General features: G+C 38.3%; 1 pseudogene; it reads left to right on the plus strand.

The window, feature by feature from the left end:
- The first annotated feature begins 20284 nt into the window (after positions 1 to 20284).
- Positions 20285 to 106930, plus strand: LOC149239234 (casein kinase 1-like protein HD16; annotated as a pseudogene).
- Positions 106931 to 144179: the final 37249 nt, after the last annotated feature.

A 144179-nucleotide genomic window follows, 5' to 3' on the forward strand; every position in this document is an offset into this window, starting at 1 on the left:
GTCTTTAGTTTGCCTTAACATGTCCGGATCCAACGAAGTATATCCTTTATCTTTTAATTACCCAAAATGAAGCAGACTGCCACGTCCTTGATGTGTTGTCCACCGTTTTCATGTGTGAAAGCCAAAATTCTTGCAAACTGTTTCACATATCCTGAAGTGTGGTAAATATGCTCACTTTATGACAAAAATCTCAAGTTGGATTCGAATGCATATTATCTCCACGTGTCTTGACCTGGTTGAATCTTAATAGCTTCAGTTGATGCCTTGCATACCTTGTAGACATTCCCCTTTCAAAATTCCCGCTTATAGTTCAAAACTGTTTGATTTATGTTAAAATCATCACTTTCAGCAGTTTCGTAGCGCGCTACGAAACTGCTGAGTTATTTAAAACAGCTTGTTTTTAACCTGAGACCTTTATTAACCGAGTGCTTGATTGCCAAAAACTTCTTTAGACTTTCCAAAGGCCGAATAGGGATTTAGATTTCTTCAGAAAGATAAGATCAAGCAAACTTATCAAAATTTTGAAATGGAATCTTACTTGAAATGAAAACTCATTTAGCAGGTCCTTTAAGCTGGCTTAGCTGTGCCTTCAGATCTTCAATTTGTTTCTTCATAACCTTATTCCCAGCTCTCAATTGCATATTGATCCTTCTGATGTACTTGGCTTCTTTGATTGCTGGTACTGTCCAAGTGTGAAATTGTGAATGGCCATCAACCACTGAATTCAACTGGGCTTCTACAGTTTCATTCCCTTTCCATAGAGCTTTATAATAGTTTGTGTGTATGACTGCATGTCTTCTAGCAGCTTTCTTCAATTTGGCGATCTCATGCTTAGCTGATTCTAATTGTCTCTTTATGGCTGCTATATTATCTTCTTTAGACGTGATGACTGTTTTGCCTGTGTTTTTCTTTTGCCAACGTTGTGTCCCTTCCCCTGTTTCCTCTGTTCTTGACAGTGCTTCCTGTACTTGCTGGAATCTCCTTGTCATAGGTATTCTAGGTTTCAAAACAAACTCTTCAGCTGGCTCATCAAATTTAAGCCTTTTTGAGGCCTTGGCTTTCTTGGTGCTTTGTTGTTCTGATTGTATCAACTCAATTTGAACTGGTAGAGACTGCTCAAAGTCAATAGCCTGTAATAAGGCATTTAAACTTCCCTTGGACACTGGACTTTCTTCGACTGCTACAGCTTTACCTTTTTCCTTATTCATCTGGCTTCTTGTTCTTATCCTTGAGACTACTTCAGATGTGCTTGTTTCAGGTACAGTCTTTTTACCATGAGCTTTTTCCTTAGTTGATTGTTGAGGTTGATCTTGGATGATGAGTGGCTTCACTTGTTTTCTTACTTGTGAATTTGGAACTCTTTTAGCTCTTGCTTCTGTTTGGAGCTCAGCTATTGTAGAATCTCTAGCAGGTTGAGGAGTGAGGCCAGTCTGGCTTTTGAAGCCAGCCATAAAAATGAATGAATTCCAATCTCTGCCTACCTTTTGGAGCCCATCTAAAACCAGTAGTTTGATCAAACCATGATGAAACAAAGAGGTTTCACAATCCTCTTTCCTCAGCTGTACCTTATCACACATCTTACTCAAACTACGGAAAAGATAAAAAGGTAAGTCTATGGAGACCTTCCCGGTGAAATGCAAAAGGAGTTTAAAATGGTAAGAGTAAACCTTGTTATATCTTCCTTCACAAGTCAGATATTTCTGTATGCAGGTGAGTAAATGAGCATAATATTCTTTGACATAACTCTTGGGCACTGCCTTACTTAAATCTTCATTTACAAATTCATCCTTCAAAAACTCCTTGCAAGGATTCATGTCAAACTTGAAATTTTTAAACCATTGCTCTTGTCCTCGTGGGATCTCTGTCACAGTAGATATCACTTCTGGCGAAACCTGCAATTCTACCATGGCTACTTTTGAATTCAAGCCTGTGAAGTTAAGTGCAAATTCTTTGGTTACCTGTGCGTGCCCTCCTTGTAACTTTTTGCAAAAATTCCAGCACCGGCCTTTTTAAATACTTTCTCCACCTCTTTATTTGTCAGCGTTATATCTAAGCCTTCAGGCTCAGTCCTTAGACATTTGCCGGATCTGTGCTCCTTTTTCTCCATTGATTCTTCCAAATCTTCGCAGACAATGACTACCAGCTCCGGTTGGAATTGTGATTCAGCTTCTATTTGAATTCAGCCTCGCTTGATTATCTTTGCAGTTGAATTTTAAATTTTGCCGTTTAAAATCTTTCAAGTTGTAATCTTGCAGATTTGTTATTTCATGCAAGACTTACGACCATCATTAAGTTTTATGCACGGTGGTCTTTCTTGGAATTGGTGATTCGTGCATATCAACAGATCTAGTGGTGGTGATAGTGGCAATGAGTGGTGAAATGTGATAAGAGGGGTACATGAGCTGACATGAGAGGACACGGCCTATGACTCACCTAACGGATTTGACATTTCGGGAAAGATTCGCTGCGAAAGGTACGAATCCATGATTTCGCAGCGCGGTCAGTTTTAAATTTGAATGATGCGCTGCGAAACTGCCTAATCATGATGCGCTGCGAAACTGCCTAATCATGATTGCGCTACGAAACTGCCTAATCATGATTGCGCTGCGAAACTACAAAAAGACATGGTGGCTGACATAAGATAACAGGTGGCTATAACACAATGATAGATGGAGGGGAACCAATGGGAGCTGAGAACAACTTGACTCAAAAACTCTTCAAAACTTCAGATTCTAAGGGAAGAAAATTAAAAGAAAAATAAACTAGCACTGACCTTTGTCATCGAGCTAGGATGAAAAGTTACATATATCAATTTTAGTTCTAAGTGATAACAGTGGCTCCACTTGGGATAGTGTGCTCCTGTAGTACACTAAGAACTCGTATGTCCAGTGCTTTGTCCAATTTATGAAAACATAGATGGAGTTGACAAGCATCCTTTTCTAGCTTTGTGAGCCTTCACCTCGGGCTTGAGCTTCCTATTCAGCTTGTCATTTATTTGCAACAAAGAAAGACTAATAAAACGGTTATGTACAATGTTGTGAGAAACTTAGCAAAGATTTAATCAATTGTAATGCTTTAGGAACCTGCCATTAACAGGTCCTCCAACATACGGTGTTCCATCAATCTCTTGTAGAATGTAGGTGTTATTCCCATGGAAAGCAGAAATTTGATATGGCCCTTTCCACAAATTTTCAAATTTACCATGTTTACCTTTCTCTTCAATTCTAGCTTCCCATTTCAAGACTTTATCATGGATCTGGAATGTAATTTCTTTGATCTTTTTGTCAAATGCTCTCTTGATCCTGTTCTGGTTTTGTTGATGACTGTCAAACACCTCATTTCTTTTCTCTTGCAAAGCTATTAGCTGATTGATCCTTCGTTGTATAGAATTTGGTTCCTCTTCTAGTCCTTGAATCAACTTCATTACTGGTACTCCAAGGGATGTTGGAAATATAGCCTCTGCCCCATATACTAGCTCATAAGGTGATGTTCCAATGGACCTCTTTGTGCAAATCTGGTCAGCCCACAAAGCATATCTCAGTTTCAAATGCCAAGCTTTTTTATTTTCTTGCAGCAGCTTCTTAATGATTCTCACAAGGCTCTTGTTTGATTATTCAGCCAAACCATTTCCCTGTGGATAATAAGCAGTGGAATGTCCAAGGGAGATGTGATACTGATGACAAAAATTAATCATCCTTTTGGACTTGAAAGCTTGAGCATTGTCTGTAATGATCTTAATTGGGCAACCAAATCTTGATAATATATTATTTTCTAAGAAAGAAATAATCACTGAATCATTTGCTTGCCTTGTGGGTATTGCTTCTATCCATTTTGTAAAGTAATCGGTGGCTGTGAGAATCCAGCGATGTTGTCCTGATGAAGGAGGATGGATTTCCCCTATAAAGTCTAGTCCCCACTGCTGGAAAGGTGCTTCAACATAAATAGGAACCAAGGGCAGTGGAATAAGCTTTCTCTTTCCTTCAAATACTTGACATTCATGACATGTGGCTATCTTTTTATAGATATCTCTAAACATAGTTGGCCAAAAATAGCCAGCTCTCAAGACCTTGTTTGCAGTGGCTTTCCAATAGTGATGTCCTCCACAATCCCCTTAATGAAACTCATCAATTACCTTATCAGCTTCTTCTTCAATGAGGCAGTTTAATAATATTCCTCCTGCATCTTTCCAAAACAAATTTTGGTCATACACAAAATATATAAGAGATTTCAATTTTGTAAACCGAGCTTTGGATTTTGAAAGATTATCAGGAGCTCTATGATGCTGTAAAACAAATGCTATATCCTTGTACCATTCTGAGATCAAGAATTTCTCATTTATTTGGACCAATTCCTCTTCATTTTCAGAAATTTCTGAGATTTCTGTGCTTAAATTAATATCAATACAGTCCAAATTTGACTGAGTCAACAATTGGGCTAGGCCTTGACCCTTTACCAACTTTGTGGGTTTGATCTCAATGTCATACTCCAACAGTTTTGCTATCCACTTTCCTTTTTTTCCATCTGGATCAGCTTGTGTAAGAATATCTTTTATAACAGCATTTGGGACGTAGGCAACAATGTGAGAGTGCAAAACATAGATTCTGAAATCCTTAATTGCTTTCACCAATGCATAGGCTTGTTTCTCTAAGATATTATATTTCAATTCAGCATTGGCTAATGTCTTGCTAAAGAAAGAAATGGGTTGTTCAGTACCTTGACTTCCTTTTTGCAGTAAAACTCCAGCAATTGTGTCTTCAGAAGCGAATGTGAAGATAAGGAATTCCTTGGTAAAATCTGGGCTGATAAGTACTGGTGCTTGAGTAAGTGCCTTCTTGATCTCTTCAAATGATTTCTTTGCTTCCACTGTCCATTTAAAATCTGCTCCTTTCTTTAACATCTTTGTTATGTTCTTGACAACTTCAGCAAAATTAGGGATGAATCTTCTAACAAAGTTAACTTTCCCAAGAAAGGATTGAATCTCCTTCTTACTCCTTGGTAGATATAATTTTTGAATTGCACTAACTCTATTAGGATCAATCCTAATTCCTTCTTCAGAAATAATATGACCAAGCAGTTTTCCAGAAGTTAAAGCAAAAATACTTTTGGTTGGGTTTAGAGAAATACCAAACCTCCTACACTTTAGTAGGATCCTTTCAAGGTGCTTTAAGTGGTCTTCTTCCCTTTTTGAAAAAACTGTGATGTCATCAAGATAAACCACCACTGATTTGTCCTTTTCTTCAGCAAAAGCAATATCCATTGCTCTCTAGAAAGTGGCTCCCGCGTTCATGAGGCCAAATGGCATTTTTGCATACATGAATGTTCCCCATGGTGTAGTGAAGGTCGTTTTCTCCTGATCATCTGGGTGAACAAGAATCTGATTGTATCCTGAGAAACCATCAAGCATAGACATCCTTTGTGAACCAACAATGTTCTGCAGAATGAAATCCATTTTGGGGAGGGGGTAATTATCTTTCAATGAAGCTTTGTTTAAGTTTCTGAAGTCTATACAAATTCTGATCTCTCCATTCTTTTTTCTGACTGGTACCAAATTAGCAAGCCAATTTGAGAATCTGATTGGAACAATAATTTTAGCATCAAAGAGCTTTTTCACTTCTTTTTCAATCAGTGGCATTAGAAGAGGATTAATTCTTCTTAACTTCTGCTTAAAAGGCTTTTCATTCTGCTTGATAGGAATGGTATGCTGTATGATTGAAGAGTCATATTGTTTCAAGTCAGCATAACTCCATGCAAAAACATCAATGAATCTTTTCATCATTTCAACATATTTAGTCTTCATATCAGCTGAAAGGAATTTTGAAATCTTGACTATCTTAGGCACAACCGAGTCTCCTAAATTGCAGCTTTCTACTTCTTCTTCATTAGCTTGTAGTCTTCGTGCTTTGAACACATCATTTTGATCAAATAATTTCTCAAGGGGAATGAGGCCTTTAGGAATTAAGTTGTTTTGTAATTGTAAGACTTCAGAACTTTCCTTTGACTCTATTAACATATTCTGCTGATCTATCTGATTGTGTTCAAACTCTTCTTTTAATTCAATGAAGTTCCTTATATGCTGATCATCCTCAAAAACTTGCCAATTTGTGATATTATCTGGTATGACTGGTCTATGGCGAACCTCCACTTCATAATTTTCAGAAGAGTGTTTAGGAATGATAAAGAGACTGGCAGAAACAGCAAGAGAATCTGCAATAGAGTTTTGATCTCTAGTTTTGATGCTAAAAGAATAGGATTGAAATTTTTCCAACATCTCCAACACTAAGTTTCTGTATGCTCTCATCCTTGCATCCTTAGTTTGATATGCACCTTCTACTTGTTTAATTACCAATTCAGAATCTCCACAAACAGCAATGTTTTTAGCTTTCAATTTTATCAAGGCTTCCAAACCTAAAATCAGAGATTCGTACTCAGCCATATTGTTGGTACAATCAAAGTTTAATTTGTATGAGAGAAACTTACTTTCTTCAGTTGGACTAGTGATCCAAATCCCAGCTCCTGCCCCTTCTTTTCTTGCTGATCCATCAAAGTATAATGACCAACAGCCCATGATGTCTCTTTCATCTCCTTGCTGACCTTCTTGACACTGATTTTCCGCAGGTTCATCTTGTGATTCTCTTCCAACTGATTCATTGAAAAGGATAGTTGATCCAAGACCAGTATCACATGAATAAATAGGAAAATTCTGAGGCTTGTCTTTGCTACTTACCATGTAGGCCATCCTTGTCTCGCGATACAACCTCCTTTGTTCACCAAACACTGGGATGGTAGCATATGTAAGATCCATCTGCATTGTGCCCTTGATTTTTGCTGCCCATGACCTTGAAAGAAGCATCCCAAACTTCGGTGGAATGTCTGCAACAACAATGTCCATAACAATTGTTTTTGCTGGAATTTGTGTGAGCCCCACAACAACATCTTTTATCAAACCAATGCATTGGACTCTTTTTGAATCAAAGGAAAATAAATCTTTATATGGCCTAGTTACCTCTAACCCCAGTCTTTCCAGGATTACCTTAGGCATGAGATTATGTGATGCCCCCGAATCTAACATAGCATTATGTAGAGTCATATCATGAATGCTAATGCTTATGTAGAAAGGGGGAAACTCTTCATTTTGTTCATCCTCAAGTCTTGGACCCAAACAGATAATAGGATTATCTTCTTGTACATTTAGGATATCAGCCACTCCTGGTTGTGAATTAAGCATTTCAACAATTTTGCTTCTGTATTTGTCTACCTTGAGAATTTCATTAAAAGGGACCGATATCTTAATTTTTGCAATCTCGTTCTCAAGATTAAAAATAGAAGTAGTCTTGTCAATTTCTTTAGGAGGAGAAAGAATTTGAATATCCTTTTTGACAAGAGGATAATCATCCTTACCTTCAACCACCTTTGAGTTTTCCTTTTTATCTTCAACTGTCCTTGAGGTATTCTTCTTGGGCTGTGCTTTGTTTGCTGTAATAGGAACATCTCTATTCCTAAGATTGTACTGCTTTTGCATCTCAAAGATAGCGTGCTGATAGCCCTTTAAAAAATCTGAAGGCTCTTCTCTTGATTTTATCATACTAGACTCATCATGTTCCTCCTTAGTCAAGAAAATCCCTGACACTTCTTCATCAAAACAATGGATTGATTCCTCAGGGACTTGAGGCTCATCTTCTTCATCTACCAAATTTTGTTGGAAGGGAGGTCTCACTGGAGGATCTGACTGCTGATTTATGTTGTCTCTTGGCCTTTGCTAATTCTGAGGTCTTCTGTACTGAGGGTTCCTGAATTGAGGTTCCTGCTGTGCTGGAGGAGCAGAAGTATTCCCAAGAGCTAGTCGGTCCATCAATTTTTCCATGGTTTTCATCATTGTTTCAAACTTGTCTTCTGAAGCAGAGGTAGAAGGTTTCTCTTCTTCCTTCAGCTTAGTCTTTGCCATCTTTGATTTCTTAGCAGCCATCATATTCACCTCCACCTTAATTGCATCATTTTGCATGTCAGCAAGAGAGGCAGACTCCCTTTCTCTGAGTAAAAGAGAGAAATCTGAATCAAATGATTCAGCATATCTCAACTGTGCCAAAGCTCCAGGAGGTTTCAAATGAGCTGGAATAGAATTGTATATTTTATTAAACCTCTTAGATAAGTTTTGGACAGTTTCCTCTGGAGCTCTTCTAAGATTGTTATATTCAGTAAGGGCTTGGACAGGGTTGGTTCTGTTTCCCCATTTCCTTAGAAAGCTATCTTCAAATTCTACCCAACTATGAATGCTTCCGGCTCCAAGGGCTTTAAACCATTTTTTGACTTCCCCAAAGAAAGTTTGAGCAAACAATCTTAGTTTTACATCTTCATCATCCACTTCTTCCCTGTCAACAAAATCATTGAACCTATCCACATGTTCATCTGCTGTAATATCTTCATCTCCTCCCCATGTTGGAATTCTGGCAGCATATTTCCTAGGAAGATCATGTAAAACAGCAAGGAGAGCTAGTGGAGCATACCTAGCAGGTATAGCCATAATGAATGGAGGAGCAGTGATAACAGGTATTATATGACCGGTGGGACCAGAACTAGTGTGAGATAGTGTCTGAGGACTATTTGGGCTAGCAGAGGCAGAGGATAAAGTATTAGTACGAAAAGGACTATTTGGACTTTGCAAACCACTGACAAAGGAACTCCAATTTGGGAGGGGTAAACCAGTTTTGGATTTGAGAAAAACTTGAAAAGGATCAAGCTCTTTGAGTTGATTCAAATCTTCTTCTTCTAATAGTAATTCTGAAGTAACAACCTCCCAAAACTCTTCCTTATCTTTTTGTGACACTAAGGATGAAGTATCAATGTCTCTTTTTTGTAAATCTAAAATAATTCCAATAAGTTCTTCTTCGTTCTCAGACCTCAACAATACCTCATGAATTTTATCATCTCCAATTTTATCTTCAGGACTTCTAGAAAATTCAGGGAACAAAGATTTCGAAAAAGATGAAGTACCTAGTATATCAGGAAATCTTTGCCTGCTCCTTGAGATGGTGTTTGGATTATCCATAGGAGTAGGTGGATCTGGGTCAGGATTACTCCTTGTATATCTTCCTCTCGAAGCCACCTTTTTAACTTTAAGATGTATGGAGTCACCAAGGTAGAATGCAGCCTCGAAAACCTTCTGAGCTCCTGCTACCTTCAGAAGTTCAGCTTCATGATTTCGGGAATGAATAATCTTCAGACTCCCGGCAGACGCACCAAAATGTTATCTCAAAATCAAGCCCTGGAAGGCTGCAGACCAGGAAGAATTCAAGTAACTATTTCAAACCGACTTTAGGCTGAGGCTTAGCCTCCTCAACCTGAGAGGGCTCTCTCTTGATGGGTTAAAGATTTTGATTAAAGATAGGATGGCTAACTCTTATAGAACAACTGTGAAAAGTATGAATGGTGGAAACACATTAAACAAAACTATCCATTGGGCATATGGAGTCAACAACACCTCAATATAACAATTAACTCAACCTTACATGGAAGTCAGGGCATTCAACGTTTAAACATTCAGAACATAAACTCATATGGGACCACACAGTTTATAAATGTATATAGGAAGTCATAGCACATTCAGTGAATTCTGAGTGATTATACATCCATACCACTGTAAGAATTAAGAAAATGACAACATCACATATTCTGAACATAAAAAACCCTTCATGAATCCTGAGAAGTAAAGTCAAGTATGTATTACTGAAAATGAGTCTTACACAGGCCAAATACAAGTTTTTTCATAAAACTTTCCAACCCTGATTACATTGCTATTTCAGCTATATATAGAGCTCTTATTCTAACTGATCGAGATTCCTCCTCCAGCATGAGGGGAATTCGAAAACTACTTCTATTACTGACAACTCTTAAACTCTAGCTACTTAATAAATACAACAAAGTGTTGACTGGAGTTTTTAGAGATCTAAATCAAGTAGGACTCTAATTCCATAACAGTCTTGGTCTACAATCATCCTCGTTCTTTGACATCTGGTCCCCTTCTAGTTTGGTTGTGATGGGTCTTCAAGGCTCCATGTTTGTCTTCAATGTCACATGATTTCCAATACCCTGAAACATAGGAAACTACCCCTGTGTACCGGTCTTTAGTTTGCCTTAACATGTCCGGATCCAACGAGGTATATCCTTTATCTTTTAATTACCCAAAATGAAGCAGACTGCCACGTCCTTGATGTGCTGTCCACCGTTTTCATACGTGAAAGCCAAAATTCTTGCAAACTGTTTCACATATCCTGAAGTGTGGTAAATATGCTCACTTTATGACAAAAATCTAAAGTTGGATTCAAATGCATATTATCTCCACGTGTCTTGACCTGGTTGAATCTTAATAGCTTCAGCTGATGCCTTGCATACCTTGTAGACATTCCCCTTTCAAAATTCCCGCTTATAGTTCAAAACTGTTTGATTTATGTTAAAATCATCACTTTCAGCAGTTTCGTAGCGTGCTACAAAACTATTGAGTTATTTAAAACAGCTTGTTTTTAACCTGAGACCTTTATTAACCGAGTGCTTGATTGCCAAAAACTTCTTTAGACTTTCCAAAGGCCGAATAGGGATTTAGATTTCTTCAGAAAGATAAGATCAAGCAAACTTATCAAAATTTTGAAATGGAATCTTACTTGAAATGAAAACTCATTTAGCAGGTCCTTTAAGCTGGCTTAGCTGTGCCTTCAGATCTTCAATTTGTTTCTTCATAACCTTATTCCCAGCTCTCAGTTGCATATTGATCCTTCTGATGTACTTGGCTTCTTTGCTGGTACTGTCCAGGTGTGAAATTGTGAATGGCCATCAACCACTGAATTCAACTGGGCTTCTACAGTTTCATTCCCTTTCCATAGAGCTTTATAATAGTTTGCGTGTATGACTGCATGTCTTTTAGCAGCTTTCTTCAATTTGGCGATCTCATGCTTAACTGATTCTAATTGGCTCTTTATGGCTGCTATATTATCTTCTTTAGACGTGATGACTATTTTTCCTGTGTTTTTCATTTGCCAACGTTGTGTCCCTTCCCCTGTTTCCTCTGTTCTTGACAGTGCTTCCTGTACTTGCTGGAATCTCCTTGTCATAGGTCTTCTAGGTTTCAAAACAAACTCTTCAGCTGGCTCATCAAATTTAAGCCTTTTTGAGGCCTTGGATTTCTTGGTGCTTTGTTGTTCAGACTGTATCAACTCAATTTGAACTGGTAGAGACTGCTCAAAGTCAATAGCCTGTAATAAGGCATTTAAACTTCCCTTGTACACTAGACTTTCTTCGACTGCTACAGCTTTACCTTTTTCCTTATTCATCTGGCTTCTTGTTCTTATCCTTGAGACTACTTCAGATGTGCTTGTTTCAGGTACAGTCTTTTTACCATGAGCTTTTTCCTTAGTTGATTGTTGAGGTTGATCTTGGATGATGAGTGGCTTCACTTGTTTTCTTACTTGTGAATTTGGAACTATTTTAGCTCTTGCTTCTGTTTGGAGCTCAGCTATTGTAGAATCTCTAGCAGGTTGAGGAGTGAGGCCAGTCTGGCTTTTGAATCCAGCCATAAAAATGAATGAATTCCAATCTCTGTCTACCTTTTACAGCCCATCTAAAACCAGTAGTTTGATCAAACCATGATGAAACAAAGAGGTTTCACAATCCTCTTTCCTCAGCTGTACCTTATCACACATCTTACTCAAACTACGGAAAGGATAAAAAGGTAAGTCTATGGAGACCTTCCCGGTGAAATGCAAAAGGAGTTTAAAATGGTAAGAGTAAACCTTGTTATATCTTCCTTCACAAGTCAGATATTTCTGTATGCAGGTGAGTAAATGAGCATAATATTCTTTGACATAACTCCTGGGCACTGCCTTACTTAAATCTTCATTTACAAATTCATCCTTCAAAAACTCCTTGCAAGGATTCATGTCAAACTTGAAATTTTTAAACCATTGCTCTTGTCCTCGTGGGATCTCTGTCACAGTAGATATCACTTCTGGCGAAACTTGCAATTCTATCATGGCTACTTTTGAATTCAAGCCTGTGAAGTTAAGTGCAAATTCTTTGGTTACCTGTGCGTGCCCTCCTTGTAACTTTTTGCAAAAATTCCAGCACCCGGCCTTTTTAAATGCTTTCTCCGCCTCTTTATTTCTCAACGTTATATCTAAGCCTTCAGGCTCAGTCCTTAGACATTTGCCAGATCTGTGCTCCTTTTTCTCCATTGATTCTTCCAAATCTTCGCAGACAATGACTACCAACTCCTGTTGGAATTGTGATTCAGCTTCTATTTGAATTTAGCCTCGCTTGATTATCAGCCTCGCTTGATTATCTTTGCAGTTGAATTTTAAATTCTGCCATTTAAAATCTTTCAAGTTGTAATCTTACAGATTTGTTATTTCATGCAAGACTTACGACCATCATTAAGTTTTATGCACGGTGGTCTTTCTTGGAATTGGTGATTCATGCATATCAACAGATCTAGTGGCGGTGATAGTGGCAATGAGTGGTGAAATGTGATAAGAGGGGTACATGAGCTGACATGAGAGGACACAGCCTATGACTCACCTAACGGATTTGACATTTTGGGAAAGATTTGCTGCGAAAGGTACAAATCCATGATTTCGCAGCGCGGTCAGTTTTAAATTTGAATGATGCGCTGCGAAACTGCCTAATCATGATGCGCTGTGAAACTGCCTAATCATGATTGTGCTACGAAACTGCCTAATCATGATTGCGCTGCGAAACTACAAAAAGACACGGTGGCTGACATAAGATAACAGGTGGCTATAACACAATGATAGATGGAGGGGAACCAATGGGAGCTGAGAACAACTTGACTCAAAAACTTTTCAAAAATTCAGATTCTAAGGGAAGAAAATTAAAAGAAAAATAAACTAGCACTGACCTTTGTCATCGAGCTAGGATGAAAAGTTACATATATCAATTTTAGTTCTAAGTGATAACAGAAGGAATTAATAAAGAGAAGTTTTATCATGATTTTTTGTATCTGTTCTTGGGTTAATGCATGTTTGATATAATTTCCAAATATACTATTTATTTACTGCGCACACCTATATGAATGGTTTATGTTGTTAATTATAACTTAAACCATGCAAGTAGGCTAAAATAATCAACTAATATTGGAATACCAGTTAGGCCTTTGGTAATAACGCAGAAGTGCAACATTTGGCCCTCGAGTAGGGCTGCGTGAAGGCATCATATCAAGCTATGAGGTATGAGATGGTGTGCGAAGCGACTTGCACACAAAGTCAAACGGTGGACCACTTGAATTCATCAAACATCTCTAGGTTGTGGAAACCTAGTTCTAGCACCCTCCCATACTACTTTGAGTGAGACCTCAGTCCGCGCTCCGCAGACTGTTGCCAAAAGGGCTAGTAGTACCAGGATTTGTTTGGCTAACTTAACTCTGAACCTGGATCAGGCCCTATAAGCCAACAAATGGTTCTGTTTCTGGGACCGGAATCTGCATAAGAGATGTATGATGTTGTATCACTAGAATCCGACAAATAAAGGAATTGAAGAGTGGTTGGACAGGAAGATTCATGAGTTTGCGGCGTAAGAAAATAGGAATCTGTGATTATCAAAGGAAGAGCGGTTAGATTGCTACTTATATACCGAAATCCATGAAATTTTCTTTGCATCCTTCTCCTCTGAGTTGTACGAGTGGATTCTGAAGCTAACAAACAGTCAAGGAAGGTGTAGGCTCAACAAACCTATTGTGTGGACTCAAGAGTTGGTGCGTAGGCTGGAAGCGTCAGAAGATAAGATCATTCACATTGTGGGCCATTACCTGGATCGAGTTGTAGGAGGGTTTATCGTCGATTTCGCGGTAGATACTTTAGTCAACTATAGTGAGGCAGAATGACACTTCCTCAAAGGACCACAAGGTAAGTACGTTAAACCTTTGAACACTTGGATTAAAATGCTACTTTGTGAAAAGTGGGTTATGCGAATAAATTGATGTTTGGGGCTACGCAGAGTGGGAGGATCTATATAAACGAGTGTAGTGCAAAACTACAGTCTAGCCCTTTGATTTCACCTTCGTGGGAAAGCGACGAAGAGCTCGCGAAAGTTTCACCAAGAAGTGCGATCAGTCTAATAAAACAACGAATTCCACACCCATTGCCCCCACCTACACCACCATCAGTTTTACCATCTTCACCCTCGCCTTTGCCCACACCACGTTCGCCACCACCACAGTTCAATATGGCGACTGCGATAAAGTTGCCGGTGTTTAAAGGAGTAGGGAACGAAGATCCAAACCAATTTTGGTTTGTGGTAAAGGCTATATGAGAAGCGCAAGGAGTCACAGATGACAATATAAAGAAAGCAACACTCGTCAGCACCTTGCAGGATTGTGCACTGACATGGTACATTAAGCATTGCAATGACAATCCAAACGCAAGGATCACAAATATCCAAGCTGCGCTAAACAGGGAATTTAGCAGGACAAAATCAAAGACACAATTGTTTATTGGATTTAAGGAAATCGTGATGGTTCCAGGTGAGACCCCCTAGGAGCTAGATCAAAGACTGAAGTGTATGATTCGTGAAGCCAACATGACCTTGATGGATGGGCAACACCACGCATGGTTTGTAACATTGCTAACGCTACATCTAAGGAACACGTTATCATAGCAGAAGCTATCCACTCAGGCCAAGGCCTTAGAGATTGCAATGGGACTGCATGAGACCCTGATACAATATCCTAACCTAGGAGTCCAAGAGATCCATGTGAATTTGAAAAACTTGTGCCTTGAGATGCAGAGTTTGAAACAAGACAGGACGGCTCGCCCAGAAGCACACAAGGAGGTATGGTGCATAAAGTGCAAAGGACAGGGACATGACAACGACCATTGTCCAGTATTCATGAACTGCCTGGCGGTAGGAGGACCAATGCCATTAAGACCAGAAGCACAAGTAGGACCGAGCGTGGTGCCTGCATTATGATGCACGATTTGTCAGACAGGATGGAAGCATGCTACAAATAACTACCATCTATTACAGAAGTATACACAAAACTCCCAATAGTTGTTCTATAATTTCTTCAGGTTAGTAGGCCACGATGAGCATAGATGTAGAAGTTATGAACTGATGATGGATCGAACTCCTACCTACAGAGTTCAAACCAAAACACGGGCCCTCAATCAAAACACAGGGATGGCACGCACTGGATTTCAGGGGCGCAGACAAGGTCAAGGTGGAATGGGACCAGGAAGAGGTCGTAGACAGCTGATCTATTACAATTGTGGAGGGTCAAAGAAATATGCCTGCGATTGTACAAATCCAACAAGACCATCATGCTTATATTGCACCCAGTTTGATCATGAGATGGAGGACTGTGCCATGCTAATAGCGAGGTTGCGCGATAAAGGAGCATTCCAACCTCCCGCGACTCAGAACCTACAAATGATGAGGTCTGAGCCACGCGACGAAGACCCGAATGTAAATATTGTGCTCTGAAGTGGTATCATGACAAGAGATGACAAAGGCAAGTAGCCCAAAGAGGGTGCCTTGGTTCGTAAGGCTCCAAAAAAGGAACCCGAATTTGATTTAGAGCATGCTAAGGAGACATTCATGGAGGCTAAGAAGAGCCTCGAGGATGCCTCCACTTTAGGAAGTAAAGACAAACTGGAACTGGAAAGGGACCCGTCAATGATCACTACATTTTTTGAGACATGCATGAACCTCATGCATGACAGCAAAGCTGTGAAGGGACTGCAAGAACTCATCAATAGATGCACTGGAACCATGCCTGGAGAACCGTGCGTAGTCCGGAAGCTTGGGAAGCACACAATGCGAACATGAAGGGAGATGAGATTGACAGCAGAGATTGGGGAATATGAAATGGATCAAGTGATTTTGGATCTAGGATCGGATGCAAACGTCCTTCCAAAGCAGACATGGGAGCGCATGGGAAGGACCACATTGCAATGGTCTCCTATTCAATTGTGAATGGAAAACCAAAAAAAGATCCTACCCATGGAAGGATTGCATGGAATAATGATGGATATCGAAGGTGAAAGCACGCTTCCAGATTTCAAAGTGATAGAGATTGTTGATGACAACAATCCCTATCCCGAATTACTATGAATAGATTGGGCCACTGACATGAATTGAGTGATAAATCTAAAGAAGCGCAAGATGATTTTCGAGAAAAAGTCACTACGCATAGTGTTACCTTTAGACCCTGTGGAAGGATCGTGCTACATAGAGACAATGCACGACTACAAGAGTGACGATGATCTAGACTGTATCTACAAGATAACTACATGGGAGCAGGATTGGGTGAATCCAACAGCGAATGGTAGGATTTCATGGGAGCATGAAAGCTCCTACACCTCATATTCAGATGAAGAGATAAAGCAATGGTAGAACCCATTACATAAAGTAACCACGCTGAGCTGCAACATGATGACAAGGTCATTGTGCTGCGTGACAACAGAGGTAAGAGATATACCTATGTATGACAGATTAATTGAGGTGGATGATTTCTTAAACTAATTTGAAAGAGAAGTGCCAGAACATCAGTGTTTTGATGCTCTGAAATGGGTACTACACGCTACACCCGCAAGATGGTGGGGTACACATCAAAGAAGTTTTGAGGACTGGCATGAATGAAGAAGGATGATGCTCATGCTGTTTGGAAAGCCTCAGATGTGGATGAAAGCCGAGTATGATGAACGAAACAACCCGTGCGCCCACTTTTCCATATGGATACAGGCTTATGGTGCGCGACCTGTACTAACTCACACCATCCTCGTGATAGGAAACTCAAACAACAAACATGAGTGGTCAAGACGATGGCATGAACGATGACCAGGAAGTATGATAAGACCAGGCATGCAGAATATTATCCATGTGGAAGCCTTTGACAAAGTATGCGAAGTACTGAACATGGTCCACCATGTGAAACAAACTAACTGGGACCTGCACGTACTAGCGGTTCTATCTACTTATAGGACCATGTGCAAAACCCTCACCGTGTGGGAAATTCCAAAGCTGAAGTATGAAGTAGATGCTGTAATCCCTATGGAGCATGCAAAGCCTAGTCTGTAAATGTAGCACCCATAGATATGATGGTTCGCAAAGCCTGGAAACAAGGGATCACAAACCTGCAATAAATAGAACACATGGAACTTGAGGAAGAAATCTAATAGGGGAACCTTAGACTCCCTGAACTTGAAGAAGAAAGGGTATGGTTAAGGAAGAAAAGCGCTTTGATGGATGTGGAGGTCAAGAAGATGGAGGACAAAATAACAAAAAAATTTCTCGACAAAAAGACCAGGTTGGTAAGACAAGGTGCATGTGATCCCGATGATAGGGTTAAGACCTATTGCCGTGAATCGATCAGTCTGATGCCATGGCTTGGACAACATATTGCTAAGCATAGTGACCATGGTAGCATGTTGCAAATGGTGAAGTGGGCAATGTCGACCATAACAATACAAGGTGGGGATTCTTGAGGAACCATGATGGAGGACACGATGGAACTCTACATGGGTGTTGCGACCACTTGACTAACCAAGGGAAGGACAGTCTTAGTGCTCTAGGCAGTTGGAAGGGAGCACGAGACTATAAACTATTCTACCTGGTAGCTGCGTGATATTGGAGATGTGCATAGAAGCAAAGAGTCACAAGGTCTGTGACCACACACGGGGGGCTGCGTTGCCGCACGGGTTGTCCAAGAAGCGACTGTTGAAGTCACTATTCATGATGGGATACTCAACTTGAGGCCAAATGGAGTGGGTGGTAGGCATTTATGACATGATTTATAGGAAATATTTGGGAAAATCTATCGCCAAGAAAGCATTAATGAACCGGAATTGGGGGGAACGGTTGAATTCAAATTCAAAAAGTGCTATAAAATACAAAAGGCTACCCAACAAACAACACTTGATCATTTGCGAACTTAGCAATTGAGTAGACCCCTGATTATTGTGAGTTGAGTTTTGATTCGTCCCCTGAATTTTCAAGTGATAAATTGCTACACAACAACAATGACAACAACTAAGAATGGTATGGGGATAGCAGAGGTGACAACTGGTGAGGCCACGGAGGCCCTAATTGTGGGGGATGTTCCAGAAGGTATCAGGATTGTGGAAGAGATCCCAAAATCACCACGCACACCAAGACCCAAGAAGGATAAACAAGCAATGGCTCCTGTACGCATGTCCCCGCAGAACCTGCTACGTAGCAAACTGTCGATGGAGGAGAAAGGGAAAGTTGTCACTATAGAAACAGACCAAGAAGAAGAATATTTGTAGGATCTTACTATCATAGAAGAAGAATATGAAGGCATGGAGGTGGAAACTCAGCCTAAGCACTTTGAAAAAAAACTACCCGCCTATGTCCCCCTGCGAAAAGGGAAGGCCAAAGTGCCCAAGGATCTAGACAAGACCAAGAGATCGCTCCAGACCTCGCTCCTCCCAAATGGCATTATGTTTGAAGGCACGCACCTGAGCCGAGTGTCGAGCATGAAATTCGAAGATCAAGACCTCGATAACCACAGGAAGTTCCCTCACCTGGAGACCGGAAACCTCATGAAGCAGAACACCCAGGGGTGGTGACAGCATTAGAGCCACGAAAGTGGTTGTGCAGAGTGGAAAAGGCTAGGCTGACGAACCTACTCTGGGTGCCACATTTCCACCGTGCCCCAATAACTATTTTCATCATCAAGAAGCTGCTCTGCCTAGTGCATGATGGGTGTTTATGGTTGGAGAATCCTATCCCCATCACAGTGGACTTAATTCATCATGTCTCTTGGCTTCCATACAAAGGAGAGGACCCCGCGGCCATATCAGAAGGAAAGGGAAGTGATTTGGCCATCACGGAGGCCATGAAGAAGAAGTAAAAGCTGGAGAAGAAGAGGAGGGGTTACGCCATCTCCAACATCAAGGACAAAGCAGTACGCACGACAACCCAAATCCTCGCAAGAAGATTTATGTGCAAGTGCTACGCAGATGAGGTACCTGCACCAGTGGTCACACTATCCAAGTAGTGCGTAGAGGGGGTCCAGTTTAGCTGGTTTGAATTCCTTTGCACACAATTTTTAGAGAATTTCCGCGAAGCCCAGGAGCACGGTAAAACCTTCCACTATGCATGGTTGTTGCTGTCCATAGTACTCGTAGTAAGGGAATTGCCGAAGGATAATCAATTCCTCATAATTGATAGAGATTTACCGGAGGTCGTGAAGTACGCTTCACTCTGGGCCATGAAGGATGCTACAAGGATACACGACAACAAGATCTTATGGGTGCTCATGGAGATGAACATTCGAATGTGGATCAACCATAAGCTGCAGTTGTCGCCCACAGTTTACAAAAGTCTACAAAGTTTTGCAAAATTTAAGGCAGACATGCATAACATATATATCAAGGCACGAAAGGATTCGATGAAGCAGTGGACAAAGCTACCATTTGTAGCCACTAACGACGCTACTTTCAATGTCTTGGAGGCATGGCCTCTGGAATGGCACGCCCCAAACATTGAAGAACTCAAGAGGTCAGCAGCACAAAAGAAGAAAGGCATTGCCAAGCTACGCATTGTAGAGTTGGCCAAAAAGTGATGGAAGGAAATAGCAGTAGCAGAAGTGCAGGCAACACAGGAAGCGACATAGAAAAAAGCTGAGTAGGAAAAGGTCGCAGCAGCAACACAGGAAGCAGTTGTGAAGGCGGTCGAGGGCCAAACAACCCCTTCATAAGGGTAGGTAGCAGAGGAAGCAGAAACAAAAGAAGGAGGCGTGGACCCATGAACCGCGTCCACATCGCTGAAGCGCCAACACTTAGCAGAATGGGCAGGATCGCAGAAGAAGGTCAAGGCTTTGAAATTGTCCATTGACCCAATAACCCTAACTAAGATTGATTTGCATGACATTGGCGAGACGATGCACAATGTCACAAATGCGGCTCTCCAGGATTTCATGCAGGAGCATTAGACTATGTTGGAGGCCCTCAAAGCACAGTTGCAAGTCTTACAGGTGCACCTCCCTTAGGTTGGTACCCTTTCGAACAACCTCACAGTTAGATCCATGGTAGTAGAGAAAATGTTGCACGCATGGATGATGAACACAATAGTGTTGCTAGAAGGGGCTCTAGTGACATCAAATGAGGTTGATAGGTTTTCGGTTAGCACGATGAAAGATCTTGATGTTAATCTAGCTTCCCTTCTGCATGAGACATTATATCTATTGCAAGATGGGATAACAATAGAGCTATGCACTAGGGAGAACCGAGCCCTCCAAGTCCTCATCGAGTGGAAGATAAATATGGAAAAGCTCAGCTTGCAACATGACAAAATTGTGTCGCAAAATCAACAGCTAGTGCAAGTGATAGACGATGCTTGCCGAAGCATCCCGGAGTTGACCATCCCAGCAGATATACTAGTGGAGGTGTGGATTCACAGGTTAGCAACAGGTGTCTGTGAGGCTAGGGAAGAAACGACAAAGGTTCAGTTGGAGCTAAATCTTCTGATCGTTAAGTTGTGGTTAAAGGCGCAGCCATTCACTCCCCCAAAAGTTAGAGAACAGCGTACTAGCGCTATCACATCGGGATTGGAGGAAATTAGAGGTGCAGTGCGAGACTACACCAACTTTTTGGAAGAATCACTTGAGGTCCTCACAACTCTGTAGGAGGACCCCAACATCCAGCACTTAGAGACAGAGGTACGAGAACTCCAACAGTAGTATGAAAATGACCAAGGAACTATGCAAACAGTGGTCCTCACCCAGCGGCTTGCGAGGATGCAATAGGCTAAAGCACTAAAGGAGCGGGTAGACATGACACGACATAAGGAGGCAGTTCTCAAAGTGCACGTCCAGTCTTGGATCAACAAGGCCTTCACCATCATGGAATACATCGAAGGCAAGCTTGTGCACATACAAGGGTTGCACACATTAATGAAAAGATTCACTCCAGACACAAAGGTCTCAGAACAGCACATGCAGTAGATCCAGCAAGCAACAACTTAGTGTGCTACTGACCTATGTGCAGTTTGAGAATAGTTGGAGGGACACCACGCAAATATTGCGGCGCCAACAGAGTGACTCAGAGGGTTGTCCACCCTAGTTTTGTAATGTAATGTTGGTTGGATAGACCTACCCATGGTCTGTAGACCATGGGATTCTATAAATAGAGCGAGGCTCTAAATGTAAAAGAGGAAGTAGAGAGATAGGAAGAGAGATTAAGGGAGTAAGGTGAAGTGTGTCTTTGGGTCATAGAGTAGGAGAAGGCTCTGTAGCTGAGTGTGTAGAGGCCTAGTAGTCCACAGCTGAGTGTGTGAACCCCTACAGCTGAGTGTGCAGGGCGGAGTCGAGTCTGTAACCAAAGAAGGAATTAATAAAGAGAAGTTTTATTATAATTCTATGTATCTGTTCTTGGGTTAATGCATGTTTGATATAATTTTCAAATATACTATTTATTTACTGTGCGCACCTGTATGAATGGTTTATGTTGTTAAGTATAACTTAAAGCACGCAAGTAGGCTAAAATAATCAACTAATATTAGAATACCAGTTAGGCCTTGGGTAATAGCGCAAAAGTGCAGTGTTTGGCCCTAGAGTAGGTCTGTGCAAAGGCAACATATCAGGATGTGAGGTACAAGATGGTGTGTGAAGCGACTTGTAGGTAGGGTCAAACCACGAACCACTTGAATTCATCAGACATCTCCAAGGTGCAGAAACTTGGTTCTATCACCCTCCCATACTACTTTGGGAGAGACCTTAGTCCACACTCCGAGAACTATTGCCAAAAGGGCCAGTAGTACCTGGATTTGTTTGGCTAACTTAATTCTGAACCTGTGTTAGGCCCCTATAAGCCAACACATTAACTTATCATTTATTACCAAAGGATTGAGTAGACCCTTTTGCCTCAAAATTTCAAACTCAACCATGAATCTGTCTATAGCCAGTTGCATGGTTTGGCACTTATCTTCAAGGTTTAACATTAAATTCCTCTTGGCGAGGACCCTTTTTACTTCCAATATTGTAACCGTCCTGTCAGGTCTCTCTAATTCCTACAATTCATACTTATTTTTGGAGTTGAGGAAGTGAATGATCCTTGCAGCTTCCTTTGGCATGTCTCCCAATTCTTCTTTTACTCTTTGTATGGCTTCTATATCTTGCTTCACTAAGTCAAACTGTTCGAAAATTACTTGAATGGATAACCAAATATCATTGGAAGAGTCAATGATATTGGCCCATAATTGTTCCTTAGCCTGTCCAAGGGGTTCCTTCAAAGTTAATTCCTTCTCCAAGCTTTTTACTCTTTCATTCATTCTAGTTGATTTCTATATTTCCTCTTTGTGCATAATCTGTGCAAGCTTATAGTCAATCTCTAGACTAGTCACCTCTTCCTTGAGCTTGTTCATTTATGTGGTCTGAATGGACATGTATTCCATTGCCTTGACCAATTTGCTAGCCTCATCACCTGTTGACCCTATTGTCGTTGAGCCTATTGCTGATGTAGATGTTGTAGAAGCTGGCAACGATATAGCCATTTGAGCAGTAGGAGCTAATGATGCTGCCAAAGTGGAAGGTACTACAGTGGTAACTATTGGGATAACAATGGTAGGGGAAGTCTCCAGACTAGCTTGTTTTAACTACATCAAGTTGTCCAACTCCTTTTCCATTTCCTTCAGTTGATCATTCAATTGTAGAACTAGGTCCATCATCTCCTCCTGATTTGTTTGCCTCTCCAAGAGCTCTTTTGTTTACGGGTGCTCTGAATGAGGAAGTTCTACTTATTTTTTAAGAGTTGTAATGTCCTCATTCTTCTTCTTGATCAATTTCTTAGCAGCTTGGATGTCATTAGGATCATGTCCCAACTCAATTACCAAGTCCTCCAATGACTTGATCCTATTGTCCTTGGCCCGTGAGGATGCCTTTTCCAATTTTTATTGGGTTGTAATGTTATCTAATGAATTTTTCAGCTTATGTGCAAACATGGCCTTTCCTGTCAAGGTGGAGTAGATCATCTCTCTTGCCTTCTTTTGGAATTCTATCTGGTCAATGGGATGAACATCCTTGGCCAACACCTCAAAGTCTGTTTTTCAAATTCAAGTGATGTCTTTGGCCATTGAACAGTTGGCTGCATGAAGGACACTTGCATTTTCCCTACTTTGATGTCAAAAGTTGACATGAGCCTGCTCTGATTAGTTGGTGTGTGCTTGAAGTATTGGGCATATGTTTCAGCCTTCAACTTCTCATTTATCAACTTGATCTCCTTCTATCACTCTTTGATATCTTTTTCCTTATCTGCTAGCCTGGTGAAAGAAGAAACCTCAACATAGAAATGTCTGTCAATCAGTTGAGTATTAGATGTTGATGGTTGTTGTGTTTCTCCTGAAGTAGCTGTGCCTTTTCTTCTTTCCACCATTGTATCAGTGTCAATGATTTCCACTAATTCAATGGTTTCTTCCTATTCAGTTATAGGATTTAGTTTGGGCGTTTTCTTGAGCTCAAATTGCTCATCTCTGATCTCCATAGCAGAACTAGAACCCTCCTCCCTGTTTCTCTTTGGGTTTCTCTCCTCATTTTCTAGGCTTTGTAAAATAGGAGGAATATTCATGGGTTTCCCTAGTTCTGGAACTTGCAGGAAAGAAATTTCATCCATTTGTTTCTCTACATCAATCAATGTATTTTCTACATCCACTACTGTGTTATCCATGTCAATTAATGTGTTTTCCAACCATTCTAATTGGTTAGAAAACATCTCAATATCTGGTCTAGGATAGTGGATGAAAGGTCCCAATTTGACCTTGATTCTTAACTTATTGATGACCCCATGAGGGTCATACTGCCACATAAAGTTTGCTGGGCAATTTAATTGCTTAAATTTCTTTCATTAAATTATCAACCAGGGATACTCGTAAGCTTGTGATGATGCCAACAAAATATATGCTGGAGTAGGCAACTAACTCTATGTCTAACTAAATGATTTTTTGATTCAATATAATATGCAAGGGAAGAGGCTTCTAATTGAGGAGGTCCTAATTGTCCTTCCCTACAATATTATAGATTGAAAAGAAATCATTGATTACCAGAAACTTGAAATAAAGAAAAGAGAATAAATTTTAATTGTTGTTCAGATTCGAATAGAGAGAGAGACTAACTTAGTCCCTTGATTGTCCCCTCGTATACTGATCCAAACTAAAATAAGATTCGTTCATAAGCATAAGAAATGAAATAACTTGAAACTTAAAAGCAAAAGAATGAATTTCAATTATCATGCAAATAAAATAGAGAGAGCCTAACTTAGACCCTTGTTTGTCCCCTCATATGCTAATAAGATTTTAATTTAAAACCCATTCATCCATCACAAACAAATCCTCAAACATCTAGGCAATTAAATGAAACAAGATCTATTATGAAATAAAATGTTTCTTTGATCCTTTTAGAGTGGGTTCAATTCTCTTAAGAACAAAGTAACAAGTAATTACATATACTACATTAAGACAATTTATATGTAAAACTATAGAATGGAAATTTATGTAAAATGAAGCTTTATTCTGTTCCATCATAAGTTAGATACATGCTCCAAGAGTCCTACCTTTGGAATGGAGGAGGTGCTCCTATTTATACAAAAATTTAAGCAACTAACTCATTAATGGGGATCCACTAATCCCTCATATGGTTACAACCGATATGAGACACATATTCCTTTATCCATGATTTTTCTCCATGAGATACGCTTGACCCCTATCCCAAATCTCCTTCAAATCTTCAAGAGAATTCGAATTTGAGTCTTGGAGGCCACATAATAGTATCTTGGAACCTTCCAAATCACCTACACATGTCACCAAACTCATTCCACCTTTAGGTATAAGCAAATACATGTTATTTTTCTAACTTGTAATCATAAATTCACTTTAAATACTTGAAATTAATAACTTTGGAAAATGAAAATTTAAACCCATATGGTAATGGAAATATAGGGTCATGTAATGATAATGTGATGAAATGAGGTGACAAAATGAGGATAAAGGTGAAAATGGAGTGAAAATGTATGCTAATTTGGCGGCCCAACATACTCCCCAACTTAAGTTATTGTATGTCCTCATGCAATCTATTACATTGATCATGATTTGATATTTTAAATTGTCTTTCTTTTACATGAACTTTGGTTGATATCGATTTTTTTAACTTCACATAATTTTGTTTTTGACAACTTTGTTCCTTTTTGCAAATTCTTCTCTCTTGAAAAACATTTGATTGCAACATATTATTTTAGTTGGTTCTTGTGTGACAACCAAAATTTGATTAGTATTGGTTCTTGTGTAACAATACTTTCATTGTTTTTATGTTGCATCAAAAGACTTTGAAAACATCTAATCAACCATTGATTTTTCTATCATTATTTGCAAAACATGTAACGTTTGAATCATAATATAATAGTAATTGTTTGGAGAAAGTATGTTGGTTATGATGATATGTGTAGAAAGGACATATATGACATATGGAAGGTGATAATGGAGTATGAATGTGAATATGAACATGGTGAATGTGAATGTGAATGAACATGGTGAAACGTTTTCCAAAAATTATAATTTTAGTATTAAAGGAATTGTATGATAAAAAGCTAGAAAAGAACATACCTTTACTTACCTAAGTGGACAAACTGTGTATATGTAGAAAAGTGTAGCTCCTGCTGCTGAATCATGGGATGGAGAATACAATAATGTGAGCTATGTCTTGGTTGCATATATGATGGATGAAGTCGTGAATGTGGATCCTTTATTACTACTGTTGAATCTATTCAAATGTATAAAATAAATCATATAGTCTTCATGTCATCCCCTATCATGGCACAAGTCTTTCCATGTGAATAAATGTGTCGATGTCGAACATGGAAAGAAGTCATTGGATTACCGACCATTGATGAATGTCGTTAACCAATGTGAGGCAAAATCACCATTAATGTCAATGAATGCCAAGGTACCCAAGTACATCTGGCAAAGTGCGAATATATGATTTGATGTTGAGCCACTTGCAAGATCCAACAAACAAGAGACATTAATGTATTCTCATTGTTCGTTGGCGAGAAGACTTGCCATTAAGGCATGCAAGCGTCAATGTACTAATAATGACTCTAGTCTTTATCCTAGATAAGGTACTGAGTTTGATGGGTCAAGACTTGTTAGAAGGGAGGCCTTAAGGAATCCTCCATCATCTAACATGAGTATGAAATAATGATTTTGAAAGACCATAGATGGAAAATTTGCATTGAAGCAGGGTTTATTTGGAAGAAAAGGAAAATGGGGTGACTCGACTTTGTAAGGGAGCTGAATGACTTTTTTCATGGGCTATAGGTTAGTGAAAGACACAGGAAAATGACTGTGAAGGAAAATGAACAATGGGTCAAGGTTTTATTTGAAAACATGAAAAGGAAAATGGAATGGAAAATTTATTGACTAAAGAAGTGGGAATGTAATGAAGTTTTTATTTATTGAAAAGGAGTAGAAATGGCGAATGTAAAGGGAAATGAGGCGAATGTTTATTAACTAAAGAGGCATGGATGTTTCATCTTTGTTGCTGCTTTTATCATCTGAAAGTCTTGCAAGTGATGGATCTGATTTGGCATCATGTGCTCATGCATTGATGTTTCATATTTGTTGCTGCTTTGATCATTTTATTATGAAAGAAATGTCATTTTTGAGAGGATTTTCAATTATTTGATAGATATGTTGACATTCTCCCCCTTTTCTTACCAAAAAGCATGTCCTCATGCTTGAAATGGGGTCTTTAAAAGACACTATTTGCTTGTCGTCATTTGTTTATCTTCCTCGAACTTGCAAAAACTTAGTACTTTTTCTGTAATGAAATGTAAGTTTATCATAATAGAGAGGTGATCATTCTCTCTATTTATGACATTTACAAAAAGAAACTGAGAATTGGTACTAATGAAACAAATTCGTGAAAGAAAAACCAAAATAATTTTTACCTGTCTCGACACTAGTGCCTCATTTTACCTGTTATGTCTTGTCAACAATTTCTTCATTCTTGAATCGTTTCAAACTCTTTTGAAAGCTTTCTCATTGTGTAGATCTCGCTGAGATATTTCCAATGATGCTTGAATCGTTGAAATTTGATGTTGTATGAGAAAGTTGTGCTTCTTTGAAATTTTAGAAAAATGGTAAAAATGTGTTGCATGGGTGCTACGTGGCAACACCAGGGAGTGACACATGGGAAAATGACTAGCTAATGATGTGGAAAAACAAGGCCAATGTCACTCTGACTCTTCATGGTTGATGTGGAAGATAGTTATGAACCTCCATTTGTAAAAAAATTAATCTTATTTGTTTTTTTTCAATTGTTTTGTTGTTCTTTTTTAATTGTTTTTTATTTTTTTGTAGTTTTTTAATTGTTTTATTATTTATTTTTATTTTCTTTGATTTTTTTTTACTAAAAAAAATAAAATAAATAAATAAACAAAATTAATTTTGCCTTTTTTTTATTTGTTTTTATTACTTTGATTTTTTTTTTTTTTTTACCACAAGTGTAGGACTATATGAGGAGGAGAATCAAAAACATGTACAACTAAATGGCATCGAAATAAAATATACACATTAAAAATTAAATGGCATATAAAATAAAAATCTAAATATAAAAATATATATATTGAAAGCTAAATGATATATACAAATAAAAATGAAAAATACTGAAATCTAAATGGGTGTATACGTATGCTTGAGATTTTATTCCTCATTAAGATTAGTCCTCCCTCTCAGCGACAGAAAGGGTAAATTGATGACTTCCCGAGGCTCAGTGATTTCTACCGAGATGATACCAAGGCCACATCTATGGAAAACAACGTTTAGCTCTGTTAATGACTGACGTTGCAACAATTAATACCAAATTCACTTCTGTGTCTAGGTACACAAGATCTGTAGGAATATTTCTTAAAATATTTTTCTTATTTGGGGAAGCTCCAGCTTAAACTTCTAAGTGTTCACCTCTAGCTGCACAATGAAGAGGCTTGAAGAACTGCTCAAAGATTATGTGTTACAGGAGCAAGAGCTTGGTTGAGATAATGCCTTCCTATGTCTTTGAGATCATTCGCTACTTCGTTGTTCACTTTGGCTCCATCAAGGTAAATAATTTCCGCTTCCTGCAATATCTCCTCTATCAGGCCAGAACCTAGAAGAAACAGCTAGTGAAAAATGCATGACTTATTGCATGACTTGGCTCTTTCTTAATCTTTGAAGGGAGCTGAATGTTTGATAAAACTCGGAAAATATCTTTGTGTACTATCAAACACAAAGTGTACTATCAAACACAGAGTGCCAAGTGGTGGGCTCCAGTATTGTAGCAATAATGCTACAACTCCTGGGGCTTCCTATCTCTAATTTTATCAACCCGGTAGTTCGTACAAACTTGGAAGCGATGGTGCTGTATGCACAAGTACTAGCTCTTGTCGCAGCTGTCACTTGGTCAGCTGGCACAAGTCCACTAGGGCTCAATCCAACTTCTATATGCTCTCAGAAGAAGCTTGCTAAATGATGGATGAAGGCTATCTCAAAGGAAATTAATCTACTTTGCAAAAATGAACTGAAAGCCAACCAAAACATGGAAACCCTAGTAAACCCTAATCTGACTAGCTTAATCTCTATGATGCAATGGTGGGAGTGCAAATGTCTAAGAATGATGCCATTACCTCTAGTGATATGAAATGCATGAACTTAAACTACTTCCATTGAAAAGAACATTGTTTTTTTATTTTTTCTTAAATGGTTGGAGTGATTATGATTTTGTTTCTTATTAGGGTCTGGCTGTGCAGAGGTGGTTTGAAGGGAAGGAAAGCTTGGGAAAGGTCAGGGGGGCTAGGAGAGGTCCCAGGGGATCCCTAGCATCAGTCCACAGAAGTCCACAACGTTCAAGTGCTCGGCAACCGAGTTTGCAGGCTTCTACAGGATGTCTGCAGGGGATCCTACAGGAAACTCAGGAATTCTACAGGAAGTCTGCTAACTTCTACAGGATGTTCTACCGTGGGAGTTTTGGGTGATGGTGAAGTGATGGAGCGGTATGGGTGGATAGGTAAGATGGAGATGGAGCTTGTGATGGCTCAGGGGCAGAGAAATAAGATGGAGAAAGAGTGCATGAAGTTGGTTGGTGGATAGAAGGATGGAAGCAACGAAAGGTCAAGAAAATGGAGCTACGTGGACAATGGAAGAGTTGGAAGGTAAACGAGCTGAACAGAGGTCGAGTAGGTGGCTTTAGGCGTGGTTAAGAAGAAGAAGAAGGAAATGGAATGATGCTGAGCAGTGTAAATAAAACAAATTGCTTATGTCTTGCACCAAAAACAAGAGTTCATTAACCTGTGCTACCTGTGCTATTAAAAAAATGAACAGCAATGTAAATCGTGAAGAGAAGTCGTGCATGGAGTTGGAATGAAGAAGTATGGTTCAAGATCAAAGTGCATGGATGGATCTACAATTAAAATGACTGTGTTGCAGCTTGTATGAAAGTAAAAAGACTGCGTTTTTTGGTGGTTGGTACAGACTGCACCCCAATCTCTAAACAGAGATGGCAGTGAAGGCACTATCAACCTTTTCTTGGAGCTCCAATGAACTACAATCCTCCTATTCTAATCTAAGCAACTGAAAGAGATTTAACCATAAGCTAATCCTACTCAATCTCATTAAAGAAATCAAATCAGCAGACTGTAAATTCTAAATGCATGTCAAAACAGAGGAAATAAAGTGCTGCAAGGAAACAAATAACAATACAAGGAAGAGGAGGTCTATTGCTCTCAGGTTGGGCCCTAACCTGAGAGCTATAGCTCCCTTAAAAACTCAGAATTAGATCCAAATCTTCTTGCCTTTATTCATAATCAAGAGTCTAATGTCATGCCAAAACTGGCTTACAAAAAACAAACACCGAGCTGTAACTCGTGCTCAGAAATTACAATAGTAATTCAAAAGTTCAAAAAGCTCCTATCAAAGGCTACGGCCTTCATATTTATACACAATGGAGATCAAGCTGGCTTCCTCCATTCGTGGAGCTTGGCTGTCCAACTGAAAGTTAAACTACTGATCCTGTAGAATCTGTTGGCTGCCTTTAAGCTCGGTGGGGAGAGCTGTTGGAGCTCGGAGTTAAGGTGAAAATCACGAGGAAGGTCATCAAGACTGTGGACAACCTCCCTATGAACCCGCAATGTCACCTTTGCTGTCTCCTTGTCTCCATTTGCGTGGTCTTTTTCTCTCTTTAATGCCAAAAACCTGAAATCATCATGTATTAGCCACATAGATATAATGCCTGCCCTTCTTCCTACAAATAACACGAATATACTAAGAAATGAATGCATAAGTGATAAAAGATGAATGGTTGAGCAAGGTAAGTAGGCAAAATGAGCCCAAATTGTACCAAAAATTGGGGCTCATCATCACCCCCCAGCTAAAATATTTGCTCGTCCTTGAGCAACTTAGTCCAAATCTTCATCCTTCATTGCTTTTACTGCTTCCCTTACATCCCAAGCCTCTGTGGTAGTGTCCTCCTTGCTGATATGAAACCCAACTTTCCTGTTCACCTCTTCCCATTGTTCACTGTCATCCTTCTCTGTGCTACCTTCAGCCAATCCTAGCAGCAGTGGTGGGCTGAGTTTAAGGCCAATCCAGCTGGCCTGGAGGCTTTGCATGGATTTCTTGTAAAGGTCTACCCTTACCAAAGCTTCCCTCATCCGAGTTGGGGTATGGTACTCTCGGATCTTCAAACTGTGTGCCAAGGTATTCCATCTGCGTGTGCATGCTTGGGCAGCAGTTTCTCCTAACAGTCTTTCCATGTCTTCAAAATGAGCTATGGCTTGGGCCTGTTGGTCCATAAATCTCAAGGAAGTTGTGGGATCAGTAGACAAGTGTTGGTGTGCTGAGATGAGTGCCACTGGATCCTCTGGTTCTGCTCGAATGAACAATGGCTCGTTCAATTCTCGGTTCATGACCGATTTTGCTTCAGCTGCTCTTTGATCCTCATGGTTCAACCATGAAGCGAACGCCATCAATTGCATATCTCCCAAGGCAGTATTGGGATCCCAGGAAACTTCATTAGGCAAGGCCAAATTGTGGAGGTAGAATTCTGCTAATTTGGCTTTATCTTCTGACGAACTAGTACTGCACAACTCAGAAAATTGCTGTGGGTCCTGGATCTGAGAAATACCTCTTTGTGCCAGGGTATTTATTTGGAACTGCAGCCATTGGTCTTTCAAATACAAACCATAGGATTTTGCAGGTTGTCTGCACTGTATTGCCTCCATGGCACAACTGGCCATGCAGGCCAATTGTGCTTCCTTTTGCTGCAGCTGTTCTTTTAGAGCTTGCACTTCAATTTGTGCTTGTTGTTTTGCTTCCTGTAGAAGTGTCATTGGCTCCTCAAGACTGGTGGTCAGCTCCTTTTTGCCTTGTTGTTCTTCTGTGGTGTCTTTGGAGGATGTACCTGCCCCTGCCCTTAGCTCCTGTAGCTGCAATCTCAGCTTCTGGTTTTCTTCCTGTAGAAGCACACGTTGGCAATTAGCCACATGTTTAGCCATGGCGAATTCACTCCTGACCTCCTTGAGTTGCTCTTGTAAGGGACCTATGTCCGCCACACCCTTTGACTTGGCGATCTGCATCCATGTGTGGGTACGGACTCTTTCTTCCTCTAATGCAAAAAATAGGGGTACAGTAAATTTCTGCGGTATGATTTTGCCCGCCTCTAAAAAGGTGTAGTATGAACTCAGACTAGGCTGAGGGCTGGGCTCTGGTATATGTACTTCTTCTGCCTCTTTAGGTGGCTCTACCTCACCCTCCCTTGGTGGTGATGAGGGTCCTTCTCCTTCCCTCTTCTCCGTTTCCTGTAGCCGGGCCAGAGTGTCCTGTAGAACATTTTCAGCCTCCTGTAGCCGAGCTTTTTCAGTCAACAGGTCTAACCTTTCTTGCCACGTAGTTTTCTTTGGGCTCCCCTTCTCATAGGTGACTGTTATCCTTGAGGGGGACTTTTCCTTGGGAGAAGTAGGGGTATCTTCAATGACAATTGGGCTGCTGGACGAAGGCTGTGGTTTGCCTGTCTTTATTCGGACACTTCTTCGAGCTTTAAAGTATAGAGGGGTCTCCCTCTTCCTTTTCTCTTTTGGCTTAGGTGGCATGCTGAGGGCAGCCAGCACAGCTGCTGCCTCTCTCTCACGAATATCAGCCTTCTTCTCCTTGGGTTTCATTTTGTCAGGGCTTCCTGTAGAAGACCCTGTTTTAGCAATTTTCGGGCTTCCTATAGAAGACCCTTTCCCTGTTTTCGGGCTTCCTGTAGAAGCCTGTTTCTGCTTTCCTGTAGACACAGGTGTCGCCACCTTGGCTTGCTTTGCTGCATGGGTTTTGCTTTTTGGTTTGGTTGCGGGTGCTGATGAGGTACTTGGGCTGATGTGGACCATCTCAGTTTTGTCCGTTCTGCTCTGCAACCTCTTCTCTCTTGCTGACAAGATGGGTGTGTCACCTTTTTCTTTGTCATCCTTTTTCTCATGCTTCTTCTTTTGTTCTTTCTTCTGCACTGTGGTCAGGGTCTTCTGGCCTGTTTCCTTCTTTCCCTCGGCCACTGATTCTTTTTCCTCACTGCTGGAGGAACCACTTTCTTCAGTCAACATCCTTATGTCTCTGTCTCTTGTCAAATTCCTGAATGATTCCCACGAGAGGGGAACCTTATATGAATGAAGTGCATCCTCCACAAGAATTTTGATCAACCCATGGTGGGCTACCTGATCTGGTATGCCTTCTTTTAACTTTGTGGCACACTCAATTAGAGACTGTAGCAGGAAATAAGGGATGCTCAGTTTCTTTTCTACAGGAAGATCAATCCGGTGCCTTAATTCAGTGAGCAACCGAAAGTGATACCCGTACACGATGCTATAACGGCCTTCACAGGTTATATACTTCATGATCTGTAGGCTAACTTCATTCCATGGTGGCAACAAACTTGTTCTACGCACCCCATTTTTGTCCTCCGAGAATTCCTCCTCAGGTGGAAAGAATTCTTTCTTGGCCTGCTGGCTCAACTTCCTTTCTTCCTTATCCCACGGCAGACCCATTGGAAGTTCAGTAATTCGACTGATATATTGCGGGGTGAGCTTGAGGCTTAGGCCCCTGAAGTTCACTGTGGCCAGTGTCTTGGATTTCGGCCTCAGAGCCTGCAAAAATTCTTCTGCCACTTCATCGTCGTAACCCTGCAATTTGTCACAAAAAGATATCCATTGAACCCGTGTGAAGAGCTCCACCACCTCTTGGTTTTCCCTTAACTTGGTTGAATCAGTGGGTTCTCGTCTAATAAACCCACCCGGCATGATAAAATAGTTTCCTTAACCAAAGGTGGTGATTGTGGAAGAAATTTGGTCTACTGAGACAGAGCGTAGAATTACGCTTCTGTCATGCACATAATCCACAAAACTTATCCCTGAGGAACTTAACACAGTTTAATTACCCTGACATCCTGTAGAATGACAGTATAGGCACAGCAGACAACAATTTCACCAATTTCCTATGACCAGACTGTGGACGACGATTCTGCCACCTTTAAAAACCAATTGCATGAAGAGTTCAGGGTTACCTTTTTAATCTGCCACCTTTTTACGTGAGGCACCCGCCTTCCTGTAGAAACTGCGTTCCTGTAGAAACAGCGTTCCTGTAGGAGCAGCGCGCGATTTTCAGGAAAGACTGCAGTTGGTCTGCGCTCTGGGTGTGCTTCACAAGCATTCTGGTAGCCAAAGGCTCGGCGTATCAAACTGCAGAAAGATCAGGATAGCCACTCGAGTTCAAAACGGTGGTTGATAAATGCATGAGGGCAATCTAGCCGATTAGATTTTGAATCGGCGGAATCCGTGGCGCGGGGGTGAGCTGTCCCCGCCGGACCGTTGGGCGACGTCATCCCATCATTTGCCTGCGAGTTCCCTTGCTGCCGCATCAATTCCCGCAGATCTGCCGCCGCCTCTTCTGTTAAACTCATTTTTTCCCCGACGGGATTGCTCTCACGTGCGTGCTGCCCATTCTTTTTGTCATGGCCGCCACCCAAACATCCAACTAGACCATTAACTGGCCGACGTGGCCGGCCAAATGGCCATACGGTCGCTCAACCCATTCACCTTTACACTTTGCAATCAATTCAAAGTAAAATTCATGCAATCTGATGGAAGGAAGGGTCGAGACACTTACCTGCGCGGCTGCACACGATGTTTTGGTTTTTGGACGCTGATGAGTGGATTTACCTGCTGCTGGCGAACTTACACAGGCCCGGAGGTTCATGTTTACAGGCTACCGCCGATGGATTGGACGCTTTGGTTGCATGTGCCCGCGTTTCATTGCATATGGTCGGCGCTGTGAATGGTATCGACTCTAGCGGGCTTAACTGTTACAGGACTCCCGCGGGATGTCTTGTAACAGTTCTTCCTCCTTGGGTGCATGCTGCATGACGAAGGATCTGGCCTCCCGATCACGCTCCCAGGGCTTCTGGATGACTGAGATGTATGAGATCTCCAGCGTTTTTTCATTTAAAATTTGCTTTTTCTTGAGAACTCATCGATCTGCTTTGCTGGTGCAGGTAACTTCGTTGCATGTCGACAAGGATGGCAGGACGAGGTGACAACAATGTGCAAGGGAGATAACAATAGCTTGCATGCGTCCAAACCGATCCTTAGTCGTTAGATCTCCTCATAAAATGGATTCTGGGCCGTTCTGAGCTTCTACAGGAAGTTTCCTGTAGAAATATAGAGCTTCCTGTAGAAAGGTTGTGTTTCCTGTAGAGAGTTTGCACCTTCCTGTAGAAAATCTGCATCTTCCTGTAGAAAATCTGTGTCTTCCTGTAGAAGACTCAAGCTGTAATAAAATTGCACATACCTTGGAGAAAATGAGTATTCCTGGAGGAGGTGCTGGTGAGGTGTCTTGACAGCATGATGAGGACCCTTGGCTTTGAGTTGAGAGGCTTCCTCTCCTCCATAGACACCTGCAACCTGCATGCAATTTTACAATATGAACTTGTTGTCCTTGTCTTTCTTGCTTATTGTTTTTTTTTTTTTTTTTTTTTTTTTTTGAAAGATAACAGGGGCGCCTCAAAGAGGTTTTCACCCTTGCCATCTGCCCTGAGCGCCTCAGAGAGGTTTTCACTCAAGGATCTTTTCAAATCTTTCTCTTTTTTTTTTGAAAGACAATAGGGGCACCTCAATGAGGTTTTCACCCCTACCACCTGCCTTGGGCGCCTCAGAAAGGTTTTCACCCAAGGATCTTTATTATTTTTTTTTTTTTAGATTCTTTAGGGTATGCCCAAAACAGAGGCAGAACCCTTCTCTATGACCAACACTGCCTTCTCCATAGTTTTGATGAACTCTTGTCTTGAGAGAGGCTTCCTGTAGATCTTCAATCGATGCCCATTGACAAGCATGGGGATGGCTTCCTCATCAATGGTCCGAATAAGAACAGATCCATTGTCATGACATTTTTCCACTGCATATGGCCCTAGCCATCTGGTTCTCAGCTTCCCCTTGAAATCTTTGTATCTGGAGTCATACAACAAGGCCCAATCTCCCAGCTAGAATTGCTTGTCATGGAGATGTTGGTCATGCCACACCTTTCTCTGAAGTTGAACCACTTCTGAGTGAAGGAGGGCCTGCATTCGGTGCTCATCCAGTCCATTCAGCTGCAATAACCTTTCTTGTTGTGCATGGCTGAGATCTAGGTCCAGCTGAGCTACCATCCTCAAAGTGTTGTATTCAAATTCAATGGAAAGCAAAGCTTTCTTCCCATAGACCAGCTCATAAGGTGTGAAGACGGTTGTGGTCTTCCAAGTGGTGTTGTAAGCCCATGTGGCTTCAACCAGGCGATCTGCCCAGTCCTTTCTGCTGCTGCTCACCACCTTAGTCAAGATCCCTTCTAATGCTCGATTGGTGACTTCCACCTGCCCATTTGCTTGAGGGTGATAGGGGGTGGAAGTCCTATGCTTGATCTTGTGATGAGCTAGTAGATCTTCAACCAGGTTGGATGTGAACTGGCTCCCTTGATCAGTGACCAGCTCTCTTGGATAGCCAAACTTATAGAAGATGTTTTCTCTTAGGAACTCGGCCACCTTTTCTTTTGTTGCTGCTTTGATTGCTTTAGTCTCTGCCCACTTTGTCAAGTAGTCAGTACACACAATGATGTAAGACCTTTGCCTCGAAGGAGGGTTGATTGGGCCCACAAAGTCCATACCCCACTTCTCAAATGGCTCAAGAGTCACCTGAGGTTGGAGAGGCATCTCATCCCTTTGGGTCGGTTTCCCCATTCTTTGGCATTGGTCACACTGGCTGACATATCTTCTGACATCTTGATGAAGTGTGGGCCAATAGTAGCCTGCCTGCAGGATTTTGAAGGCAGTTCTCTTTGCTGCAAAATGTCCTCCACAAGGCCCATCATGACAGGTGAGGAGGATATCAAAGACTTCCTCCTCCCTTACACAACGCCTTAAGATCTGATCGGGGCCAAGCTTGAACAGATTGCCCCCGATCCAAGTAAATGAGGCACTTTTTCTGATGATTCTGCTCTTCTCTCTTGAAGATAGGTGCGGAGGGAACTGTGCTGAAACAAGGTAGTTTGCTATATCAGCAAACCATGGAGAGAGTACTGAAATAGCAAACAGATGTTCATCGGGCATCTGGTCATCCACTGTTCCATCCTCATCTGCAGACAAATCCAATCTAGATAAAAAGTCAGCAACAACATTTTCTCTACCTGGTTTGTCAACAATGGTCAAATCAAACTGCTGCAATAAAAGTAACCATCTAATAATACGAGCATTCACATCTGGTTTATTCATTAAATATCTAATTGCAGCATGGTAAGTATGTACAAATGTTTGATAGCCAGTGATATAATGTCAGAACTTGTTCAGTGCATGGACCACAGCCAAGAATTCTTTCTCGGTTACAGTGTAATTTAGCTCAGCTTTGGACAAGTTTTTGCTAACAAAGTAAATGGAATATGGAAGTTTTTGCTCAACTTGTCCTAAAGCTGCACCTATGGCTTTGTTCGAGGCATCAGTGTGGATGTGGAAAGGTAGGGCCCAGTTTGGACCTCTCAGGATTGGGGCTGACACCAACTTGTCCTTCAATTCATTCAAAGCCCTCTGACAATCGTCAGTCCATTTAAACTCCACATCTTTTGCCAACAGGCCAAACAATGGCGAGGCTAGCTTGCTGAAGTCTTTAATGAATCTCCGGTAATATCCTGCTAATCCCAAGAAACTCCGAACATCCCTTACCTTTTGAGGAGGTGGAACCTTCTTGATGAGAGCAATTTTGTTAGGATCCACCTGTAACCCTTGGCAAGAAATGGTATGGCCTAGCACGGTCCCTTCAGTCATTAGGAATTCACATTTTTCAGGATTAAGGGACAAGTTCATCTCAATGCATTTGGTTAGGACTTTTCCCAGATTGGACAATGCTTCCTGGAAGTTGGCCCCATAAGGAGTAAAGTCATCCATATAGATTTCCACTGTATCATGGACCAGCTCCGAGAAGATGCTCAAGACAGCTCTCTGGAAGGTAGCAGGAGCATTGCATAGCCCAAAGGGAAGAACTCGGTAGGCAAAGGTACCCCAAGGACAAGTGAAGGTGGTCTTATCTTGGTCTTCCGGGCTGATTTGGATCTGGTTGTACCCGCTAAACCCATCCAGGAAAGAGAAGAACTTCTTTCCTGCCAGTCCATCCAACACTTGATCTATGAAAGGTAGAGGGAAATGGTCTTTCTTGGTAGCTTTGTTCAGTTCTCGGTAGTCCACACAGATTCTCCATTTCCCATTTTTCTTGGGAACCAAGACCAGAGGGGACACCCACTCACTATCTGAGATGGGGTAAATGAATCCGGCATCCAACAATTTTTGCAATTCTTCCTTGACAATGTCCTTAAGGGCTGGATTCATTCTCCTCTAGGGTTGCCTAACCGGTTTACAATCCTCTTTGATGTATATGTGATGGGTACAGACCGAAGGATGGACTCCTTTCATTTCCTTATAGCTCCAAGCAAAAGCATCTAGGTGGCTGGCCAACAGGCTACACAGCTCCTTTTCCTGGGAAGGAGATAGGGAGGAGCTGATCTTTAATGCTCTCTCAGGGCCGAACTCCACATTCTTGACTCTGGGAGTGACAGGGTTGGTTGTACAAAGATCCACTAAGGTGCTAGCTTGGGCATCCTCCACCAATTTCTCTAAGGATAGTGCACTGGAAGGTGGAGTCTGGATCAAGGTCTCGATCAAGTCATCCTCGGTTGGGGGGTCTCTTCTAGTGGTATCTAGGGTGCACAGAGGTGCTGAGTATACCTCGTCTTCCTCTCCTTCCTCCAACCAGAGTGGTAAGTCATGCTCTAAGGAGGGTTGGGCAGGAGGGTATAGGACTAGCTGCTTGGACATAGGACCATTTTTTATGGTCATATTTCCTGCACGGCAACTTATGTAAGCATCTGCAGTGGCTAACCAAGGCCTTCCAAAAATGAGAGGATATCCAGTAAGCTTTGCCTTTGGTTGCAGAACCAGGAAGTCTGCAGGGTATTCCCAAGAGTCAATAGAGACCAGGACATCCTCCACAATCCCTTCGGGAGTCACGGTGGAGCGATCTGCTAGTTGCAGTACTGTCGAGGTCTTCCTCAAGGAACCCTGAAGATTGAGTTTGAGCATGGTATCCCTGGTCATCACATTAATGGCAGCCCCCAGATCAATCAAGGTGTGAGGTATGATGGTGCCATTGATGTGGACATCTACTACAGGACTTCCAGGATCTAGGTACTTTGGGCAGATGACTTGTCCTAACATAAGGTCAGACAATTGTCCTATGACATTGATGGTTGAAGCATCTTTCTTCCGCCTGCCTGGGTGTTTGAAACACTTTTCCTTAACCAGTTTGTTGTATATTGGCACATCCTTGATGGCTTGGAGAAGTGGTATTTTCACACACAACTGCTTGAGCTCACCCAGAAGCTCATCCTCCTCTGGGTTGGGTTGTGTGGTGGCTGTTAGTCTCTCAGGAAAGGGTGGAATAGCCTTTGGTTCACTTTCCTGTTTATCTTCCTCATCCTCTAGGGGAGGAGGTTGGCGATCTGGAAGAGTCTTTCCAGATCGAAGATTGATCTCCTGGATCTCCACAGCATAGGTAGGGCATGAGGTTTCCCCAGTATATACCTGCTGAGCCTGTCTATTGTTGGGGTTCGGGTTCGGTTGAGCAGGCATTTGAGGTTGCCTTGGAGGAGCAGGAGGTAAGGGTTGAGGTTGAACAGGTGGTGGAGGCAAAATGGCAGGAGGAGTGTTGTATTTGGGCCTCCACCCCGACTGAGGTGCATTCCACTGAGGTTGTGGCTGGGCATGTGAATGATATGAATGAGAAGTAGGTTGAGTAGGGTACTGAGGTGGATAAGACCATGGAGGAGGCATGGACCAGGAAGGATGAGCAGGGGGACCCCAGGAAGGCATAGGAGTCGATTGGTTGGGGCTGTAATAAGCTTGAGGTGCCCCTTGCATTCCCTGCTGATAAGGTCTAGATCCTTGTGGCCTCCTTTGGTTGATGAAATAGAGAGGTTCAGTGGGGGCTTCTGTCCCTTGGTACATGGCTTTAAACCCAGGTAAGGTTGGACACTGATTTGTGGGATGGTCCTCCTCACAAACGAAACACACTTCAACTGAATGCAATGGGCATTCGTTCTTAGGGTGTCTCCTTGTGCACCTAGGGCAGAAGACAACCAAGGCTCTCTCAGCTTCTTCTTTCTTCTGCTGGATCCTGAATGTGTCCAGTTGCATAGCAATGGTCTGTCTCACCTCACTCTTAAGATCTTCTAATTGATTTGCAAGCTCATGTTTGGAGAAAGGGACACCAGTTGAGAGGAGGTTTCCTCTACCTCGTTTCCGTGCTGCCCTGGAGTGGTTTCTAAACACAGTCTTGATGTCCTCATAAGGTAGTTGGTAAATGTCCCCCCCAGCTAACATGTGAAGGGTATCTAAGAGGTCTTCAGGGACTCCTCGGAGCAGAACCAACTTGAGGGATTCAGGGTCAAGTGTGCACCTGGCCCGCTTATAGCTAAGTTGGAACCTTTCCTCATAATCCTCTAAGGACTCATCATTTCCCATGGTCATTCGAAAGATTTCTCCCTTGGTTTCCTTGGACCTACAGTAATCCCGATACTTGGTATTGAAAGCTTGCTGCATCTGAGCCCAAGTGGTGATACTATTCCCAGGTAAGCCCATGAACCAGCGTAATGCTGCATCCTTAAGAGTTGAAGGGAAGAGTTTCAGCTTTTGCTCATCTTCAGTATAGTCATAGGTTCTACAAAGGACAACAAACTCAAACAGGAAGGTATCAGGATCTTCAGTGGTCAGTCCATGGAAGTGAGGTAAAGCAGAGGGGCTAATGTTCTTCATTTTCATCTCTCCATTGGTCTCTCGGATGGGGAAGGCACCTTCTATTCTCTCATCTTCTCCTCTATTGTCAGCCATAGCTTCAGATGGAGTGGTCTCTAACTCTTATTCTTCTATAGGATCTTTGTATATCTCAGGATGTTCACCTATAGGTTCTTCTGGGTCACTGTCACCAAAGAAGAGAGAAGGGTGACTCAGTGATGTGGTGGGGGTGTTGGGTAGGAATTTGCCTGATTTATCTCGGTTCCTACGAGGCATGAAATGAAAAAAACTCTTTTTGATTGCTTTTGCTTTTTTTCTTTGGTACCTGCAAAACTGAAACAGATTGATCTACAACTAACTATCTTACTGAAATGAAGATGCAGAATTGAATTGAAAGCAGGAAAGAACTAGTCTACTTTGCTCAAATGAAATTGCAGGAATGGAAATGCTAATCTACGCTTGCAGAATTGAAATTGCGGAATTGAAATGCTAATCTATGAAAGCAGGAAATGCTAATCTATGAAAGCAGGAAATGTCTATGCTACTTTTGCAGAATGGAAATGAAGTAAACTACTGAGCAGAAGGTAAGAGTAAGAAAATAGAAGAAAAGCAACAATTACTAATACTTTGACGCTTCCCCGGCAATGGCGCCAAAAAGATGGTGGGCTCCAGTATTGTAGCAATAATGCTACAACTCCTGGGGCTTCCTATCTCTAATTTTATCAACCCGGTAGTTCGTACAAACTTGGAAGCGACGGTGTTGTATGCACAAGTACTAGCTCTTGTCGCAGCTGTCACTTGGTCAGCTGGCACAAGTCCGCTAGGGCTCAAGCCAACTTCTATATGCTCTCAGAAGAAGCTTGCTAAATGATGGATGAAGGCTATCTCAAAGGAAATTAATCTACTTTGCAAAATTGAACTGAAAGCCAACCAAAACATGGAAACCCTAGTAAACCCTAATCTGACTATCTTAATCTCTATGATGCAATGGTGGGAGTGCAAATGTCTAAGAATGATGCCATTACCTCTAGTGATATGAAATGCATGAACTTAAACTACTTCCATTGAAAAGAACATTGTTTTTGTATTTTTGCTTAAATGGTTGGAGTGATTATGATTTTGTTTCTTATTAGGGTTTGGCTGTGCAGAGGTGGTTTGAAGGGAAGGAAAGCTTGGGAAAGGTCAGGGGGGCTAGGAGAGGTCCCAGGGGATCCCTAGCATCAGTCCACAGAAGTCCACAACGTTCAGGTGCTCGACAACCGAGTTTGCAGGCTTCTACAGGATGTCTGCAGGGGATCCTACAGGAAACTCAGGAATTCTACAGGAAGTCTGCTAACTTCTACAGGATGTTCTACCGTGGGAGTTTTGGGTGATGGTGAAGTGATGGAGCGGTATGGGTGGATAGGTAAGATGGAGATGGAGCTTGTGATGGCTCAGGGGCAGAGAAATAAGATGGAGAAAGAGTGCATGAAGTTGGTTGGTGGATAGAAGGATGGAAGCAACGAAAGGTCAAGAAAATGGAGCTACGTGGACAATGGAAGAGTTGGAAGGTAAACGAGCTGAACAGAGGTCCAGTAGGTGGCTTTAGGCGTGGTTAAGAAGAAGAAGAAGGAAATGGAATGATGCTGAGCAGTGTAAATAAAACAAATTTCTTATGTCTTGCACCAAAAACGAGAGTTCATTAACCTGTGCTACCTGTGCTATTAAACAAATGAACAACAATGTAAATCGTGAAGAGAAGTCGTGCATGGAGTTGGAATGAAGAAGTATGGTTCAAGATCAAAGTGCATGGATGGATCTACAATTAAAATGATTGTGTTGCAGCTTGTATGAAAGTAAAAAGACTGCGTTTTTTGGTGGTTGGTACAGACTGCACCCCAATCTCTAAACAGAGATGGCAGTGAAGGCACTATCAACCTTTTCTTGGAGCTCCAATGAACTACAATCCTCCTATTCTAATCTAAGCAACTAAAAGCGATTTAACCATAAGCTAATCCTACTCAATCTCATTAAAGAAATCAAATCAGCAGACTGTAAATTCTAAATGCATGTCAAAACAGAGGAAATAAAGTGTTGCAAGGAAACAAATAACAATACAAGGAAGAGGAGGTCTATTGCTCTCAGGTTGGGCCCTAACCTGAGAGCTATAGCTCCCTTAAAAACTCAGAATTAGATCCAAATCTGCTTGCCTTTATTCATAATCAGGAGTCTAATGTCATGCCAAAACTGGCTTACAAAAAACAAGCACCGAGCTGTAACTCGTGCTCAGAAATTACAATAGTAATTCAAAAGTTCAAAAAGCTCCTATCAAAGGCTACGGCCTTCATATTTATACACAATGGAGATCAAGCTGGCTTCCTCCATTCATGGAGCTTGGCTGTCCAACTGAAAGTTAAACTGTTGATCCTGTAGAATCTGTTGGCTGCCTTTAAGCTCGGTGGGGAGAGCTGTTGGAGCTCGGAGTTAAGGTGAAAATCACGAGGAAGGTCATCAAGACTGTGGAAAACCTCCCTATGAACCCGCAATGTCACCTTTGCTGTCTCCTTGTCTCCATTTGCGTGGTCTTTTGCTCTCTTTAATGCCAAAAACCTGAAATCATCATGTATTAGCCACATAGATATAATGCCTGCCCTTCTTCCTACAAATAACATGAATATACTAAGAAATGAATGCATAAGTGATAAAAGATGAATGGTTGAGCAAGGTAAGTAGGCCAAATGAGCCCAAATTGTACCAAAAATTGGGGCTCATCACCAAGGCTAGGGTAGAATTTCTTTAATGAAAAATGATATATCCATAATCAAGGAGTACATCTATTGTCCAGGGATTTGCACTCTAATGTTATCTCATAATCCAAGTCTTACATTATGTTGGATTTTAAGAGATACTTCGATCAATTCATTACCTAAATCTATCGAAAATTTGAGGACCTTGAGATTCTTAAATCTATCCAACACACAAATTGAGATCTTGCCAGAGTCCTTGAAAATCTCATGTACCTCCAGTTTCTCGATGTTGGTTACTGCTATAATATAAAAAGATTGCATTCAGAGATATTTAACCACATATTTATGCGACATATGAATATGGAAGGCTCTATGAATATCAAGCGAGCTGGAGATTGTGGAGTCCCATGGTGATCGGTACAAGTTAAATAAAAGACTCTTTGGTAGCCCTTGATGTATGCAACTAATTCTTCATCAGCCTTAAAGCCTGGGATTTGGGGATACAGGGAATCACGTGAAATCAGCAGGAGATCACAGGAAATCAGGTTGAAGATAGGGTAAATTTTAATTCAGACAGAGAGGCCAATTTTTAGGGTGGCACAAACAAATAATAAATAAATAAATGACAGAGAGTCCATTGAGAGATCTTGGCAATAAATCCCGATATTTCCTCTAAAATATCCATTGTATTAAGGAAATGAATCAGAGTTTTTTTTTACTTACCTTTTTTCTCCATGAGATTCTTGCCAACTGACTCCACTTCCTCGGTCAATCCACTCAGCTTACCCTTCTTAGCTCTCCAGTTCCTTAGCACTATATTTCTACCTCCATTTCCTCTGTTTGTTTTCTCTATCAAACCGTTTTTACTTCCTCACTCAATTGTATGCCCAAAATTCAGCTCTCCTCCAAACGCGTTGGGACATTCGCCATAGCTTGAAGCTCCAAAATAGTGGTGCCCTAGGTAACTTTTGCCCTGGTAGGCTTGCTCAGGTCCTAGATGGTTCTGATGGTCACCATAAAATGATCTTTATCGCCTCTTTTCCTCCAGATCCACCTTGCCTTATTGTCCAGCCAAGAAACTAGCTCTTCCCCATGGTCCGAAGCCTGGTTTCATTAGTTTCTATAAAAATAATGCAAAGCATCTAGGCCAATGTAATAGGGTACATAGAAAGCGTCTGCCCAGCCAAGATCAGAGACAAGGCACTGGTATTTCTTCATTCAGCTATGGAAAACAAGCTCTAGCAATCAATTTCCAAAGAGAACACAACACATTTTTGCAGCATCGTTTTTCAACAAGAGACTTCCCAACATTTTGGCATCGTTGCCAGGGATTGAACCCGAGTCATCCACGTGACATATAAAATAAAAATCTAAATAATATTAATATATATATATATATATATATATATATATATATATATATATATATATATATATATATATATATATATATATATATATATATATATATATTGAAAGCTAAATGATATATACGAATAAAAATGAATAATATTGAAATCTAAATGGGTGTATATGTATGCTTGAGATTTTATTCCTAATTAAGATTAGTCCTCCCCCTCAATGTCAAAAAGGGTAAATTGATGACTTCCCGAGGCTCAACGATTTTTAACGAGATGATAACAAGGCCACATTCATGGAAAACGACGTTTAGCTCTGTTAATGACTAACGTTGCATCAATTAATACCAAATTCACTTCTGTGTCTGGGTACATGATATCTGTAGGAATATTTCTTAAAATATTTTTCTTATTTTGGGAAGCTCCAGATTAAACTTCTAAGTGTTCACATCTAGCTGCACAATGAAGAGACTTGAAGAACTACATGAAGATTATGTGTTACAGGAGCAAGAGCTTGGTTGAGATAATGCCTTCCTACGTCTTTGAGATCGTTGGCCACTTCATTGTTCACTTGGACTCCATCACAGTAAATAATTTCCTCTTCCTGCAATATCTCCTCTATCAGGCCAGAACTTGGAAGAAACAGCCAGTGAAAAATGCATGACTTATTGCATGACTTGGCTCCTTCTGAGTCTTTGAAGGGAGCTGAATGTTTGATAAAACTTGGAAAAGATCTGTGTGTACTATCAAACACAGAGTGCCAAGGCTGGGGTAGAATTTTTTTGATGAAAAATGATATATCCATAATCGAGGAGTACATCTATTGTCTAGGGATTCACACTCTAATGTTATCTCATAATCCAAGTCTTACATTATGTTGGATTTTAAGAGATACTTCAATCAATTCGTTACCTAAATCTATCAAAAATTTGAGGATGTTGAGATTCTTAAATCTATCCAACACACAAATTGAGATCTTGCCAGAGTCCTTGCAAAATCTCATGTACCTCCAGTTTCTTGATGTTGGTTGCTTGTATAATCTAAAAATATTGCATTCAGAGATAGTGAACCACATATTTATGCGACATATGAATATGGAAGGCTCTATGAATATCGAGCGAGCTGGAGATTGTGGAGTCCCACGGTGATCGGTACAAGTTAAAAAGACTCTTTGGTATCCCTTGATGTATGCGACAAATTCTTCATCAGCCTTAAAGCCCGGGATTTGGGGATACAGGGAATCACGTGAAATTAGCAGGAGATCACAGGAAATTAGGTTGAAGATAGGATAATTTTTAATTCAAATAGAGAGGCCAATTTTTATGGTGGCATAAACAAACAATAAATAAATAAATGGCAGAGAGTCCATTGAGAGATCTTGGTGATAAATCCCAATATTTCCTCTAAAATATCCATCGTATTAAGGAAATGAATCAGAGTTTTTTTTACTTACGTTTGTTCACCACGAGATTCTTGCCAACTAAATCCACTTCCTCGGTCAATCTACTTAGCTTACCCTTCTTAGCTCTCTAGTTCCTCAACACTATATTTCTACCTCCATTTCCTCTGTTTGTTTTCCCTATCAAACCATTTTTGCTTCCTCACTCAACTGTATGCCAAAAATTTGGCTCTCCTCCAAACATGTTGGGACATTCGCCATAGCTTGAAGCTCAAAAATAGTGGTGTCCCTGGTAACTTTTGTCCTGGTAGGCTTTCTCAGGTCCGAGACGGTTCTGATGATCACCATAAAATGATCTTTACCACTCTTTTCCTCCAGCTCCACCTTACCTTACTGTCCAGCCAAGAAACCAGCTCTTCGCCGTGGTCCGAGCCTGGTTTCATTAGTTGCTATAAAAATAATGCAAAGCATCCAAGCCAATGTAATAGGGTACATAGAAAGCTTCTGCCCTGCTAGGATGAGAGACAAAGCACTGGTATTTCTTCATTTGGCTATGGAAAACAAGCTCCAGCAATCAATTTCCGAAGAGAACACAACACATTTCTGCAACATCGTTTTTCAACAAGAGATTGCCCGACATGCATTGTCTATCGATTTTTTTTTTTTAAAGCTCATCAAACTGATTTTCTAATTATTAAGCCACAAGCGTTCCTTCCTGTTTGCAATCGACACATTTTGTTATGTTTCAAACTCATTTGTCTACCTGCAAAATAGGATCTGCTCAACGGATTTGAATATAGATTTATACCAATTTTTGTTCATTGATCTGCGAAAAAAATGTGGTTTCTATTTGCAAATTCGATGGGGATCCAAGCCTTGGAGAAGCCTGCATGTCGTTTCATTTTTTTTTATTTTTTTTTTATAACCTTCAAACTCTCGTTGCAATCGATCATTCCTTTGCCGTAAGGAATTTTCGCTCAAACCCTCGTTGCCATATTTTTATTAATGTGGTTTTTTTTTAATGTGTTTTATTATTTTGTTTATATAATGGGTTGATTTTTTTTTTTTTTATTTGAGTTGTTTGTTTTTCTATATTAATTTTATTTTGTTGTTGTTTTTTTTTTTTTTGTTTAAATGATTTTGTTTCTTTATTTTATAAAAGGAGAAATCTAGTTTAGATTTTTTTAATTTTTTTTCAAAGAAAATTCTAATTAAGTTTTTTTCTTTTATAAACAAAAATAATTTATTTAACAAAAATTGAGACAGAAGTAAGTTGGAGATCATTTTTTTTACAATCAATAGCAATTTTAGATCTTCTTGCCATTCTTTTTTAGGTCTATGATTTTTATTGTAAAATTTCAAGGCTAACTTATTCAATTTTCCTTTCTGATCTTCCAGGTCGCAACAAAGCACAAGAAGAGAGCATACTTGAGAATTTTGACAATTCTTTATACATTTGAAATTTTAAATTTAAAAAAAAAAACATAGTAAGAATTGATCTCAAACCTCAAATTCTAGCACTCTAAACTCCACTTGTTTTCCTTCTTCACAAATATATCTTTGATTGTAGATCTTCCTGCCAATGGTTAGTGAATGAGGTGGCTCTTACTGCACCACCAAAATTTCCAAGAATAAATGAAATCACATTTTAAAATCAAAAGCTTCAAAAAACTTTCCAAGCTTGGTTTTATTTTCCTATTCTATCCTACTCCCTTTTGAGAAAGAGATTTTTATTTTTATTTTCAAGTGTACGATTATTTCCAATGAAGCCATTTATGGATCAAAGTCTCTAGTATGCTCACATCCAAATTTGAAAAATATACCTGAATGTTTACAAGGATATGAGAGATCAATTGCGCGTTTGGATTAATTGTTAGGATTCGTTGAAGAATGGAAGAATGTTGTGGCCTAGTCACCTTTTGAAACCATTATTCAATGTAGTCCTCATTCTGTTGACTCTCCTCAAATGCTTGGACATCATTCTAGATCTCCTATCCATAAATGGATGGATTAGATCAACACCCTTATAGTGAAAATATTGATTGAAATATATGCATCCTATTTATCATGATTTATATATGCATCTAAAATTGAGATTCAAAGCTAATGCCTACGTATACTTCCCCATGTTACTAAGATCTTGCTATCACCAAGTCATCCTTTCAACATGAGTTAGTTTTTCCAAAGAAAAATATTGGTGCTGAATTAAATTCCTAATGCCTAATCCCTTAGCACCATCCCCGGCAATGGTGCCAAAATGTTGGGCAATTTAATTGCTTAAATTTATTTCATTAAATTATCAACCAGGGATACTCGTAAGCTTTTGATGATGCCAGCAAAATATATGTAGGAGTAGGCAACTAAATCTATGTCTAACTAAATGATTTTTTGATTCAATATAATATGCAAGGGAAGAGGCTCTTAATTGAGGAGGTCCTAGCTATCCTTCCCTACAGTATTATAGATTGAAAAGAAATAATTGATTACCAGAAACTTGAAATAAAGACAAGAGAATAAATTTTAATTGTTTTTTAGATTCCAATAGAGAGAGACTAACTTAGTCCCTTGATTGTCCCCTCGTATACTGATCCAAACTAAACTAAGATTCGTTCATAAGCATAAGAAATGAAATAACTTGAAACTTAAAAGCAAAAGAATGAATTTCAATTGTCATACAAATCAAATAGAGAGAGAGCCTAACTTAGACCCTTGTTTGTCCCCTCATATGCTGATAAGATTTTAATTTAAAACCCATTCATCCATCACAAACAAATCCTCAAACATCTAGGCAATTAAATGAAACAAGATCTATTATGAAATAAAATGTTTCTTTGATCCTTTTAGAGTGAGCTCAATTCTCTTAAGAACAAAGTAACAAGCTATTCCATATACTACATTAAGACAATTTATATCTAAAACTATAGAATGGAAATTTATGTAAAATGAAGCTTTATTCTATTCCATCATAAGTTGGATACATGCTCCAAGAGTCCTCCCTTTGGAATGGAGGAGGTTCTCCTATTTATACAAAAATTTAAGCAACTAACTCATTAATGGAGATCCACTAATCCCTCATATGGTTACAACCAATATGAGACACATATTCCTTTATCCATGATTCTTCTCCATGAGATATGCTTGAACCCTATCCCAAATCTCCTTCAAATCTTCAAGAGAATTCGAATTTGATTCTTGGAGGCCACATAATAGTATCTTGGAACCTTCCAAATCACCTACACATGTCACCAAACTCATTCGACCTTTAGGTATAAGCAAATACATGTTATTTTTCTCACTTTTAATCATAAATTCACTTTAAATACTTGAAATTAAAAACTTTAGAAAATGAGCTTATAAACCCATATGGTAATGGAAATTTAGGGTTATGTAATGATAATGTGATGAAATGAGGTGACAAAATGAGGATAGAGGTGAAAATGGAGTGAAAATGTATGCTAATTTAGCGGCCCAACAAAGTTGCTCCCAAATTTCATTTCTGGCAACATCTTGTCAGCCTCTGGTCCAGCCTCTCTGTTATTACAAATGAAGGGGCCCAATTGATTTTTCATTTTAAATTGGGTTTTCTTCCTAGCTGCTAGGAAGTTGACTTCATCAGAACTAATGATCTGCCTAAAATATTCTAGTGAAAATATCCTCATAGGGAGGTATTTTGGTAGTTTGTAAGGGGAAAGTTGGCATCCATAAATTCTAATCTCTGTGTGGTTCTGGTACAGATACCAATCTCCCACCTTACTGTTCTTGGCCAACTGTAACACCCTTTTGATTTTGTTAGGTCCCTATACTACTAGTGTAACCCTTATTATTATTAATACAACCCCCTTATTCTATCGTTGTGCCCATGTAGTCCCCATATTGTTATTATTGTTCCCCATAGAAGCCCACTATTTTTATTATTGTTCCCTTACATGACCCCTCAGACTCCTATATATAGAGAGGAGGTCTTGTCATTTGTATCATCAAATAATTGTTCATTTGTGTAATGTAAAGGAGGTTTCCCCCTCGAAGAGTTTGAATTCTAAGGAGTTTATCTATCTCTTCTATCTTTTTGTGAGTTGGTTTCATAACATTCGATATTAGAGCTTTGGATTCTAGGGTTTTGCTGCTCCAAACAAGTCATCGTGGAATTTTCTCTATAATTTTTATTTTTATTTTTTAGAAGCTAAAAAACAAACCCATTTGAGATGAAAATTCACTAAATTTCGAGTCCAAATTTCAGATCTTGTCTTTCTATATTTTCGGAGATATGATCTGAGGAAGTTAGGGTTTTTGCAAGCTCTATAATTTCATCTAAAACAGGTCATTGTGGACGTTTTGCTATAACTTTTCCTCTACAAAGTTTTAGAATCTAAAACAAAAACCATTTGAGAAGAAAGAGGTCTAAACCTTGGGTTCAAATTTCGGATCTTGTCTCGCTATATTTTTGGATATATGATCTTAGGAAGTTAAGGTTTTGGCAGACTCCTGAATTACATCTTAAACAGGTGACCTTGGGAAAATAGTCATAACTTTCTCTCTGAGAATAAGATTGAAATTTTGTAAGAAGTTATAGAAATAGGATGGTCTATTTTTTTTGGTGTATTATTTTCAGATCCGAAGGTCAAAACAGTGACACATGGCACTTCATACAAGTTCACTCTTCTGAAAAGGTATATAATAAGGTAATCTTAGGAGATTGTGCATAACTCTTTCTTGGAGAATCCAATTTTAATTACACTGGTGGCATTGGAAAGAGGACACAAAGGGCCACTATAGCTCATGATTTCAAAACTAGAAGATCCAAAATTACAAAGTTACAATCGTTTGAAGAGCGAGCTCCTAAAATCAAGAAAAGACAATATGAGGAATTTTGATGGCAAGGATCCAGTAAATTGGATACTACATATGGAGAAATATTTTGACCTACATGGTGTGCCACAGTTACAAAAGGTATGTATTGCATCTAATTATTTAGAACAGGATCAATTTTTATGGTATAAAGGGCTTTGTTGTCATAAACCACTTATGTGGTCAATTTAAATAGAGGAAATGATAGCACATTATGAGGATACAAAGAGAAACACCTTCTTTAGCCAATTGATAAATCTTAAACAAAAGTGTTCATTGGCAGAGCACATTGAGGACTTTCAAAAATTGAATATAATTGAAAATGGTATTCCAAAGAAGTAGAAGATTGATGTCTCCATAAGGACTTTAAAGGATAACATTCAACATGAGGTTCGTCTTTGGAACCTGATTCATTGGAGAAGGTATTCAGGTTGGCAAGAAAAGTGGAAAGAAAAATTATGGCAACAAGGAAGTCTACCCCTCACAACTATAAAGATGGAAGTGTTGTTTCTCCTAAACTTCCACAACCTACAAGGTTGACACAACAACAATTGGAAGAAAAAAGAGCAAAAGGACTTTGTTACAATTGTGATAACAAATACATTAAAGGTCATAAGTGTGCTGAGAAGAAATTATTTTACATTGATTGTGAAGAGGAGGAAGAAAAGGATCAAGAAGCATCAAAAGAAGAGGATATACACCGGGAACCAACCCCGGAGAAAGAAGAAATGAATCTAACCATATCCTATAAAGCATTGGCAAGAATTACCACTCCTCAAACTCTCAAGATAGAAGGACATATCAAGAAGAAAAAGGTTCAAGAAGTGAAAGATAACATCAAGAAAGAAGAAATGAATCTGACCATATCTTGTAATGCATTGGCCGGAATTATCACTCCTCAAACTATCAAGATAGAAGGACATATCAAGAAGAAAAATGTTCAAGAAGTGAAAGATCACATCGAGCGTCAAGAAATGAATCCGACCATATCTTGTAATGCATTGGATGAAATTACCACTCCTCAAACTCTCAAGATAGAAGGACATATCAAGAGAAAAAAGATTCAAGTAGTGAAAGATCACATCGAGCATCAACAACAAGTTCTCCAACTTTTAAAGGATAATGCCACTTTGGTGCAGAATCGAATGGAACAACAAGCATATCAACACTACAGTGAAAGAAGTTTCGATGTAGCCGATTGGGTAATTTTACGACTACATCTCAAGCAAGCTATTTATGAGAAGGAAATGTTGGAAATACTACATGCACTTAAGAAATGGCGACCCTACCTAATGGGAAGACACTTCAAGGTAAAAATGGATCATGATAGTCTTAAATACTTTTTAGAACAAATATTATCTTTAGAAGAATAGAAAAATGGGTCACAAATATGTTGGTTTATGACTTTGAAATCATCTACAAAAAAGGGAAGAAAAAATGTTGTTGTAGATGCACTCTCAAGAAAGGATGAGGATGTGGAAGCATTTTTTTCTACTATTTCTATTACCCAACCAGATTGGATAAAAAAAGCAAGGGATGAATGGAAGAAGGACGAAGAAGTGTGACCACTCATTCAAAAGTTGTAGAATATCCTAGTTCAAACAATATTGCTAGAACTTGATGAGGAAGGAAAAATCATATTGGAACCTAGAGCAGTCAGAGAAACAAGAACCTGACAGCTATGAAATCGATCAATTTTAGAGTATCACATCAAGTTGAAGAACTTACCTGCTGAATATTCCACATGGGAGGACAATAACGTTTTAAAGAAGCATAAGGAACTACTCAAGCGTTGAGGATAACACTTTTTGAAGGAGAGGGGCATGTTAGGTCCCTATACTACTAGTGTAACTCTTATTATTATTAGTAAAACCCCCTTATTATATTGTTCTTCCCATGTAGTCCCCATATTGTTCTTATTATGCCCCATAGAAACCCACTATTGCTATTATTGTGCCCTTATATTATTATTGTTATGTCAACTCTAATTATATTATGACCCCTTAGACTCCTATATATAGAAAAAAGGTCTTTTCATTTGTATCATCCAAGAATTTTTCATTTGTGTAATGTAAAGGAGGTTGCCCCCTCGAAGAGGTTGAATTCTAAGGCGTTGATCTATATTTTCTATCTTTTTGTGAGCTAGTTTCATAACAGACTTCTTGGTTCATTCTGGGCTGAGGGCTACTGGTCAGCATGTTGATGACTGGATGGACAAATGAATCAATGAAATCCTTATAGGTGAATGCAGTGGAGTATTTCTGGATCAACGGTGTCCAATAAATAACTGACCTTGGATTCCCTTTGGTATCCAACTTCTGGATGCTGATAGGGAATTTGTCTGATTGATAATATAAAAACATATGAAATAACAGAGAGGAGTACTTGAAGACTCTCTCAATTGGTAGTCTAGTGAACTATTCATGCATCGTATCTGCAATGAACTGTGCATAGTTGTAAATGAAAACAGGAGGCTTTCCTAGGCTAATGATGGAAATAAAGGCCAAGAAAACCTCATCCACATGCTCATCTGAGGTATATCGTAGGATGCAAGAGAGCATGGTAATAATCTGTTTGCCTCTCTTTGAAAAAATGGTGGCAGCATAAGGGGGACTATCTATGGGAGTATGGCAGTCCTCTATAATGAAATTCTGGAATATTTGGGCTATTTTGGCTAGGTATAACTTGACACATAGGTCCAGCAAGTCACCAATAGACAGTGAGGTCTCATTAAGGCTTGGTTGGACCTACAACATTTGGTTGATATATTTTGCAGTGATGGTAAATAACACTTGCTCGTCAGGGTGATAATAGATCTTTGGTTACGAATGTAGCAAGCATGACATAAATTGATGATGTATGGGAAAGGGTGTAATTCTGGAAACAAATATTTGGGTAAATTAGATTCTCAAAGGTGGATGTCATCATTATGGTTTAGGAATCTATCCTTACTCTAGCAGTGGAGCTTTAGAAGGTAAGGTGGAGAAGCAGTATCCTTTATTTGAAAATCTTTGTCTGCTAATGCTAGGTGGTCAATGTCCAGGTGAGGGATTGATAGAGGTCTCACGTCCAGAGAGGTCTGGGAATCCATGACTGAGTTTATGGATATGAATTAGGCCTGTAGTGTTTGTAAAGTGAGGTTTGGAAGCCCTGGAATAGTGGCATGGTAGTTATAGTCTGTAAAATAAGGGTTTGGGGTATATAATTAAATTTCTCTTCAATTTAGGCAAGTTTACTAATTAATTTCAATTAATTAAGCTTTTAATTGGAATGTATGTTTTCAAATTGAGAGGGTCGTTCTAGTTTTTCTGAAGAATGCCTAGAATTTGGCTGTCTGGCTTGCAAACTAGGTTTAGTGGTGAATGCAGAGGGTACAGTAGCATGAACTGTCATCTTGTTGCTTGAACTAGGTGTCTAGAGCTTCTTCAAGTGGCAAACGGTGGTCAATTTGGTTGCAAAGGTTTAGGTTGTTGTAGAATGGCTTGAGCAGCAGTTATAGTGAAAACAAGCGAAAATAGTGAATTGGGGCCTTTTTGGCCTTTTAATGGGTAGTGATCACATTTCGACGTGGAAAATATAAATGAAAAGTGGGAAGTTTTTGGCTTGGGCGGGGAGGTGGTTTTCTGGGCCATCGAACCACTTTTGAAGGGCAGGCAGTATTTTTCATGAGCATGCGATCTCATCTGGTGCCACCACGCAGCATAAAAGAGACCATGCAAAACTATGAATCTTGCGTGCTCTCGGGCTGCTATCGGTCGAACAGTGAACCCGCGCGATATGGATGTGCACCATCAGATCTGGGGGTAAGAGATCAGACGAATGTTGCACGGTTAAGATGCACAGAGGGAATTAGAAAAGGGATTTGCAAAGCCTGGGGTTTAATTACTGCAAATTGTAATTAATTAGTAAATAAGGTAGGGATTAGATATAACCAGCGGGTTTAATAAAGTGGGACCAGGGTTTATGTGGCGGGGTTTTTTAACTGCACCAAGGGTTGGTGGGTTAATTTTTTTTTTTGGGGAAATATGAAGTGGGGAGTTAATTAAATAATGCATGGGGATAAAAACTTAGGATAATGGGGTTTTATGGGTTTTTGAAGGGAAATAGGGAAATTAATAAGGGGGGAAGTTAATATTTGCAATGGGGAATGGGTTTCACACTAGGGAAAAGGGGGTTGTGGGTAGGGAAATTATTTTTGAAGGGTAATTACTAGGGAAATGTGTGAAACCAAGGGGTAAGGGTCAAAATGAGGGGAAAAGGGGACTTATAAATGATAAAGGGATAATGGGGAAATTAGAAAATAAGCATGTGGGGGCATAGTGAAATGAGGGGAAATTAGTTAAACCAGCTTGTGAACATCTTTTCTTTCTCATAAATGCTCCTGCACATGAAACATAGGATTAAGCATGATAAATGTGCTTTTGACTCAGCAACGTTGTACATTTGCAACCTTTCTTCTACCTACCCTTTATTTATCCTAACATTTTTTCTTCGCTTTATTGGGAACATTTGATCTTGCTGACCCTTTATTCCCTTTTCTTTTGACAAGAAAACTATCTAATTCTAACCTTATAACTTCCAATGGCTCAGATTAAGCTGATGAGCTCATTTTTATTCTCTACCTAACTACTGATCTACCAAGGTTAAACAGTTTGGCTAGATCATTATTCTCTATCTATCAACATGAAATTTAAAGCATGAATGGGTCTAGATTAATCTATTTGACCATCATGGATTGTGGCATTTCTGACAAGATGCACACAACCTTATTTTGAATAGTAAAGTAAAAAGTAGTGGCATTTGAATTTGCACACTTTCATGAACTGTTTTATTTCTTTTTGGGGTTCATATTTTTCACTTTTTTTATCTTTTCTCTTTCTTTTTGTCCTTGGATTATTCTTTTATGACACACTCTCTTGACATTTTTTAATTTTTAATATGGAAAACATGTTGGAGAATGAAAAAGTATGTACAATATTACAAGACTAACCATAGCCAATTCAAAATTATGGATCCTATTATTATTTTGTCCTAAACCATATCCCTCACAAAATGATATTGAACATCAATGTGCTTTGCCTTTGAATGATAAGAAGGGTTCTTTGCCAAGAAAATTGCACTTTGGTTGTCACAATCTATCCTTATAGCTTTTTGTATCAACCCCATACTTGAACATAATCTCTGCAACCAAACGGCTTCCATGCTTCCATGAGTGGCTGCCATGTATTCTATCTTTGTAGTTGAAAGCGCCACTACATTTTGTCTCTTGCTCATCCAACTCAGTGCACCTCCAAACAAGTTAAATACATACCCACTTGTAGATCTTCTCTAATCCAGATCTCCAGCCTAGTCTGCATCAATAAATCTATGGATGTCCAAAACTCTATCCACTCATGGTCTCCCTTGGTAGAATAGACCATAATCACTAGTGCCACACAAAAACCTGAAAAGCCACTTCACTATTGTCCATTTCTCCTTCTGTGGTTTTGACATAAACCTGCGCAATACTCCCACTGCATGTGCAATGTCTGGTCTAGTACAAACCATTGCATACATCAGGCTACCAACTATACCTGCATATGGAACACGTGACATGTCCTCTTCCTCTTCTTGTGTCTTGGGACACTGTTCACCAGATAACTTTACACCAACATGAATAGGAACCTTCATCGCTTTACTATCATGCATATTAAACCTCTACAATATTATCTCAACATACTTCCTATGGTTTAACCAGAGCTTCCTTTTTGCCTGACATCATTTAATTTCCATCCCCAAAATATATTTTGCAACACCAAGATCTTTCATGTTGAATTTGGAGGACAATTGGGTCTTCAATTCCTGGATAATTTCTTTGTTATTTCAAATCAACAACATATCATCCACATACAAGACCAAATAAATAACATGGTCACCAATTAATTTGAAATACACACAGTGATCTGCATTGCTTCTGGTGAAGTCAAGTCCCCGTATATATGTATCAAATTTCTGATACCACATCCTTGGTGACTGTTTTAACCCATACAAAGAATTTTTTAACCTGCATACTAGTTCTTTCTTACCCTTCACCGCAAAGCCTTCAGGCTATTTCATGTAAATCTCTTCTTCCAGATCCCCATGAGGAAATGTTGTCTTCACATCCATCTATTCCACCTTAAAATAAAAAGTAGCAACAACAGATAAAAGCAATCTAATAGAAGCTACCTAGGAAATAGAAGAAAAAATATCACCAAATTCAATTCCCGGCAACTGGGAATAACCTTTTGCTACCAACCAAGATTTGTATGATTCTACCTTGCCTTCTACATTCATATTCTTCTTAAACACCCATTTGGTTCCAATGGGTTTTCATTTTAGCCGGAAAATACACCAAATCCCAAGCTTCATTTTTGTGCAAAGATGCAATTTCATCAACCGTGGCCTCTTTCTAGAGTTTCCCATCCTTTGAATCTACTGCTTCCCTGACAGTTTTGGGATCATCATTAGTAATAGATAAAGCAAAATTTTAACATAAATCAAAATCCAGAGAGAAATTAGGCATACCTTCTACCATACGATTTCCATGAAGAATTTGAAGGCCCTTCTCTCCAATATGTCCAAGCCTTTGATGCCATAGTATGGTCTTTTCTCCAGAGACCACTAGATTTTATGTTCCACTTTCAGGAACCACAAAATTGTTGCACTCATCAATAATAGTGCTACCCTAAAGATTGTATAGAGTTCCAATCTAAACTCCCCGTATCAATACCAGTGTTATCTAAACCATCTTGCAGGTATCTTTCTTGAACATTATTTTTACACTTACATCATCCAGCTCGCTTATAGAAATTATATTTCTGGCCAATGTAAGAATATGGAGAACACCTAGAAGTGTTCTAATCCTTCCACCTTGAAACTTCAACTTGAATTTTTTGCGACCAACGATTCTATCCTTCCTAACATACCCTAAGAAGACATCACCACCATCATATGTATCATACTCGCAGAACCACTCCCTGTGGGGAGTGAAGTGAAAGGATGCACCTGATTCAATCAACCATTCCTCGTGATCTACATGTGTACTTGAAGAAGAAGCCAAGTACACATCCCCACCTTCATCTGAGGTGGTTTTCGCCTCTCCAAAAGGAGCATCATCAGATCCCTTTCCTTTCTCAGGAGCTTTAGATCTACAATCATTTTTGAAGTGCTCTTCCTTTCCTCATTTCTAGCACACCTTTACAGGTTTCCTTGGAGATTTATATCTCCCTCTAGATTTAGATCTCCCACTAGAGGATTTATTTTTGTTTCTATTCTGGGACCTTCCTCGTACAAACAAGGTATCACCATTATGGCCCTCTGTATTTTTTCGTCTCATATCCCCCGACAGCAAGGATGAGACTATTTCATCAAACTGCAAGGCAGTCGCATTTCTACCTATTGCAACAACCAGACTATCCCACGAATCTAGTAGAGAACACAAAAAACGGATTCACTTATCTTCATATGAAATTTTTATATCAATAGATAAAAATTGGCTTACCATAATATTAAATGCATTTAGATGCTTTGTCACCGAGTCTCCATCCTTCACCCTCATGTTATACATTTTTTTTCTATAGGAACAATTTATTCACCAGATACTTAGATTGATACAAAGTCCCTAAATTGTCCCACAAAACCTTCGCTGAAGCTTCCCCTGATACATTCAACAATGTTGAATCTAAGATACACAACTTTATTGTCTTCTTTTCCTTCCGATCCTATTTCGCCCAGTCTTCAGCTGAAAATGTGATTGGTTTAGTACCTGGATCTACCGCGATCCACTGATATTTATCCACTAGTAGATCCTTCATCTTAATTTTCCACAACTGAAAACTCGGACCATTAAATTTCTTGATCTCTATCTTTCCATTGCATGCCATATTCTTTCACCACAAGAATTGATCCCATGAATATCCCACTAAACAATTCCTACCATAGGCCCGATCAAAATCCCTCAGCAGCAAAGGTGTCCCCTTGAAGCCAAAATAGCTCTGATACCAAATGTAGATTTTAACCCCGTACAGAAATTACCTACATATGAATTCTAAAAACAAAAAATAAACAATGGTGAGAACATAAAACATAAAATAGATATACACAAATATTTTCTCCTAGAGCCCAAAACCAGGACTACCAGATTGATTTTTCATTATATTCATTTCAATGTTACAATACATATATATATACATGCCGAAGCATCCATAAACCCCAATCCATTAACCTTGGATTAGAACATAACCATATTCCCCTTGACTGGATCTACAAAATTCCATGGGAAGAAAACCATCATGCCCAAAACCATGTGTGAAAACCATGCGCAAAACCATAGGTCAGTCTACCCACCTAATATAACGTCCAAAAATATTTTCCCTACGGCACTGCCCCAGACCCCACAGAGGGGGGCTACCACCCCCCTCAAACCCTCCAATAAGGGGGATGCATCCCCTCTGTGACCACCTTGCGGAACCTAGCGCAATGAACAGGGGGGGCTATCGCCCCCCCATGCGTGGAGCTAGTCGTGGAAATAATATAACACACACCCAACACCCATAAGCCCTTAACCCATAACCACTAAATTCCCTATCCCCTTAACCCCCAAGCCATAATATGTTAACCCCTACACTCATAAATCATAACCTATTAACCCCTTGATCCCTTAAACCCTAATCCAATAACCTACAGGGGCTTCACTAGGGGACCAATACCATACCGCGTGCATTCATATTGGGGGATATATATTGAGTAAAAAATGACATAATATATTGAGCATATAACAGGGGGTAAATAGTTTTTATATTGTAAGGTATAAAAAATGGAGTTGAAAGTTAATGAAAAATATAAAGGGAAATAAAAAATGTTAATGAAAAAATGGATACCTATAATATCTATTGAAAGTAGGGGTATTTTAAATTGGGAAGGTGTATTGGGTTTGTATTGGTAGGGGGTTAAATAATGTGGTTTTTAAAGGTATTTTCCATTATGTAGTCAAATTAAGGGTATTTTTTAGTATTCCATGAATGCATGTGCTATGTCGTAGGTTCATTGAGTGAAACCCCTGTGAAGTAACCCCTAACTTCAAATATTTGAACCCCCTAAGCCCCTTAAATCCTAGAACCCCTAAGACTTTCTCCAAAATTATAGGTGCTCCAACACTAATATTCATGGTTTCCAACACTAATCCAACATTGATGTCTCTAAAAGCATCACATTCCAAAACGAAATGTTTTTCAAATTCCACTACCCCAAAAGTGAAAAAAGTACACACTTGTTCTTCCCAAGCTTCTTTAGGTCTTTTCCACCATCCTGTTTCACACCGAAGTTGATGCGAGTTAGCTCTTAATTGAGAAATAAAAATATTTTCTCTCCACATAATGCTAGCTCCAATGTATTCTTTTTGTTAGAGATCACAAGTGGGGTTGAATTCCTCAACACAATACTTCTTATTTCTACCCAACCCTTTTCGCCATATACACTTTTGAAACTTCTCCATAAAAAAAACAACTCCTTATTATTTGTGGGACATACATTGAAGTATAAATTCCATTTTTGCATCCATTTTTTATTTTTTCTCATCCATGCTTTATTTCTTTCACTAGTGCCTTTATTGAAGATAACTTTAGTCCATCTACCTACTCCCATTTTCTCAAATCTTTTTAGATATATATGAGACGTACCATAGAAATTGTTTTGATGGGAGTTGCTCATGTTTCACTCAACATTATCTCACAAGGAACTAAACTTTTTATTTTGAACTTTCTCATGATTAAGATTTTTTGGATTTTGTTTCCATTTTGAGATGGGGGTGATATTAGCCCACAATTCACACCCATACAACATCATTGGAAAAACTAGGAGTCCAAAAAGCACTTTAATTGTTTTCCAATCCCATAACTCTACCTCTCTACATCTGTTTTGAAGATCATATAATGATTTCCACCCTCCTACAATTCTCTTCTTTTTGCAGTCCTCCCAATTAAGCTTGTTGTTAAAATCAATCGTGAGGTAATTGTACTCATTTGCTTCTTCATGAATGTTTCCTTCAAAGAAGCATGCATGTTGGCTCTACTACCCTTTATTATATAAAATCATTATTTTTTTCTTTTTGATATTGACTTGCATCCCCAATATTCTACAAAAATGCTCAAGGGAATATAGGTGCATCTGAAATTAATGGGTCAATTTAGAAATCAATACAAGGTCATCAAAATATAAAAGAATATTATTGCAAACTCCCCCAACTGAACATCGTCTCCACCTTGAATATTTAGCCGCTCTTCTAGTTTATCAATGTATAAACTAGAAAGAGTAGGGGATAAAGAGCATCCTTTCTTAAGTCCAATGTCATTTCTAAATCTTTCTGAAATGCATGCTGAAGTTCTAAGTTTTACTTTCACCTCTTCATCAAGCCTATGGATAACAACTCTATAATGCAAATGAATTTCAAGTTCTTCCATTCTAGTCCACAACTTATCTCTAGGGATCGTGTAAAATGCCCTTTGAAGTCAATAAAGAAGCACAATACATCTTCTTTGTCCCCCAAACCTTTTCAATAATGTGTCTCAATGTGATACCATGGTCCACTGTAGAATGCTTTAGCCTAAAACTTGTTTGCCCTTTCTCCCTGTTTTATTTTACTTCTAGCCACTTACTGATTATATTTTCTACCATGCTGCCAAAAATCTTTGAAAACAAAGGATTGATCATAATGGTTCTATAGTCGGAAGGATTATTAATGTCTCCACTTTTAAAAAGGGGTATTTCTAGGCTAGTTGTCTAGTCTCTTGGCAATCCTTGCCAAATGATGTTGTTGAATATTTTCCATGATGTGCAGTGCAAGAGTGTTCATTCCCCACTTTAGAAATTATGCTTGAAGTTCAACCAAGTCCTTTTCCTTCCCTATTCTCAAATTCTTAATTCCAATCTCCATCTCTTGCAACAAGAAAAACTTTGTAGTTTTGTTGACCTTGGGAGGTGGCTCAGCCTCTGATTCGTTTTCATAGAGTTTTCTTGCATTGTCAAACCACTAATTGATTGTAATATTATTTTTATTTTGCTTCTTTCTTGGTTGAAGTTCTTGCCAAAAAAAATTGTATTATTCTTGCCTATATATATTAACTCTTCTCACCTTGTTTTCATGAACTCACCTTTTTTCCTTTTCAAAATATGTTTCTATAAATTTATATTCATCTTTTTCTTGCCTATTATTTTCAAGTTTCTTCTTTCCATTTTGCATTCCTCATCAAACCACACACACACACACACATATATATTTTAATTTCTTATTTTTTTCTCTTTTGCACTTTTTCAAGTGCACCTTGTATTATATTTTTTAACTCATAATTGTTTACACTCCTTTCTCCTTCTGGATTAATTTTGTTTCTTTTTGACTAAAATTGAGAAAAGAAAAAGAAAGAAGGTAACAATATTGGAAATTGGTCCTCTACACTATCTTACGTCTATTTTTTTTGTGGAGAGAGGGACGGACAAAGTGTGGAGGAACAACCAAGATACGACACTCAATTTGAATCCCCAAACAATTTATTGATGAAGGATCCATCATTTCCCATCTTGATCCTGTGAATTTTACATATTTGTGAGCATTCTATGGTAACTAATATTGAATCTCTCCCTTCTTGCAAACTCTCCAACTTTAATCCCTTCGCACCTTTGAAGCCATTTAATTTGTTTCCACAAGTATGTTATTTTAATATTGTATCATTTTCTCTATATAATTCCTTCTCTAATGCCATGGATGGGATGTTGTGTACATGGATTTTTCTGGGTTGTTAATTAGATTATAATGAATTTTGGAATTGAATTTGATGAAATTTCAATGATCTTGTTGTCATTCACCCCCATTTGATATGGATAGAGTTTTGATGAAATGAGAGGGTTTGGTTGGTGTTACATTGTAATCTAGAGGTATTTATTTGTGACTTTAAATTTTTTTTCGGTTTTGAGGAGATTTTTTTTTTTTTTTTGTCAGTTGATCCCTTGTTTGGAACCTTATTTTTATTTACATGTTATGAATTTAATAGATAAAGCTAAGGATTTTATTTTATTTTTTTCTGATAAAGGTTTGAGGATTTTTAGAATTTTGTGTTGGGTGGATAACAGAATAAAGGGGTAGGTTTTGATTTAAACAAGAACTTCCAAGGAAACATTGAGAAGGTTGTGAAGTAAGGTAGTAGATGCCTTTGATCATATTGTAGTTAAGATTGGTTCACGATGGGATTTTTGATATAAGGTTGAAATGCATGGGAAAAGGATGCCATAACTGCATAACAAAGTTAGCTAACCTCATGTGAAATCAAAATAAGTTCAGGTTCAAGCACACAATTTGGAAGCTTATGGGCAAGCTTTAGTGGAACAAGTTTCGAGAAAAGCCACTAGGAGAGGTGCAGGAGGAAGAAGGATACTAATATTAATCCTAATCCTAATTCTCTCCCTCTTCCAAAATTTGGTGTTGTAAATACTACTACTATTGTTGTTCCTGGTGCAAGATAGAGAAGTACTAGTGGTAGGGGCATAGGAATTAGATATGCGAAGAAGATACAGCTACCACATGTTGAGATTTTGGTTCTTGATATCCAAGTTGAAGTTGAGCTAAAGGTCGAGGCAGAGGCTGACTTGGATGTCTTTATAATGGATGTTGTTGCTCCTCAAAACCCCAAAATGGATGAAAATAGTGGTGACAAATTACTAGGAGAGGAAGAGGAAGGAAGCATTACACCTCTTCTAGAGAGGGTATGTATGCATTTATCCCAATCATATACATCTAAATTGAATTTATTATAATAAAAATGAGGTTACTAAAAATGCCTTTCATTGAATGCATGCTAAATGTTTGCTTGATGGGCCTTGATCTAGGTTCATCGTTAATTAGCCAAGCAAATCCCTACACTATTTGCTCTTTCGACATCAATCCGTGGAGTGCAGAGTGAAGTCTCACCTGAAGCAGTATATGGTGATGCAAGAACAAAGTTTATGCACCTAGAGATGATAGTGATGTTGTTTTATACCCTAATCCTTCCTTTGTGCAGATCAATAAGCTTTTTAGGTCTTATTGATATACTTCTCTTATTCGGTTTGTGATCGTCCTTTGCGTACCCTAAACAGGAAATTCAGACACGTACACACCTCTGTAATTACTCTTATAGATGTATTTACCTAGATTAACATGCATTATGATTATCTTAACGTAAAGAGATATTCCTACTTGTGTTCATATAACAAATTAAAACACATAGATTCGCGCATCAATACAACATTAAATCATAAACCCAATATTCAACATAACATAATCGCATGCATTCATAATATAAGTAAAATATCTCATACACAGGTAATTCCAAAATAATTCTCTTTATTGATGTTCAAGTCTCCTTTATAGACTCTAACTACCCTATGCACACAGCTGTAGGGGTCCACACACTCAGTCGCGGACTTCTACCCTAGGCCTCTGCGCACACACCTGTAGAGCCTATTTCCTATGCTAAGACTCTTCACTCTTAGCTCTTACAGACCCATTACATCAATGACTCTTCAAAACTTATCTAAAATAAACTAAAAATTTCCTTAGACTCTTCTAAGACTTCCCTTTTTATACAATCCCATGGTTGGGTGGATCTCATAAAGCCGACACAAGTTACATAAACTAAGGGTGGAAATCCTTGATGACTCTTTACATCTATGCGCTCTGCCACTAAAAAATGTAGAGACTTTACATTCTTTATACAAAACTTGGGCCTTTAACCCCAAAAATTGGGTTTTTGACCCCAAAATTGACACTACAGGACCCGTTCCCAATAGGCCCCCAACAAAAATCTGGTGACTCACCCCCGAGTCACTCTGCTGGTGTGGAGATCTTATCGCGAAGACCTCCCAACTCCACCTGTACTACTGCAACCTCAGTGGTACACTATGTCGTCACCTACTTAACCTGCTCAACCAGCTGCTCCGTCGCTGGTCCTGCGCTATCTTCGTATATTTTCTTTTGTGTTGCCTACAGAGTAAACAATTTTCCTTCAATGGAGGTCATGAGCACATAGGCTTCATCTAGCCAAGGCCTCAATTTGGCCTTCAGTACTACCTCCTTCCATTGTGTTGCATCCACTTGTTTCTTTAGTGCCTTCACTTCCTGCAGCGTCACCAACCTCTATGTGATGGTGACGGTGTGCATCGTCGCTTTGACATCGTCATACTTCTGCTGTAGTTCCCTTTCTTTTGTTTCTAGCCACTACATATTGGGAAATTCCTACAGGCTGGTAACTACTTCAAGTGACTGCTCAAAGAGCGAAGTACACTCCTTCATTGTGGCATCTACTGTGGTAGCTGCATCCTTGACACCTGCCTCCCACTACTCTCTGACTTCTGGTGGAGTTGAAGGTTGGGCCCTTAACTCAAGCTTCGTGATCTTAAGGTTCAGTTCAAATTGAACCTTATTCGGCTCTATCCTTGTGTCATGCACACCTGCAGTGAGCTTCTGAATTATTGCGTCGACGGGTGCATCTTCTAGGATATTTAGCTCTGGAATAGTTATGCAGGCCTCAACAACCACAACTGTGGTGTGCTCATTCTTCTTGGTGATCTTCTTAAGTAGATCAAGTGCAGAAGTCTTTTCTATAAACATTTGGGCATTGTTGACCTTCTGCTCACTTTTGACATTCAGCACACACTGCTCTTTGGTCTGAAGTTTCGCAATCACATCGTCTTGCATGGTGTGAAGGGCTTCACTTAGTATCATGGCCAAGTTCAACCCAACCTTCTTGAGAGTACTGACGGTGGCCTTGTCAGCTTCCACTTTTGTAGTCAATGCTCCGTCTGGCAGCACGTCGGCCCGAGGTTCCAAGGAGTGGACCAACTCCTCTGCTTCTGAGGTCCTAAGTGCCAAGCTAGTTGACGTCGCACTGCACTTTCCCACACTGCTCTGCACTTGAGTGGCTTGGATCTGCATCTCACACAGACCCGTCTAAATGGTGACCAAGGCTTACTTCTACTACTACTCAAACTGCAGTTGTAGTTCCGTGGTTGCATCCCTCATTGTGTCCCCGATATCATTCAGATTACCTTCAATCAAAGTGATCAGGTTAAGTGATGATTTTCTGACCTTGGACTTCTTCCACGGCCCTACTTTTTCATGCTCCCTAGTGCGCTTAACGCGGAATGGAGTAGTCTTCAAGTCTGCACCTCCCTGTCCTAATTGTTTCTCTTCTTCCTCTGTCTATGGTGAAGGAGACTTCTGGCTTCTGTTAGAGTCACACTCTTCCTCTTCTTCTTCCTCCTCGGCCTGCTTCTTAGTAGAGCTCTCTGCCTTAGCTTTTTCTTCAGCTTCCCTTTTCCTCCTGTCGACCAACTGTTGCATCTTTAGCCGAGCCTCTTCCTTCTTCTACTTCATGGCGGACTTACTAGACCCAGTTGACAAGTCTGAGGCCATGTGCCACTCTAATGGCCAACTCGCCAGGACCACTCTGATTGCATCATTCGTTGCGAGGTATGGAATATCATACCATTTTTTATCAAGGTCCTTCTATGCCCAGATGGAAACACATTGGAAGTTTGCTTTGAACTCCACATATCCTGGCAACTGCTCAAAGACAGTTGGGGATAGCCTTGGCTCGTGGTTGATCACAATGAGAATTCTTGCCTCCATCAGCACCCAAAATATTTTAGCGTCCTTGACCCTCGCAACGTACTTGGTGGCCCAGAGTGAAGCGAACTTCACTACTTCTAATAGATTTAACACAACTGGAGGAAATTGGTTGTCCTTCGGTAATTCCCATGCAACAAGCACAATTGATAGTAAGAGCCAGACGTAATGGAAGGTCTTACTCTCGTCTTGTGCTTATCTATAGTTTACGAGAAACTCACCGCAGAGGTAGCACACCCAATTAAATTATACTTCCTCCACGCACTAGGCTGCTAATGACACAACAGGTGTTGGCACTTCATCTACGCGACACGTCCTCATTATTTTCTAAGCCAAAAGTTTGGTGGTGACCTTAACCATGGGGTCGGTTATGCTAGCAATTGAGTATCTGCATGGTTTCTTGGCAAGCTTGAATTTTTCCTTCATTATCATGGTGAGGTTGCACTCGCCCATCTTTTTGCTAAGTTCCATGGCCGGATTCAACCCTGAATGTGGTAACAACGTGACCCTATGGATCAACATATCTGTGATGGGTATCGGTTCTCCTAATCATAGGCACCCATTATGCAATAAGCATAGCAACTGTTTGATCACCATCAAGGTTATGGGCATGTGGTAGTAATGTAGCACCCACAATAGGTTTAACAATCCTACCTTTTCCACCCCTTTTATCTACCGTCGCGGCTCTAGTGTGGTGACACCAGAATATTTATAAAACACGCGGGTCATAAAGGTATTAGTCGCCATGTGGGGAAACCACTCTTTGTCCGCCATGTCCCAATCCTCTAGCTTGAGAGTAGGAATGTGCTCCAAGAGAAGCCCTTCAAACATGATCTAATCTGACAGCAACAGGTATTTAACAGAAATTTCCCCATATATGGGTCTGTCGGGACCCTCACCTTACCCTTGCAGGGAGTGATGTACTCAGGTAGCTTTAAGATAGGTTCTACACCCTCTATGTCAATTTCCTCTATGCCAATATCCATATCTTCAGTGGCCTCCTCAGATTTTAAGTCTACCACCTTGCCTTTCTCCTGCACGGTGGGCTTTCCCTTCTAGTGCTTTCTTGGCAATTCACACACCAACTGTGTTTCTTTTGCTTATCCTTCTTTGTCTTGGGACCCACTTTGGGTGGCATAGCCTTGGCCTTGGCAACCTCTGTGATTTTGGCACTTCTTCGGGCACTTCTACACTTGCAATCTCAGGGGCAGTTCCCTCAGATGCCATCGATCCTCCAACACTTGCATTTTCCACAGGCACTGACATGATTCTAGTAAGAAGCTCATGGGTGGCTTTAGGCAACTTGTCAAATACTAAACTAGCCACCAAATTCTCGAAAATAGTCAAGGTTCATGCACACCTCATAGATCAACACCTCAGTTCTCAGAATGAAAAGTGTTTTTCGTTGGGCGGCCATCTGTAATTTATAGGAAAATTAGATTTTGAATCCAACCATTCCCCCCAAAATCCACTCATAAATGCTAGATTGGCAGCATATTTTCACAGATCTTGCTCTTAAATTCCAACTTAAATGTCGCTTCCTGCTCCACTTAGCCGTTTTCCCACTGTCAACTCATGAACAGTGACCATAACAGTCACGTTTTGGCTTCCCTGCATGGTCTCTTCTTCTATAGCATAGCTCCCTTCACGCTTCTATCGATATTGTGACGTTCCTCCCTTTCGTGCAGTTCCCCAGTCACGCAACTATACAACCCATGCAGTGTAGTTTATAGTATTGCGCCTCCTTTCAGCTGCCTGGAGTGCTAAGACTATGCCTCCACCATATAGTCATCTAGTCGAATCCTTGGTGTATGGTTTCAATCAATTGCCATTAACCTTCCCTGGAAATGGCTCTCCATTCAACTTCACCAGTTGAACTGATCCACCATCGATAATCTCCTTGATGACATAGGGCCCAAGCCAATGCATCTAAAATTTTCCTGGAAATTTATCAAACTTTCTGTCATACAATAATACTAAATCATTTACCTTGAAGGTGCATAGTTTGATGTGCCAATTGTGCCATGCCTTTTCGCACTCCTTTTAAACTTGCTGATGGAATCCAGCCAAAATCCTATCCTCTTCTAGCTCTGCCAGTTGGCAAGCATTTCTTCTAGGGATTCACTTCCACCATTCCTGTGAATGCCACTATGCGTAGACTAGGTACAATGTACTCCATTGGCATTACCGCTTCTACACCATAGACCAACTGAAGGGAATTTTTCCAGTCAGCTTTTTTCAAGTTGTTCTGTAAGCCCATAGCACCGCAAGTATGCTCATATCCCAATCATTCATTTGTGCATTGAAAAATGCATTGGCATGTTCTCCAATATATTATTAAATTCTTCCACCATCCCATTAGCATGTGGGTTATACGCTGTGCTCTTTTAGTGATAAACCTGGAATTCCTATGTTAGCATGTTGATCGTCTCATTAAGGAAATGCGTACCACGATCACTCATCAAAATCTTCGGGCAACTAAATCTAGTTAGTACATACTCAAAGATGAAATTTGTTGTTTTTGCCCCTATAAAATCCTTCATAGGCTACGCCTCCACCCATCTGGTAAAATACTCAGTCGTGATGATGATGTACTGTGCACCCGTCTTCATTCCTTGAGGCTAAATTGGTCCTACAAAGTCAATCACCCACTTTGAGAATGGTTGTAATGACATCTGCGGATTCATAGGCAGCACATCCCTCTGCGATGGCCTACCTATCCTCTGACATGCATCACATGCCTTACAATAATCCTTGGAATCCTTATGAAGCATTAGCCACCACAACCCAGCGCGTAAAATCTTCTGCATTGTTGCTTTTCTTCCATAATGTCCTCCTGTGGCTCCTCCATGAGCTTTTGCAAGGATGTTGTTTCATTCAAATTCAGGTACATAACGTTGTAGAATTTCATCCAAGCCCATTTTATATAAATCCCTTGCAATGACAGAAAAGTCTATCACGTGCACCGTTAGCTCCTTCTTTTGTTGAATAGTATACCCTTCTGGAGTCATCCTTGTCATTAGGAAGTGTATGATATCTACAAAAGGATTATCCGCAACACATACTACAAATATCTACACGTCAAGCAATCCTTCCTCCAAATTAGTAGGCTCCTCTCATGTTTCAATGTGCGACAGATGATCTAGTCCAGCATTCAATAGTCCTGGCTTCACAATTACTTGGAAATCATATTCCTAAAATAGCAACAACCATCGGCATATATTCCCCCCCAACACAGGCTTGTTAACCAAGTACCTCAATGCAGAATGGTTTGTATACATATTAAAGTGTCCACCTAGTAGGTAGTGTCTGAACTTCTCGAGGACGTACACCATATCCAGACCTTCGCGCTCTATCGTTGAATAATTTTTCTCAGCTTTAGACAACTTCCTACTCGCAAATGCTATAGGGTGATCCAACCCTCCCTCATTGACTTATGTCAGTACTGCCCTGGGCGCAATACATGACGTGTCCACATGCACATGAAATTTCTTCTTCCCATCCAAGAAGACTAGGAACGACACAGTGACCATATTTTCCTTCAACACATCTAAGATTTGTTGACACTCTTCATTCCAACAGAATGTAGAATCCTTCTTTAGCGGCTTCTCCATCGGTGCAATAATCTGGGTATAGATTTTGATGAAATTTATATAGTATCATGTATTCCCCAATGTTGCATGCAGTTGTTTCACACTTATTGGTGCCTCCAAATTAATTATAACCATGATCTTAGCAAGGTATACCATCAAGCCATACCGCATGACCTAGCAAGATCCCAAAAGGGACACAAAACAAATATTTCTTCAAATTGAGCGTGACCTGATACCATGACATGTATCTAACATCAAGCGTAAACTAGATACATGGTATTTTACCAGCCCAAATACCATCCAATCATCAAAATATACTTCAAGAAACTTGTGAATGATGTCCTTAAATGCAGTGATGACCACGCGCGAAAATATCGTCGACACGTTCTTCAACCCAAAAGGCATTACAATATACTGGAAGCACCCCCACTCCATGGCGAAGGTCATCTTACTTCTATCCTCTGATGTGATCTTGATCTAATGGTACCCCAAGAACCATCCATGAACGAATATGCCTCCTATCCTCCTACATTATCCAGCACTTCATCCGTGAATGCAGTTGGAAAGGGATCATGTACATAGGCGTCATTCAACTTCCTGAGATCTACACATATCCCTATTTCATCCTTCTGTTTCTTGTCCTAAACTACTATTGGGCTTACCCAATCAGACTCTTCTACTGGTTCAATGATGCCCGTCGCAAGAATTTTATCCAACTCTAAGCAGACCCTTTCTTTATACTTCAGATTGAGGCGGTAAGGCCTCTACTTGATTGGCTTTGCATCCATTTTCAGCATTATTTTCATAGCCCCCAGGTCTCCTATTATCCCCTTTAGGTCTGAGAACTTCGTAGGGAACAAGTCCTGGTATTCGCAGAGCAATTCAATGACCTTATCTACTATAGCAAACTTGAGCTCATCCTCTATCCCAATGTTGACATGTCTTGTTTTTTGCGGTGTGATCATATCTAGATTTTCAATTTGCGGTCCTTCAACTTTACGATGACCTTCAGTCTCTTGGATGTTAATGCTCCTTGGGTCCTTGTCCTCTTCTTTGATAGTCACATTGTAGCACTTTAGCACGTGGCTCAGCTGGGTGATCCAATCCGGTTGAATTAAGTCCAAGGATCCTATGGTACTCTAAAGATTGTTGCCTTAACTTCCTGCAATGCCTCATTAATACTTTCAAACCCATCCTCAAAGCTAAACATCATCAAAAATCCCTGTCGAAAAACGTCCCATTCTCCAGTGCCATGGCAGAGCTCTGTCTCCAAGTACCAGTTCTTCAGTATTACATCCAAAGTATGACAAAACAGGTGCACCCATTCAGGTTGAGGTTCCGCTCCATAAACCTTAGTCCATTTGGCCAAGTGATCCCATGGGTCATTCCTTCCATCATAATTCTCTATTAGTCGTACTTGTGGGTGACCAAACTTTAATCTAATCATCCTTTTGTACACACACCAATCATTAAAAAAAAATTTGTGTACCCCACCATCTCGTAGGCATAGCACGCAACACCCAATCCAAGGGATGGAAGTGATGCTTCTCTAGCACTTACCTTTTGAATGCATCCAAAAAGTTATCGACGTCAGTTAGACCATAAGAGTAAGCTAGATTTCTTACCTCTAATGATACATAGTGAAACAACTTGGTCAACGAATTACAGCATAGCATAGATACTTCATGCAGTCGATTATGCTAGTGCTCCAACTTCTCATCTAAATCTGATGTGCAGGAACTTTCGTAGTCCCAAGAAATGTGTCCCTCTTCTTTCAGATTCACCCAATCTTGATCTCGCATCGTTATATTATAAATATGGTCCAAATCATCATTGCTTTCATAATCGTGGAATGGTTCAGTGTAGCGTAGTCCTTCTGCAGGGTCCAAGGGCACTACTACATAGAGTGATTTCTTCTCAAATATCATCTTCCACTTCTTCAAATTGATTACCCCATTCATGTTCGTGGCCCAATCGATCCCAAGGAGTGTAGGGTATGGATTGATGTCATTCAAAATCTCTATCACTTCTAACCAATGCACTCATGCCCTCAATATCAATTATCACTCCCTACAATCTTCCCATGGGGATGATTTTCTGTTGATTTTCCATTCTTAACTAAATTGGAGACCACTACAGCGCAAGTGTCTCCCCATTCTCTCCCAGGTGTGTTTAGGCAAGACATTCGCGTCCAATCCTAGATCCAAAATTACTTGATCCATCTCATATTCCCCTATCTGCGCAGTGAACCTTATCTCACGCCCCATTCTTGCCTTATGCTTACCAATCTTCCTCACTACGTGTGGTCCATCAGGAGCGTTTTCTTTCCCAACACACTTATTTATCAGTTCCTGTAGTCCTTTCACAACCTTGCTATTGCGCAATAGCTTCATACAAGTCTCCAAGAAAGTAGTAAGCATGAAAGGGTCCATCTCTTCAGCTGGCTTGTCCTGAATTCCTGAGGTAGAGGCCTTAATGAAGCTTTTCTTTTCTTCCATAAATGTTTCTCGTGCACACTTCAAATCAAACTCGAACTCCTTTTCTAGAGTTTTGCGAACCCATTCACTTTATGCAGGCTACTTCCCCTTATCTTTTCCAGTCGTCATCCCACTCCACAACACAATATTTACCTTAGGATCCTCTTCGTGAGGCTCAACCCTCATCATCTGTAGGTTCTGAGTCGGTTGCGGAGGTTGCGCCCCCTTTTCACATATCTTACCTAGAAATATCAGGCAATCTTCAATTGTGTGGTCAAACGAAGTACAATAGCGGCATGACAGACGCATCGAATTCAGGTAGTCTCACGCATAGTGTCCCAGTCCTCCACAGTTGTAACAAATGAACTATCCCTGACCTCTATTAGGTCCTCCTCCACCTCGGCCTCATTTGTGCCCTTGATATTTGCCTCACGCTCCCCCAACACCTTGTTCCAGAGGCTAGGTTTCTACCTGCACCCTATATGCAAGTGTTCTATCCATCATTAACTCGTAACTATGGCAATTGCACTCATCATGACCCATCGATTAACAGAAGTTGCAGAAGATTTGTTGTGGTTTCTGTACGAATTTCTGCAGCAAATGGAAATTTTCTGTCACATGTTTTCCAGCAACCTAAAAGATAGCACACCATTGCGTGGGCCCTGTACTTGGCCATGCTGGAACTTCTAGCCTCAGAGGCATTGGCCCTCGTACTGCAACATAATTTGCAAAGAATAGATAGTGATCTTTGTCATACCCCTGATTTTTTCACTTCAGGCACCAAACTTCTTCGCGCACCTCTGGCTGAGCTGTTCTATCTTTTTTCAAACTGCATTTCTAGGAAAAAGTTCTGCAACTGCACATGAATCTGTTGAACCCCCAGATTAGAATCTTGCATTGGTGTCTCATGCAATATCATCACAATTTCCAGGGCATCTGCTTGGGTCCCAATATTTTTCTATGATAGATCAACCCTTAGATGATGCAGGAGCGAAGCCACAAACCATTCGCGGTTCTTCCCATCTATCAGATTCATGTTAGCTTCATGGATTGTACACTTCAATCTTTGATCCAGATCCCAATGTGTCTCACCATGCTTCATCATGATCTCTCTAAATCCCATAATTGATTGCGCTTCAGACTTAAGTCTACTGAATTCCTTATTCAGCAAGGTCTGAATATCTGAATGCAAATGTCGAGTTATCGGTGCAGTACTTAATGTACCACACTATCGCGCATTCCTGCAAAGCACTAACCAACATTGCTTTCTTTATTTGGTCATCCGTGATACCCTAAGCTTCCCATACAACCTTTGTGATGAACCAAAAATGGTTTTGATCCTCATTTCTCAAGTCCTTGAACACTGGTAGATTTACTGAGTTCACCATACTGAATGGTGGTGGAGGTGGTGGTGGTGTAGGCGAAGGTGTATGCCGCGGAGGTGAATATGGAGGTGGTGAGGGTGGGTGGGGTATTTGTGGGAACCCTTGCTTTATGAACTGAATAGTGCTCTGCGGAGAAGCTTGTGTTTCTTCCTCGTTGTCACTTAGAGGAGGTTCAATCAATGGGCTATATTCAGGGCCCGTTTTCCCTCTGTTCTTGAAAGTCTTTCCACTTCGCTTAGCCCCAAACATCAAGGTAGCTGCATAACCCGCTTTTCACACAACAACATCTTAATCCAGGTATTTAAAGACTTTAAATACTTACCTTATGACCCCTTGAAGAAGTGGCACTCTGCTTTGCTGTAACTAACCAAGATATCAACCACGAACTCTGTCGCGAACCCTCCTACGATACGATTGATCCAATGATTGACAACGCGTGTGATCTTATCTTTAAAGGCTTCTAATATCCGCACTAACTATAAGGTCCAGACCATCAGACCGTCAAGCCTCCACCTTCCTTGACTGTCTGCCAATTTCTCAATTCACTCATACAACTCGACCGGGAAGGAATAGAAGAAGATCTCATGTATCCCTATGTACATATATTTGTCCAACCACTGTTCTTTTGTTAATCGGGGGTTCCTTTTCTCTTGTGCCGCGAATTCGTGGATCTTTCTTTCCAACTAGTCTTTGATCTCCTTCTTAGTTGGATTCCAGTGATGTGAAATCACACATCTCTTTATGCAGATCCCAGTCCCAGCAACAAAACCATTTCTTGGCTTGATGGGCCCTGACCTAGGTTCAACATTAATTATCCAATAAAATACCTACACTACTAGCCCTTTCGGCATCAATCCGCGAAGCATGGACTAAATTCTCACTCGAAGCAGTATGGGGGGATGCAAGAACCAAGTTTCCGCACCCAAAGATGGTAGTGATGTCGTTTTATACCCTAATCCTCCCTTCACACAGATCAATAAGCTTCTTAGGGCTTATCAATATACTTCTCTTATCCAGCTTAGGGACCTTTGGGAAGGTCTGCGATCGTCCTTTTTGTACCCTAAACAAGCAATTCAGACACTTACACACCTCTGTAATTAATCTTACGGCTGTATTTACATAGATTAGCTTAAGTAGTGGATAAATTCAACATGCATTATGATTATCTTTGCGTAAACAGACATTCCTACTTTCGTTCATATAACAAAGTAAAACACATAGATTCGAGCATCAATACAACATTAAATCATAAACCCAGTATTCAACATAACATAATTGCATGCATTCATAATATAAGCAAAATATCTCATACACATGTAATTCTAAAATAATTCTCTTTATTGATGTTCAAATCTCCTTTACAGACTCTAACTACCCTGTGCACACAGCTGTAGGAGTCCGCGCCTCAGCTGCGGAATTCTACCCTAGGCCTTTGCGCACACAGTTGCAGAGCCTCTTTTCTATGCTAAGACTCTTCGCTCTTAGCTCTCACAGACCCATTACATCAATGACTCTTCAAAACGTATCTGAACTGAACTAAAAATTGCCTTAGACTCTTCTAAGACTTCACTTTTTATACAATCCCATGGTTCGCGGACCAAGGGTGGATCTCATTAAGCTGACACAAGTTACATAAACTAAGGGAAGAAACCCTTGATGAATATTTACATCCTCCCGCTCATCGACCACAAAATGTGGAGACTTTACATTATTTATACAAAACTTGGGCATTTAACCCCAAAACTTGGGCTTTTAACCCATTGACCCTAGGGGACCCATTCCCAACACTAAATTTGACCATGTTTTAAATCAAGTTGGTATGAATAGAGATGCCATATTACTTCTAGCCTCAATGACTAATTCAAACTTCATCCTATGTTATTTCGACATCCAGTTTGAGTTAGGAAATTATCAAGTGTACAAGATTGAGAGGAAGTTTGGAAAAGGTGGGTTTGGGAAGGTATATGTTGGTCAAATACTAAGTGGCAGTACCGAGCGCATGCGTCCAGATGCTATGGAGGTAATTATTTAAATTTTGTTTGCAAAGAGTCATGTGGCCACTATTATGTTTCCTACAAATGATTTTTTTCCAATGTGGACTGGATAAGGGGTTATTTGTTGAATTAATGGTCTCATAGAGATTGCATTTATGGATCTCAAAGAAAGTGTGTTTTTATTAGGTTTCTTTGAAGTTTGAGCATTGCACGAGTAAAGGTTATAATTATTGTCCTCCTTATGAGTTGGAAGTTTACAAGTATGTATCTAAATCCATCATCATGGAATTTTGTTAATTAGTTATTCTACATGTAAAGGTTGTAATATTGGCCCTACTTAAGAGTGCAAAGCTTAGAAGTATGTATCATTAGTCCTTTTAATTATCATGGCATGATTCATTAACTTGGAAAGTATATATATTCAATTTCATGCTTAATTTACTATCATGCTGCTACAATACACTTAATAGTAGTTATAGATTGTCTTCAATACATCAGAAAGGGCGTCAGGGTGATTACTATATTATGGTTTACGACAATTCTAGATATTGCCCTTATTTTACTAAATGCACATATAGATTACTAGTTAAATGGTATGAAGTGAGTGGAGTGTGACTCTATAAAATATTCATTATTGTATGATGATGGAATATTTGGATGTAGCCATGTTCTCATTATTGATAGTTCTCTATTATCTAATTATTTAAAACTCATTTTTTAAGGTAATGGATATGTTGGGGCCCAGCCTTTGGGATGTATGAAATTCATCTGGCCAGGCATGAGTTATATATTATATTGGGTTTTTCTTTTCAGGGTTATGATTTTGGGCCAAATTTTTTTTGTTAATACAATTTGAGTTAACTTCTATTGGATAATGCTATGTGGAACAGAATGTCGAGAGAGATGGTGCATGCATTGATGTGGAGGCAATATCGATACTTGAGAAACTGCATTTAAAAGGGCATGCTTGTTTTGTTTAGTAGTAGTTTGTCTTCACAATGAATCTTTATCATGGATGGGATGTTCTGACATGGTTACCAAATTTTTTCCATTTTAGATTTGTTCATGGAGATGTCAAACCTGAATTTTTTTACTTGGTCAACCTGAAACTTCTAATGAGAAAAATATATTTCTAATAGATCTTGGTTTGGGTGAGTTTTTCAATTTTCTATTGTATATTCCTGTATATGTGTGTAACTACTAAAAACATGATAATATTTTTCACTTGAATATTTTGAATGGATTGATAAATGAAATTGATTGGATTGGTATTTATCTAAAGCATGCCAAAAAAAAATTCTGACCCTTATTTCTACTTTTTTTCCTTCTTTCTTTTAATTTATATTTATCACATTTCATTGACAAACTTGTCCACAACCATTTGTGTATTGTGGCTTGTCATCCACTCTAATGTTTTTTTATGCGCAACCTCAAAGTGGAAGGATACATTATCAGGTTAGCATGTTGACTATGATCAATGACCTAATGTCTTTAGGTTAGTTTCTTAGCTTTCTCATGATAGTACTTAAACTTGTTATAACATATTTAGTTTTATTAATTTCCATTATCTATTTTTATTTTGTTTATTTTATTATATTAATTTTTATATTATCTGCTAATTGTCCATGATTCTATTCAAAGGCACTGTTAGGTATGCCAATGTACATGTGAATTTGGGGAGAACAAGAAGTAGATGAGATGGTCTAGAGTCTTTATCATACACATTAATATTCCTTCTTAGGGGAAAGTTTCCTTGGCAAGGTTACTAGGTAAATTTATAAATTATGTTGTTCTCTATATTGTTTTGTGGAGATTCGCATTCAACCTTTTTCCCTGTCTCATGTTTTTTCCCTTGTAGGGTGACAACAAGGGCTTTCTTGTCTATAAAGAGAAGATGGAAACTTCTCACGAAATGTTATGTTGCTTCTGTCTAGTTCCTTTTTGGCAATTTCTTGAAGTAGTCACAAATATGAAATTCGATGAAGAGCCAAATTATCTGAAGTTTTTTTCCCTTTTTGAAGGCATTGTTGGAGAAACTATTTCAACAAGGCAAATTAATACAGATGGAGCTCAGAAGGTCATATCTCATGTGCTACCCCAAGTATTTTAAATCAAAGTCTCTTGAATCATTAGAAGAACTTGGAAAACTGATTAGAGTGAAGTCTGAATTTTTGGGTGTGCTTAGAATATTGGATAGATTCAAAGAAATTATTTGAAGTCATGGAAGTGTTTAGAAGTGCCTTGAGATGTGGATGTACTTGGAGAAAAATAATAGATTGAAACTCTTTTAAGTCTTAGAGATTTTACAAGTTATATACACATTAAAGTGTTATAAGTTCCACATAATTTCTTCGGAGGTGGTGATGTTTAAATTTGTCTTTTTTCTTCTGGTATTTATTGCCATTTTCATTCATGTGAATATGTGTCTAAGTTCAAATTTTATGTTAAAATAGGCTAGTAAAAAATGAGCAAGGATGCTAGTGGATGTCGATGACGATGACCAACCCAAGGAGAATGTTCAACTTGGAAATCCAACAATTCAATGGATATAAGTTTACAATGCTTAAAGGCCTATGAAACAGAGGTAATGCTTAAAAGTCTAAGAAATGAGGAAATTACCATTTTTATCTTAATTGCTAGTAGTCACTTATCAATGTAGCAGAAATTGTTGTTGTTATTGATATCTTCACTAGTTCAAAAGTAATATTAGTTGTACAAGAAAGCAATAAACCATATGTCAAAGATGGATGGTAGAGTAGAATAGAGTATTATTATGGAATGATATACCACCAAAGAGATATGCCACCACAAAGGAGATATTTTAATAGTTCCAACAATAAAAGGACAATGCTATGTGATTCAACCCTACGTAGCATTTCCTCATTTAGTAATATAGTGCATTTTCTAATAAAAAATGGTCAAAATAAAATCTAAAAACCTCTTTATAATGCAGTTTGAACAATTTAAGAGTATAGAAACCATCATCTCAACAAAGACAGGAAGAAAAATAATTCAAAAATGACAAAAATGTGGGAAATTGTTTTTCTATTCATATGTTGAGTGCTTTCTCATTATTTTAAACTAAAATTATTTTTAGTAAGTTGTGGTTCACCAGGGTTTCTAGACAATATGTATCCTATTTCAACATATTATCTAATGACTTGTAAAATTATGTATTGTAAAAAAAATTGTCTAAAAAGAACTTTAATTTTATCAATGCCTAGTATTGATCCAAATTCCCTTTTTCAAATCCCCAGTATTTGATATATGTCAGAATATATGGTAGAAATATATGACCTTTTTTGTAGTACTATCTCAAATAATATTTATTAGCTTTACGAAAGTCCAAGCCTTGTCAGAAAAAGTATACTGAAAAATAATTTTTCAAGTGCACAATTGCAAGGGTGAAAAACATAAAATGGATATAGAGTCTAGACATTATTGTGGAAAGTGTGGGAAGCTAGAAAACATTGTTGCTGAATGTCAACATGACATACACACATTTGTTCTCATTGTTCAGGTAGTTAATTTGTTGCAGCATAATACACACCATATGCATAAAAATGCACAAATAAATCTGTATCTCAGGCCCAAAGGACAAGAAACATTTCATTGAGAGTATGACGACATTGACCACGTCTTCACCCACCATGCTGTTATTAGGAGGCCCTTTGTTGTTCTTTGAAAGTCTTTTGTTGCTCATTAACATTCAGAAAGCATTTGACTTTGTTTTGAGGGAGTTTGTTTGATATTTATGTGACACTAGTATTTCAAAGACTCTTTTGGTGACCATTTGAGATTGAATGAGCTAATGCTTTGTTATATTCACTCTACTAACGACCTTTTGGACTTCACTAAGTGAACCATTGTGATTAAATAGGACTGATGCCCCTTATCAAATTTCTATGGGATGATTCTCAATTGGCGAGCTAGAGTGAGTTTTTTAGCAGACACGTATAGGGGAGTGACAAGTGCCTTCTACACTACATATTTCTATCCTTACTTTTATTTATTGATGAGACAATCCTAGTAGCTTTCACTTTAGGGGTTGAAGAGTAAAATTGATGTGTTATCTAACTTCTATGACCTTTTATAGTTGATAGTTAACCTTTGATAAAACTAAGATCATGATCTAAAATGTGTCTCAACATGTTCTATTTGAGTGGATTAAGGTTAACATGGATTACACATACTTGGGCATTCAATTTTGAGGGCCTTGGTTTTGTTTGGGTTATGCTTTCTAGCCTTCACTTAACAAGGGATATGGCTCCTTTGCTTGAACTGAAAGATGATGCCTTTATTGTCACTTCTAGGATTTCTTCAACCATAATCTAGGTAGAATTTGGAGCCCATCCTCAAACGTGTCTCCTTCACAAAGTTTTGATCCTTGAAAAACGTGATTAGTAGAGATAGGTTCCCCTACTTTCTTCTCTTCAGAAGCTATAGCCTCCGTAGTAAACTTTGGACATAGTCGTTTCTAGTTTTGGGAAGCTTCCTTGTTGCTTCAATCGGTGGTCATTGATATTGATGAACTTCTACCCTTCAAGTACTCTTTAGATGGTTCATTCCTACCCTCTAAGTAGGCTTGAACTATTTGATTAAGAGGATATCTACAGTTTATACATTCAGGTCACTTGGACAACCCCACTAAGGGATTTAGCCCTACATTGGCATTTTTTTTTGAGAAATTCATGCATTATGGGGAAATCTTATTATCTTCCTCAAGTATCCATGCAAACATTGGATGCATGTTGTTAGGACTCTAGAACTCCCTTTGGTCAATTTAGAGCAGGCTCCCATTAGGTATAGGTCAATATTTCAGATAAAGCACCTCATTCCACACCTTAAGAGGACTTTTCATCTATATCATTTACAAGAGTTCGAGTTGGAGGAGCACCTTATTTTTAGATATCCCACTTTTTTAGTTCAAAGGGTAGTTTCATTTCCCTTGTCAATGATCGAGAATTTTCATCTACAATATTTTCATATTTGGACTAGACACACCTACTTTTCATGAGTGAGGTTTAAGGTACAAAATGATGGCCTTGCACAATCCTCACCGATAAGATTTCATTTGGTGGATTTGCTCCATGTTCCCTATTAACATGTTTATTGGTGGCATAAATAGGAGGTGAGGCCTAGATCACATAAGACATTATCTTAGTGACACCTCCCTTGGATTGATATATCATCCTCTCTCCCTCAAATGACATCATTGGGAATGATAAACCTCATCAATTTAGGGATTCTCCCAGGATTCACAACCAAGCCATGCTAGCCCTGAATATTCTTCGGATGACATCATCAAGAAATGATTTTGTCCCTGACTTGTTTTTTTATGACTATATCTGGGAGCCACCCTCTTCCCCCCTCTCTCATCCTGCCTCATGGCCTAGCATGTTTTTGCAGCAACATTGTATGCACAATATGGTTTAATTGTTGTTTACTATCTTCACTACTTCAGTTGTTTCTGTTGACTAAGCAATGAGCTCGTTCTCTATACTTTTGACTCTCATTGATCAAATTTGTGGTTTCTTGTTGCACATGAATAAAATTTTCTGATATTATCTATGTATTTCCATACAAACATGCATGTATAAACTGTTAACATACAAATATTGAACATATGATAATACAAGGTATTCCATATACATACCGCAATTGTTGCACTTAAATGCAACATAAATAAACCTATACTTTGTTGGAAATAATACTAAGAGGGTGGGGGGGTGTCAATCAATATTATCAAGTCAATAACATTTCATTTTTGTAGTCAGATTCATATACGCTACTTCAGTTAATGAAACTTGCTTGTATACACAACTGTATTTAAGGCAACTAGTGTATATCCTGAAAACTTATAACTTAGTTAATTCATCATATGTTGATCTTTAATCTGTGCATCAGAACCATATAAACAGTAACCAGGTGCAGTAAAAACAGAATAGACAATCACACACAAGAACATAAGATATAAGGCGGAAACACAATGTGGGTGAAAACCACCTACTGCAATCATTTCTATCTTCTTTTAATAAGAAACTTCTTTTTACAATTTTTATACTAGTGCAGTCTTATACCAGTAAGAAGGCATCTACCTGCAAAAGGCTACAACCTTCTCTCATTCTCCAGCTTCTCTTGGAAGGGAGCTACAACCCCCTAGCTCTTGTAATAGCTGATGTGTTTACTGGTACATAGGTGCTAGCCTACAGAAGGTTACAACCTTCTCTTTTCTTCCAAGGACCACGTTTCATAAATTTTCAGACTGGATCCATCAATAACATCAATCAAACATCAAATATATCTGCATCAACCAATCTCCTTTTCACCAACCAAAACTGAATCAATCAATCATTTCTTAGAATGTTGTAACCAGAATACCGTAACAGTAACCAGAACCCAAGCCAAAACCTAGAACACTGCAAAAAAAAATAAAAGTAGCTAAAGAATATTTTATGAGGTATACGCTACTTCATTATGTCAAACCTGTGTACATACGCTATTATCTCAAGGAAAACCTACATACAGATCTACAAATCAAATTTAAGATTTATATGATGTTTTGATATGCAGAACTAGCGTGTATACACGCCTTTTCCAAAGTGAACTTGTGTACAGATCTATAGATGATGATTTAAACTTTACAACAATTACAGACATCGGTTATACCTAGATCATCATATTTATAGATTACAACATGCACCATTTATTCAGATAAAAGATCAAAAACCACACAAAGATACTTCTCTCCAAGCCTAAAGATCTTGACCCATCATTATATTTTATCCTTCATCAAGCGCTAAGGTTCATCCTTGATTCAGATCCAGCTATGCACCATAACCCAATAACCTGTATTCTGGATCTTGCTCTTCATCAGATATTCAATACTTGAGTGCCTTTGTCTAATGATCTTCTCCTCCTTTCATAGCCTTAGGCCTTACTCAATACCATGGACCAAAACCACTTAGAACCAATACCTTGGACTAGATACCTGGGGTGAACACTTCGAACAAGATACCTTGGACCAATACCATGGACCAAATACCACGTACCAAAACTAAGTTTTCAAACATGCACGTGCCTTTCCTTCTGTGAAAGTGTGTGTGTACTCTATACATGCCTTTTGGTCTGCAAACCGCATGTACACGCGGCTTGGTCGATGGAGAACCTGTGTATACCTCTCTTTCTTCATTCTGTGAGTCTAAACTGTGATCTGTCATCTGAGTGAGTTGCCATCAAGGAAAACACCTATGTCATAGTGCCAAATCTGTGTCATAATGCCAACAATCCCCCCCTTTGGACTTGATGGCAACCCCAAGTCACTCTCCCTCTTTGTCATCAAGGGCAAAGGGTTATGCTCCCCCCGAGTACATGTTGAATTCTATGATATGCTAAAATGTGCTGATTGAGCTCCATGCTTGAGTCCATGCTCCCCCTAAATATAAGCAAGGTCTGCAAAAAGATGACTCTATACATACATCATAAATGACCTTCCTATCACCAATGACTCATACATATATTCATCGCCCAGCCAAGTGGGGACATACCAAGTTTGACTCATCCACCCAACCAAGTGGGTATATACCAAATGTTTATACATGTCAAAACAAGAAAATTACATCATCCATCCCATGCATAATAGGTCGTTTCATGAACCTGACATTAAAATATATACGTGACATAGAGACCAAATATCTGAAACAAGACTATGATAGTTATCAGCAACTATCATCAACAGCATCTATCAATCACCATCCAGACCAGCAACCATGATCTCCCCCTGAACCTGTTCCACCTGAATAAAAAAAAAACTGTGAATTTGTACCAAGATCTTCTAAGATAATGCCAAAAATGCATTATTAGAAGTACATTCTCCCCCTGAACCTATGCTAGATGATCACTGTCAGACCCATATCAGACTCCTTTCATCCTGAGTCTGGCCCATTATTTTTCTTCAAAACAACATATACATGACTCTATCCACAGCAACCGCCGTAGGTATGCGGATAAGCTTCATGAAATTTGTGTATAATCACTTTTCTCTGAAACAGATAAGTTTCAACAGCAAGATGATGCATCAACAACTCTCAGCTTCTGTCTGAGATATTCAAATGTCTCTCTGGGCAGTGGTTTGGTCAATATATCAGCAACCTGTTCTTTGGAGGGGACATACTCCAATTCGACCTTTTGTTCAAGCACTTTTTCATTTAGAAAATGATATTTGATGGGTATGTGCTTGGTCTTGGAATGCTTGACTGGATTCTTTGAAATGTTGATTACACTTGTATTATCACATAGAATGGAGATGGGTGGAGTACATGTGATCTGAATGTCTTGCAATGTTTGCATCATCCAAAGGATTTGTGTGCAGCAAGATGCAGTAGCCACATATTTTCCTTCAACTGTAGATAATGCAATTGAACTGTGTTTCTTGTTGAACCAAGCCACCAATATGGAACCCATATAGAATGCACCACCACTAGTGTTTTTTCTGTCATCAACGCTTCCTACCCAATTTGCATTCTGTATACGCATGAAGTGTAACATCTATATCTCTAAGATACCATAAACCAAAATTTTGTGTTCCTTGAAGATATTTGAAAATCCTTTTGACTGCCTAAAGGTGTGATTCCTTTGGATTGGCTTGGAATCTTCTAACTATTCCTACTGCATGCATGATGTCTGGTCAGGTACCTGTTAGATAAAGCAAACTACCAATCATGGATCTGTAGGTTGGTTGATGTAATGTTGTTGATTCATCATTTGAGCTGAGACTGCATCCTGTTACCATAGGGGTACATATTGGTTTAGAATATTCCATGCCGTATTTTTTCAAGATCTGCTTGAGATACTTGGTTTATGACAGAAAAATACCATCTTTATTTTGTTGAACTTGTAGACCATGAAAATATGTGAGCTCACCAAGCAAGGAAATTTCAAATTCTTGCTGCATTACCAAAGCAAAGTTTTGACTCGTGGCTTCTTCATTTCTACCAAAAATGATATCATCAACATACACAACAAGTATTAGCAATTTATTATTGTCAATCTTTGTATATAGATTGCTATCAACTGATCCTTTAGAAAAACCTTGTTGATGGAGGTATTTGTCAAGATGGTAATACCAAGCCCTTGGAACTTGTTTTAGACCATAGAGAGCCTTTCTAAGTCTGCATACAAGTTTTGAATCATTTCCAAGGATGAATCCATCTGGTTGCTCAATATATACTTCTTCATATAAGTCCCCATTAAGAAAGGCAGATTTTACATCCATTTGGTGTACTTTGAATTTCTGAAAACTAGAAAGATCAAGGAACATTCTTATGGCTTCAAGTCTAGCAATAGGTGCAAAAGTTTCTTCAAAATCTATACCTTCTTGGTGAGCATATCCTTTACAAACAAGTATGGCCTTGTTTCTAATAACTTCACCATTTTCATTCAGCTTGTTTTTGAATATCCATTTGATTCCTATGATATTCTTATCATGAGGTCTAGGAACTAATTCCAAAGTATTATTCTTTTTAATTTTCTCAAGTTCTTCATTCATGGCCTTGAAGCAACATTCATCTTTGCATGCTTCATTTACATTTTGAGGTTTGATGAAGGAAAGAAATGCTAAATAGCTTGAAGCTTCTGTAATAGTTCTTCTTGTTTGCACACCTGCCTCTTTATGTCCCAAAAATTGAGTCTCTGGATGATTTTTCTGAACATACGTGGATGGAGTCTTTTCTTCTGCTGTTATCTATTCTTCTGGTGCTTCATTGTTTTCTTCTTCAGAATTATTCTGATTTGATGTGGAAGGATAATCTTCATCTTCTCCACAATCTTCAGTTTTTACCTGCTTTGGATTTTTTCATGCTTCATCAACCACAACATCAATACTTTCAATAATTTTCCCAAGTCTTTTATTATAACACTTATATCCTTTACTTTGGGAAGAGTAACCAAGGAGAATGCCTTCATCTGCTCTAGGTTCAAACTTGTAAAGTTTTTCATCAGTGCTTTTTATGTAACATTTTCTTCCAAAAACTTTGAGTGTTGTTTACCCAAACATTTGCTTTGTTGAGAATAGTGATGGTAGCGAATGCAGCGTCACCCTAGAAGGTTGCAGGGGTTCCAGACTCATCTAGCATGGCATGAGCCATTTTTTAAACAGTTCTGCTCATCCTTTCTACCACTCCATTTTTCCAAGGAGTCCTTGCAGTGGAGAATTGCCTTTTTATTCCATGTTCTTCACAAAAGTCAAAGAATTCACCTAAGGTAAATTCCCCTCCTTGATTAGATCTGAGACATTTGATTTTGCGATTTGATTCATTTTCAACCAGGGCTTTGAAGGCTTTGAATTTTTCAAATGCTTCATCTTTATCCTTTTGAAGCCCTATCCAACACATTCTAGAAAAATCATCAATGAACAATATAAAGTATTCCTCTCCACGAGTTGAATTTTTCCTTGATGGACCACATAAATCAGTATGAACAAGTTGAAGAGGCTTACTAGCTGATCCTTCCTTTTTAGGGAATTGCGACCTAGTTTGCTTACCAAATTGACATGATTTTCATATTGTATTTTCTGGAATGCTGATATCAAGAAGATCATGAACAACCTGGAATTTGCTTGCTTTTCTTATTTGAGAGAAGCTTACATGCCCCAATCTTCTGTGCCATAGCTAGTGTTCATCATTTTTGCTTACATAGCACTGTTTTTGTCCTCCCTTGAGTATATATAATTTGTTTGGAGTTATTATACCTTTGATCACGGTTTCTCCTATATCAAGCTCACGAACAACACATCCATTTGATCGAAATACTACTTCATTTCCTTGATCACACATTTGACTAACACTCAACAGGTTATGCTTTAGACCATCAACATACATAACATTCACAGCTTTAACTTTTTCTTTTAAGAGAATAGATGCTTTACCTTTTATGATAGCAGGAGTGTCATTTCCAAATGAGACCTTCTTTTATTTTTCTAAGGCATTATATAAATGAAGTTTTTCTTTATCACCTATCATGTGTTTCAATCATCCACTATTGATGTACCACTGATTTTCTTGTCCTTATGCATACAAGGCTATACCACATCTTTCTATTTGTGGTTATTTCTTTCTCCATATTTTTGGATTTAATTAAGTTTTCTCCTTTTGAGATGTTTACTGAAATTTACTCCTGCATTCAGATTCTTCATGACCGAAGTTGTTGTGGATAGAGCATTCTATTTCATTTTCAAGAAGAGAAAAGTTATCGTAGGTCCATTTCATGATCCCCGTCACATTCCTTTGGTTTCGTGATTCTGTAGTCATGATGGTCTTGTAAGCAACACATTGAGCAACTTTGTGTCCAAAGTTATGACATGAAAAACATTGGCCATTGAAGAAGTTCTTGCGATTATCGAATCCACTGACCTGGTGATTGTAGTTGTTATTCATTCTAGAAACAGATTGAGTATGATTTACCTAAGGTTTGTTGTAGCTTTCGTTTATCCTTGAAGTAAATTGAGCCCGATTTACCTGGTGATTTTCTTTATGCCTTTGTTGTCGATTGTCAAACTATTCACTGCTCTATACTGCATCAAGATAGCTTTTAGTGGAGGTTGACAGCTTCTGTTCTTGGGATGCTTCTTCAGTATATCCAAGTCTTGTCTTTATCAGAGGAGAACACTGCAGTTTGATAATTTCATTTAGGGTTTTTGATCCTTTAGCAAATCTAATATTGAGAGCTTTTGTTTTCTCAATATCCTTTCTTAGACCCACAATTTCAAATTCTAGTTTTTCATTGCATTTTTCTCTTTCAGCAAGTTGGAATGTCATAGTATCTATAATCATATTTTTTTTCTTCTAAACAAATTTTGAGTTTAGAGATTTCTTCATAAAGGTCATCATTGTCTAGTCAATTTAATGTCTTAAATTTCTCTACATAAATTATCAATCCGGGTATCATAAACTGATGAAGTGTGGTGCACCATATGTGCTTAGTTAACCTTTTTTCTTACTTCGTTGTTTTATAGTTTTTATCTTGTTTTGGGGTTTTGTTCTTGTTGATCTCCTAAAGTGTCTAATGCAAATGGAAATCTTATTCTAAGGTCTTAAGAATACTTTGAAAGGTCAAGTATAGATGTAGATTTCAAGACAAGGTTTATGTCCCTTATGGTAACTTCCAAAACTTAGCACTTCAAAAGATCTCAAAACATGCTATTGATAAAATTAATTCTTGAACAGGAATGTAAATATGTAGCTACTTAAACCAAACAAAAGATGAAATACTGATCAGGAAATCACTGTCTCTGTTGCCCATCTAATTACAGAAATAAAATCTAAACTATTGCACTCAAAAAAACCAAAAATTGTAGACAAACGAAAGCAAGATCAATTTACTTCACTTATAATCCGATAGCTTGCCAAGTAGCTTTTCGGGGTTAAGCCATGGCTCCGGAGATAACGTCAAATAACATGAATAATTGATATCTAAATTACCTACTTGCAGATTAATGAAAGCAAAATCAAATTACTTCACTTATAATCCAATAGCTCGCCAAGTAGCTTTTCGACGTTAAGCCATGGATCTAGAGATAACGTCAAATAACATGAAGAACTTGATATCTAAACTACCTACTTGCAAAATGAAAGTAAAATCAAATCACTTCACTTATAATCTGATAGATCGCCAAGTAGCTTTTCGGGGTTAAGCCATGGCTCCAGAGATAATGTCAAATAACATGAAGAACTTGATATGTAAACTACCTACTTGCAGAATGAAAGTAAAATCAAATTAATTCACTTATAATCTGATAGCTCGCCAAGTAGCTTTTCCGGGTTAAGCCATGGCTCTGGAGATAACGTCAAATAACATGAAGAATTTGATATCTAAACTATCTAACAACAACAAATAAATAAGACTGAAATCAAAGCATAATTGAAATTGAAAATCTTAAGAAAAAGTTCAGCAGAGAGGCAAATCTCATGTCACTATTTGATGCAAAAATATGTAAAGAAGAACTAATCTACAACCAACCGGTTGAACACACTTGCATGAATTAAAATTGCATGAATGGAAAATCTAAATTATCAAACTTTAAAGCAATAAAATGACATACATGAATGAAATCAAAGCAAAATTACAAAATAAAATCTACTCTACTTTACATTCTAATATGCTCCATGACATCTACTTCACATCTCCTTCCATGTTGAGAAAATCAAAGCTTTATTCAAATTCTTCAAAATTACAAAGTACAACAAAGCTCTCCAAATCTTTCCAAAGCCATCAAAGAAGAACTACAAACTCCAAGCTAAAGAACTAAAAATCCAAGCTAAGACTAGGACTAACAAATGAAGGAGAGAGATCTCCTATTTATACAAAAAGATGAGAATCCATCTCATTAATGGGAGTCCATGAATCTCTCCCTCTACCTCTAGAGTCCTAATCAAAATAGGAACTGATAAGACACATGTCTTCTTAGAGTTTCAATACAATTAGGAGATGTGACACATATCCTCATGATCCCATGATTCTTTCCACTCAAATTCGAATTTGGCCTTAGAGTGCCACATAAAGGTCTTCTAGAAGCCTCCTTTTAACCTACACATGTCAAAAATCTCAACCCACTTGTTAGGTATAAGCATATGCACATTATTTTCTAATTTTTAACAACAAATTCACTTAAAAAGGCTTAGAATTAATAAAGTTTGGAAAAACATAAATGTGGCCCAATGATAATGAAAGTGGGATGAATGTGGTGACATAGTAGTGAAATGGAGGTGATATAATGGACATAATAGTGAAAGTGTAATGGAAATGAATGACATTTTCAAGACCCAACAATCATCATCTAAAGCATCCAAGAAATCATCATCTTCAAAAACCATCAGAAGTCTATAGTCATTACTATTTTCATCTTCATCACTATTTGATAAACCATCGCTATATTCATGCGTATAGTAGCTCTTCTTACTTACACTTTATTTTATATTCCATTTTTCTGATTCCTTACCTTTGTCAAGCTTATCTTTATGAGGACATTTTGCCGACTCTTCCACAAGAAAAACATTTGAAAGGTAGTTTACCTCTGAATCTTCCGGAACCCCATTGAAGGTTCTTGACAAAGTTTGCTTCTTCCTCTCCTTCTGAAATATGTCCTAATTCATTGAGTTCTTCTCTTCTGAAGGTTTGAATGTGGCTTATCTCATATCTGATGGACCTCCTTTTCTCATTTTGAAAGAAATTAAGATTTCGTGCAGCTGTGTCATAGTAATACTCTGAAGATCCTGATTTTCTTTATGGCAGAAACTTTTGATTCAAACTTAGTTTAAAACTTTTTCAACTAAAGTAACTTCTTTTATCTCTTCACCTAAGTTCTTTCTGCAATTAACAATCTCATCTATATGTAAGAAGTAACTAGCTATACTTTCATCATTGTGCATTTTGAGAGTTTCATATTGAATTCTAAGATATTGCAGTTTTGCAAATTTTACCTAATTGTCTCCTTCATAGCTTAGAATGATCTCGTCCCATATTTCTTTGGCGGTTTTGAGATGTATAACTTTGACAAATTCTGATTGTGACAGACTCCCTAATAATGTATTGATAGCATTGGCATTGGTTTCATATTGCTTTTTACCTGCTGTATCTGTAGGAATTGCTGATGGAAATGTATATCCTCCTTCCACGATTTCCCAAACATCTATTCCAAGAGATTGAAGATAGACCGTGGTTCTTACCTTCCAATAAACAAAGTTTCTCGCATCAAAGATTGGTGGTCTAATGGATCCCTCTCTTTCATAGTTACTCATGATGATAGATATTCCTTCAAGCCATCAAGCTTCTTCTGAAGGACCTGCTTTAGTACCGATTGTTGTAAATAATAATAAGAGGGGGGGAGGGGCGGGGGGTGAATCAGTATTATCAAGTCAATAACATTTCATTTCCATAGTTAGATTCATATATGCTACAACCCCCTAGCTCTTGTACTAGCTGATGTGTTTACTAGTATGTAGGTGTTGGCCTATTGAAGGCTACAACCTTCTCTTTTCTTCCAGGGACCACGTTTCATAAATTTTCAGACTAGATCCATCAATAATATCAATCAAAAATCAAACATATTTGCATCAACCAATCTCCTTTTCACCAACCAAAACTGAATCAATCAATCACTTCTTAGAATTTTGTAACCAGAATACAGTAACAGTAACCAGAACCCAAGCCAGAACACAGAACACTGCAACAACAAACAGAAGTAGCTAAAGCATATTTTATGAGGTATACGCTACTTCACTATGTCAAACCTACATACATATGTTGTTATCTCAAGGCGAACCTGCGTACATATCTGCAAATAAAATTTAAGATATATACGATGTTTTGATATGCAGAACCAGTGTGTATACGTGCCTTTGCCAAAGTGAACCTGTGTAAAGATCTATAAATGATGATTTAAACTTTACAACAATTCCAGACATCAGTTATACCCAGATCATCATATTTACATATTACAACATGTGCCAGTTATTTAGATAAAATATCAAAAACCACACAAAGATACTTCTCTTCAAGCCTTAAGATCTTGACCCATCATTAGATTTTATCCTTCATCAAGCACTAAGGTTCATCCTTGATTTAGATCCAGCTATGCACCATAACCCAATAACTTGTATTCTGGATCTTGCTCTTCATCAGATATTCAATACTTGAGTGCCTTTGCCTAATGATCTTCTCCTCCTTTTATAGTCTTAGGCCTTACTCAATACCATGGACCAAAACCACTTAGAACCAATACCTTGGACCAAATACCTAGGGTCAACACTTTGGACAAGATACCTTGGACCAATACCATGGATCGCACTACCATGGACCAAAACTAAGTTTTCCAACATGTATGTGCCTTTCCTTCCATGAAAGTGCGTGTGTACTCTATATGCGCCTTTTGGTCTGCGAACCCACGTGTACATGTGGCTTGGTCAATGGGGAACCTACATATACCTCTCTTTCTTCATTCTATGAGTCTAAAATGTGATCTATCATCTAAGTGAGTTGCCATCAAGGACAACACCTGTGTCATAGTGCCAAATCTGTGTCATAGTGCCAACATACTTTTGTACCTTTTTATCATCAATTAGTTGTATTTAAAGTGTTTATGCCAATTTGGGATCAAATTTTAGGTCTTGAACTTTTATTTTGAAAATAATGAAATTTATATTATATATGTGTGGTGCACTTGTTTTTCACCCTTTTTACTTTCCTTATACCAGATACCATTATAATGTTGTTTATGTGTGGTTTCATCAAAATGTTGAGAAAGGGAGTGATCATGGGTTATATATTAGATATACGGCTTCTTGCACAAACCTTTGGGTTATCATTATGGATGCAAGCACTGTTGGCATGGTTTGGGCTGACCTAGGTTCAATCTATATTATGCACCAACAAAACCCTCAATCACTGGCCCTTTCAAAAACAACCTGCAAGCAGATCGCAGTCTCACCCAAAGTGACTATGGGAGAATGCATAACTAGGTTTCTGCAGCCTTGAGGGATTGGGAGATGTCGTATTATTATGTTATATTATTCTTAGTAACTATAAATCACTTTTCTGCATTAGATTAATCACTTAAACATGCCATATAAACCATAATTGTGTTGAAGTAAAAAGCAACTGTAATAATTATTACTCTACAACATAAAATAAGAAAATATACACATAAAAACACCAATTTACCGTGGTTCACCTCAATGTAGGTCTATGTCCACAAGAACTGTTTCTTAATTTAATAAATATTTGACAACATACATTTCTTATCTTGCGCACTATGTTCTAGGTTTTCTGCACACTCAGGTGCAAAGCCTCACCTTCTCTACCAAATTACAGATCACAATAATTTTCCATAACACTAATCTAGATCAATTTGATTGATTTTTCTTCTTATTATTTTACCCTATATACTATTACATTCTAGGATTACATCATCAAAATAAAATGGTCCAAATACCATGGACTCCCTAAACCAAGCAACTATGATCCCAAAAACATTGATCCCTTACAAAATCGCATGCTTTAATAAAAAAGAGGGGCTTCAACCCACCCCAAAGCCCTTACTACACCACGCGGTATATTCAAAATGCTCCACTACGCTGTCCACTTCATGGTTCACCCCACAAAATGTGAAATCTTTTCCAAAATCTAGGCCAAGTTGGGTTGCACCCAACAAGACCCAATACTCACATGTGACTCGTTCTAAGTCACTTAGATGTTTTTCCTCTGATCTTCTTTGCAATGTTGTTGTAGGCAATGTTGAACCACTGCAGAATGTCTTCATTGTGCACTTCCTCCAACAATGATTCTATTGTGGGTTTTGTAGCCTTTTACATCACTACTTTCTCTCTCTCTCTCTCTCTTGAAGATTCTCATCCATTGCTTGGAACAGTTAAAGAGCCTCATCATTTCATGGTTGAGTTCTCTCTTTCAGATCCTCTCTTCCATCCTCAGCCCCTCTATCTTCTTCTGGAGGGCATTTCCCTCATTGACCTTTGTGAGCTTCTGTGAGATTGGTAGTGTTCTCACAGTAACCTCCAGTTGTTGTTGCTTCTGCTGAATATCCTTTTATAGTTTTTTTTCATTTGGATCTTCCTGCAATGAATTGCAATTCTGTAAGATCTCATCCAATAGCTTCCCACAATTTGCCATTTCTTCGAAGATGCCAACCATTGCAGCCTTCAGGTCGACCTCCCTCTACTCTCGTACTTCATGTGGTGTGGTTGGTTGTAGCTTCATTTGTGTCTCGTTGATCTTCATCTCATATGTAAATTGTACATCCGCGATCTTATCCTTGTATCCTTTTACTGCAAGGTTGATCTTCGCGAGCTTTTCCTCCACTGGTTCCTCTTCTTGGACCTCAAAGTCAGAAATCTAGCGACATATTTCTTCAACCACCTCCTTTAACTTTTGTTGTTGTTGTACTTCATGATCCCTCTCTTGGATCACCTGGTCGAGCTTCTGCTGCAGCGAAGCTCACTCTCTCTCTACCTGAATGTTTAACTATGAAGTGTGTTGTTAGTGCAGCTTCATCTCTCTAGATGTAGCTTGTGTAATCTTTGAAGTGGTACTGCTATGATGTTCATGTTCACATACTTGCACTTTTTAGAATGTTGTTATACCTCGACAGAGTGAAACTGCAGGGCTCTAAAAAGTATCAATGTTATCCACACTGCAAGTGTAAGATCTACTGGTATTTCCTCTCCAAGCTTCTTCTCTTCCTGCACTGGATGTCTGACCATCTGTGTCAATATCTTTAGTTCTCCAATGTTCACCTCGACACCTATTAAAAGTGTGGCGTAGAAATCTTCTAATTTGTTCAATGATTCCATCGTTGCTTCCTAAATTATGTCCCCAATCTAGTCCAAGTCCCCATCAGTGAGGACCACTAGCATTATGTCCTTTGTCTTATCTACCTTCTGCTTCTTTTTTCTTCTTTTGGTAACTTTGTCTCATCACCTTCAGGAGGATCATGGTGACCCTTGTCATATTTCTCCTCTTGTTATAATTCTTGCTCATCCTTTGGCCTTCCCTCTCACTTCCCCATGTTGCGTCGTGTCCTCCTCTGATGGAGTATCCTTTATTTGTGTCTCCAGTGTAGTGATCTACTCCATGACATTGTTGTATCTATGTTAGGAGAATGTCTTCTATCACTAAATATGGCAGGGGATTCCATGTCTTCTTTTTGTCCCTGTGAGCCTATATGTAAATTCTGTGGAAGTCGGCCTTAAAATTCGTGACAAATTTATACTACTTGTATAGACTCAGTGAAAGGTGAGGGTGTTGGTTCACCAACATGTGTAAATCCATTGATATAAAACAAAAAATATATCAGCCCCAAGAGTTAGCTCAATCGGTCAAATCAAGTGCCTCGCCAATGGGAGGTCACAGGGTCGAATCCCGAAAGCTCTTGGGGTTAGGTCAGTAAATAGGCCGAGGAATGTTGATGCCCTTCGGGTGGTGTCCACTCAGTGTTTAAAACCCTAGACGTAGCGGCTACCCACTGACCCGAGTATCCGTGAACCAGTAAGTGAAAAAAAAAAACAAAAAATATTATTTTATCCTATGCTCGTGTTGGTTTAGTAGTATACCACAACAAGGCATATCGTGTGGCTTCACAAAAATCTGAGGTTATCGGATGGAATTGTGAATATTCCGTCTCTCTCCTTGAAAGCATCGTAATTATTAAAATTAACTATGCCTAGTGAAACATCGTACCTTTCTCCTGAGCCTCACAACATTCGTCCAAAAAATCTTACCAAATATATGCGGCTCAGTTGTACTGAACCCCATTAGTTCACTACGCAACTAATGAAACTATCAGTTAAGGGACTTCATTAGCATGGCACTTCCTCATGATTTTTGTAGCCAATATATGTGATGTGAAGCGAACTCCCTGGTCATTGATCGAGTTGATATCATCACATTGCTTCCATTTTTTCAGTCCAAACTTATTCTTCATGTTCTTTATTATGGCTTTGTCCTGATCTTTCCCAACAAACTCCTCTTTGGGGTTTAGCTCTTGATAAGGAAGTCTTGTGATTATCCGTATCAGCATTGGGTCGATAGGGATCCTCTTCCCCATCCATAAGCATCCATCGTGCACCAGCATGAGAAGTTGTCACACACAATCTATGCTTCCCAGACTTCTGCCAAAGTGTGGCACATTCAACATATTCATCAAGCCCAACTGCGCTAATCCATCCAACCACTGTTGCAGTTCTAACCTTGTCACACCACTCTCAAGGTAGTGTAATTGTTTTAAGTATCTATCTGGTATGAACTGTAGATATTTATTTTTGTTATTGAAATCATAGTCCACAAACTTCAGTTGTTGAATCTTCCCAAGGGTTTCTCCAGTAAATCACACTCACTCTTGCAATAAAGGTGTGAAGGTGCCATACTTTGCGTTCTTCGACTCTTTCACTAGTTTTACATCTAGTTTTCTTGGTGAAATATATTATGGGAGAGGCGAAAAAAACGTTGTGCCATCTGTTTCCATTTGTACTTTCTCTGCTTCTTCCTCACTATCTCTCACTTGTTCAGGCTCTTCTGAGGCTCAGCAGGTCCCTTTTCTTGTTTGTTCTTCGTTCTCTCCTCTCTGGTCATTTTCTTTCACCGATATCTTTGTTGTGTGCATGATGATGATGTTACGGGTGGTGATGTTGTTGTGGGCATATCAGCTGATGCTACTTCCATGACTCCAGCTAAGCCCTTCTCATTAAATACATGAATAAATTCTTCAAACATCAAGGCATCCATGGAAAATTTATGCAACTTTCTTTGTAATCGCAATATTCAAACTCTCATGGCAGCAAAGAGCCAAATCTAGGCGAGACACAACTTTTTACAACAAATATAAATTTCTAACCCCATCATTAGCTCAAATTGTGTTCATTAATTGCATATCTATCACTAGATCCAGTCAATTTGTCCTAATAAATGCATCCTTCCACGTATTTCAATGGCAACTTTCATTTTTAATGGTCATATTTTTCTGGTGAACTTCGACACATCCAATATTGTAGTGAGAAACCCCTCTTACATTGACACTCCTATGTACTTTGACATAATCCAAACTGTAACGAAATAGTTTTACTACGTCGAAGCTCTCTCTGCAGTGTAATTTGTAGTTCAGTGCCCACTTTCAACTACTGGTGGCACTAAGACTCTTCTTCTGAGTTTGAGGTGCAAGAACTATCATGCTCCCAACTCAACTTTCCCTATGTAGTAGGGTTAACACAATCTTGTTCCTTCACTATCATCTAACAGATATTGTCTATGTCAGTTATGCAGTATTATTCTTTGACTAGTTTTGCATATCTTACTCCTTCTGATGGATCCAAGGGAAAAATTACTCTCATATTGTTTCCTTCAAATATTACCAGCCCCTTCTTTAGATTAGATATGGCCATATTGTCAAATTCCCAATCAATTCCAAGCAATGCAGGGTAAGGGTTATTGTCATCGACGATCTCTATCACTTCAAAATCAGCAATAGTGCAAACTCCTTCAATATCCATTGTGACACCTAGTAGTCTTCCCAGAGGGAAGATATTTTACTTATTTTCCATCCATAACTAAAGAGGTGACCACTGTAGCTTTGGCTTACCCATTAATTCCCATGTCTGCTTCGTCAAGACATTAGCATCAAATCTTAGGTCCATAATAATTTGATCCATTTCATATTCTTCTATCTGTGCACTAATCCTCATCTCTCTTTTGGTTCTCTATTGTCGATGCAAATTATTGACTACGTGCATCTCACTTCGCAATGTTTCTTTGGATGCACAAGAATCTGTCAACTCCTGAAGCCCTTATACAACCTTTTAATCTCTTAATAATTTCATACAAGTCCGCAAAAAAGACTTTAAAATACCTACTTGATTTTCTGAATCCTAGTCTTATGTCAGAGCTCAATCCTATGTCGGAGCTCGGTCCTGTGTCTAATTTGATGACACATCGTAGTTACTTTTCCTATCAAGCTTTGGTTGTACATTAGAGATCGAAGCTCCAGCATCAATAAAACTTTGCTTTGCTTCCATAAATACTTATTTTTCTTTCTAAATATGAGAAATAGGAACTTTCTCAACAGTATTTCTAATCCATGCACTTTCAAATTCTTTCTTTTCATCCGCTTTATTACTATCAGTCGCAACTCCACTTCTAGTGACAATACTAATTTGAGGTTTGTCGATCCTCCTTTCAATAGTCATCATTTGAATATTCTGTGTCGGTTGTTGATTTCTTTTTTCTTGCATCTTCACCATAAGTATAGGAAATTCTTCAATTACATGGCCAAAATATTTATAATACTTACATGTCGTTGTGGGGTTATGGTATTTTTTTTCAAAATGACCTGGCTAACCGCAGTTATAGAAAATGATTTGTCCACGTCCTCGACCGGCTCCACCACCTCGAACTATTCCTTGGTAACCTTATCGACCACCACAATGTCCATTTTCCTCATGTCCATGCTCTTCTGCTTGTATTCTATAAGTGTTAGCCTCCATCATTAGTTCATAAGCCTAACAATTATTCTCATCACGTCCTACTGATTTATAGAATTTTCATTATAGATTCCTTAGAATTTTTACATATTTATTATTGGTCATGGGATCCCCTGCAGTAGGTTTTGGGGCTTAAAGCCCAAGTTTTGGTCAAAGATGGTGTAGAACTCCGCGAAGTATGGGCGTGGAGTGCAAATTGTAGAATCGAGTCATATGGTTGTCCACCCTAAGAATTGTAATTTAATGTAAAGATGTGTCGGCCTACCCATGGTCCACGGAACATGGGATTGTATAAATAGAGTGAGGCTATAAGTGTAAAGATAGATAAGCTTAGAAAAGAATAGATAGAATAGCGAAGGCATGGTTCAAGGTGAAGAGTGAGATTTGAAATTTACTGGGTCGTAGTAGTAGGTAGAGGCTCTACAGCTGAGTGCGCAGAGGCCTAGTAGAGTCTGCAGCTGAGTGCGCGGACCCCTGCAGCTGAATGTGCAGGGCAGGGTCAGGTTTGTACTTGGGATTGAAAGATAATAAAGAGAAGTTTACTCTATGCATCTGTTCTTGAATCTGTATTTTGACGTTATGCATTACTTTTACTCTATTTATCTACTGCGCGCACTTGATGAATAATTGTATGAATGTTTATATGTGAATTCAATCTAAGTAATCAGCTAACAAAGAATAATTAAGGAAGACTTGGGTAAATAGCACGGGTCATACTGCGGCTAGACCTGTGCGAAGATAGTATCACAGGGTGCGGGGTGCCTGTAGGTGCGCGTAGCACAGTAAGTGTAATGGTTGGACCACGTTCCAATCACCTCGTATCAGAAATCCCCATGATGCGGAAACCTGGTTCCAGCACCCTCCCATACTACTTCGTGTGAGACCTCAATCTATGCTCCACAATCTGTTTCCGAAAGGGCTAGTAGTACCAGGATTTGCTTGGCTAAATCACTTCCAAACTTGGGTCAAGTCCCACTAAGCCAACAAATGGTTTCATTGTCGGGACTAGGATCTACATAAGGGATATCTGATTTCATGCCATTGGAACCCAACAAAGAAGGAAATTGAAGAGTGGTTGGATAAGAAGATTCACGAGTTCGCAATGCAGGAAAATAGAAATCTATGGGTATCTGAGGAACAGTGGTTGGATCGCTATTTGTACATTGAAATACACGAGATTTTCTTTGCTTCCTTTCCATCAAAGCTGTATGAGTGGATCGCAAAGCTAGCAAAATAGCCAAGGAAGGTGTAGGTTAAATAAACCAATAGTGTGGACTTTGAATCTAGTGCATAGACTAGAAGCCTTATAGGATAAGACAGCGTGAGCTATGGACCACTGGCTCAACTAAATAATAGGAGGATTTATCACTGAGTTTGCGGTAGACACGACCATGAGCTATAGTGAAGCAGAACGAAACTTTCTTAAAGGACTGCGAGGTAAGTATATGAAGTCTTTCAATACTTGGATTAAGATATTGTGCGAGAAAAGGGTCATGCGAATACATTAATGTTTGGGACTACACGGAGCAGAAAGATCTACAAAAGCAACGAAGAATTAGAAAATAGTCCCTTAATTTCACCCTCATGAGAGAGCGAGGAAGAGCTCGCGAAGGCCTCTCCAAGAAGCATGGTCAGTTTGATAAGGCAACGCATTCCAAGGTTACCACTTCCACCCACACCGCCACCCACTTCACCTCCCTCACCTCCATCACCACCCACTCCACCTCCACCACCTCCATAGTTCAGTATGGTGAGCGCGATCAAACTACTAGTATTCAGAGGGGTAGGGAATGAGGACCCAGACCAATTCTGGTTTGTGGTAAGAGCGGTATGGGAAGCACAAGGTGTCATAGATGGGAATATTAAGAAGGCTACATTGGTGAGCACATTGCAGGATCACGCATTAACATGGTACATCAAAAACTCTAATGACCACCCAAACACAGGGATAGCAAAGATCCAGAATGCGTTGAACAGAGAATTTAGTAGGCCAAAATTAGAGATGTAGTCAATCATCGGGTTTAAAGAGATCACAATGCTTCTAGGTGAGACCCCCTAGGATTTGGACCAAAGGATGAAGAGTACGATCCGCAAGGAAAATATGACGCTAATGGATGCACAACATCATGCATGTTTTGTAGCATCTCTAACACCCCACTTGAGGACATCACTGCCACAGCAGAAAATTTCTACCCAGGCCGACGCGTTAGAGATGGTGATGAGATTACATGAGACCCCGATACAAGACCCTGGGTTGGGAGTTCAAAAACTCCACGTGCAACTGCAGAATCTGTGTTTGGAAATGCAAAGCTTCAAGTAGGATAGGGCACCATGGCCAGAGACACACGAGGAAGTATGGTGCATAAAGTGCAAAGGCCAAGGCCATGACAAGGATCATTGCCCAGTATTCACGAACTACTTGGCAAGAGGAGGGCCAATGTTGTTAAGACTGGGGGCGCAGGAAAGTATGAGTGTGGCACCCACTTTATGGTACATGATTTATCAGATAGGATGGAAACACACGACGAACAATTGTCATTTGCTACAGAAATATACACAGACACCCCAACAATTGTTTTGTAATTTTTGGAGGTCGATAGGCCACGATGAGTGCACGTGCTGCAGTTACGAGCTAATGATGGATCGGACCCCAGCCTATAGGATGCAGACCAAAATCCGAACCCTCGACCCAGATGTGGGGATGGAGCATGCTGGATTTTAGGGGCAAGGTCAAGGACATGGAGGAATGGGACCAAGAAGAGGCTACAAAAAATTAATTTGTTACAATTGTGGAGTACCAGGGCACTATGCCCACGATTGTACCAACCCGAAAAGGATATCCTATACGTATTGTGTTTAGTTTGATCATGAAACAATAGACTGTCCTACATTGATCACAAAGATGCATGAAAAAGGGGTATTCCAGCCTCCCCTGACTCAAAATATACAAATGATGAGGTTTGAGCTGCACGAAGAAGACCTGAATGTAAACATGATGCTCAGAAGCATACGACCATGGGAGAAGAAATGGGGAAGTAGCTAGAGGAAAGTTCATGGGTTCGTAAGGCTCCTGCAAAGGAACCTGAGTTTGACTTAGAATGCACAAAGGATGCATTCATGGAAGCTAATAAGAGCTTCGCGAAGGCCTCCACTTCAGGTAGCATGGATCAACCAGAGCCATGAATGGATCCTTCAATGCTCACTACCTTTCTAGAGACATGCAATAACCTGTTACGTGAGAACAAGGTGGTTAAAGGACTATAGGAGCTAATCACCAGGTGCGCGAGGGCAGGAGAACCCCGCGTAGTCAGGAGATTGGGAAAGCATGCATTGTGCGCTGGAAGGGAAATGAGGTGGACTGTGCAGATTTGTGAGTATGAAATGGATTATGTAATCCTAGATATGGGTTCGGACGTGAATGTATTGCCAAATCAAACATGGGAACGCATGGGCAGGCCCACACTACAATGGTCCCCTATTCAATTATTAATGGTGAACCAATAGAAGATTTTTCCCACGGGAAGGTTACAAGGAGTAACAGTTGATATTAAAGGTGCGAGCGCACAGGCAGATTTTGAAGTAATAGAAATTTTTGATGATAGAAATCCCTATCCCGCGTTGTTAGGAATAGACTGGGTCACCAATATGAATGGAGTCATCAACCTAAAGAAGTGAAAAATCATCTTCGAGAAAAAGTCACTACGCATAGCAGTCCCACTGGACCCAGTCGAAAGAGCGCACTACACTGAACTAGTGTGCGATGATGATATTGATTGTATTTATAAGATAACTACATGAGACTAGGATTGGGTGAATCCAACTATAGATGGGAGGATCTTGTGGGAGTGCAAAAGCTCCTGCACTTCGGATTTGGACAAACAAGTAGAGCGATGGCGGAATCGGTTGCATGAAATGACAAAGCTGAATTGCAACATGATGATTAGATCACTGCGTTCCGTGAAAACAGAGGAAAGAAAGTTGCTGACTTATGATGGATTAATGACGGCGGATGAATTCCTAAGCAAATTTGAAAGCGCACTACTAGAACAGTAGCAGTTCGATGCATTGAAATGGGCATTGGGTGCAACACCCGCACGATGGTGAGGTACACATCAAGGAAAATTTGAGGACTAGCGTGGATGTAGAAGGATGATGCGCCTATGATTCGGAAGCCCCCAGCTTCGAACAAAATTTGGTCAGCAAGGATGGAACAACTTGTGCGCTCACCTGTCTCGATGGGTACAGACATGTGTGGGGCAATGAGCACACTAGAATAGGAAAAAGTAGTAGGAAAGGCAACGTGCACCACAAATGTTCCATGTAGAAGCATTCAAGAAGATATGTGGAATCCTGAACAGAGTTCACCAGGTGAGACGAACTGATTGGGACCTATGCGTGCTAGCGATTCGATGGGCCTACAGGGCCATGTGCAAAAACCTGAGCATGGAGATGATTCTGAAACTGAAGAGCAAGGTCGAGACCATAATTTTGGAGGAAAGGAATCCTCACGCAATAGCTCCCACAGTTGGGACAGTAAGCGAGGACCAGGACAAAGGAATTAGGCAACTACGCGAGGACGAACATATGAAAATTCAGGAAGCCATTCATTGAGGGAACCATAAACTTCACAAACTCGAAGAAGATCAGGTACGGCTAAGGAAGAAAAGCATGTTAATGGATGCGGAGATCAAAAAACTGGAAAACGAGATCACGCAAGCATGTCACATTGATAAAACTAAGAATGAAAAGACCAAATACTACTACATTAAAAGATTGTCATCGAGCATTTGTGACTCTGCTACCATGGCTGCGACTGCACCTTACTAGACAAAGAAACCAAGTGAGCGCATTGCATAAGGAAGAACTCGTGGCTCTAACTATCACTAGGGTAATTGAGGAGTGCCCGCAAACTAGGCTGGAAGGTGAATTGAAGCCTTGCACAAGTGTTGCAACCACCTGACTAGCCGTAGGGAGTACAATCTTAGCGCTCGAGCAGTTGAAAGAGAGTGCAGGACTATAAAAGAGTCCATGGGAGAGTCGCGTGATAAGGAAGTTGCACACAATATTAGTATGTAATAGGGGTCGTGCCCATGCAGAGGGGTCTGCGCTAGCACATGGGTAGGCTGGGAGGTGATCGTTGGTGTCACTGTTCAGGACAAGATGTTCAATTTAAGGCAAGATCGTCGTACCAGCAGAGTTACTCAAGACGAGTCATGACGATTTTGTTTGGGGGCTGTTGGGCATGGGATCCCCAGCAACAGGTTTTGGGGCTTAAAGCCCAAGTTTTGGTCAAAGATGGTGTAGAACTCCATGGAGTACGGGCATAGAGCGAAAATTGTATAATCGAGTCATAGGGTTGTCCACCCTAAGAGTTGTAATTTAATGTAAAGATGTGTCAGCCTACCCATGGTCTGCAGACCATGAGATTGTATAAATAGAGCGAGGCTCTAAGTGTAAAGATAGTTAAGCTTAGAAAAGAATATATAGGATAGCGAAGGCATGGTTCAAGGTGAAGAGTGAGATCTGAAGTGTACTGGGTTGTAGTAGTAGGTAGAGGCTCTGCAGCTGAGTGTGCAAAGGCCTATTAGAGTCCACAGCTAAGTGTGCGGACCCTTGCAGCTAAGTGCGCAAAGCGGAGTTGGGTCTGTACTTGGGATTAAAAGATAATGAAGAGAAGTTTACTCTGTGCATCTGTTCTTGAATTTGTATTTTGATGTTATGCATTACTTTTACTCTGTTTATCTACTGCACACACTTGATGAATAATTGTATGAATGTTTATATGTGAATTTAATCTAAGTAATCAGCTAACAGAGACTAATTAAGGAAGACTTGGGTAAATAACACGGGCCACGCTGCGGCTAGACCTGCGTGAAGACAGTATCATAGGGCGCGGGGTGCCCGTAGGTGCGTGTAGCATAGTAAGTGCGAACGTTGGACCGTGTTCCAATCACCTCATATTAGACATCCATAGGGAGCAAAACCTGGTTCTAGCACCCTCCCATACTACTTCGGGTGAGACCTCAATCCACGCTCCGCAGACTATTGCCAAAAGGGACAGTAGTACCAGGATTTGCTTGGCTAAATCACTTCCGAACTTGGGTCAGGTCCCACTAAGCCAACAGAATTTCATTATAGATTCCTCAGAATTTGTACATATATATGTAACAAGTAACAGTCTTCTGAATGATTTTCGCCTCTAGTCTTACACATTTCACACCATAAACTAGATCCTACATTCAAGGGATTCGGTTCCCCACTGGTCATGTAATTTCTAAAGATAGGGCATTGTTCTTTAGAATGGCTCTTCGATCTACACTTCGTACACCATAGTTCTTCTCTAACTTATTTGATTTTATTCATGTCTTGTATCTATAGGGTTAGGTACGCTAGTTGATTATAAATTTGTTGAATGCATGCATTAGTATCTCCTATAGGCGAAGCTTCCAATTTCATCACAATTTTTAGAGCATGAACTTGACTTTCTATCTTTTTTTTGCATCAATGGAAATCTGATATACAATAGAAACACAATTATAAACCATTCTTGATGTTGTTGTAGAGCTATGTCAAAGCTTACTTGATCCAATAACACCTTAAATCTCTGATCAAACTCCCAAATAGACTCAGTAGATTCTTGTTTGATTTTTTTCAACTCGGTGATGCACCGCGACTCAGACTTTGGCTTCTTACACTCTTTTATCAATGTTGTTTTAGTATCTGCAAATGCTATGTTCTAATTATAGGAATACTTCATATACCATGTCAATTCTCTATCTCAGAACATCGTAACGAACTGTGCTTTATTTATATTCTCATTGTTGATCTCCTTCGTTGTCCATACAGCTTCACATAAAAACCAAAACTATTACAAATCCCCCAATCCATTTCCTTTGAAAACAGGTAGCTTAATATTGTCAGTCATACTTCTTCTTGGAGGGGAAGGGGGACTTGTAACGGGAGAGGTATGCAGGGTAGGAGGGGTAGGAGGAGGGGATGGGTGGGGGGGTGGGGGGGGTGGGGAAGGAGGTGGGGAGGGGCAGGGGAAAAGCCAAAAAAACCCTATCTATTACTATATTCTGGCTTCTGCAAACTCTTAGGCTAGGAGGGTGAATACTGCAAAGTTACCTAGGGGTTCTGAGGGTGGATTTATTCTCTTTCACTTTCATATTCACTTAAAAGAGGACTATAATCAGTCTCTACAAATTTCTTTAGGTCTTGTCCACGAGATTCTTTTTTGGTGTCTACTCTATATCTCTTTCCACTTCACGTTACTCCGATCTCTTGCTTAGATTTATTCTCTCTTCTTCCAAACAAAAGTAAACTAGCAATCTGATTTCATCCATAAAACTCCCTTTTCACACAAAAGCATCTTAATCCAAAGTTTCATAGATTTTAACTACTTACCTCGCGTTCCTTTTAAGAATCATCATTATGCTTTGTTGTAGGACACAATCAAGTCTATAGTGAACTCAATAATGAATCCTCCCAAGATGTTATCAATCCAGAAATCGATAGCCCTTGAAATCCTATTTTTAGTGTTCTTGATTCGTTATATGAGTTCAGGGGTCCACACTGTAGGTTCTTCACCTTTAAAACAACTCTTCCTTTCGGTCAACCTCGATATCCACTCGTACATGTCGATAGGAAATGAAGCGAATAAAATCTCATATTGAACTGTAAAATATAATTCTCTAACCAAGCTTTGAATATCAAACGGGGGCTTTTATTCTCTTGATCTGCAAGATCTCTCTCTTTTAGTTCTATCCAATCTTATCTCCTTCTTCGACAGGTACCAATCTACATCTCCTTCAAACATATCCCAATATCGGAAATAGAACCATTTTTTGGCATAGTTTGGGATGACCTAAGTTCAATTTATACTATGCACCAACAAAACCCTCAATCACTGGCCCTTTCGGAAATGACCTGCAAGAAGATCGCAGTCTCACCCAAAGTGAGTATGGGAGGATGCACAACTAGGTTTCTATAGCCTTGAGGGATTGGGAGATGTGGTATTATTATGTTATATTATTCTTAGTACTTATAAATCACTTCTCCACATTATATTAATCACTTAAACATGCCATATAACCCATCACTGTGTTGAAGCAAAATGCAACTGCAATAACTGCTACTTTACAATATATAATAAGATTATATACACATCAAAACACAAATTTAGCATTGTTCACCCAAGTGTAGGGCTATGTCCACAAGAAATGTTGCTTAATATAATAAATCTTTGAACAACAGACAGTTCTTGGCCTACACACTAAGCTACAACTTGTCTGCAAACTCAGTTGCAGACTTAGGCCTCTGAGCACTCAGCTACAAAGCCTCGCCTTCTCTACCAAATTACAGATCACAATAATTTTCTATAACATTGATCTCGATCAATTCAATTGATTTCTCTTTTTATTATTTTAACTTATATATACTATTACATTGTAGGGTTACATCATCAAAATTCCATGGTCCAAATACCATGGACTCCCTAAAACAAGCAACTATGGTCCCAAAACCATTGATCCCTTACAAAATCGCACATTTTCACAAAAAGGAGGGGCCTTGACCTGCCCTTATTACATTGTGTGGTATATTCAAAATGCTCAACTATGTGGTCCACTTCGTTCTTCACTATGCGGTCCACTTCATGCTCAATTGCACGCTCTGCCCCACAAAATGCAGAGTCTTAATTGCCAAAATCTAGGCCAAGTTTGGCTATGACCAATAGGCATAGGGTTCACTTCTCAAGTCTATGATATTTTTGTTCTCTTACTTCACAAGGTTTATTATCATATCATATGACTTACTCTATTTTACATTTAATTCCCATGATCCTATTGTACATAAGTGGGAATTGAGATCAAATCAATGCTTTGCTTTTAAACGAAGAATTTATTCCACAAATTCAAATTTCATGCACTTGACTTGTTTATGCTTCTTTTACAACAGGATTGGATTATGAACAATGGGAAAATAATTATTATATCAGTTTCGTTGCTGGTGCTACAAATGGAAGTTATTTGGTTGTTATGTGCAAGGGTAGGCTAAGCATTTCTTATTTGGGTTAGGTCATTATTTTGTGCTATTGATTTTCACTTTTGTCATGTTGTATGATATGTCCATAAATTTTAGGAAAATAATACTTTTTTGGTGCTTATGTCCAAGGGTAGGCTAATAATTTCTCATTTGGGTTGGGTTATTATTATTTGCTATATATTTCTATTTTTGGATGTACTATGATCTGTGCATTTTAAGGAACATAATATTTTGTGTCATTGGTCATGTCTAGGTGGTGACTAGTTCTATTATTATGTAACTAATCACAATATAAGCTTAAGGTTAGGGTTTATGCATATTATTGTCATAAATAAGGGTATCCCTTGTTTTATGTATCTCTTTATGCTTATCAATATAGCAACCAGCTTCTTCTTGTTACCCATGGAGATATATTCCTTCATTTTTTCAGACCACCAAGTGTTATTCAACTGTCTAGTGTGCAAGTGTCCCCACTATTACTTTTTATATTTTCTTTTCCCACTTTCTGAAAGTTTTGTCCCATTTTGTATACATGGATGCAAGAAATGGAATCCAAATTTCAATTGAGGTTTGTTGGTTCTTTTTTTAAGAGAAAATTTAAATAGAAGATAAAATGGCAAAAAGTTAATTTTAGTGTGTAACTAGGGCTAAGTTTCAAGAATTCTTCAAAATTATTTGTAGACAAAATCAAAGAGACGTTATGGATGAAATTCAATGGAAAACAACTCATGCATTGTGCAGACCTTGAGTTGTTTCTTGAGCGCAGTGGTATGGGGTTTTTCTTACAGATGAGGAAGTGTCATGTGGTTTGAAATGAAGATCTGCAAGATGGATATGAAGTATCCATGATCTAATGGGATGTGGATTTCCATTGAAGAGGACAAATAAAAAGAGATACTTCATCGGCCATAAAGTTGAGGAATAAAGAGAGGAGCTTTGGAATTCCTAATTCTGCAATAGAAAACTATTGCATGCATTCAGATGGTGGTGTTATATTTACTTGAGGCGAAGACCAACCTCACTTACGGTTATTTTTGTGTTTCTAGGTTTAGCTTAAAGTTGACCTAGTCACAAGGTTAAATTAGTGATCATAGTGGGCCCATATCCCATATTGAAGAAACTAACCTACCCCTTGATCATCTTGATCATATTGAAGAAACATCATTTTGACCATTTATTCAAGTGACTTATTCTTTAAGACTACAATTAATATATCAAGTGGTTTTCTCTCTTTTGATGGTCATTGATGTGAATCTCTATCTTGAGCATTATTATGGTCATGGGTATGGCTCTTTCTCTCTCACTCTACGATGTACTTGTGCTCTTTGATCATGTACTTGTGCCAATTTCTCATTGTGGGTTTGGGCTGACATCATATCCTATACACCTTAAGGTAGAGATAGTAATGGCTCTTGAGGAGGAATTAAAAATTAGTGTTCAAGAAGAAAATGTTGGGAACATTACAACTATGCAAGAAGTAATAGATTTGATAGAAAGTCTCGCCTCTACATCTTATGTTGTTATGTCTTGAATGGTGCACGCATGTTCCTTAAATGATGTCCAAGTGCACAATTGTTTGTCATCGTGGTTGTTTTGTGGATCTAGTGTGGAATGAGTTCAGCCATGCCTAATGAATAATCCATTGTTTCTTTGAACATATTAATAATGAAGAACATTTCGAATTTGTCTAGGTTATTGATGGTTTTATTTCCACATATGGTTTTTCTTATTATTGCTACTCTTTTCAAAGAAAATAGTGAAGTGAAATTTAATGCTTAAATCTAGTGGCAATGATATTATTTTTACTGTAGTTACCATCAATCCTTTTTTAATATTAAATTCTAGTATGTATATGTGTTGAAAGTGAGTGCTTCACTAATGGTCCAACCAGGGTTTTTGGTGTGGACTCATATTTACAATTACAAAGGCATAGGTTACATTTCTTTCAATTTTTTATATGGAAATAGAACTGATTTACATTTATTATATAATCAAGATCTTGAATGATAAATGTTGGCTGGATCAAAGTCTCTAGCAATTATTTGTGCTAAACTATGACAACTATTCTTGCTACACTAAACTAGTGTAGATTGATGTTAACTCTAGATTTATTAGAGACCAAAAGGGATAAAAATTAAAACATCAAGATGAAAAAATAGTGTGCACCTCATCAAGCATAGCACAAGTTTTTCCTTATTTATTTGAATCTCTCGTCTTTCTGCCATACTGATCTCAATATCATCGGAGGTATTACGTTCTTACACTGAATTTAAAAAAGTTTCACTTGTATCTTTTATACCATTCTTTATGCCAGTTTTTTAGAAGTATTCTCTTTGTCAATGATAGTACCAAATATTGTTTGTGATTTATGATGTTTCGCTAACTCAAACTTTCCGAACTTGCTAATATTCACGACTTCATCAAGCAAATCCTAGGCTGCTTTAAGAAATTTGTAGCCTCATAGAACATTAGGGAACACAGTTACTCTTAGACTGGAATATAATTGTTTGCTAACTCCAAGATAGTGAAGATAACTTGAAAACCCACCTTCCATCATCCCATATCTAGTATCCCTATTAATTCTAATTGATTTGTCTTCTAAAACCATTTGGGTAATGCCTGGGCAATTTATATCCAACTTAGTGGATTGATTTTGAAAAGGTGGAAATTGAATATTTGATGCACGTTTTGGAAAAATGACACAAAGAAATCCGCTAACTCTGTCTAGTGGTAGTTGTTGGCATATCTAACTGCAAATGTTGTCCACTAGGAAGAATTCCTAATTGTTCTTCTTCAATAGAGGACATGGGTGGGGGCCTCATTGATACCTATGGTCTCTCAGCAATTGGAATATTATCCAGACTAAAAGAATTGTCTAATTGTCCACACAAGGATTGGTTACTTGATGATCCATCTATTGTCTATAGGAATGTTAGCTCATTTCATCAAACCTTCCAAGAATTATAAGCATGGGTTTCAAGGTGTGATGTGACTGGAATTGAAGTGAAACTTTGTTGTTCTATAGGAGAATTTTTGATAGCCCCAACAGAGGAGCGTTGGGAGGGATAAGTGGTTGGAACTGTGATTCCTATGAAATGATGTTGTTGTTTCCCTTTTCCAACAAAATTATGAGTTGCTAATTATATTTTTGTTGTATTGTTAACAAGTACCATGTTCCCGTTTGGAAATGAATTTGTATAACCTACAATACCCTGGTTCCTTAAATAAAGAGTCTTCATGGTGTCAATTTGGATACTTGAACCTGGAAAATATGTATACATGCTTCCCTCTCTAATGTTTGATCCAAATGAACTTGTCTATATAGATATTATTCTTATTTTTAATGATTTTTTGCGTCCTCCATGCCAAATGATCTCAGTTTTGGTTTAATTTTCACTTTCTATGCCCCGTGATCTATTATGTGAATCTGCTAAGAGACACATATTTCATCTCCCATTCCTAGAGATGTATCTCCCAATCCTAGGGGATGCATTACACATCTCAACTCCAGGGAGGTGACCCCATCTAAACTCGAGGAACATCCCCTTGAAATAATCCAAAATTATAATTTATACAGTCTAATCCCATGAATATTATTCTAACTTTTAAGGTTTGTTCTGCGGCCTCGATGCCCAATGATCTGAGCTTTGGTTTGATTTTCACTTTCCATGCCTTATTATCTATTGCATGAATCAATATAGGAATATATCCCAAGAGTTTTACTTACATATTTTATCACCAAGTAGCTAATATGGAGGTTTAGTCTATATATTTTAAGTCTTGTGGACATACAAAAGTCAGGTCTGTCCTTTACATTACCTCGCAACTTGCTACATTGCTCCAACATGTGTCTAGTCCAAAGTATATAGAGCATGCCTGCTAAATTTCCTTAAGATTTGTCTAGTGTTAAAATTTATACTGTATACCTACTTATTATAGAGCACATACCTATTATTTCAAGATTCTTACTTTCACAATTGGGAAAACTTACCCCAAATTTCAGTAGAGCCCTTTAAACAAAAAAGTGTTGTTGTTCACCCATGGGCTTTGGATTGACAGTGAATAGGTTCATTGTTAAGGCACTTCTTGCAATATGTCACCAGTTCAAATACCTCGTGGGTCTAGGAAGTGTTTTGTTCAATGATTAAAATTTTGGTTTTACAAATCATATTACAAGCTTTATGTAAAATGTTTTTACTATTTTACATTAATCAGATGTTTTCTTTTTTCCCATTAATGCTTTAAAAGGTTCTCATTATGTAACCTATATTATGTGGGGAAGAATCTATAAAAGTTCAAAAGGAATTAACTCAAGAACCAGTGAATAGACACCTGATATACTTGTTGGTAAAATATGCATTCTAATTTTTCAGCAAGGCTTCTGAAACAGAGGATCCCTATTTGGATCATGGATCTTCTTCACTATCATTGAAGACTTGGATGACATGGATGCTCAACAAGCCTTGCATTAATAGATTATTTTTGAACACGAGAAGGTTTGGATTAGAAAATCAAATAGCCTACATGTCATTTTGGAATTTTTTCTAGTTACTGAATATATTTTGTGATCAAAAAATTGATGTGAGTGAGACTCTGAATTGTATATGCCCTGCAAAAGATGAACCTTATTGTTATCTTTATTTAAGAGTTTGACATGGTTACAAGAATATTTTTGGCTAAAAGAAACTCTATGGGAATCTGGAAATATGATTTCTAATCTTCTAAGTTCTGTTATTGACTTCAATGTTTTATCCTTTCCTTAACTAAATTTCTCACATCCCTTTTTAGTTTTTTTGTTGTTACTTTCAGATTGACCCTATGCTTAGGGTACTTGCAAGTTTGGGTTTTATGAGTTCTTTAAGAAGTACTACTTAGACATTGCAGGGCCTTAGTATACTGCTAACTACAAGGCATTAGTCTACTTGGCAGGATCTGCATCTATAGAATTTATTGTTGATATTTTCCTTTGTCCTTTTGAGGTCTTGAAAATTAGAGTACAAACACAACCTGGCTTTGCTTGATGGGTTTCCAAAGTTTGTTAGATCAAAAGGAGTTCTTGGGTGAGTTTTTCTCCCTTTCTTACATACTTTCTATCAGTTTTGAATAAACTTTCATGTAATGCTCATTAAACTTGATTTTTTTTCCTCAATGATTACAGTATGTACAAAGGTATTGGTATACTTTGGGGATGCCAAATTCCTTGTAAGTATCAAATCTTCACAGTTCCTTTCATCATTATATATATTGGTATAAGATAGGTGTTTATATTGAAGCTTTCTATAGATTATTATAATAATATATTCTCCCTAAAGCTATTTTTTCTATGTTTTTAAATATATTAATATATTGGCATACAAGGGATAATTGCATATATTGTGTTTTTTTATAGATAGTATTATGATAATCTATGCTCCTTTGGATAAAAAGTTTTCATTTTAACACGTCTTTAATCTATTTCAATGAACTACATAACTTTGTAATAACTACACCTTTAATTATTTGTATCAAAATATTCACTGAACCAATACTCCAAATCTATTTTATCTAGATCTGTTAGCGTTAAGTTCGTGCACTTTAACAAGATTTTTTGGTGTATCATTGTATCATCATAGATGTTAGTTTAAAATTAGACTCTACTGACATCATTGTAGTGGTAATTTTGTTTATTTGTGCATGACAGTATAATACATGTGTTAAGTGCTAATAATTTTATGTTGGTATTTGCTTTATAGGCATGCCCCTTTCCTCAGTTTGGAGTAGGTTTATAGGATACCCACTAATTAGCACTACAAATGATCATAAGGAAAAACAACTCTGACCTACTTAGTAAACCTTAAGAAAAGACAAAATCTATAAGAACTTTTTAGAGAGAACCATGTCTAATTTTGTCATCATTCATTTATTCTTTCCCACTGCACATGTACAGTCTCTTCAAAGTTTAGCTGCCATTATCTAATAGATTTTGTGTGCCTTCCACAAAGCTTACTTGTTTCCCTCAATATTATATTTTGAGGACTACTTTTAGTCTTTTTGTAACTATTTTCAAGATTATTTTGTAGGCTCTATTATGAAATATGGCCTATGGCCATCTTCCTAGCTGAATTCAATTTTCACAACACAACTTTTAGAGCCTTAACTTATTGATATGTTCTTCCCTGCACGTTCAAGGATCATCTTTACTATTTCTATAAGAACTATGTCACATTATAAAAGTATATTTTCTCTTATATTTCTACCTTTATGACCTTGCTAATGTGCCTTTGGATTGTATTTCTCTGAAGACATTTGTTCCTCTCCCATTTATTAGTCTATCGTAGTTTAGATTTGTTTCCTGAAAGTTTCCTCTTATTCTCTTACACTTTTAAATGATGCTAGGATCATATTTTACTATTGCTATAAGAACTATGTCAAATTATAAAATTATAATTTCTCTTGTATGTCTACCTTTATGACCTTTCTAATGTGCCTATGGATTGTAGTTCTATGAAGGCATTTGTTCCTCTCCCATTTATTAGGCTATCATAGTTTAGATTTGTTTCCTGAAAGCTTCCTCCTATTCTAACACTTCTAAATGATGCAACATCACATTCTCTTTAACAAGTCATTATGATGTTAAATCTTCTTTTCACGTATAATTGTCTATATGTCTTCTTACTCCTTCATTCCATATCAATGTTTCTGAAGTGTTCATTTTTTATACATTCGATTGCATATTGCCGTGTTTTTTTTGTCATAGGAATATACATCTTAGTCCCAGTTTTTTTCTGTCTCTATTTACACTTATTTTCATTAGTCTTCAACATATATGAATGTATAAAAGGTAAACTTTATCTTCCCAAACCGAATGTGGCATTTTTGGTTGATGAGTTTTGAGCACCAAATAGTTTGGCATTGCACAATAGATTTTACTCTACTTCTTTTAACACAACTTCTTTTTTCTTTCTAGTTTGTGATCCATGGGGTCCAAATGTAACTCTACACTTGGTAGGTCTCAGAATTCACTCCATGTCTTGGGAGGCATGCCTTGGTCATGTGTGCTACAAGGCATGCTCTAAATCATATCCTCTACAACCAGGTGAATGTTGAAAGTATGTTAGTTATATTTGCATGCCTTGAATAGAGGTTAAGTCTAACTTGTACCTACATCTTGTCTAATTTTTTCTTTACACCATGGCTCCTTTAATTTTGGAGGTATATTTTCTGTTATTTCAAGTGAACTGTCTTTCCTTGGACATTACATCCATCATGCTTTCTTTCTGAATATTATATGAAAACAATGTGCTGGATTCTACTTCTATCCAAATGTCTTATTCCCCTTCCATTATTTTCTTTGTAATTCTCTTATTTCCTTATCATTCAGCACACATCTTTCCTCCCCTCTTCTAGAGCTTTGATTGGATCCAAAAATTATTTCTTCCCTTAATTGCTAGTTGAAGCATTTTTATTGTTCAGTAATACTTCTCCATTTGAGTTGACTTTCTTTACCAAACTTCTTGTTCCTCCACCGTTTATTGATATATTATTTATTTTAATTAAATTCCTCAATCACAACTGATTTTCTTATTCTATTCTCTCTTATCACTTCCTAAGTGTCCTTTACTAGTGCCATGTAATTCCCTTCAAATTCCTCATTTTTTTCTGAGTCTGTTTTTCTTTTGATTTTTTACAGTTCTTTATTTTATGCATTTATCTTCCTCATCCATTCTACTTTCTCATTTTAAAACCATTCAATTTTAAATTCATCATTTGGATCTTACTTTATTTTAATGTTTGACCGCTGTTTGTTTTATGCTTTTATTTTCCTCCTCCATTCCATTTTCTGAATTTAACTCCTACTATTTGGACTTTATCTACACATTTGATATGTAAACAATATGCCTATGGCCTATCCATTTCACCAACACTAATATTCCACTGAATGAAATTAAAATTAGGTATTTGTAATTAAAAGTAGGCTGAGAATGTGTTCAACTATTATTTATCAACTGATTATGTTGCTTAGTTTGAAAATATGACAAAAAAATTTGGCCAGTTGAATGCTAACCTATGGAAAGAAAGTATACTCTGTTTGTTATATGCTTCATTGCTCAGCTACCTACAATCCAAATTTCGCACAACATTCTACAACTCTTTCAGTGGCAAAATGAAGTAAGACTCTGTGGCCCTCTTTCAAACAAAACACTTGATTAACCATTTGCATCTTGCCATCACATTGCAATCAAAAAATAATACAGTGTCTCATTTAAGCACAATATTCTTTGCCTTTGTTAGACCAACACATATCTTTATTTACAACAAAAAGTTATATCTGGCTCTTTCAATGACACATCTATGAATTCATAGTTCAATATTAGTGATATGATGCAATTAATGGATTGCATATCTATATTTACATGCCCAAGAAAATAAAGAGACCCAAATATATGGTTGGAAGGCATTAATTGGTTGAAATTGAGCAAAATAAAAAGTTTGTCTCATCACTACCCAGAATGCATTTATAATGTATTTTGAAGTGAAACAAAGATTTTTAAGGACTTGGTGCATTGATTATATAGGCAATGGACCAACAAACATCAGATGGATGATTAGGTTGTTGTAGGGAGTGCTTACAACACACTGCTGGAGGTGTGCACAGTCTATGTGGATGCCATATCACTACGCAAAATTTTGGTGCATCTTCATAAATTACATTTGGTTTGGGGGATGTATATAGGCTCATGAACGTCCAACTCTAACCTTGAATTTTCCTAGCAGAAAAAAAAAAAAAAACATTTCTAAGAGGAGAGGGGAACAACCTAGGCAAAATGAAAAACACCCTACAATGTTAAATATGCCCAACATTCCACTAGACTCTAGTAAACCAATTTGGAAACCTCCTATGTAAGTGAAACGACTATGAGATGATTGCCATTGATCTTCAATCTCAGAGTATAATGGATGGAGGAAAATAGTGAGTTGTTGAAAATTCATTAAATACTAGTGGGTATTATAGGATGAAACTCTTTAACATAACCATGTGTGCAAATGGCTCTAGCAATACACCATAAATGAAAACAATAATCTCACATAGAGTACATAACATTAAAACACACATATATGGAGAGATATTCTGGCAAACCCAACTGGGTACAAAATTGGGTTGATTGAAGACTTTATTAAGCATGAAATTAATTACAAAAGGATTAGCGTATTAGGGTATAGAATCCCTATAGGGATTATATCCTCTCACTAATACTTTTTCCTGTATTTTGATGGTCACTATAGGAGGTGATAAAATCCATATAATTTCTCCTTGTTTTTTATCATAGAATCTTCCAAATATTCACTACAGTTGCACAAAAAGAGGTCAAAAGCATCAAACTTTTGACTAATAATTTGGGCCCTAGGTACTCATAATAACCATGCACTTTTCAAAATAGTTGCTAATGTAAGATTAAAAAAATTGTGATGTGGATAAAATATCATGATATATGAGCCTTATGAAATATACAATGTGTAGGACCATCATGCCCCTAGCTTAGAATGTTGCACACTCTTGATAAACTACCCTCTCCTCTAATGTTCTAAATCCTTGTCTTGTTATTCCTTGAAAATATCTCTTGCATTTCATACAACATATTTGGTTCTCATTGCTAATAAAATCCATTAGAATCATTTATTATTTTATATTCCTTGGCTTCTTTGTCTTGATTAATTTCCTCTGATAGTATGAATAATATTAGGGGGTTAAATCTCAAGACAATATAATTCATTCCCAACTTTTGCATTAACCTCTTGTAGAGGTGTGTTCTAGAGATGGAACTATGTAATATGGTAGGTGAATGTAGCTCTCTAACCTACAGGTTGGAAGGAAAGGCTTTCCATCTTATTTGGAAACCTTATGTAGCTCCATCCCCTAATAGTCACAACATATTCTCAAAGTGTAAAATGGCCTTCTCTCACCTTTGCTTCCAAATTCGTGCCACTTGTTGGTCTTCAGTCAATATATTATGCGCTATAATGATGGTTTAAGGGTTAGGGTCATCTACCCTAATCCATAGGGGAGAAATCAACTCTTCCCTCAATTTCGCAACTTCATCTTCTCTTGTTTCATCTCATTTCCTCATGCCTTCCAAGAGGCCAAGGCCAAGATTTTTAAATCCCCCACATAGGGGTTAGGATCCCAAGGGGGTGCGTGTGACAATACAAGGTTGTGAAGGTAGAATTCACACAAACTTCCTTTGGCATCCATACTGCAACCCCAACAATATTTGATGAAACATTTGGTAGTTTGGACATGAAATTCTTCGTACTAGCCAAAATGAGAAATATGGTGCCTACACCATCTCCATTTTAGATAAAATATAATACGTCCTTGTTGGTTGTCTGCAACTAGTTAGTTCCAAGAACAAGTTTTCCATGACTACCAAAGAAGCTTCCATATCTGAAATTTGATGGTCCATAGCTACTATCACTCCTCTTAATTTCTCTAATTGTTATTTTAGTTTTCTATTTTCTTTTTTCCAAGTGTTCCCTATTGTTTGTCACTTGGATCATGAGGATCATCATATCCTCTCTAAGTTGATCTATTTCGTTTCCAAATTTTGTACTTCCTCTACTTCCTTTTCTATTGCAATCCTCTTCCATTTATGGGCCTCCATCTTGGCCTTTTCTATTTCCAACATGACATTCTTCTTATAGTATATGGTCCAACAACCTTTAGATTTTACAAAAGATTTTTCGGCGAAGATCACATGAAACATCATTTGTCGACGTGTTTCGAACCAACCAATGTGGTTCATCGTCGGGACAAGTTGAAGAAACAGATCCAGCTTAGCAAGTTAAATAGACAGAGCAGAGCCTCCAATGGCTAAAAAGACCAACAGCTACTTTTGACTAGGTACCGGGATCAAAACCCTTTTTAATAATTTAAGGGAAAAAGTTACCGAGGGGGACCAATCCCTTAAAATAAAAATAATAAAAATAATTTTATGATAATAGTTAGTTAAAAATATTAATAAATAATTGAAATGTTATGTTAAATTAGTAATTAAAAATAATTCATGATAATAGTTAGTTAAAAATAAATAATTAAAAATCATATTTAAAGGAAAAAAAAAAATTACCCTAGGGGGACCAATCCCTTAAAATAAAATAAATAAAAATAATTTTATGATAATAGTTAGTTAAAAATTATTAATAAATAATTAAAATTCTTTTGTTAAATTAGTAATTAAAAATAATTCATGATAATAGTTAGTTAAAAAAAAATAATTAAAAAAAAATAAGTTAAATTAGTATTAGAAGGAATTTAGTTAAACACAGGACCATTCTTATATGAATAAATGAATATAAAAGAAAGAGATAGTTAAAAGTATGAATAAATAAATGAGAAAATTAATATAAGTCAACTTAAAAATAATAAAGTAAGTTAAAATGATAATAATGATAATAATAATAATTATAGTAATAATAAATAAATTAGTTAAAAAAATAAAATAAAATAATAATAATAATAATAATAGACCCGGTTTCCCTTAAGGGCGGGTTGAGACCTGCTTATCTATGTACTGTTTTTAATTTTTGATAATGGAAAAAAAGAGTACCGCCTCAGCCTACAAATAATAATAATAATAATAAATAAATTAGTTGAAAAAAAAAAGGAAGACTAGGTCGAGAGTGCTGGGACCCAACACCGACTGATTTTCCAACCATCATCTCTGTTGAGATTACTCGGCCTCTTTTCAATCTCAAGCGCCTCCCTGAATTTCCGATGATGGAAGTGCGAAACCTTAGCAATAACACTAGCTTCCTCAATACAAACATGATGATTGGTTTTCTCAGCATGCTCAGCTAGAGCGGAAGAATTAGTTCGCCTATGCTTAAGGTCTACTGCATGCTCACTAATCCTTTGATTAATGGAGCGAACAGTTTCCCCAATGTAGGGGGTCCCACAGGAACAGGGGATCAAGTACACACCTTTCATATCTTTAGGGTCGATAGGATCCTTCGCTAATCTGAGGGACATGCGAATGGTGTTCAGGGGCCTAAAGGTCACAGGGACACTATGCGTCTTGAGAATCCTACCAATCTTATCAGTAGTCCCCTGAACATACGGACACCTGGAACTCGCTCCTTCAGTTCTCTTTGAGACAGCGAATTCTTGGAAGCTTTAAGGAAAGCCCTCTGACCCATGAATCTACTATAACCATTCTCAACAAAGATATCAAGGAGATGGGATTTTTCTTTCTCAAAACTCTTATTATTCGAGATCCTTAGGGCCTGAGTAGCAAGGGTATTGAGAACACCCATCTTTTGAGCCGGGAAACAAATGATGTTTCATGTGATCTTCGCCGAAAAATATTTTGTAAACTTGATATGGATCACAAAAGCCTAAACTCAACCTTTAGATTCTCTCTCTTTATCTCTCTCTCTCTCTCTCTCTCTCTCTTTCTTTTTTTTCCTTTTTGATGGTGCAAATTTTCCTCTTCCTGTAGCTCTATTCATTCTACAAGATATTTTTTTTCTCCTATAGGTTTAGGGTTTCCTCTATATTTACTACAATTTTGGAAGATTCCTTCTATTTGGAGATAGAATTGGTCCTAGGCCTATGCCACCTTTCAAATTGAGACTCGTACTTCGTTATTTGTGTCATTTTCTTGGTATTAGGGGGTTTCCACCATCTTCACTAGTGTGGCTACAATCTTCTTTTCAGTTACCTCTAGGTTAATCTTTGTTGGGTTGTGTTATATTCTTTCCACAACTAGCCCACATAGTTAACTAGGGGATTAGAGGGGGGCCAGAGGCCACCCTTTTGTTGTGTCGACTGCGTAGCAGGGGGGGGTCACAGGGGGTTTGAGGGGTGTAGGTAACCCCCCTCTATGGGGTCTGGGACAGCGTCCCAAATTTTTTTTTTTGGACCCTATATTAGGTTGGGCAGACCTACCTATGGTTTTGTGCATGATTTTCGCACATGGTTTTGGACGCGATGGTTTTCAGTCCATGGTATTGGATGCTTCAACATGTATAAATATGTATTGTAACATTGAAAGGAACATAATGAAAAATCAAATTGGTAGCCCCCATTTTGGGATCCAGGGGAAAATCTCTATGTATATGTGTTTTATGTGTTATGCTCTCGTATTGTTTATTTTCTGTGTTTTAGAATTCGTATGCAGGTAATTTCTGTACGGGGTTAAAACCTACATTTGGTATCAGAGGTGTTTTGGCTTCAAGGGGACACCTTTGTTGCTGAGGGGTTTTGCTCGGGCCTATGGTAGGCCCTATTCAGTGAGAGATCTGCAAGATCGATTCTAGTGGTGAAAGAAGATGGCAAGCAGTGGAAAGATAAAGATTGAGAAATTTAATGGCTAGAGCTTTGAGTTGTGGAAACTCAAGATGGAGGATCTGTTGGTGGATAAATATGAGTGAATCACGGTAGATTTGAGTACTAAACCAATGAGAGTGTCTGATGAAGAATGGAAGAAGTTGGATCGGAAGACAAAGAGTACAATACGATTGTGTGTCTCAGATTTAGTATTGTTGAATGTATCAGGGGAAGCTACGGTGAAGGCTTTGTGGGACAAGTTAGGGACTTTATACCAATCTAAGTCTCTGGTGAATAAATTGTTCCTACGGAAAAAGTTGTATAACATGAGGACGAAAGATGGAGACTCAGTAACAGAGCATCTGAACGCATTTAATATTGTGTTAAGTCAATTATTATCTATTGATATTTAAATTTTAGATGAAGATAAGTGCATCAATTTGTTGTTTTCTCTACCAGATTCGTGGGATATTCTAGTTATTGCAATAGGTAGCAATGCAACTACTTTGTAGTTTGATGAAATAGTCTCATCCTTGTTGACATAGGAGATGATACAGAAAAATATGGAGAGCTAGAATGGTGATGCCTTGTCTGTACGAGGACGGTCCCAGAATAGAAACAAAAATAAGTCATTGAGTGGGAGATCTAAATCTAGAGGGAGATCTAAATCTCTAGGAAAACCTATAAAGGTGGTTTGTTGGAAATGAGGAAAGGAAGGGCACTACAAAAGGGACTGTAAATCTAAAGCCCCTGACAAATGAAAGGGATCTGATCATGCTCCTTCTGCAGAGGTGAAAACCACCTCAGATGAAGGTGGGGATGTGTACTTGGCTTCTTCAATTACACATGTAGATCATGAGGCATGGTTGATTGAATCATGTGCATCCTTTCACTTCACTCCCCATAGAGAGTGGTTCTACGAGTATGAGAAATATGATGGTGGTGATGTCTTCTTGGGGGATGACAAGAAGGCTACATTGGTTGGTCACGAAAAAGTAAAGTCGAAGTTGCAAGGTGGAAGGGTTAGAACACTTCCGGGTGTTTTGCATATTCTTGCATTGGCTAGAAATCTAATTTCTGTAAGCAAGCTGGATGATGCAGGTGTAAAAACAATGTTCGAGAAGGATACCTGCAAGATGGCTCAGGGAGCACTGGTATTGATATGGGGAGTTCGGATTGGAACTCTGTACAAGCTGCAAGTTAGCACTATTGTTGATGGGTGCAATAGTTCTGTAGTTCCTGAAAGAGGAGCAGAAAATCTAGTGGTCTTTGGAAAGAAGACCATGTTGTGGCATCAAAGGCTTGGACACATTAGAGAGAAGGGCCATCGAATACTTCATGGTAAAGGTATGGTAGAAGGTATGAGTATAGCTCTCTGGATTTTGATTTCTATGAAAATTGTGTATATGGGAAGTAGAATTGGGTGAGTTTCCCCTTTGGTGGTAAGAGGGCGAAATAGATATTAGAGCTTGTACACAGTGATGTGTTTGGACTTGTGAAGGTTCCATCATTGGGTAATTTTGTGTACTATGTATCATTTATAGATTAATTCTCAATTAATACATGGATATATTTCCTTAAGAAGAAATATGAAGTCTTTGACAGGTTTAAAGAATTTAAGGCTCTGGTGGAAAACTAGATAGAGAAGAAGATAAAGGTGTTGAGGATAGATAACGGTGGAGAATTTTGCAGTAAGGAATTTGAAGAATTCTGTAAGAAGTGTGGTATAGCAAGGTAGAAGACTACTCCATACACACCTGAGTGAAATGGAGTTGCAGAAATAATGAAGAAGACGTTGATGGAAAGGGCAAGAAGCATGCTCAGTGGTGATGGGTTAGGATAGGAATTCTGGGCAAAGGCAATGGAGACAACATGTTACCTAGTCAACATATCACCTTCATCAGTGTTGGAGGATAAGACTCCCTAAGAGGTATGGACTGGTAAGAAACCTTCTCTTTCACATCTGAGGGTATTTGTATGTGATGCATATGTACATGTTCCAAAGGAGAAAAGAACCAAGCTAGATAGTAAATATGGAAATTGCATCTTTATTGGGTATAAGGATGGTTTAAAGGGTTATAAGCTTTAGAACCGAGTAATAAGGAAGGTTATGTATAGCTGAGATGTGGTGTTCAGAGAGGTGAAAAATGTTATTAAACATGAATTCCAACCAAAGGAAACTGAGAAGATATAGTTTGAGCTTAAGGATGAAGAATCAGACTCTACAGTAGAGGAGGAATTAGAAGACGAAGAGCCATAAACTCCGGGTGTGAGAAGATCAATTCGAGAAAGAAGGCAGCTAGAAAGGTATAATCCATCTACTTTCTGTTCAAATTATTTTGATGATGATCCCAAAACTATGAAGGAAATAGTAGATTCATAGGATGGAAAACTCTGGAAAGAGACCGTGGTTGATGAAATGGCATCTTTGCACAAAAAAGAGGCTTGGGATCCATTGGAGTTGTTGGCTGGAAGGAAACCCATTGGTAGCAAATGGGTGTTCAAGAAGAAGACAAATGCAGAAGGAAAGGTGGAGAAATACAAAGCTCGATTGGTAGCAAAATGTTATTCCCAAGTGTCAGAGATTGATTTTGGTGATATGTTTTCTCCTGTTGCCAAGGTAACTTCTATTATATTACTTTTATCTGTTGTTGCTGCTTTTTATTTTGAGGTAAAACAGATGGATGTGAAGATGACATTTCTTCACAGGGATCTTGAAGAGGAGATCTACATGAAGCAAGCTGAAGGTTTTGCGGGGAAGGGTAAGAAAGAAATGGTATGCAAGTTAAAGAAGTCTCTATATGGGTTAAAACAGTCACCAAGGATGTGGTATCCGAAATTTGATACATTTATATGGGGACTTGGCTTCACCAGAAGAAAAGCAGATCACTGTGTGTATTTTAAATTAATTGGTGACCATGTTATTTATCTGGTCTTGTATGTGGATGATATGTTGCTGGTTGGAAATGACAAAGCAATTATGCAGGATTTGAAGACCCAATTGTCCTCCAAATTTGACATGAAAGATATTGGTGCTGCAAACTATATTTTGGGCATGGAAATTAAAAGAGATTGGGAAAAGAGGAAGCTCTGGTTAAACCAGAGGAAGTATGTTGAGAAAATATTGTAGAGGTTTAATATGCAAGATGGTAAACCGGTGAAGGTTTCTATTCCTGTAGGTGTGAGGTTATCTGCTGAACAGTGTCCCAAGACACAAGAAGAGGAAGAGGACATGTCCCATGCTCCATATGCAAGTGTAATCGGTAGCCTGATGTATGCAATGGTCTGTACTAGACCAGACATTTCACATGTAGTGGGAGTATTGAGCAGGTTTATGTCAAAACTAGAGAAGGAGCACTAGACAACAGTGAAGCGGGTTTTCAGGTATTTTCTTGGCACTAGTAGTTATGGTTTGTGCTACCAAGGATGATCAGGATTGGACAGAGTGTGAGATATTCGTGGCTTTGTTGATGCATATTGGTTGGAGATCTAGATCAGAGAAGATCTACAAGTGAGTATGTGTTTAACCTATTTGGAGGTGCAGTCAATTGGATGAGTAAGAAACAATCTATAGTGGCACCATCAACAATAGAGGCAGAATACATGGCAGCCACTCATGCAAGCATTGAAGCAGTTTGGTTGCAGAGATTGTGTTCAAGTATGGGGTTAGTAAAAGGAGCTATAAGGATAGACTATGATAGCCAAAGTGCAATTTTCTTGGCAAAGAACCCTGCATAACATTCAAAGACAAAGCACATTGATGTTTAGTATCACTTTGTGAGGGATATGATAGAAGACGAAAAGGTGTTGTTGGTAAAGGTGGACACTTTGAAGAATACTGCAGATGCATTGCCAAAATCTGTGACCTTTGAGAATTTCTCTTGGTGTAGAGAAACAATGGGCATTATAGGGCTGGATAAATGACTAAGCTCTCTTGTGGCCCCCTATGGAAGGAAAACAACAAGAGGGAGAATGTTGGGTTGTGTTATATTCTTTCCACAACTAGCCCACTTAGTTAACCAGGATGTTATGGGGGGGCAGAGCCCCCCCTTTGTTGCGCCGATTGCGTAGCGGGGGGTCACAAGGGGGTTTGAGGGGTGTAGGTAACCCCCCTCTATGGGGTCCAGGGTAGCGCCCTAGGAAATTTTGTTTTTGGACCCTATATTAGGTTGGACAGACCTACCTATGGTTTTGTGCATGATTTTCACACATGGTTTTGCACGCGATGGTTTTCAGTCCATGGTTTTAGACGCGATGGTTTTCAGTCCATGGTTTTGGATGTGATGGTTTTCAGTCCATGGTATTGGATGCTTCAGCATGTATAAATATGTATTGTAACATTGAAAGGAACATAATGAAAAATCAAGTTGGTAGTCTCGGTTTTGGGATTCAGGGGAAATCTCTGTGTATATGTGTTATGATCTCGCATTGTTTATTTTCTATGTTTTAGAATTCGTATGCAGGTGATTTTTGTACAGTGTTAAAACCTACAATCTTCTCCCTTGTTTTGCTTAAAATACCTAGAGTTGGTGGCTACTTTTTATGTTCCTTTCTTGATAGTTGTGAGCCCTAGATATTTTAAGGCTTCTTGGGTCTCTGAGAATCCCTATTTATCCATATCTATGAACCCAATATATGGAATAAGATGTTCCAAGTTATCCAAGGCATCATAAACAATCAATTTAATAAGCCCATGATGGGCCAAAGACTCATGTTTTCCACTTTTCACCTTACAATTCATCTCATTTAATGATTTTAAAAGGAAGTAAAAAATGTGTATATTTTGAGATGGTTGTAGTGATAATAGTGTCTACGTTGATATAGTAGTCTCAACTAATATGCATATATCACACTAAATCTCCCATCATAAGAGATGCATTTTAGTATGTAGTATGTAACTTCATTCCAAGGAGATGGAATCTTTCTTTTGAATCCATATTTATCCTCTATAAATTCCTTAATATCCAAGAAAAAATATTATTTTTAGAAAGAGTGGCACCTTCCCTCTCCTCCTTATCCCATGGTAAGACTTGAGGGATGCATGTGATTCTATCAATTGTCTCTTTATGATACAAATCACTAATCCTCTCACTGCAATCACATACTCTTTCCCCTTGTACTTATGAAAGTTAGTTCTGAAATTTGAGGAAAATTTAAGGGCCACATCATCATCATCATAAACTCTTCTAAAAATACCTCAGCCATCGACTTCTCTAAAAAATGTTTACAAACCTAATATTCTGATAAAATCTAGAGCGTTTGTGGGCTCTCTTCCATTAAACCCTACCCGCATTCTATAGAAGAGCACATAGAAGGTTGTTTTTGGAAAGAAATGGGGTTATCCTATTGTTTTATATTTATTTTTCCTTTCCTTATAAACTTAAGTTTAACATACTATACTTATGTTCATGGAAATCCTTATTAGAAGGGTTCCAAATTTTGAACAATAAACATATGCATTCTAGCAACAACTGTAGTAGAAGAATTTGAAAAAAAGTCAAAGAAGAGGGAAAACAAAAGAAAATGGCTTTCCATTGTTGTGTTTTTCTTCTATTGAGCTTATTTTTCTTCCTGTCTAGAGTTTATTGTAGATCATTGCAATCTTATAGTCGTTCATGTTGCTAATCCTGTAGAAAGAATTATTCTTCTTGTAGAAAATTCACGAGAAGAAGTGAAATGGCATGTAGGCATGGTTGAGAAAAAATGGTGGTGAAAATGAGATGGATCAACACTAGGAATATAATCATAACCTTTAGTCATGTCTTGTATTTAGTTTTCCTTGCACTTTATTTAATGATCTATTTGATTAAACTCTATTTTTTTTTAATTTATCCCTTGTTATTGATGTGACATTGTGTCACCTTTTTGATGAATATAGTTGGTGTCTCATATGACTATGGTATATCTACCAATTACAAGAGAACATTTATATAATTTCCTCCTGTCACTTCTTACATGTAAGAGATGAGCCCCACTCGGCTCAAGCTAGAGTGCTGAGCTATCCCTTTTTTCCTTGTATATATAAAATTTTATGATTAAAAAAACTTACATACAATTTTGACTCATATGAAACTAAATGACATTGCATAAAATTATTAGTAAAGGGAGGAATAAAAGTACAATGATACCTAGAGGTGTTGGATGAGTGAATAATAGTGTGATTTTTACTACTGTACAATGTTGCATTTTATATGCTAAAGCTGCTACATGACTACCTATAGGGGTTCCTATGGAGGTACATGGTACCATGTAGAAGTTGAGGTACTCCATATTTTGATTTCTTGTGGAGTATGAGTCATGCCTTTAGGATATTACTTTTAAAATATTCAAGGCTTGACTATGAAATTTTCAATGACTTATATCTTTTTCTCAATTGTATAGCCTCCCTGTAGATATAAAAGGAATTTGCATATTTTTCTTGTTGGTGAGAATTTAGGTGGAAGATTTTCTTGAGTGGATAGGGGTTAACGAAAAGTTATTAAAAATGAACAAGTATGAATATGGAATGGAAAGAAAATAGAATGAGATGGAAATGAAAATGAAAAGTAGTAATGATGAGATAGCTATCGTAATGTATGGAATGGAATGGTTTTGCTACAAGGTAATAATAAGTGCTTTGATGACTTTGCAATGATTTTTTTTTAATTTTGTTATATCCTTGTACTTTATATTAATGTGATTTATGCTTCTCTATTGCAAGTTTTTCTTATTGTAGGCTCTTCAATTACTTTCTAGTTTCTTAATATATAAATTTAAAACTATGTATGTAATTATCAATCCCATGTTCATTTGGAACTTGTGAATTGTCATGCACTATATATGTTTAATATAATTGGTTAAGTGCTAAATAAACTGTAGTATTAATTAATTAATTAATTAATTAATTATGAAGTCTAGGTGTTATTTATTTTCTTGTGTATCCTAGTATGCGCTATGGATATTAGCCAAATTGTGTGCTTCCAATTTTAACATATGTTTAGTGGTTACATTTTAGGATCATTGTTTTAATCATTGTATTTTGACATCTTGAATTAATTAATAACGAGAAGCACTCCCAATTAATTTTCTAGACCCCATAGCCAATAGGATTCAAGCATGTAGCTCATTATTCATAATTGCATCATATATGCTCATATTTTTTACTTTTTGGCATGAAAAACAGTCTTTTAGAGGCACATTTTTATGTTGTCACAATAGATCTACATGTTCCATAAGGTGAGAAATCAATCTTTGGCATAGCTGCAAATTTTAGGTTTGATAATTATAGGTCATTTATAGGCTATAAATGTATTAAATTCTCACTTCTAATTTATTATTGAACTGAACATATTGAGAATCTTATGCGTAACTATTTTTCCCTCCGCTTACTCTTCATAACTTCCATAACTGTTAGGTAGGGACCTGCAACTTTGATGGTATTTTGCTTGTTTAGTAAAATATTTTCCAAGACTTTACAATGTTTTATAATTTATTGAAAGTTATAGAATTTACAATTTATAGAATTTCAAGGCATAATTTCTGGTATAATTCTATAATGGGTGCTAGCTCAATGGAAGAGCACCTTCTTTACAAGCAAGAGGTTGGTGGTTCGATTCCATCATGCCTTGATATTCGTATTGAATTATGACAATCATCTTTTGGTGTCAGAGGTTTTTTTGACCATCACCAATGAATGGTGACATTTTTTGACCCTCCAAAATATGAAATGGTGACGGTCAGTAAACACCACCATATATATATGCATCAATAGTGATGACCATGAAAGGTCTATCACCATAAATCAATGTTCATATGAAATAGTGATGGTCACTATTTGTCATTATAATCATTATTCGCGACATACCTTGAATCTCACCATAACACCTATAGTTTTGGATATGCGGCCTTTGGTGACGTTCATCTTTTTGTGACAAAAGCTCTTTTGACCATCACCAATGAGCTTATGGTGACAATTTTCAACCCTCACCAAAATATAAAATGGTGATGGTCAACAAACGTCACCATATATATGCAGAAATAGTGACGGCCTTAAAAGGTCCATCACAATAAATCATTTTTGTTCATATGAAATGGTGATGATCATTATCCGTATCATTATTTATGACGGAAGTTGAATTTCAACACAAAAAATATAGTTTTGGCAATGCCACCTTTGTTGACATTCATTTTTTTGGTAATAGAGGCCAAGGTTCATCACCATTTCTCATATGAAATGGTGACGACCACTATCTGTCATTATAAATCAATATTGGTTATAGGCTTTGAATGTCACCACAACACCTATACTTTTGGCGATGCCACCTTGGTGATGTTCAGTTTTTGGTGATGGAGGCCCTTTTGACCATCATTGATGAGACAATTTTTGACCCTTACCAATGTCATTTTTTCTTGTAGTGAAAGCTAGTATGAGATCTCTGATGTTTTTTCTGGAAAATATTGAGGAATCAGATTACTAGAATTCTAGATCTAGAAATTGTTCACTAGTTTTTAGGACAGTGCATTGTCACATCACTTCCTAGGTCTCCTTTGTAGCTATTTTTGAGATACATGAACATGAAAATTTGCCTCAAGTCATGCAACTGATTTAGAATTGTCTCCACCTCCTAAGGATGCACGTTCCCTTATTGACTTCATACCAAAAATCATAGAAACTTCATATGTGTGCATGTTCAATCTTCCATGGTTTTAATTGCTTGAGTAAACATGCTCAAATTGTCTTGACTTAACATTGATATTGTGACTCTCTTGCCCCTTTCTTGAGTGCCTCTTTCAACTGCTAGGGTTTTTTTTCCTTTTCTTTTTGCAGATTTTGTTTTCACTTTCTTTGTAGATTTCGTTTTTTCTTTGGAAGGTTCTACATTCTCATCTTCATCAATAATTATTGGTTCTTTCAATTTAGGGTTGAATTTATCTTTGAAATCTAACCTCAACTTGTTGGTAGGCCTAGTATGAGGCTTCTTGAAATAATAAACCATATCCTCGATTTTTCGTCTAGTTTCCCTTATTTTCTTACTTGGATGCTTTCCATTCTTATCCTCTAGCTCCATGTGCTTTGATTCCTCACTTTATTTCACCTTATTTCTTTGTCTCTTTGTTTATATTTCATAAAACCTATTTTTTGATTCTCTCAAAAGGTTTTGTGCAGGCTCTGCAATAAGAATTTGATGGCTAGACTCAACCTCTACCTCTAGATTTAGGATTTCAACAGGGGTTTTTCTCTTTCTCTTTCTCTATCTTCTAGGTGCAAGGTTTCTCCATGTTCTTTATCTTAAATTCTCTACGTTCTTAATCAATTAATTGGTGTATAGCATTTTAATCAAACCATGATTGCATATTTCATGAGAAAATAATTCACTTCTAGTTCTAGCCTTAGTGGTCATTTTGAGCAATGGTGTAAAAAATATGGTAGATTCGTCTTACTAAAACCAGCTAAGTGACACAGAAATATCGTGTGATATAAATAAACTTTTGAATACCTTCCTTCACATGTGAAAAACATTTGAACAATGTTGAAATTAGCGAGAAAAGTGATTCCTTGATTTGTGCATTAATTCAAAGAACTTAAGAGTAGTTCGTTTTTGTGCATGGTCAAGTTCCTAAAATTTAGGGTTTTCCGTAAAAATTAAGAGTCCGTGAGGTAGTTAATTGATGTGTTAAAATTGAAATTCAAGTTCTTGATTTTCTAGTGTGATTTAAATTGGGAATTGAAAGCTTAAGTGGAGTTAGCCTCCTAAATTTTAGGAGTAGTCAATTACCTAGTTATGTTGACTTTTGTTAACTAGAAAAGCTCCAGGTCAATTCCTTAATTAGAAATTCACTAATTTTAACCATTTGAATTGGCTTTAAAAGAAGGAATGAAGGGACAAGTTTAATCATTGTTTTGGAGAGCATGATTTGGTGATACCAAATAATAGAAAGCACAAGGTTGTGCGTGGAGCTTGTGAGAGAGGGTGAAAAAGCCTAGGAAAGGCTTGTTGAAATTGGATAAGGATGAATTCCTTGGGTAAGGAAGCAGAGATCACAATTATTGCATAGGTTTCAAACTTAGATTAAGTAGGGAAAACAAGGTTGTTTTCATATTGAAACACCTATATTGTAAGATATATAATGCTCAATTTTCTTCAACAAATTCTCAATAATCAAGTAGGAGGTTTTCCCAGTTGGGTTCCCTATAAAAATTGTGTTGTTTAATTGAGTGATTATGCTTTTATTTCTATCCTTAATTCCGTTGCAAATCGAGTAGAAAAATTACTTGTTTGTAAGAAAATAATTTTTTTTTCAAATTGTTCTTATCAGTAGATCGGAATTTCATGGATTTTCTACATGGTATCAGAACTTGAATAAAATATCACATTCAAGTGCAATGATTCAAAGAAAACATCATTTGAAATAGGCCACAAATCAAAAGGAGCCCTAGCCAAAGATAAGAAGGGTTATTTTGTGTCTTCTTGAGACTATTTTGGGGTCGAGTTCGATTGGGAGTGCAAGTCATGAGCTAGAGAAGAAAGTTTGGGTTGGTTTTATGCATAAGTTTCCATGATATTATCTTTGATTAGGGAATCCAAGGTTCTATTTTTTACAAGAGGGATCGAGCCCTAGTTTAGGGATGGTCTATGCTAAAAAAAGTGTTGTGATGGTAGTGCATGTAGGGATGGTAATTGCACAAGAAGTGAGGAGACTTGGAAGGGAGACAAAAAGGAAATCTAAGCAAGTTGAAGCCTAGTTGGAGGGTTGTAGTAGTTGCTTTAGGTAGCCCTAACTAAGGTTGAGGGCCACAGAAAATATTACACAAACCGAGAAGTACAAAATAAGTTAGAGGTATGTTGAATGATGTGTTCAAGTTGATTTTTTTACTAAGTGGATACTACTAATGTTGGGTAATTGGTTTTTCATTCTAAGTGTAGTGAGGAGGGTTGCTAGTAGGTTTCAAAAGGAGGCATAAGTGAAGATCAAAGAAGGATGTTTGGTCTACTAGGAAAGGTAGTTTTAGAGGCCCTAAGTAGAGTTCTTGTGAAGGACTACAAGACTGTTAGTGGGCAAGTTTTTAGAGAGCTCTCAGGGGAAGTGGTATGGCTTACCAAGGGTTAAGAGTAGATCATTGTCTAGAGGGAGCATCAAACTTCATAGCTTGGAAAGGGAGGATCACAATAGTGTCGGAAGACAATAGGGTGGGAGAGTACATCAAGCAAGTGATAGCACCACATCAAGACCCCCAAAAATTGGCCTAACATAATAAGAATGATATCAAGGTAGACATGATCATTCTAGAAGGGGTCAAAGATCATATAGTGCCTGGCATCCATGAGAATAAGATAACGTATGAGATGTATGATACAGTCTTGAAGTTGTATTAGAGTAATAGTTATAACAAGAATATTTATTTTAAGGAGAATTTGAGGAGTATTCAGATGAGCAAGGATGAGCCCATCATCCCATATTTGTCAAGGTTCACTCAGGTATAAGATGAACTAGGTGGGGTGGGTGAAGTTGTATCCAATCATGATCTTGTGATTTTTTCATCACTTGGACTTCAAAATTCATGGAAAGGGTTCCAAGATGTTGTTAGAGGGAGAGAGAACTTACCAAAGTGGGAAAGTTTTTGGATTTATTACATACAAGAAGAGATCCGAAGAGGACCATAAACGGGAGATCAGTCATGACAGAGAAAGAGGAGAACTATGCTCTGGCAGGTAAGGGTGGCAAGGCTAAGGGAAAGAAGGGCCAAGGAGAGGGTATGTCCAATGAGTAGGGAAAGAAGAAGGATCTAAGTGAGATCAAGTGATTCCATTTCCATGACTTTGGACATTATTCTTCTAAGTTTCCTAGTAAGAAGAAGGGGGCCAAAAAGTATCATGTTGTTGCATCAACAAAAGTAGATGACTTTTCTTCCTAGTTCGAGAAGGATTTATTGTTGATAGTTTGCATGGTAAGCTTAGTAGTAGAAGTATGTGGTATATTGATTCAGGAGCCCGAGGAACATCAAGAGTTTCAGCCACCTAAAGAAGAAGGACATGCAGGTTTAGATTGAGATAAGAGATGATGGTCAATATGTAGCTAGATGAGTTGGCATTGTCATCTTTTAGAGGGAGTCACGAAATTTCGTTCATCTCATAGATGTTCAATGTGTTCTAGGATTGAGGTAGAATCTTGTTTTGATAGCCAACCTTGAGGACAAGGGATATGATATCATCTTTAGCATAGGTAAGGCTTACCTCTGGTACTTAGCTTCTGGATGTAAGAAGAAGATAGGTGTGAGGGTGAAGAATATCAACAAGTTGCAGGTAGAGATAGGTGCAACTTTGAGCAGCAAGGCGGGTAGTGCACAGAGTAGAGAAGTGATGGATGAGCGAGTGCAGTATAGAGCTTGTTGAACCTTAGAATTACCTTCCCCTTGACATTTGTTCTCACCTTTTTCTCTAATTTTCTCATAAGACTACAGATCCAATCAATGATAAATGCTAGGTTTTGTATTAGGAAAGCATTAAAATGATCACCATATTATATTTTCATGTTCTTGCTATTTTAATATATTTTTGCAAATTAGCTATAGAATACGACCTATTCTGCATGTAATTGTGGGTTCCATAGCTACTCTCATGGTTTGGCAGGTTACAGGTGTCAAAAGATGAATTGGGCCACATGGGCATTTCCAGAATCATCTCCACATGGATTCTATCCTATTCACTCGGTCCAGATCAACAAAAAAGCATGCCTAAATTCATGGTCAAAGATGGAGTCAAAAGCGTTATCTAGAAGTAGTAGGACTCTTGATTTTCTCTTTCATAGCTAATGAAGAGTCTAACAGTTCTCTTGAGGAGTCAATTCGGATTAAGCCACTTGTCGCTGATCAGAAGTTGAGGAGTTAATTTGGATTAAGCCACTTGTAGCTGATCAGAAGTTAAACAGTCCTATTACAATTTAGATTAAGCCACTTGTAGCATGTTTTTATTATAAACAATCATGATAGATTCAAATTAGCCACTTGTAACAAGAATTTCTCTTAGACACTTATGTTATTTTCCTATAAATATCGGTTGAATGAAACCGAGAAGTAGTTAGAAGCTAGAAGGAATTACAGGCTTTTTGTTAATACTCTATATTCAGACTTTGTTTTGTTCATAATACAAGCTTCGTTTTGTCAATGGTGGTTTAAAAGTGCATATTTAACCAACTAGCATCCAGCCACATCAGTTGTAGAAGGCCCCTACACTGAAGGAGGTTTTTCATTCACTTGTTGTTTTCAATTTAATTTCTATTACTCTATTTTCTACAAGTTTGTTTTCTTTAATTTAGAATAATGTTTCATTTCAGTTTGTAACCAATAGGGTAAAGATAAAATCACAACTATGTAGCCTTGTTCTTCTGAGATATTTTATGAAAAATGACTAAATGAAGTTTGAAATAAGAAGAATACACAGTTTCTTAGTTTCTTACTATTTTGTTACTCATTTTCTTAGCATGGAACTGTAAATTAGCTATATTAATAGATGTTCTCAAAACCATTTCAAAATGATGATAATTCTAACTTAAATGGTTAAATATCTAATTCATGTAGTGATTGAATTTAATCAGTACATTGTTAGTTTTACATGCTTTTATCTTTTCCTTTCCTCTTTCAGGTCCTTACTTAGTTGCATCACTTGACAATCCAAAAAATCATTTTAAGGAGATTGATTCTATCATATTCCAAAATTGAATGGTTTAATGGTTAAATGAATGCAATTATTGAATTACATTCTGCATCAATATCACTTTTGGTTTTTAGAATTAGATCCATGGATTAGGACTAAATGGTAGGATAAGATAGATGCTCTGTTTTTCTTATTAGGTTCTAACTATTTAAAACAGTTCTTGGTCCATTTTTAGGAGATTAGACTAACTTAGGAACCTTTCCTTTCCTTTAAAATTCATTAGATCCATGTAAATCTCTCATAGATTGTATATTCTTAGACATCAAAGAATAGAAACCCCCAAAACAAACATAAAAATACAAAACAATAAAGTAGGAGAAAAGTTAACTAAGCACATATAGTGCATCACACTTTATCAGTCTACAAACCTCGGTTGATAATTCATGCAAGAAAGTTAGCACACTAAATTGACTAAACATTTTTTGGCACCATTTCCGGGGAAGTGTAATTAGGTAACCTCATCTCTTACATTAAAAAAAATAATGATATGCATAGAGAAAGAGACTCTATGGGTAGATCCATAGCTAGAGGCAGGAGTTCAATTCCTACAACACAACCTACTCCACCAAGACTAAGAAGAGATACACCTCCATCTCAAACTCATATTCCTAACCATAGAACTCCTAAAGTTCTAAGGTCAGAAATTCAATCAAGAGGATATCCTACTTCATCTATTGAGACAGTCCTAGAGGAAGAAAATCTTAGATATCCAACATAAGGAGTAGCCTTTTTCACCTCTATAGGAGAACATATTTTAGTTGAAGAATTAAGAATACCTAGTGGAGAAGAAGAAGTAGAACCTTCCTTCCACATACCATTGATAGAGGAACCAGAGGAAGAGTAATTAACCTTGCAAGTTGAATCTTATATTAACTCTGAAGAAACTATAATGGCAGAAGAAGGAGAGGATGGATAATTTTCACTATTTGGAGGAGGACGAGGTAGAGGAAATAATGGAGAAGGCAGAGGAAATAATGGAAGAGGTAGAGGAAATAGGAAAGTTGATAATACTTTCGGATTCCCTATAGTTGATGAAGAAATAGATGCCACAATGAAAAATATCTCACCTTCTGTCTTCCCAAATTTTCATGGATTAAAAAATGAAGACCCTGAAACCTTCTTATTTGAATTTGAAGTCATGTGTGTTGAAAAGTGTGCAACAAGAAATTCTTGTTGAGAATGCAACAAGATGATGGAGCTTAGTGGAAAGGAGTCGCCTTCACTAAGTGGTCCCGCAGGCAAGTTTTGGCGCAAAGTCTATTTTTAGACTATGTCTATTTTTAGACATATGGATCATGGTCTATGAGTTGCAGTTTGTTGTTTATGGATGATTGGTCATGTTGGGAAAAAATAGATGTACTTCTATTTTTGGATCATAGCAGGAGTGATCAGAGTCTATTTTTAGACTGCTAGTCAAAAATAGAAAATTCAAATATTATTGTCTCATAATAATATTTAGACTATAAACTTTATCTTATCCTCTTGGAGCACTTCAGTTTGAGCTACAGATGTGGCACATGCAGCTATCAGAAGGAAATACACTTTCTTTGTGGGTCAGTTGAGCTATTGCATGCAAGACATCATTTAGAACTCATGTGGTTGAGTTCTGTGGAGTTGGATGAGCAGTTAATGGAGTTGTGTTCAGTTTGACTTAGTTGAACTAGTTGTATTTAGTCTAACTGGCCAATAGACTAAGTGATGAGTTGTGTGAATTAGTTATTAATTAATTCACTAATTATTAACTCATAATGCAACTAAAGAATACATCAGTTAACTCATTGCATGTACAGTTCAGTGTTCAGTGGAGACAGGTGTTAGAGGTTGAGATTGCTATCAGTTGTGACTATAGTTGTGCATGAGATCTTGCACAATCTTAGGATTGAGTATGCCCATGAGAATTGCATATTCCCAGTGATATAGCCTGTGCTCATGTGATTTCCAATGTGAGTGATTTTCCAAGGTAAATAGAACTTGGAATGAGTTTGGATTCATTCATTCTCTTGCAGGATTGTGCAGTGGAGGCAGGCAAAGCAGCGGGGGAGATTTGGAGATCAAAAATCTGAGCTAGTTTTGTGTGTAACAGGTAGAGGTAGTACTGAGTACTTGTGAGGAGTGTTGTACTATGTATTGTTACATGTTCTCAATCATTAATATGCAAATAGTGTGGGGTTTTCAGCTGTAAGATTTCCCCGGGTTACATACTATGTTAATGTGTGCATGCTATTGATGTTTCATTGTTTTTGATGTTGCTAAATTGATGATCAAAGTAGAGGAGATTATGTATTGTGCATGTATTCTGCAATAGTGCATAATCGGATAATCTCTGTGAATAAGTGTTTATTATTCAAAATTTCTACATGGTATCAGAGCAGTTGATCATCAGATCTACTATTCAGAAAGTGTTTACATTGTATTTCTTCAGGCAGAGTCTGTAATCGGGCCAGGTAGCCTCTAGATTCATCCTTCCTTTGGAAGGTGAGATATCCAGTGAATGCCCATACAGTCGATCTCTGTACAAGAAATACTTTTTTCTCACGAATTCTAGATCAGAGGTGGTTGAGTTGTTAAGTTGGTGGAATTCGAATTTGCAGCAATGTTTTCTTGGTGTCAAAGTTGAAATGTCTTTAAACGGATTGCGATTGGAGTATGCCCTTGAGGGCAGCTCGAACTATATTGCATGGAAGGACAGGATGGAGGCGGTGTTAGATGATAATGGGTTCAAGGAGTTCATAGATGCAAATGTCCCAATACCTACTGATGCTGCTCAAGTCGGGGATTGGCAAAAGAAGATAGCAAAGTGTCGAAGGATTCTGTTGGAGGGCGTGAGGGATCACATTGTGTCCAGCCTCCATGGAAAAGCTTCTCCATATTTGATGTGGAAAACATTGATAGAATTATTCCAAAGCAAGAATGATCAGAGGAAGCTGGCGCTCAAGGATAAACTGAGAAACATTAGGTGTGAGAATGGAGACAGTATGCCCCAGTATCTCACGAAGTTCACGCAATGCCAGGATGAGCTGGGAAGCGTGGGGGTAACTATTGAGGATGAGGATATGGTGAGTCTAGCACTCCTTGGCCTTCCTAAGAGTTGGCATAGCTACGAAGACTCGATGAATGGAAGGGAGAAATTGCCAGGATGGGAGAGACTTTGGTCAGATCTTGTGCAAGAGGAGATTAGACAACACACGAGAGACAGTTCTTCATCTATGCATGATGAGGAGAACTGTGCCTTAGCGAGTAAGGCAAAGAAGGGGAAGGGGAAGGTTTCTCTTTCTGAATCCAGTTCTTCCAATGATGGGAAGAAGGTTGACAAGTCGAAGGTGCGATGCTTTCGTTGTCATGAGTTGGGCCATTATGCTACTAATTGCCCAAAGAAGAAGTCTAAGAAGGGATCTGGGGAAGGATCTGAAGGTGAGGCAGCCTCACTTGCTTCACAGTTTGAGTTGGACTTCACACTCTTCATATGCATGGTTTCATCCATGGTGGGAAGCGGTTGGTTTCTTGACAGTGGAGCTTCTTTCCACATGACTGGTGACAAAAGTTTGTTCAGTACTTTGGAGGAGAAAGATCTCTAGATACTCATAGGGATGGGTAATGATGAGAAGTATAGTGTCTCAGGTGTAGGCACGGTTATTTTTTAGAGGGAGCATGGAGCTCACCTTACCTTGACCAATGTCAAGTATGTACCAGGACTGAAGAGAAACTTGGTGTCGATCGCAATGCTGAAAGACAGAGGCTATGATGTAGTCTTCAATAAGGGAAAGGTTTTCCTTAGACATCTCATCACTAGATAGGTGAAGCAGATTGGTTCACGGGTCAAGAACCTATATGCTCTTGAGGTTCAAGATGCATGCAAAGCCTCGAGCAGCAAGACAACTGATGGAGACTTGGTGGTTGAGAGGGAGCGTATATTACCTCTCAACATGCAGAGCCAGAAGAAGTCTCAGATGATTGTGGAGGAGCCACGATTGGAGCAGTAGCTTCAGGGGGTTGTGGAGCAGCCACAATAGGGGGACTTGAGTGGAGATTGAGTAGATACATCTACTCATCCAAAGACCTCCAATAGGGGGAAACTTCGAGCCAGGTGGGCTGAGGGATCACATGCAGCCAGACCTCCAGGTAGGAGGTGGGGTGATGTGGATTGATCATCCCAAGGAGGAGGGGCAGGATCCTTGAAGTACCCAACCTCTTGGATGAAACCTTGCTACGGGAGCCCTGATGTGGAGTAGCAGGAACTAATTGATTGGGTAGAGACAGATGCAGATGGAGCGGCAGAGAGAGCGACAGTGCAGGGAATCACAGGACAACGCATAGCATGCAGGCTGCAACAATGCGAGAGGCACAAGTGTTTTGCATAGTGCTAGGTGGCATAGAGAGGTGTGCAATGGGGCGAGATGCATGGAGATGTTGCAGTAGCGCAGATGTCAGAGAGGGAGCACTTGTCAGCAGCAGGTAGAGCTTCAGCATCAGAGTATGTTCCTAGCCCAACAAAGTGGTCAGTTGGGAGTGTTTTTGTTCCAATTGTTGTTGGAGCAAAGTGGACTGGGTAGATGTGTTGCATGCTAAACATTCCAGAGTTACAGGATCGGGTTTGAGAGGAAGCATTTCTTGTTGAGAGGGAGTGTTGAAAAGTGTGCAACAAGAAATGCTTTTTGAGAATGCAACAAGATGATGGAGCTTAGTGGAAAGGAGTCGCCTTCACTAAGTGGTCCCGCAGGTAAGTTTTGGCGCAAAGTCTATTTTTAGACTATGTCTATTTTTAGACATATGGATCATGGTCTATGAGTTTCAGTTTGTTGTTTATGGATGATTGGTCATGTTGGGACTTCTATTTTTGGATCACAGCAGGAGTGATCAGATTCTATTTTTAGACTACTAGTCAAAAATAGAAAAGTCAAATATTATTGTCTCATAATAATATTTAAACTATAAACTTTATCTTATCCTCTTGGAGCACTTCAGTTTGAGCTACAGATGTGGCACATGCAGCTGTCAGAAGGAAATACGCTTTCTTTGTGGGTCAATTGAGCTATTGCATGCAGGACATCAGTTAGAACTCATGTGGTTGAGTTATGTGGAGTTGGATGAGCAATTAATGGAGTTGTGTTTAGTTTGACTTAGTTGAATTAGTTGTATTTAGTCTAACTGGCCAATAGACTAAGTGATGAGTTGTGTGAATTAGTTATTAATTAATTCACTAATTATTAACTCATAATGCAACTGAAGAATACATCAGTTAACTCAGTGCATGTACAATTCAGTGGAGACAGGTGTTAGAGGTTGAGATTGCTATCAGTTGTGACTATAGTTGTGCATGAGATCTTGCACAATCAAAGGATTAAGTATGCCCATGAGAATTGAATATGCCCAGTGATATAGCCTGTGCTCACGTGATTTCCAGTGTGAGTGATTTTCCAAGGTAAATAGAACTTGGAACGAGTTTGGATTCATTCATTCTCTTGCAGGATTGTGCAGTGGAGGCAGGCAAAGCAGCGAGGGAGATTTGGAGATCAAATCTAAGCTAGTTTTGTATGTAATAGGTAGAGATAGTACTGAGTACTTGTGAGGAGTATTGTACTATGTATTGTTACATGTTCTCAATCATTAATATATAGATAGTGTGGGGTTTTCAGCTGTATGCTTTCCCCGGGTTACATACTGTGTTAATGGGTGCATGCTATTGATGTTTCATTGTTTTTGATGCTTCATTTTTTTTTATGCTTCTAAATTGATGATCAAAGTAGAGGAGATTATGTATTGTGCATGTATTCCACAATAGTGCATAATTGGGATAATCTCTATGAATAAGTTTTTATTATTCGAAATTTCTACATTGTGAAGAACTTATGATTATTTACAAAACTCTCAAAAACTCAAATTGTTTCCTTCAACATTGAAAGGAGCTACTTTAAAATGGTTCATGGGATCGGTCACTCAATCTATTAGAACATGGAATGACATGAAGAAAGCATTTTAGATAGGTATTTGGATTATTGCATGCCTATCAATCACAAATATGAAGTGTTCAAAATTATGTAAAGAGAGGATGAAAATTTGGAGGATTTAATTGAGAGATTCAACTATAGCTTAAAAAGAGAAAAAAAGGATAACTTAGATCAAGATACTTTAAAAGCTCTTTTATTAAAATTCATTTTTTTTGAGTGGATAGATATCCTTAACATGATTGGGAAGGGAGATATCTATCAAGTCCCATTAAGTGACATTGGAGAATTATGTGTTCATATTTCAAGAGGAAAATCCAAAACTGGGAAAGGTCCAAGAGATCCTTATCTTGTTAGAGTGAATAAATATGCAACTAGATCAGTGAGTAGGGCAGAAATTGGAAACATGCTTGATGAATTTAAAAAAGATGTTCTAGGGAGCCTTAGTGAACAGATAGACACCCTTAAGTTACAAAAAAAGCAGAAAGCCAAGACTGATGATTTGGCTATTTTTTGTCCCAAATGCAGAAAGAATCACACTTTAAGAGAATTCCCTTTGGATGCAAAAGTCATAGAGACTTCTGTGATTTGTTCAAAAAACCATGAGACCAAAAGTTGTCCTTCAATTCCTAGTCTTAAGGCTATTTTTCAAGAGGAAACAATTTCAAATCCAACATAATATATTTTATTTGTCTCTAGAAGACCTTGTCAAGGGCCACAAAATCAGGGTTTTAACAACCAAATGTATATGCAACCCCCTCCAAATTGGAATTATTGGCAGTAACCTTGGCCTCAATCTCAATCTCAAACTCAACCTTGGGCTCAAGGAATGCAGAATCCTTATGGAAGATTCTCTCCATACTATTAATATCCTCCATCATATCCAAACTATCCTCCCCAACAAATTCCTCAACAAAATCAACAACCCCAACTTCAAAACCAAAACCCTCAACTTTCACTGCCATTTCCACAAAGACCAAATCAGTTACCTGCCCAACCATTACCTAACCCCAGCAATAAAAATCCTCAGAATACCTATATGGTGGAAGGACAACAATTTCCAACTTATATGATTACTCCATTAGATCTCAATGATATCCAATTGAGATCTGGTAGTATATTAGAAAAGAAAAAGTCTTCAATAGTTATTCAAGAACAAGACAATTCTGAGGAAGATTCTCTAGAGCAAAATAATGGTTTTGAAGGAACAACTCCTCAAAACTAGAATACTGAAAATGAAAAACAAAAAGAATCAATAAACTCAACTCCTATCATAGAGCAACAACCAATATACACTTCTAGACCTCCTTTTCCAGAAAGGTTACAAGTTGATAGAAGGGTAGAAAAGCATATTATGTTTCCTAATTATGATTTTCTAGATGAATTGAAAAAAGTCTATATCAAAATCCCTTTGTTGCAAGCCATTGAGGAGATTCCAATTCTAGCTAAAACAATAAAGGAGTTGAGCATGAAGAAACCAGGAAGAAAAACAAAAGAAGTAAAAAGAATTCAGCTAGCAGGAAAAATAGCAAACATAATGATGGGAAAAATTGCCATACAAAAATTTGTAGATCCAGGAAGTCTAGTTGTAAAAACACATATCAATGGAGTTGAAATTCTGAATACACTGATTGATTTAGGAGCAGAAATAAACATCATGAGCAAACAAACCATAGAACAGCTCAAACTTCCCAATCTTCTTTATACACCTACCTTACTGCAATTGGTAGATAGATCTATAATCAAACTAGATGGTGTGTTAGAAGATATTTTAGTGTACTTAGACTCTTGGGAGTACCCTGTGGATTTTATGATCCTAGCCCCAAAGAGAAATCTAGGAGGACATCCACTTATATTAGGAAGACCTTGGCTGGCTACAACTGATGCTTTCATTAGCTGTAGATCTGGTGATATGTATATCTCTGATGGTAATTCAACTAAGAAATTCACTCTATATCCTTCAGCAAGAACAATCACAAAGATAGATGAAAAAGAATTGATTGATGATGAAAATGATTTATAGCCTCTCTTTACTATTTCAACCATTAGTGAAGATAGTCAAATCTTAAATACAATGGAAAATTTTGAATCACCTCCACAATATGAACATGATCAATTTCAAGAAAAATCCAATATTAAATAATTGTCATCTAGGCAGATGTCACTTTATTCTATGGAAGAATTTGATAGCTCTACAGTTGAAATCTTTCCAGGGAAAACATTGAACATAAACAATAACTTGGAAAAAATACAACAAGAAAAGATAATCAAAACTTTACAAAAACATTCTTCTGCATATGCATGGAAATACACTGACATGAAAGGAATTAGCCCTAAGACTTGTATATATCACATCTACATTAAGGAAAATTGTAAACCTATCAGACAACCTCAAAGAAGGATGAATCCAAATCTTATGGAAATTGTGAAAGAAGAGTTGCAAAAATTGTTGAATGTAAACTTTATTTACCCAATTTTAGACAGCTAGCGGTTTTCTCCTCTAGTGATTGTGCCTAAAAATAATGGTAAATGGAGGGTACATATTGATTATCGAGAATTGAATAAAGCTACCCTGAAAGATCATTTTCCTTTGCCCTTTATAGATAAAGTGTTAGATAAATTAGAAGGTAAGAAGTACTTCTCATTTTTGGATGGTTTTAGTGGTTATAATCAGATTCAGGTAGCACCTGAAGATCAAGATAAAACCACATTCACCTTCCCATGGGGAACTTATGCCTACCAAGTACTCCCTTTTGGATTGTGCAATGCACCTACAACATTCCAAAGAGAAGAACTAGGAATTTTTTCTAATCTAATACATGGTTGTGTAGAGGTATATATGGATGACTATACAGTTTATGGGAATACATTTCAGGAAGCTTTAGAAAATTTGGAAAAAGTTCTTAAAAGATGTAAGGAAGAAAACCTTTCAATAAGCCATGAAAAAAATTTATGATGTTTACAGAAGGGATTGTTTTAGGACATCACATTTTAGGAGATGGAATTAAGGTTGATAAATCTAAAGTTGAAGTCATCTCTAAATTATCAATTCCAAGTTGTCAAAAGGATATTAGAAGTTTTCTAGGATTCACAGGGTAGTATAGAAGGTTTATAGAAAATTTCACTAAACTAGCATCACCACTCTTCAAATTGCTCACCAAAGATTGTGAATTCAATTGGAATCCTGATTGTCAGTTGGCATTTGAGACTTTGAAAGCAAAAATTTCTTAGGCACCCATATTAAGAGGTCCAAATTGGAAAATTCCTTTTCATATTTCAACAAATGCTTCAGATACAACCCTGGGAGTTGTATTAGGATAAAAATATTTGATCCCTTATGCCATCTATTACACAAGCAAGAATTTGACTCCCACTGAGTTAAATTATGCTGTAACTAGAAAGGAATTCTTAGCCATTTTTCATGATATCAACAAGTTCAAACATTACATAACAAGCTATGAAACCTTTGTTCATACAGATCACTCTACAATTAGGTACTTAATGAATAAACCTATTACTAATGGCAGAGTTATAAGATGATTATTACTCTTGCAAGAATTCAACAGCACTGTTTTAGATAGACCTAGAAAACAAAACACAGTTGCTGATTTCTTGTCTAGAATTCAAAATATCAAAGATGACACTCAAGTTGAAGATAAATTTCCCGATGAATATCTTTTTGTAGTAACTACTCAAACCCATTGGTTTTTATATATTGTTAATTACTTAGTCACAGGGAAATTACCTTCACATTTGCTTCCTAAGGAGAAACGAAAAATCATTCAAACAAGTGCAAGTTATTCATGGATTACTAATGAATTGTATAAAACAGGTCCAAATCTCATGATCAGAAGATGTGTTTGAGAAGATGAAATGCCTAAAATTCTTAAGGCATGTCATGATGAACCTTGTGGTGGAAACTTTGATGGCAAGAGGACGACCTATAAAATCCTTCATTTAGGATATTATTGGCCCTCCATCTTCAAAGATGCCAAAGAATATATCAAAAGGTGTGACAACTGCCAAACGGTAGGGAAACCTGCTCCTTTAGATGAAATGCCACTACAAACTCAGCTACTCATTGAACCTTTTGAAAAATGGGCCTTGGATTTTGTTGGACCAATTAATCCACCATCTTAGAAAAAGAAGTATATTTTGGTATGCGCCGATTATGTCACCAAATGGGTGGAGACTAAAGAATTACCATTTTCCAATGAAAAATCTATAGTTAATTTTCTTTTTGAGGAAATCTTCACTTGTTTTGGTGTTCCAATAGAAATAGTGATATATCAAGGATCTCAATTTATATCTAAAATGGTGGAGAGACTTGTGGAAGAATACA

The sequence above is a fragment of the Pinus tabuliformis genome, chromosome 8, assembly GCF_031772625.1.
Source record: "Pinus tabuliformis cultivar Carrire ecotype Pingquan chromosome 8, CPIR1, whole genome shotgun sequence".
Lineage (NCBI taxonomy): Eukaryota > Viridiplantae > Streptophyta > Pinopsida > Pinales > Pinaceae > Pinus > Pinus tabuliformis.